Source organism: Sinohyriopsis cumingii, chromosome 1 (genome assembly GCF_028554795.1).
Source record: "Sinohyriopsis cumingii isolate HCF-2022 chromosome 1, ASM2855479v2, whole genome shotgun sequence".
NCBI lineage: Eukaryota > Metazoa > Mollusca > Bivalvia > Unionida > Unionidae > Sinohyriopsis > Sinohyriopsis cumingii.
The window spans coordinates 69,842,447-69,981,546 of NC_142961.1; the positions used below are offsets into that span (position 1 = coordinate 69,842,447).

The 139,100-nt window shown below is 35.5% G+C and overlaps 1 protein-coding gene across 4 annotated transcripts; it reads right to left on the reverse strand.

Annotated features, from left to right (window-relative positions):
- Window positions 1-7,332: 7,332 nt before the first annotated feature.
- Window positions 7,333-102,004, reverse strand: LOC149807080 (neuroglian-like). Of its 4 annotated transcripts, XM_089961626.1 has the most exons (13): window positions 88,370-88,467; window positions 86,334-86,400; window positions 73,448-73,532; window positions 70,089-70,191; window positions 62,150-62,369; window positions 57,672-57,822; window positions 56,464-56,592; window positions 52,497-52,599; window positions 46,317-46,507; window positions 33,521-33,652; window positions 30,115-30,273; window positions 22,639-22,752; window positions 7,333-7,778 (listed from the first exon to the last, which is right to left on the reverse strand). In XM_089961626.1, exons 3-12 carry the CDS (start codon window positions 73,497-73,499, stop codon window positions 22,658-22,660), a joined length of 1,335 nt encoding a protein of 444 aa, XP_089817752.1. In that variant the 5' UTR covers window positions 73,500-73,532; window positions 86,334-86,400; window positions 88,370-88,467; the 3' UTR covers window positions 7,333-7,778; window positions 22,639-22,657. The 4 variants fall into 4 exon arrangements, with proteins under 4 accessions (XP_089817752.1, XP_089817760.1, XP_089817769.1 ...); XM_089961634.1 differs by lacking the exons at window positions 86,334-86,400; window positions 88,370-88,467 and adding an exon at window positions 101,833-102,004; XM_089961643.1 differs by lacking the exons at window positions 86,334-86,400; window positions 88,370-88,467 and adding an exon at window positions 101,819-102,004.
- Window positions 102,005-139,100: the final 37,096 nt, after the last annotated feature.

A 139,100-nucleotide genomic window follows, 5' to 3' on the forward strand; every position in this document is an offset into this window, starting at 1 on the left:
AAGGATACCGTAAACGATATATACATCCGTCGCCTGTCTTGTTATCGATAATGCCCAATCAAAAACATAGTTTTGTTCGTTCTCGTCACATTCTAAAAACACACAGAACGTCCTATGCTATTTCCGGCGCATGCTATAAAAAAATTAGACTAAATGTAAACAGTACTGCGCTTATGTAAATTTTTATCAATACGTTACGTTATAATAACGGCATCGACGTCGCAACAATGAGATGGCTTGTCGTCACTTATCGGAATGCGAGCAGTAGTATAAGGGTCTGGAAACTTAAGATTTATCTGCTCTGTTATTAAAGGGGTCCATGATATCATATTAAAAACTTAAATTGCGTTGATGGTTCAAATGTGTCATTTTCAACGTCTACCAATCATTATAATCATTCACCAAAAACGTATAAATTTTAGATGTATCACTGCGATTACTTCGTTCGGAGATATGAAATTTTGCGAATCGCATCGAAAACTTATCACCGTAAAAAAAAAAAAAAAAACGGATGTAACTAGTGGTTATTTTAAATCTCCCTCAAGCCCGTAATTCTTATTACATCAAAATAACTTTCTTGACGTCGCAATGAGCCGACAACGTGCGATCACCAATATTACTATAAGCAACAGATTGAAGATAGTGAAACGTGCTAACTTATTTCTTCAACAAAATCAGTCAAACGTTTCAGGAATCAAATAAAAAATTAAAAGTTCACAAATTTTATTCATGTTTGGAGTTTCGTTCTATATTAGTTTTCGACTCCCATCTTTCATTATAAAGATTTATTCATGGCGTATCTAGCGGGAGTAGTGAATAGGGACGCTATAGGGACAATGGGACTTACCATTCAAATACCCCCTGGGACGATATAGGGACAAAATGCACCCTGGGACGCTTGGGGGACAAGATTGATAGAGACAATGGTCCCGGCACTGTAGGGACAAAATGCATTTTAACAGGGGTGGGACTGTATAGGGACATGGTAAATTGAACATAGGAACGACGGATTGGGACTGTCTAGGGACAGTGAGAATTTAACATATACATATATAGACATATACAAACAAACAAATACATCAATATGGCAATGAGAGAATAGATATCTTTCTGAGGCAATGGAGTGGCGCTGAAAAGGGCCTTTGCGGTTTTTTATTCTTCTACTGCCTTATTCTACTGCCTTATTCCAGTTCCTGATCTTCTTCACTACATTTTTCGTCTTCTTCTTCTCATCCTTTCTCTCCTCCACTTCCTCTTTCTCCTTCTCTTCATCTTTTTGCTCTTTTCATTCTCCTCCTCTTTCATAATTTTATCGTTCCATCTTCTAATCTGTTCTTTTTTCTCTCTGTCCTCCTTTTCCTGTTTTATCAGGTCTCTTAGCCTTTCCTTCGCCTTCTTCAAATTATTATTCTTCATTTTGACTCGGTGGGGACTATAAGACCCATACTCCATTCTCATAAGCATCTCCTCCACCATTCCCAGATCATCCACTACATCTTGCAATATCATCATTTTGTCCTTGTGGTTAGCGGCCACCATCGATAATTCAATTTTAAATGGTGCGAATGACGAACGCTATTCTTTATATACCTCAAACACGGACGTGAAGGAAAACATCCCCTTTTACCAACTACCCATATCACATACCAAACAGCCCATAGTGATTTGAGTGCTAACCTAAAATAAATTTTTATACAAAACAACACTATAATACTAACAAAACTCATTATACTTTCTATCAATACATTGTGGAGAATGAAATTTTTATTTACAATCCACACCATCACCTACACTTACATCAGTGAAGGAATCAGTGTTTGTAGTTACACTACTTCAATTTCACAAATAGTTTTAAGTGCAGAGACAAGGGTTTTGTTAAAAGAAAGGCACACACACGTACGCGCGGACACACACATGCGCTGTCACATCAGCAAAGGAGTTTAAGTGTTTATAACCACAACACTCCGTATTCACACTAAACAAACAAGGGGTTTGTTAAGGGAAAAGAGACACACACTTACGCGCCCACTCACACACATACACACATGTACACGCACATACACACACTCTACCAACAAACACTAATATTTTGGCATATTGATCAGTCTCTCTTTCTATAGATCTGTTTAGACCTGAGAAGGGCTATTTTTTCTTCTTCAAAACTCCAAACGCTACTGGCAATGATGACACCTCCTAGGTCTTGCCCCACAAATGCAACAGCGAATCCAATCATTGCTCCAACTGAATGTAACTGCTGTGAGTGTGGAGGCAGCTTGAGTGGCCTCATCATTCCAGTCTTCTGTTTGAGGAACCCTAAATGCTCTTTCACTCACGACTCTTCTGTGTGCCTGCGGATGTTGCTGCTGTGGACTCCTTGCTTGCTGGGGACGCTGCAGTTTCCGACCTCTTCGCTGTCTCTCCAACCCCTCCTCTCAGTTCTCAGTCTGGGCGACAGCGACTCTCGGTGATGGTTGTAGTGGTTGTGGTTGTGGTGCTTGACGCTGTAGAGGTGTCCTCACCATGGGTTTCACTTCACCCGTTTGCCTCAGGATGAGGTGAGGCAAAATTGTTTTCTTCTCATCTTCTCTCTTCTTTTTCGCATCCTCTTCAATTCTGACTTCTCTTGCAATGGCCTCCATGGCCATCTCATCCAGCAGGTGTCACGCCTACTCCAGGTGCATTTAGAGTTCCAACAGTTTTGAAATTCTGCTCATTTTTTATGTTGACTAGTCAACGATGGGTAGCCTGACTGATGAACGCTAAGCTTTATCTCCCTGAAGCACGGACCTGAAGGAAAACACCCTCTTACACAAAAAACTAACAATTCCCGCACCACAATCAAAACATGGAACGAGCGGACCTAAACAAAACACTCGCGTTCACGTTTTTCCTTACAGACACACAACCCTACAACAAACATACACAAAACCTATCTTACAAGCCAGGGACACTAAGTGTTTATATGCACATTTCTATGTTTTTTTACATAACACAGGGGAACGAAGTGTTTACAGGCACATTTACATCCCATCACTTACAATCACACCTACAGATCAACACTCAAAAAAGACAAATATTTTGGCAATAGAGTATTATGTCTCTTCTACATTTTTGAGGTTGTTCTGAAAAGGGCTGTTTGTTGAATAAGAGTTTTCCAATCTCTCTTAAAGTCTGGGATTTCTTCCCCGTCTAGCTGCAGGCTTTCATACGGATACGGCCTGCTTCTTCGGAAGCAGAAGAACACGTTAGTGTCTACTCTACAGTCCACAAAGTCTCTGTCTGGATACTGCTGTTATTGTTGTTGCTGCAGATGATGTTGCTGCATAAGAAGTCTGTACTTCTCGGTCCATTCTTCTTGATCATTTTTCGTTTCTTCTCTGAATAGCTCTTCTATCGGGTCTTGTGTCACTTTCAGCATCCTGATATTTTCCAATTCTTCAGGCTTTGGCATCAGCTGTTGCCTGACACGATGAAAATGGACGTGCGCTTCGTTCAGTTTAGCTAGTCTTGAAGACATTTTCACGAGTTGAGGTAGCAATGGGTGGTCAGAATTGACACCTCCTCGCTTTATATTTTTCAAGTGCGGACGTGATAGAAAACATCCCTACGGTTTTTTGGTAGGAACCCTATAGATCATCTCATGTAGAGGGACAGAGAGAAGTCAAATAGCATATATAGTAATAAAAAAGTAAAAAAACAAACCACAAATACTCATTTTTTATAACATATTTATTCACCGAACAAACCACCAAAAAATAATATAATATCAATAAATATTTTTAAAATAGCATATGTTTGACAAGGTAGACAATGTTTTGAAGTCAAGTTAGACTTCCACTAATGGAGGTGATTTGGCCATTGATGTACACTACGCCTCCTAGCGAAAGACAATAGATATCCATAATGGTCAAAGAACGATCTATATACTACATCATGGTTTCTAGAAAAGTCACGATCAAAATGTCACAAAATGTTCTAATGGATATCAAAGACTGCGTTGATGAAGAAAATATTCACAATATTGTCCACACACCATGGCATCTGTGCCTTGTATTTTTACATTAAGAAATCGTGTCGTCTGGGCATTTCTTCTCATAAAGTGGATGATGTCGTCTTCCAAAGGTGGCAATCCATACCAATCAAAATATTTCACACAGGCATCGTGGGGAACGTAGACGGCTACCCAGTGGGTTCCTGGTAGATGACTGTCATCCGTGTTGATGACAAGACCTTGATGGTCTTTAGGTTGGCGATGAGGAAGTTTATCTTTCGCGAACACGATCGGACTCCAGGAAGCGGTGTACAAACTTTTCAAAAGGTAATAAAGTTCCCAGGTATCCATTTTGTTTTTTTTTTTTCTTCTTTATCATGTAATGATAAGTCACCAATTCAATCCTGACTTTTTGCTTGAAAATCTCTGTCAAGCAAACGTCTCTTCGCTTCGTCTCCGTACTCTGTGCAATGAGAGATTCGATGCGATGAATCTCTAGATGATCACGAAAGTCTTTATACCACTGATGCAACACTGCTTCTTCAGAGATGAGACCCCAAGCGTAATCGAGATTCTCGTCCAATTTTTCTTCTTGGCTCATCATAAGACATTGATCTTGTTGAATTTGACAGGGATGATCGTTTTGACATCCATGGAAATCTTTCTTGGTCAGCACTGTACTTTTCTGCAGCGGGTGCTTGGCAAAAGAGGAGACTAAATATTGTTCTTGTTCTTTTCCAGCTGGACATTACCTTCACCTCTTCGTTTTATCCTTTTTGGTGGATGGTTCTGCTTCCAAGAGATCCTCCCATTCCCTTTAATAAGACAATTGCCTCACTTAATTAGCAGTGTGAGATTCATTTTCATCTGTTCTTGTAATTCTACTCATCTGTTCCTTCTCCTCTTCCTCTCCGACCTTTCTCCGAATTCCTTCTCCTCCTACTCGAGTTTATCTAGACTCCTTCTCCTCCTCCTTCACTTTCTCCTCCACGACTGTACTTCTGTCGACATCGACTGGTTCGGTTACAGTCTCAATTCCGTCTCCAGCTCTTGAAGACTTGGACTCAATGAAACCGTAAGATCTCTGTCCTCCTATAAAGCTTCCTCTGCAAACACAAGGGCGGTACACTCTTTTTTCCTTAGCCCTCTCATCTCACACTACACACAGCCTATCATCAGATAACGGCTATTAAATTTCTTCGGTCACGCATTCGTTGATATCGAGATACCTATACGTTTTTGTATGGTAAAAGACACGTCACAATACAGCACGGTATCAGTTACTTCTTATACATACATCAATAAATACCGTCACATCAGTACATACTCCTAATCCCATTATACTAAACAATATCACAATAAGCAGACGCATTTTGTACCTTACAACTCAAACAAAGTACGCAAATATTCAGATACTCATGATCTGATATATGTATACATCCATAGTAACTAATCTTACATATCTCCATCATGTTTCCAAATTCACAATTCAAGCATGTGTAAATTCTAACATAACTCATTAATAAATGCATTGGTTTACTACTAAGCAACCTAATAGCGAATTACAAAATTAATTTTGACCACAAGCTAACAATCTACATAATTTCGCCTCGAATCTAATAATACTCTACATAAACCTCAAGCCCATTTCTCAAATACGCATGTAAATGAAAAATGACAAAGGTAATTCTACACACTAAACGATCCAAATAATGATAATAATTACAATTATGATGCCGAAATAGTCTGCAAAATTCGAGCAAATAACTTACTGACCTTTTAGAAGCTTTGTATTTCCTTAGAATCTACATCTAAGTTTTGCCGCCAGATTACGCGTGGCTTCTTTTCTTGGAGTGAACCCTGTTGATCTGTAGTCCTTTCAGGAGAATGCTGAATTAATCTTACGAGTTCGGAAGGTATAATTCGGGTCTGAATTGTAATCACACCCTCTATCTCAATTTTCGATTGCATATCGCTGTGGACCGATCCAATCAAACTTAGCGGTCATTGCCCCTCGCTGTCTGTCAACGTGGGGACGGATAAAAACATGCCTTGTTCACCCCGTGGACTTCCTTTTGATCTTTGAACTAATCTTAAACAGCTAGGTGTGATAACCGCAAGCCTTAGTTAAAGAATGCGAGCGGTCGCCTTTGTCTGCTCAAGTTTCCGGTCTCTGGTTGGTCATGGTAACTTTGCGTAAGAGTTCAGTACTAACTCTGCAGCAATGTTTAGAGATCAAACACAAGGCCACGGTAATATTCCCAAGAGAGGTAGATTACAACTCTATAGCTGGAGCTTATCAAACGTGGAATACATTTCTTGCAACCATATGTTAAAATGCAAACGAGTCATCAGTTCTAAACTACGTCCTTGCAGGATTTTCATTTGACAGTCATTAAAGCCCACATTGTGAGGATAGTCAGCTGCTGTTAGGACTGTGTCGTTACACTTGTCCTAGTCCGCTGTGTCAGACTTCCATATGGCGCAAGAACCCAGATGAGTGTTCTTGGCATCTTTTCAGTACATCAAGAGATTTCCAGGTATGCTCGGTAAGGGTAAGTAGCATTGCTGATGCTGACTAGTTTGTTACTCAAGAACAAATCCACTTCACTAAACAAGTGTCTTCCGTTTTGATCACTTTGACATTCAGGTACAAGTAACTGCTATTCAGATCAATGTAATCTTCGGGCTGTCCTTTGATTTCGAATTTGATGGGGGCTGACGTTATCAAAGAGGAAATGGGATGAAATTCTACACATTGGGATTCTTCATCATCATCATAGCGCTTGGCATAGCAAACAGATCCAATTCCAACATGGAACATTGGCAAGACTCTCGTTGCATCATTTTTTCTCTCTCTTATTTAATAAATCAAAAACGTATAATTATCTGGCAGTTCTTGTTTTCTTGGTCTTTCTAGCTCTGGGTGTGTGGAAGTCCTCTGGAAAGGGTGTCTTTGTCATCTCTTTCTACATTGTCCTTGCTGTGGTATCAAGGAAGCAGGAATGCCTGACTGAGCAGCATCCAGATCATTTATAGGAGTTTCTCGTCGGCCCCAAATGTCTTTAAAGTTTGAAGAAAAACATTTTCACTTGCTCTCAAGAAGGCTCCTTTTCTGTTGATCTTGTAAACAGGATATGTGTTTGAAATCAAGTTACACACAACAATGTAAAACTGAGGATAATATGTTAACAATGTTAAGGCAAGAAGTTCACATTGGAAATAAATGTGACCAGTCATATTGAATATCTTCCTGTACATGCCTAAAGTGTTTGCTGAAACAATTCAGTTTATAGACAGTACAACTTTCACCGTATTTAGAATAAGAACAATACAACATATTAATAGTAAATTCTGTCTCCACCTTAAGCAAACTCTTTATTTCAGATAATGGTATGAAAATTTAGTGTACAGTTATTTGGTTATAATTTCTCTAACTTTTTAACTGCAAACAACACTGTATTTAATATGATAAAATAGTCAACAAAACTGAAGACTTATACATAATGCCTCATTTAACATAAGAATAATAGAAAAACATTTTGTTTATCAAGTTCAATGAACCTATTTAACTGTTTTCAAATTTTTTTTGTATGGAAAAAGTAAAATAGAATGTTCCTTTGGTCACATGATAAAACAAAAACAATTTCTTCCCCTGCACACAAGAATTATGCCATGGATGAATATACTTCAGTTACAATATTTGATGTATATTTAAGGCTGAATCAATCTGGATCAAGATGATTTTCAACCCAAACATTCCCTCATCATAGTGTGTGAGTTGTTTCTGAAAAAAATACACATATTAAATTTCTCTTTCAGATTATATAATGACTTTGCAATTTGATCCTAAAAAGCATGCACATACTGTGTCTAACCATTAAATGTTGTTAAAGCACATGCTGAAAATATTAGCATATATAAAACATATGCACACATAGGAATTCTAAGTTAGCACAAACAACTGAGAAAACAAAGTTATTTTTTTTATCTCTCAGCTCTTTCTGAGAAAACTGTCAGGTGACATCATCATCACCGACTGTCTGATAAAGATTTTGTACAATACCAGATCACTAAAATATTTAACATTTAGGGAGTAACAATTGCTTTTCTTTTATTGGCATAATCCCCATTTGAGGTGGTGGAGCAAGAGTGTTAGGGGTAAAGGCCACCCTTATTTTCGACAAATTAGAGCATAATTAAATCTACTTCGAAGTTTTCTTGCAAATTCACCCATTGGGTCAAGGTTTCTTTCAGGCATTGATATAATACGTTTCTTGAACATGTCAAACAGGCAGCTTACAAGAGGGGCCCAGTCTTGATTTAGAGGGGCCCTGGCATTGTACTATTAGAGCTTTATTTATTTTCTTTTGCTCTGCTTGAATCTAAAAGAAATCATGTTTGAAAAGTATAATTTGAGAAACTTGCTCTGCATTGCTCCATCATGTTACCAGAACTTCTCCAATTAATGGCTACAAACTCAGTTCACCCTGTAATAGATAATTCTCTTTCTGCATGCCACAATGTTATCAAGTGAGTGAAAACTGTTAAGAAACATAACATGTAAGCATCACCATCTGCTTCTAATCAGCAGTGACCTGTTTAAACTTCGGGCATAAAATATTGCCACTTATCATGCAAAAACAATTGAGTTAGAAAAAATTTCATTGTCAAAAACTGTTGTGCTCTCAACTTTGCATGGAATCTGTCTCTCTCTCCCCCACAGCAACATTATGCTCAACCTGTGTAAGATAAATTCAGCACCCTTTATGTTCTTTCAATTTAATTAAAGAACCAATATGGCAAGCTGCAAGTCTAGCTATATTTTCTTTGCTATATTCATAATTATTGAAAACTATACAAATACTGGGTATACCAGTATTCTACATCTTCTCCCCCCTCCTTGGCACACCACTGACTGGTTCCAAACATGTCTGGCCAAATTTGAAAATTACATGCATTCGCCGATTCACCCAAAGATTGCCATGTCATTTTATTCGCTGCCACAAGCCAAATTTTTGTACATCATACTAGGTCTTTATTCCAACAATATTATTATGAATGATATTTTTGTATGCCTTGGTTTTAATTCCATAGAATCATGAAGTCATGGAAAGCAACGTCTATTTCATGCAATAATGCTACATATGCCTCATGATATATCTTGCAAAAGGCTTCATGGAAACATTTTCAAATATGACTAAAATTATAGGACACTTTACTTGATTGTTAGAAGTGCAAAGCTATTCTGAACTCCTTAAAAGGCAACAAAAGTTGCTTCTGACAAACAATAAAACATAGTTGGTTAGGCATGGTTGGTTACAAATATAACACACTTGACCATGTTCTGAGATACATGGATAATTTTCATCTTGCTATCAGTCACATGACTACCATAAGCATACACCAAAAACACCTATCCCACAATTATTTAGCACATTCCCCAAGCAGTTCCAGTACCTTCACTGTGGAGGACAGCACCCCATAACCCCCATTAAAGTCTATACCAACTACATTATGGAATGCCTGGTCTTTAGCATCTCAAATGCAACCCACCCACAATTTTTGGTCAAGGTAGGAAATGAAGTTTTTCGCTTTGCACAACCAGTTTTCTTCATGAAGTGCACCCATTTGACTCTAGTATCAAAATACTTTTTTAATAACATCAAATGCAAGCCATTAAAAAATTCTGATCACAGTATGGGATGCAGATCTCAAGTTCATGTGTGTAACAATATTTATTCTTGGAGTCATTGTGACCATGAACTTTGAACTTTAAACCCACAAAGCCGACACAGGTATCCCATGAGATAACACAATACCAGATATAATGTAGCGATGTTGTGGACCCCATAATCAAAATTATAAAAACTATAATTTAAATTTATAAAAGAAGAAATAATTTTCAAGATCTATCAGCTGAAAACTTTACTTCAAAATGACTATACTTGATTGGGAAATTACCAGAATGTGCTTTTACAGCTATGATTTAACTCTAATTAGCCACTGTTTCATTCAGGCAACATAGGGTATTGTATTCCTAACAAGCTGTTGCTTACCTAAAATGTTAAGGTTGACATACAAATTAAGTATTTGTTGAATTGGACAAAATTTGCTGCACTTTGCTCTTTTCTGTTACTTTATTCAAGACGATAGAGTCATAGCAAGACTTCATTAAAATTATTTTGGCGAAAATCCTTTGTCAATATCACAATCCTTGCAGGGGGACCACGTATCACCATGTCCCACTCAGTCACATTTTCCTGACACCAGGCCAACCAATCCTAACACCAACCTCTACATCCTGAGTGCCAAGTGAGGCAGCTGCTAGTACCAATTTATAAGTCTTTGATGTGACTCACCTGGGTTGGCTGCTCTAACCACTTAGAACAGCCAGTTTAGAAGCAATATTGGAGCTACATTTTGTCACTATTTTTCATTTTAAGCCAACTAGGTATAATAAGTCAATTAGTGAAAACTTTATCATGATATTGCCATCCATTTAGGAGGAGCAGAGATAGCAATACCTTCAATATGTCTATCATGGTGGCCATACTGAGGTTCAGTCTGGATCAGTTTCTTTCAGAACCAAGTAGACATTAAAAGAACTCTTCTGATAAATAACCCATGTCAAAATAACTTTCCATTCCAAGAGTAGCATTAACAAGAATTTCCAAATGATCATTGGGGTAATCAGTTTAGCATAATTGTCATTTTTAACCAACCAGACATCATAAGAAGTCTCTCAGTTAAAACTCCATGCAGAAATGACCATAACATGGCCACTGTGGTGGCCTTAGTGGCACCATTTTCATTAAACATCGCAAGTATTTCATACGATCTGCGTTTTAATGCTACCATCCATTCAGTAGGAGTAGTGATAACATGATTCTCAAAATGATCACTATGACAGCCATATTCGATCTTGACAACCAGCACCATTTTCATAAGACTTATGGAGGTGTAATAATAACAATCTTGTAATCTTGGCAGGCATAATGGAACTCAGATCAGCACCATTTTTGTTTTTGATCAACTAGACATCATGAGAAGTCTTTTAGTTAAAACTCCATGCTCATATGACCATCCATTCATGTTGTTGTTGTAATGGGGTTTAACGAATTTTTCAGCACAAGATAGGATATACATGGCGGCCAGTATTAATAGTAGAGGAAGAACCCGGAAAAACCCTGGAAAGAACCACTGACTCACGAGAAGCTACTGGCAAGCTTCCTCACATACCCACATTAGCAGAGTTCGAGACTCGAAGCCACACAGACAGAGGTAAGATGGCAGTGATCTGAAATGGTGGCCACTCGGGGAACCCCCATCCATTCATGAAGAGAAATGACAAGATTTTTAAGATGGCACTGTGTTGGTCATATTAGACATCCAGATGGTATAATTTTCAACTAGACATTACATGTATATTAAGTCTTCTGATGAAAACACCATGTCAATATGACTTTACATTCTAGAGAAGCTGTGTAACAAGATTTTCAAGATGGCCACTGTGGTGGCTATACATGATGTCTGAGCAGCATCATATTCGTTTAGGACCAACTAGACCATGGATAAATGTGTGTGTAAAGGTTTTAGGACCAACTAGACCATGGATAAATGTGTGTGTAAAGGTTTTAGGACCAACTAGACCATGGATAAATGTGTGTGTAAGGGTTTTAGGACCAACTAGACCATGGATAAATGTGTGTGTAAGGGTTTTAGGACCAACTAGACCATGGATAAATGTGTGTGTAAAGGTTTTAGGACCAACTAGACCATGGATAAATGTGTGTGTAAAGGTTTTAGGACCAACTAGACCATGGATAAATGTGTGTGTAAAGGTTTTAGGACCAACTAGACCATGGATAAATGTGTGTGTAAGGGTTTTAAGACCAACTAGACCATGGATAAATGTGTGTGTAAAGGTTCATTGTGAACCACCAGGTAGTTTACAAAGAGATTTGATAGCAAACTTGTTGTAACAGACAGATGGATCAACAAAAAATGATGAATGATAGACAATCCCTTATCCTCTTCTGTTTTATGACCAGTAGAGCTAATAACAAGTTTTAACAGTGCCTAAAAACGTGTCAACCATCACACTCATCCCTTCATATCACCCACTGTTAACTAAGCAGATACAAACCAAACTTTTGACAGTACACATATAGAAGATTCATTGTGTAATCCACCAATTTTCACTTATTAAATATATGAGATCTTTCATTCACTTTTGAAATAAATCTTTCCTTTTTTCTTTCTTGAGGGTATTCCCACTACAGTATCTGATTTAGAATCATCAATGTCTGATTGTCACTGACATATACTGACCAGCATAGCTTGGATTTTTTGGGTAATTTTATGCATTTTCTGAAGGCACAGTGTTCGTTTTAAGACTGACAATTCATAACTTCTTTATTTTGAAAAGTAGTATATAATTCACACAGGAGCTAATAAGGGAAATGACTGAGATATATACACTAATGTTACCAGTAGATCCCATCATCAATGGCCAATCATGTGACTGTCAGTGCAAAGCCAAAACAGAAGAAGGCTGGCCAAGGCAGGTACAAAATGTACACGTCATGGCAAACTGAGTGGGTAATTATTCTTCATTATTTTAATTAATTTAATTAATTAAGTTAAGAACTGGTGTCATTTGAATGATGGGGTTTGGTATCTGGTGACAGGGTGTTTAATTAACTGATTACATTCTAATGGATATCAGGAAATACTAAAGCATCATCAGTCTACAATGATAGCATAGTAGGACTGATACAGTAAGTGGCCCTGATGTGACAGAACACGTCCTATTGTTAAATATATCAAGCAAGTGCATTTACTATACTTCTCTAATGATAAGCCCATACATAATAAGACCCAGTTCCCACTTCAACCAATTTTAGCAATTTTTTATGTTAGGAAAGAAATAACCTATGAGAAGCCCATTCCAAACTTTTCAAGCAATTATTGTATCTGGCCCACTGAAATTATCAGATGAAAAACAGGGTTATCGTCATTAGGGACTGATAATTTAATTTTCAGTGCAGGGGTGGGGATCTGGAATGTTTTTAATTTCCTGCCCAAAATAACTTGAACACAAAATATCCTTGCTATGATGTAATAAGAGTCCCTTGAAGGGACTGAGGCTCAAAATGGGGAAAAAGAATTTCCAGGAACTCAAGATAAGTCTTTTTCTTCCTTTCAATTTACCAGTGTTGAAATCATATCTGATATTATACAGTGATCACAAGATTTTCAAATTAGCTGCTGTGGTGTATTTACTGGATGGCACCAATTTCATTAAGGACAAAGCAGACATCATTAAAAATGTTTTGGTAAAGTTCCCCATGTCATAATTATCATCTTTAGTGCCAGCAAGAATTTCACGACAGTCATAATGAATGCATGACTAGCACCATTTTCATTTAGGACTTAGAGAAAGCACCAAGTTATATTTATCATACATTGTGCAGGAGTAGTGAAAACTAGATTTTCATGAGAAATAGTGCTCTACAGTTTTGTATTCTGATTTTAAAGATAAAAAATTTCCTGGTTTTCCTCCTGTTTATATTGGTTATTTAAAACAGACCCTATATAGTTTAGGTATTATTAAAGAATTTTTAATTTCCTTTATTTTAGTGTATGATTAGTGGGTGTGATACTGGTTAGAGTATACAGCTTGGCCTTACTTCAGATGTGCAATTATCAAAAACACTGCTAGCTCCACTTTGTCATTTTCACTTCCTGGACTTCAGAGATAAATTGTAAAAAAAGAGCCAAAAACTATTTTGTTTCTTTTATATAGTAGGTAATATTCATCGTTACACTTTTGGAAGCTGGTATTTTCTAGTTTGGCAAAATTTGTATTCCTATTTTAATAACTGCTAAAGATAGTGTACTTTAGACTAAATCAGGCTGACCTTTTGTGTACATGAGAGCAGTCATTTTTGATAGCTATTTGCTTAGATTATGTACAGTTTCCACAGGTATAATATCCAAATAAATTTCAACCACAGTACATGAAAGTAACAAATGTATGCTCATATTCTTTCCATTGTGCATGTGGCAAACGCAAACAACTTCACCTTATATCTGTCACTCTCTCATCAGTTCATAATACCTGTAGCATGCCTCAGAATCATCATGACAGCCATATTGGATGTATGACTGGTATCACTTTCATATAGGATCAAGCATATAGGATCAAGCATCATAAGAAATGCACAGGTGAAAACCCCATATAAATATAGGCATTCATTTGGAGAGGAGTAAAAATCATACTACACCACTCCCTCGATAACTCGCGCACATCGGGGTCCAGAAACATCGACCGCACTATAAGTGAGGCGCGAGTTATCGAGGGACCTATAAAATAAGCCCAAAACCAATAAAGTGATTGACGACATAACGGAGAAATAAGGGGGGGGGGTGGCAGATTATACTGTTGAATACTCACTTTATAATCGTTCTGAGATTAAATGTTAATAAATATCTCCTCATAACGGTGTACTTTATTATTTCCTCATAGGACAACATTAATTTCAGGATAAATTACAGTATATTGAGGCGATCATCGAAAACATTATTCCACGTGGTTTCCGTTCGCTTAACATGTGTACCACTTCACACATTGTGTACTACGTCACTAATTTTTATGTTGAATTGGATACATTCTAGTTTTATTGTATGATCCAAATTAGACGTTTTTATATATACAAAAGATCGACTCTTTTCGAGAAACAGTGTCGATCGAACGATAGATAGATAAATATTTTTAAATGTGATAGAAGTAAAATGGAAAACACAAAAAAGGGTTAATCAGTACAGACGTATTTAATTGGTCTACAAATTTAAAACAACGTAAATTAGAACAAGTTAATACTTGCCGTTTGTGCCACGCTTGACAAATATCAATTCACTTTTTGAAAAAATCAGTTATTTTTGTGTGTGTGTGTGTTACTCCTTGGTTTATCTGCCGCCGAGCAAAATCCCTCAGATTTCTCAACTGCATGAGCTTTACGTAGTCAACATTTTGGCTCTCCAGCCACCTTATGGCAATATCAAAATATTTGATTGCTTCCTGTGCAAAGGGCCCACCCCCACGGGTGCAACATCTGCGTCTGCATCACTTTCAACACTTGTGTTACTCCAGTTAGAATCGTCTTCTGCTGCAAATTTATTCGCTATAGAAATAATTATAGTTTCATCTGACATGTATTCGGCTGTGGGGCAATCATTGTCAGCACAAATCCACTCCTCCATATCAAGAGAAACGCCCGTCTCAAGACCATGAGTCTGTACGAATTTCTCCCAAACAGCCTCGGCATTAATGACATCAGTTTCACTGAAACATTTGAAGTCACTATCATCGTCGTTGTCTCTGTTTCTGTTTTGCTTTATGTCAAAGGCAGCGCCAAGACCCTTAATCCAGCACCCGAGGTCTCTTGTAATCGATTTTTTTTTAATGCAACAAACACTTCCCCAAGTTGTTGATCAAAACAAAGCCGGCATGTACATGTAATTAGGTTCTCACAGAAGTACTCACGGGTTTCGATGTGACGGTCGATTGACTCTTTTCATGTTTTCAATGAACATAATATGTTGTGATTATAATGTTTACACTGAAACGGAATTAAAGGATTAGAACGTGACTTTCACACAGGAAGACGTTTAACTGGTATTTATTTCATTCTCTGTTGCCACCTGTTAGCATTTACCAGAAGTTTTCATTGATAACTATTTCACCAGACTGTTTATTTACAGTATACTGACAACTATTTATCATAAAAACTTACATAATATATGATATCTTTAAACAGAGGTCTCGCTAGGATTTTAAAACTGGGTCTTTCTGCCTCTGAAGTCAATCACTAAATATCAGTACATTTTCTCACTCGGCCGCTAGTCAAAGCCTTTGAACTAGCCGCCTAGCTCTTGCATCATGTTCTTTTTTTTTTAATGTACTCTTATAAAATGGCAACAGTACATCAAAGAGTCTTTCAGTCACTGAATTCTGTCATTGTAAATATCAGCACAGTTAACTGATCAACACATTTTCCCACAAAGCAGGTGGCTGAAACAGGACCGGCAAATCTTTGAATTTTCCCGCACACCTATTACATGCGTATGGAGGACTCCAGCCTCAGTGATTTTCTGCGTCCCAGATCAAAAATTGGCGTCCAAATACGCGTAATTAAGCGTTTTCGAGATCTCTGAAATTAATTCTTCTTTAGAACTTGCAAATTTCAAAATATGGATTATATTTTTACGGGCATTAATCACCATTTTCGATGATAAAACGAGCAATGTATCAACGTTTAATTTATCAGTTCTTATCGTAATTTTTTCATGTTCAGCATATTTTAAAGACATTTTAAATACATTTTCTCTGGAAAAAATCGGGAGCCAAAACGGACACCGCGTTATAAGCGGGATCGCGAGTTATCCGGGCGCGAGTTATCGAGGGAGCGGTTTATTTTCAAGACAAGATTTTCATTCAGGAATAGCATTAACAATTTCATGATGGCTACTGTTGTGGACATTTTGGTCATAAGATTGGCACAGCAATCATTAAAGACCAACTTCATTAAAAAACACCATGTCAGTATGACCTTTTGTTCTAGTATAGATATGATAGCAATATTTTTTAAGATGACTGCCATGTCGGCCATGTTGGATGTCAGATCAGAATTGTTTTTATTTAAGACCAGCTTTACATCATATCATGTCATTTGGTGAATACCCCATGTTGACACAACCATCCATGAAGGGGAAGTTGATACAGCAGTATTTAAAAGATGACCACTATGGTGTCCATACTGAACCCAAGATCAGTACCATTATCATTTAATCCCCAAACCAGGCTTCACAAGAAGTATTTTAGCAAAAGCCCCATGTTGATATGACCACCCATTCAAGAGTAGTGACAACAAGATTTTCATGATATCTGCTGTAATGGCCATATTGGATGTCAGATCTGCACCATTTTTATTTAGAGCCAACTAGATATTATAAGAAGTTTCTGAGTGAAAACCCCATGCTGATATGTCCATCCAATCAGAAGAAGTAGCAAAAATAACAAGATTTTCATGATGGCTGCTGTGGTGGCCATATTGGATGTCAGATCTGCACCATTTTTATTTAGATCCAACTAGATATTATAAGAAGTTTCTGAGTGAAAACCCCATGCTGATATGTCCATCCAATCAGAAGAAGTAGCAAAAATAACAAGATTTTCATGATGGCTGCTGTGGTGGCCATATTGGATGTCAGATCTGCACCATTTTTATTTAGATCCAACTAGATATTATAAGAAGTTTCTGAGTGAAAACCCCATGCTGCTATGTCCATCCAATCAGAACAAGTAGCAAAAATAACAAGATTTCATGATGGCTGCTGTGGTGGCCATATTGGATGTCAGATCTGCACCATTTTTATTTAGATCCAACTAGATATTATAAGAAGTTTCTGAGTGAAAACCCCATGCTGATATGTCCATCCAATCAGAACAAGTAGCAAAAATAACAAGATTTTCATGATGGCTGCTGTGGTGGCCATATTGGATGTCAGATCTGCACCATTTTTATTTAGAGCCAACTAGATATTATAAGAAGTTTCTGAGTGAAAACCCCATGCTGATATGTCCATCCAATCAGAACAAGTAGCAAAAATAACAAGATTTTCATGATGGCTGCTGTGGCATGGCAGCCATACTGGAAGTCAGATTGATACCATTTTTATCTAGGACCAACTAACCATCAGAAGAATTCTTTAGTGGAAAGCACATGTTGAGATGACCATCCCTTCAGAAGTAACAACAAGATTTTCAAGATGTTCACTGTGACAGCTGTATTGGAGTTACCATTTTCATTAAGGACCAATTAGACATCATGTGAAGTCTTTTAATGAAAACAGAATACTGACATGACTACCCGTTCAGGAGTAGTGGTGGCCATATTGGATGTCTGAGCAGCAGCATTTTTAGACCACTGGATGAATGTGTGTGTAGTTTCATGTTAATCCTCCAAGTAGTTTGGGAGAAGCAGTGATAACAAACTTGTGTTACCACGAACAAATGACAGACAACAGAATATAGTCAAAAGACCATCCAATCCATATTACATGTTATTGTTAGTTTAAAAAAAAATTTAATTATCTTGAGATAATTGAGAACAATATATCTTATCAAAAGACCACCCCAACCCATACCAGCTGGTCCCTTGTTGGCCTTGAAGTTTAAAGATGGTCCATTAAAAATAGCTCACAACTCCACAAGAGCCACCATCTTTTATGCAATAAACTAAAATTGTGCATATCTTTCTGTATCTATTACTATCATCACTTTGTAAACTAGCTAAATTAAAAGCAGTAATCATCTAAGGTAAAATGCCTTATGAAATGCATATACACAACATAGATAAAAGTATAGATCCAATTAGTATGTGCAGATGATGGACATGTTTTTTAATTAAAAAAGTTCATATTACAATTGCAGGTAATTTCACCTGGATATCCATCACTGTATCATCTTCCTTTTTTTGCAATTAAATTGAAATGCCTACTATTATTTATGCAAGCTGAGTTGTGAAACGGGCATCTGTGTAGATATGACTGCACTTACTATATAACAAAAAACCTACTAATATGTTTGCATCTTTGATACTGTTCAACTGAGTATATTTTTACTAATTAATCCCATACAGCTGTTGATAAATGAGATGTTTAAAAATGTGCTAAAATTTCTTTTAACAGCTAATAAGTATGGTGGAGTTAATGTGGGAACATTTCTTGTGTATAGTGCTTGCTGATGAAACATGATTCTAATAATACATAGGTTATAAGAACAAAGATTAGTTGATGTTGAACTTTTTGACACTGAAAAATTAATAAATTATTCCTGACCAACTTGGATCACTTTTGCAAACAAACCTACCTGGTGACAAGTTAACATGGCAGGATGTAGTAGCCTACTGCCGAGCTCTGTAGCATCATGGTCATGCATGATACACTAGAATGGGTGGTATTATAGAAAGGTAGACAGTTGTAGCTCTACAATGATACTAAATAATCTGGAATTTTTAGTTGGATTACAAAATACAAAGGAAAAAAACTCATTTTTTGGACCCGATTTTTTTCTACCCAAAATTCGCTTGTGGTTAGGATCCAATTTTATGGTTAGGTGTTTGTTTATAGCCAGAGGGAAAGCAAGACTGTGGACACAGATAACAGAATCAGGAATGATACTGCAAGGCGAGCATGTTTAGAGTTTGGCCCCAGGGAAGAAATAATAACATACTCCATGATTGTTGGTGCAGGCCACTTTTAGCAACTTCAGTATAGATTATCTATAGAAAAAAACATAATTCAAGGCAAAATATATACAACTGCATATCAAAGTTACTGCTATGATGGTTTACATACTTAATGAAGCTCAAGTGCTTGAAATTTGGGGCTCAGACCACCACACAATATAAATAAAAACCATATGAAATATCAATAATGAAATACACAGTGCGAAAGAATGATTGACTATTGAGCCAGACGATTATATTAATGGACAGTAACAAAATTCGTTATTGTTCATGAAGTGCGATGCATAAAATTCCCCGCATCTCTCTATGTACATATATACAAACACACCTATATATGCAACATCATCAAAACTGAATGCCTACACTCCAATAAATACACATACATATCTATGCGCAGGATTCACATCCATATGAAGAAAAAAAAAGGGGGGGATTTGTGTAAGGGTGGCAGTGGGAGTTAAAACTTAAAATTCCACACCAAATATTTTCTGAATCCAGGATTGCATCTCTGCTCCTCTGCAGCTCAGTTGAAAGTGACACTAATTACCATTCAAGTAACTGCGCACAGTTGCAAGCCCTGACAAATGATTGGCCAGTGAAACCCATGTGACCACTCCGGGGCAATTCAATCGGCCCTTCTGGGCTATGTTCACTGTCAAAACAGAGTAAGGTAAAAAGTAGACCCAACCTCCTCACACCACCCATAAATGTACTTATGCAGGCATAAGTAGTTTTGTGTCCGGATTTTATACTTTTTGGTCTCAGATCTAAGGCAAACCGATATGAACTGCAAACAGACAGATGAACCTTTGCAAAAAGTAGGATAAGATGGGCATTTGGAATAAAGAGTGGTTTCGATACAAAAATAATGGATCCGTTTAGCAACAAAAAAAACAGAACTCCAACTTTTACCCTTGTGCTCATGCGTGAGCCAAATAGCCAATGAAAACAACGTTTCTAACACAATTAGGCAGTATGTTATTGGAAGAACACCTGGAAGTTGGTCTTTTCAGATGTATTCAGAAATAGCTTTCAAAATGTGTTTCCTACTCTAATTTCAGGCAAAAATGACAAAAACCTCCAGGGGTTAATGTGTTATTAGCTCTTTCTGGTTTACTGTAAGATGTAACACATTTAGTGTTCCAAGTTCAGCACAATTTTTGTTCATAGATTCACCCTCATTCCTATATCATTCACAGTACCAACTTAGAACTTGCACTTGCAACTGATGAGCAGCTCCTGTGTTTTACACATGCCGTTTCTAGACCCAAACTTTTGGCCATTGTTTTGCTGAATGATCTATGGTCTTGACACAGTGAAAGCCTCTTGAGTTCACAGCATAACAGTTTGCCCATGGATTTGAATGAACCACCATTACTTTAAGGTTCTTATTTCAAAAGTTGGTGAGTTCAGTGGCATTTTGAAAATGTTAAGTTGTTTTCCTGAATAACAGCAGTTGACATTTTCCCTTAAATTAAACTTCCAAGTTCATCAAATGGTCCTTTTCTGTGTCTGGTCTCCAAATAATTGCATGTCACATTAGCTTTCAGAGTTATTTGTGACTGATTAATAGCTGAGAAGTTATGCACAACCATCTGTCCACTGATGTATTGTGTTCACTTCAACACCACTATATCTCAAGTACTACAGTAATAGCTGTCAAAACAAAAAGTCATCCCCTGGTGCCCACTTTGAACGACCTTATTATTCTGCAATGTTACTCATTTCATCATTAACTGAAGTATTTTGAAAACCATAGTTTTCCTTATTTCATCTAAAAAATATTGAATGACTTTAATTAGTATGTGACGCACATTATTTGCAGCATCTGTAACATTCATCCCATGACTGTAACATCCATCCCCCTAAATTATGAATGTCTATATTTGGATTGTAAGATTGCTTACATGTTACAAGATGTGAAATGAGCATTTTCCCAGATGTGTATAAATGGGCACCTATGCTATGGACATTACATCTTAGTTTTACATTTCAGCAAATTTTTATTTTCCAATTCTGTTGAAATTCCATTTCATTTTGCTCTTTTTTATCAAAGGTTTATACCTATGCATGTAAACAAGGTTTATACCTACACATGAAAACAAGTGTTTATCTTCAATATAATCCTCTTACTTCATGAAATTTCAGTCAGGGATGGACATTACAGTTTATTTCCTCAGAAAATATTTGTTTCAAATTAATAAACAAGTAGTAGTGATGAATAGTGCTTTTTCCCATTTTGCCTATTTGGGTCCTTCATAACTTTCATAACCTCTTATGTCCATTACTTTTTAGGTGATTTTTATGCCATCTGCATAACCCATGCATATTTAAGAATTTTTGTCACTTTTTGGGGCTCTTGGGGTACTGATTATACAGCCATGACTGGTTACATGGCAGCATAACTCAAATTGTTAAACATGCATGGGTCACACATGGCATAGTGATTGCCTAAAAAGTCATGGGGGTGGGTAAAGTCTATGATTTGCTATTGGGGACCCAAACAGGCTTAAAAGTGACAAAAGCCCTAGTTTGCTACTACTCCAGTACTAAAATATTTAAGACTTGTTGTTTTATTTTCATTATATGCTAATAACAATAAAACGAAAGAGAGAAATAATTACTTTTATTTTTGTTGTTTTACTATTTTCTTTTAACTCATTAACCCTTGGAGGTTTTTGTAATTTTCACCTTAAATGCAAGTAGGAAGCACATTTTGGGGAATATTTCTGAATACATCCTAATACATCGACTTCCAATAGATTTTCCATTAGGCTAATGCCTAGTTGTGTTAGAAACATCATTTTCCATTGGTTATTTTGCTCCTGCACGAGCAGAAGGGTAAAAGTTGGAGGTTTTTTTTAATTTTTTTTGCTGAATGGACCAATCATTTTTGCATCGAGACCACTGTTTATTCCAAATGCCCACTTTGATGCTACAGAGCTCAGCAGTAGGCTACTACCTATTGCCATGTAAATGCAGCACCAGGGGTTAATGAGGTAACTAAGGGTCTTACTTAGTTTGTCCGCATTATAGGTGTATACTTTTAAGAAACTCATCTTAAGCAAAACAATACTTGTCACATATGGAAAACTCATACATCAGTGTAAAGATAACAAATGTAGCTATTCACTGAATATGAACAAACAGATGTAAATTTAGAAAAAAATGGCAGTTTTTTTGGTCATTTACTTTGTTTTGCATCAAAATTTTATTCATTGATTATGGGTAAAACCACAGAAAAAAATATATGTAGATTGGTATTATCTTGTAGAAAAAAGCACCAAATTGGTTAAAATATATAACAAATTATTAGAAAATGTCACTTACATTTTTATAAATTGTCCCTTTACTGTGCAACAGTCATGATGAACATCAACACTGCTGATCCAATGACTAAGAGTGGCATTGGTAAAGCTGTTGGACCATGGATTACACCAGAACCTAGAGAAAACATTGCTGTACTTTAATTATTTTGAGATCTGAAAGAAACACTCAATTAAATAAATATGACTTTTCTGATTTCATTTCATTATTGACATACAGCATTTGCAATTTTGTGGGACAAATAATATTTAAAACAAAATAGGGCAAATTTTTTGGCACATGGAAACTGGAGTCAAGGCTTGTGATTTTTATCTAAACTCACCAGCCCTTGGCCCATGTCATGTTCTTGGGCACTAATAGTCCAGCAACAACTGTCTTTGGCATTCCTAGGCTACCATCATATTTCAACCAGCTTATGTCATTGGAACTTGAAAAGGCATCCATTTACTTGTGTCAGAATTTGATTCCATTAGGAAATAGACATCAGTGGAAGAATATTCAGACTAAAACAAGTAGACTCAATCTGCAGAAAAGTGGCAGTATGGGCCACTTATGGGCCTATTGTTTAAAGTTTGGCCTCTAGTTGCCCTGTCAGTTGAACGAGAAAAACGCTACACAATTCCCACATTCTCCTTGGTAGCCACCACAGCATCCACATTCTGCTAGGTAAGTAATACAGAAAAATGGGGGGGGGTCCTGCTGACCTAGCTCCCTGTATGAGCTAGGTGAGTGAGTCCCCCATGGATCTATAGTAATATGGGGTTCTTGGTTCTGGCTCACTTTTGTGACTGATGGGGGTTGGATCACTATGTTTTTTGTTACTGTGTCCGTGTGAGTGTGTGAATGCCATCTCATGAGTATTTTTTATCGTCAAAGCATCACAGTCCTTTTTTATGGATAAGTACTGTGTATATTTTATGTGAATGGAGTGTTCTCATGGAGTAGTAGCACAGATGACCTTGTAATGATTGTCTGTAGTGATTGATGGTGGCCATGTGACCAGTGACTGGTTTTTCGACACTTTGGGTTTTTTCATGACAGTATCAACATCGAGTGTGATGCAGTAGATATTAGATCTAAATCTGATGAACTCCATGATGGTATCCCATGAGTTTCATCTTTGAACTTTCCAAGTGTCTTTTTATTATCATTGCAGTGGACTGGGTTGTCTCATGGATAATCACTGAGATTGAACCATTCTTGGTGTTGATACATGTCTGTAGATGTCGTCGGTGTGAATTTTGTACATAAGTGAGCCTGTATCAGTCATGAGCAGCATGGCTTTGTCTCCATACAGTTTTTTGATGAAGTTGTGAAACTGGTAGATGAGCATTTTGGAGAGATCAAGGACAGCCATGCCGACATAGATGGGTTTGTCCAGACTGAGATGGGTTTTTCTGGATTTGACAGCGACGAGTTCATTGAATATTTTCATGTGTAAAAAGGCATCATTGGCAACACAAGTTTATCTCATCGTTCCACATCAATGATGATTTCTATTTTCTTTCGGTGTCTGATGTTTTCCATTGTGTTGTCCAAACACGCTGTTCATGAGTTATGAGAAATTTTTACCCACTGTTCATGAGTTAGGAGAAATTGTTACCCAAGTCTATAGTGGCTTTGGCTTGTTGTGTCATGTTGAAGTTGATCTAGATTTTCATCCAAGGTGACTGACAAAACTTGAGTGCGTGATGAACTTGATCAAGAATGAGTCCATGCTGGAAAGTTTGTTCGAGCAGTCGATGCTGTAACCTGTATTTGGTTTAGTTTGTGAGATTGGGTATAAGTTTTTCACCTTAGTTTCTCCAAGTCTGAAATCTTATTTGTTCACTCAAGTTGTTGTTGAGAAATCATGTCATTGGTGACGAAGTGTTGTTCAGTGCAGAACGGATAATCGTTGTGATGTTGTGGATAAATGAGATCAACTTCGACAAAATATCCCCATCTGTCACCATATCCAGCTTTTGTTTCATCAAAAATTTGCTGTCCGGTGATCCACGAAAAATCTCCAATGGGAAGTGGTTGTGACATAGCCCATCAAATAGAGATTGTTCATATTGAGGGAGATGATGTACATGGATGGCTTAATGGGATCATACAATGACATGTATTTGTGGTTGGCAATGGCATGTTTTTTGGTGATGATGGATATTCCACTGCAAATCATTTACTCAATGAATATGAACATATCAGGATTGGTAGAGTTCGAGTTAGACTTGACTAGTCTTGAGGAGTGCAACCCATGAGAAACCTGGCACTGAGTGGATCAAGTCAGTAGTGATCCAAGCACATTTGTCTGAAATGGTCGAGCACATCTGCAAACAGGAGTACATCCATTTTGATATACACATCATGATACTCTCCAAGAGTTTGGCATCCAGAGGCATTCCACACATCACTCGCTTGCTGATATTCATAGTCAGTGATTTCGGAGAGATGTAATTGTGAGTAGAAGGCATCTTTTGCAGCAGTGATGTTTGATCGTATCTCGACCATGCATTGATGTACTTGTAAGGATAAGTTCCATTTTTCATTTTTCAGGATAGTATTATTCATCGAGATGAGTAAAGGTTGGGCATGTTTTAGCAAGTTCGTCCAGTGTTCCCTTCATGAACTGGAAGATATCGATGAATCAAAAAGGTCCAATTGAGAACATGTAGTCTTTTCAAAATTGTTTGGGATGCATTTGATTTGTGTTCCAACATCAGCAAGAAGTTGTTTGATGTGTGGATGACTGAGTGCAGTGATGATGTAATGTCCATCGTACCCTTGTAGATTATGAGCGATCACCGGTATGAAGTCTGGATCTTTGAAACGTAGATTGTAATTATCATGAGTGGCTCCTTGACATTGACTGGTGACATGGCAATGATCTCTGCCTTCTTTATCATGTGGCATAAAGTACTCCTCACAGATATGGTATTGCTGCACTGATTTGTGCTGTAGCAGCTGTAACAGTGTGAGTGGAATCATCAGTGTTGCATTTTTTCGGATATCTGCTGATGATATGGCAAGGACAAATATGCATGGGACGTATTTTTGTTCCAGTTTAGTGAAAGATTGGTCTGGTATGGGTGATAGTCCCTGTACTTTTTCAAGGATTGCTTCCGAGTCAAAGACGATATGAAACGTCTTTCCATATTTTCTGTAGTGGTTTTCAAACTTTAGTATAGTGGCATTTGAATGGTTAGTAGTTATTGACAGTATCCCGATGTGACGTGGTCATGTAATTTTTGCTGTTAAGAAAAGCATTGTAAGGAACGATAACAGAAATATCCACCGATGGTTTTTATGGTATCAAAATATGGCTTGTACTTGGAGACACAATCAGCATTGTCCTCTGCTGGATGTAACATAGAAAGGATCACCCACATGAGACAGAAGTAATCATTGTTTTTGACATTAATTGCTTTCATGGCCATAATCTGTTTTGGAAGTGGCACGTATTTACTTCCATGCATCAGTGTGAATTTGGAAGTTTGAAATGAGACAGAATTGACTCTGGCAAATACCCATGCTGATCCTGACTCTGACTCCTGATAATCTTCAATGCGACATTGGATAAACGACCATGCCATGTCAATGATGATGCTATAATCATCACGGCAATAAACAATCAGCAATTTTGATTTGATGCATGCATCAATACTCTTTTTCTTTCTTGCACAAAATGAACATTCAGAGTTACTCCAAGTTTCATGGCCATGTGTATTCATAGTTCTACATTAACGGTAGGTTTAAGAATGCGCTATATACATTTTTTTTATCAACTGCTTGTTGAAGCATGTGCTGATTATCATAAATGAATCCTTATGCTTATTAATCCATATGCTTTTTAATCCTTATGCTTATTAATCCTTATTCTTATTAATCCTTATGCTTATTAATCCATATGCTTTTTAATCCTTATGCTTATTAATCCTTATTCTTATTAATCCTTATGCTTATTAATCCATATGCTTTTTAATCCTTATGCTTATTAATCCTTATGCATTAATCCTTATTCTTATTAATCCTTATGCTTATTAATCCATATGCTTTTTCAGACTGTCTCCATGGAGGAAACTTTGCTGCGGTCATCATTGATGACTGAATTAGCGTTGCTGATGAATGGCTTGTTTATTGATTTGGTAGTTTTTCATCGACGTGAAATCACCTCAATTGATTCATGATCTTGTGCTGAAGTAGAAAGAGTTTCTGAGGGTTTAGCAATTTTTCCAGTAAGTGCTTTGTACTTGTCTCACATTTGCTTCATGTACTGCTGCGTGGTAATGATTTCTCATTCCGACAGCACTTTGTACTCATTGACGAGTTTATGACATGCAGTGCTTCTTAGCATCGCCTGTATGGCTCATCTGACTCATTCGATCAATGTGTGCAATTTAGAGATAAGACCTGATGGATAGCAAACAAAAAGAGACGAGATAAAAAAGTGGAGAAGATAGAGACAAATGCTTTATTGTCCCTGTATCATTTTAATGAGTTCTTCTTGAGGCATGCAAGATATGCAGTGCTTGAAAATCAGATCTTTATCATAGATGATGCGGAGCATGCCATTGTCATAGAGTTCCTTCTGCTGTACCACTGTTAACAGCATGAGATCATTGCATATCTTGACCACCTTAATGAGTGCAAGTGCCATGCCAATGTCTAAGTTGAGATGGAATGCATTCACGATGGCATCCATGAGATCTTTGTGATTTTCAATGATGATGTGAGATACTGGGTGTCATCAACTGGCCCATGGTTAACTCTGTTGACTGCATCAGCCATTGCTCTATTTTAAGACAATGATAATTTTAAGAGCTTTTTAAGATATTTTTCACTAATAAACAGTATGCAGTGCTGTCTGATCAGATCCTCGTTGTAAAAGATCTTAACAATGCTATTTCTGGAAAAATCACCAGGTTGTTCTCACTCCCTGTGTTTTCATCAGCGCCAGTTAGAGTATCACAGGAATGTTATTTTGAACATCATTTTGATGTCTTTATTGAGCACTTTTGGATTGTGCAATAGATCACATTGGTGACAAATTCCTCGTTAGTGTTAAAAGCATAGTTGCTATAGTCAGACATTTTCTATATATCACTAAATATAATAATCCATGACATACTTTTTATCATAATATTCCTTGAATTAGCTCAGCGACATCAACCCACACTGGTTGCCAATCATGTCTTCAATTAGACCAGCAAGTTGGTGTCAAATGACTCGACGACCAAGTACAAGTATGTCAAGTACCAGGACATGAACATCACCAACCTCAAGTAAAAAGTCAGCAGAAGATCTTTTGGAACTGATGTTTCTGGCAGAAGAATTGCATAAACCAACAAGAAAGCATTTTTCATGATGCTGAGTCATCGCAGTCATGGCCAATGATATATGGTTGGCAGATCTCTTCAACATGAGAGATTACAGCACAAACAATGATAATTTCAAATATCTCATGAAGGTTATTGATGTGTTCAGCAAATACACATAAGTAGTTCCTCTGAAAAACAAAACAGGAAATTCTAGCGCTTAAGCATTTGATAGTGTTGTAGGTGTACAAAAGCCCAATAAACTATGGGCAAATAATGGTAGTGAATTTTATAGCAAAACCATCTCAGACTACCTTAAATAAAACAATATTGACTTGTAAAGCACACACAATACAATCAGCAAATGCTTTATTTTTTAGATCCAAATTCAAAGTAGGTGACCATGTCAGAATCAGTAATAAAAAAAACACCTTCAAAAGGAATACATCCCTAACTGGACCAAAGAAGTCTTTGTCACCAATACCATTAAAAAACCATCCCAGTCCTGTACATGTTTAGATTCCTTAGAAGAGTCCATCCAAGGATCCTTTTACTAGCAGGAATTACAAAAAAACAAGCAAGACCTGTTCAGAGTCAAAAATATCATCTCCAACAAAGGTAAAAGAATCTCTCATCAAATGGTTTGGTTATCCTGAACAAACAATGCAGCTTGTGGAGTCCCACAGCATCTTTGATGCCATTGTCTCATAAAATGTCAAGGCCTCTGAAATAATCTTATCATACTCCTCACCTATGCTGTTCCCAGAGGCCATCTTACATTTTGCCGCATGCTTGGGAAGACCCATCCTCTCAAATATATGCTTGAACACATACTCAAATTTTATAAATTTCACAGTCCACCAACTGTACTCAAGTCACTCTATTCAGCCAATAAGTTGAACTCAGATCTCGCTGTGGCAATGACAAACTAAAACATTTTAACTTATTCTTTATGTTAAATCTGCTGATTATACCACTGTACTGGATGCTGATGACTATGACTGTGCCTCACCCACTCCTCATTTTTGTACTCGTCATTTCTCTCCTCACAATACATCATCTCAGGAACATAACTCTGATCCTTACACGCATACACTATAGCCTCATCCACATACTTCAACCACTCCTTGGACTCCTCTTCACTTTAATTTCACTATCGGACTGCAAACCTCACCACTAGATAACATGGAAGAGACATCTTTGCTATACAACAAACACATCACTAATACATCACGATGCACACAAAAAATGTGGTCCAGATACACCATCATTCAGGGACAGTGGTAGACCACCTCTTCTCATGAGATGGCATTCACACTCACACATGGACAAAGCAACAAAAAAAACATAGTGAACCAGAACCCTCATCATCGATCACAAAAGTAAGCCAGAACCAAGAACCCCATAGTAGTATAGATCCATGGGAGCTAGGTGAGTCAGAACCCCCATTACCTACACTACTTAGCCACCACAGCTTCCACATTCTGTTAGGTAAGAAGGGAACTTGAAATACATGCCAATATATAAAGTAAGAGACAAAACCTTTGATGCCTGCAACTGTGTGTATAGAAAGGCATTAAACATGTTGATTATAAATGGATTGATTATGGACCATAGATCAACCAATTATTCTAAATATTGGTCAACTTATAAAATCATTAAAATTCACTTGTTAAGTGAGGTTGTTTGTATGCACAATTTGTTTGCTTCAAACCTATGCCAGCTTGACTTATTTCATGATCTCTCTCACTTCTGAATGAAGTCCAATAACTTTAAATCCACTGATATGATTTCCCAATCTATGGATTCACATACAACCCACCTCTGCGTCTTTGTATGATTTCATTTTGGATATGAATAATATTGAGGGAGTGGAAACTGGTATTTTGTCTTAATTAAAGCAAGGGACACAACTTGCATGATATATTTATTGCAAAGATTGACAAAATTTGGCACTGAAAAATGACAAGATGCAGAAAAATCCAGAATGTAATTTTTCAGGTATTAATGTCTTGTTATGAAAAAAAAAAATACATTCATGATGCCAATCAATGAGGCATCATCAGACACCATCTTGACAATATGCAAGGCTACAATGGCCTGTAGGAATCTCTCTCTCTCTCTCTCTCTCTCTCTCTAGCATAAAATAATAACATTAGAAGCAAGATAAACAGCCTACCCAATACATTTAAGTAGACATCTGCAAATAGAGAGCCATGTCTGTTGCTGACATTACACTGTATGTTCATGTGATAATCTGGTGTCAGATTCATAAAGGTTATGTTATTATTTGATTTCTGGAAACGTTGATTGCCAAATATTCTTGTATCTGTCACAGCTGCAAAAAAGGAAAGAACAGTGTTAATTTTTTTCATTCCTGTAAAAAAGTCAAAGCTTAATATATTCAAAACAAAAATAGAACCATAAAATATACATAGGTTTTTAAATGTAAACTGCAATCTTTTATCTGGTCCTAGATTTTTCTTGCAGTACCTATCAGAAGTGATTTTTATTTGACTTGTTCTCAAACTATCCAACTTAAGATTGCAAGTCATTACCTTTGAATCTGAAGCAAGTATGTCTGAATAATGAATCTCTATCACACCTAAGTTAAAATGACAATGGATGAATTCATTATAACATATTCATAAGCATTAAAAGTGCACTGATTACCTTTCCTTGATTACCATGGTCATACATTAATATAGTACATCCCATTGAAGGGGGGGGGGAGAGATAAAGATATTGTGAAATAATGGTTCATGTCATTAGGATTACGTATTCACCAAGACCAAACAATTCTTTGAGAGTAATTGTGTCTCTCCAATAGTTTTGGTCCTACCATATCCATATTTCCTTGCCTATGATGGAATTAGGAAACTTGTTCTGGATTATCTTCCATGCTGAGTTTACCAATGACAAAATTAGAATTCTTTGCCTAAAGTATGTACTGTATCTAACACTAAGATTAATAATATTCATAGCACATATAGTCCTGAAAAGGAACCTGTGACAGCATGTTTTCTTAACTTTGAATATTTGTATTACTTAAAACATTAAATCACCATGAAGCTGCAAATGCAAAGGATCACTGAAAAGGGATCATCATTCAGAGTGCAACTGTCAGCAAAGTATTCTGCGAAATGTTGCTGAAATTTAGAGATGTTTTTCCATCTCCGAGAAGCCAGTGTTACTGGATTGATGGATGTAAAGACAGAAAGATGAACAGACAATAGTGTTGTTCAGCATATGATGGAATATTTAGAACTGCCAACCATAACAAGACCTTCCAAGTAAGGCAGTCAATATTTTTTGTCTGAAGTAAGACCAATTTTCAGTCAAGGTGTAACAAAATATCATCCACTGCCATTGTGTATTGGATAACAATAAAGTTCTAAAGTGTGATTGGACGGAGCAAAGGCAACATTACATTTAAAAAGTTCTAAAGTGTGATTGGATGGAGCAAAGACAACATTACATTTAAAAAGTTCTAAAGTGTGATTAGATGGAGCAAAGACAACATTACATTTAAAAAGTTCTAAAGTTTGATTGGATGGAGCAAAGACAACATTACATTTAAAAAGTTTTAAAGTGTGATTAGATGGAGCAAGGACAACATTACATTTAAAAAGTTCTAAAGTGTGACTGGACGGAGCAAAGACAACATTACATTTAAAAAGTTCTAAAGTGTGATTGGATGGAGTAAAGGCAACATTACATTTAAAAAGTTCTAAAGTGTGATTGGATGGAGCAAAGACAACATTACATTTAAAAAGTTCTAAAGTGTGACTGGACGAGCAAAGACAACATTACATTTAAAAAGTTCTAAAGTGTGATTGGATGGAGTAAAGGCAACATTACATTTAAAAAGTTCTAAAGTGTGATTGGATGGAGCAAAGACAACATTACATTTAAAAAGTTCTAAAGTGTGATTAGATGGAGCAAGGACAACATTACATTTAAAAAGTTCTAAAGTGTGACTGGACGGAGCAAAGACAACATTACATTTAAAAAGTTCTAAAGTGTGATTGGATGGAGTAAAGGCAACATTACATTTAAAAAGTTCTAAAGTGTGATTGGATGGAGCAAAGACAACATTACATTTAAAAAGTTCTAAAGTGTGATTGGATGGAGCAAAGACAACATTACATTTAAAAAGTTCTAAAGTGTGATTGGATGGAGTAAAGGCAACATTACATTTAAAAAGTTCTAAAGTGTGATTGGATGGAACAAAGACAACATTACATTTAAAAAGTTCTAAAGTGTGATTGGATGGAGTAAAGGCAACATTACATTTAAAAAGTTCTAAAGTGTGATTGGATGGAGCAAAGACAACATTACATTTAAAAAGTTCTAAAGTGTGACTGGACGAGCAAAGGCAACATTACATTTAAAAAGTTCTAAAGTGTGATTGGATGGAGCAAAGACAACATTACATTTAAAAAGTTCTAAAGTGTGACTGGACGGAGCAAAGACAACATTACATTTAAAAAGTTCTAAAGTGTGATTGGATGGAGTAAAGGCAACATTACATTTAAAAAGTTCTAAAGTGTGATTGGATGGAGCAAAGACAACATTACATTTAAAAAGTTCTAAAGTGTGATTAGATGGAGCAAAGACAACATTACATTTAAAAAGAAACTCCATCATGTACTCTTAACACCTTAATGATGTTCAGTCAAAATCAGAAACTGCAAAGCCGATGGAAGTCAATGGTTTCTTATTAAAGCTCTCATACTGGCATAATCCCTGTATTTTTGGTTGTTTTTTTTCTTCTAAATAGTAATTTCACATGCACGTGGTAATCGTCTTTCCTGCTGAAAGGAATACTCATATTGACGCAATATGCTGTCCAATAAATGTACCTGGAAAAATTGTCACTTTTCCTGGGATTTTTCTCCAAAAATCTAAATTGTTCTTTTTATACTTCTGTACTGATTGGTTTAACTTTATAAGAGACTGATTATCCATTTTGTTGTCAATGCATTTTTGTCTGTTAGACAACACTTCAAGATTATGCTGTAATAAAAAGTTTGATCATGTAGGTGTTTTGCATGAAAACTCTTGATAGATTAAGGTGTCAGAAATACTCCAATAAAGTAAATCTGGTTTTCTGATCCAGTTCCAGTGAACCTAACATGAAAACCAGGATGTAAACCAAACCTGGACAAAGCAAATATCCAGATTTGATTCAAACAATCATATTTTCATATTTGTTGTTATTATTTAGTAAGTCAATAAATTAAGTCAAATTGTAAGTGGGAATAGTGATAAACACTTACAAAGAACACCACTGATCTGCCAAATGTACTCATGAATGCTCACCCTGCAACTGAACACCACTGATGTACCAAAAGTATTCATTAACATTCACCCTGCAATAAAAACACCACTGACATACCAAATGTACTCATGAATACTCACGCTGCAATCAAACACCATTTATGTACCAAAAGTATTCATTAATACTCACCCTGCCATCAAACACCATTTATGTACCAAAAGTATTCATTAATACTCACCCTGCAATCAAACACCATTGACGTACCCCCACTGATGCGCCAAAAGTACTCATGAACACTCACCATTCAATCGAACACCATTGATGTACCAAGTGTGTTCAGGATGAGGAACCCCTTTGGCAATACAAATAAATGATGCACTCTCTCCACTTCCCACTTCTGCATTCACTGGTTCATTTACCCATATTGGTGCAGCTGGAAGTAAATTACATCAAGATTCTATGTACCCATATATACACACTTATAAGTTGTGTCCAACTGCAAATCCCAGATCTGCCATCACATAATGCACCAGCAGATCTGCGTCTTTGCAGTTTCTGAGGAGTAATCATTTGAAAAAGTAAAATAGATCCTGATTTGCTGTCACATTATGTGACAGTATATCAGAGTCTATGTTGTTTACATTTGGATGACTTATAAGTATATATGGTATAGCAAACTTCACATAGTAAACTGATAATCAAAATTGCAAATTAAAAGCATGAGTTCAATTTCCCTGCAAAATGAAAGTTCATGAACATATGCAGTAAAAGCCTTATGCCCTAAGCTATTTGTTTGTTATTCTATACAATCATTTACTCTAAGTCATTCCCCCATAACTCTCGCGGAGGTGGAATTGCTGTCATCACAAAGAACTCCATGATCAAACGTCTTAATGACACCACAACATTCAATTTTGACCACACATCATTTGAACTAGTCCAAACCACACTCACACTGGAGCAAAGGTCAGTCCATTTTTTCTGCCTATACCACCCTCCTCCTTGTAGAAAAAACAAGCTGGCTGACTCTCTCTTTTTGGAGCAGGTTCTGAATTCCCTGGACTATGGAAATTTGATAGGTGGCGACCTGATTATTCTTGGAGATTTCAACTTTCACTTTGACTGTCCCGGAAACCCAAATACATCAAAACTCATAGATTCCATTAATGTTTTCAACCTCAAACAGTCAGTTAACCAACCCACCCATAAACATGGTCACATTTTAGACTGGATTCTTCATAGACCTGATGATAACATTCTACAGTCCTCCCTGGTATCCCATGACCTTGCATCAGATCACATCTGCACTATATGCCATCTTGACATATCAGCCCCTAACCCTCCACCTTTATCTTCTACTAACATAAACCTCTGTATGATAAATAGAACCAAACTAATGCGTGACATCCAAGCTAACCTAACAACTTGTTTACCTCCTACAGCAGAACAACTCGATAACTGCCTATGTTCATTGCTTGACAAACATGCTCCAGCTACCAAGTACAGAGTATCAATTCAAAAGTGTTCTCAATGGTATAGCAGTGTTAGGGACCAGCTTCGCACTGCTAAAAGAGACTGCCATAAAGCTGAGAGGCTTTGGCTTTCCGCCAGACTCACTATTCATAAGCAAATCTATGAAGCCATTAAGAAGAATGTCACAAATATAGTCCATGCAGCGAAATCAGCCCACTACACTACTAAGATCATGGAAAGTCCCAGCTGCAAAGAGTTCTTCGAGATTACTAACAAGCTAATGTCAAGGAACAAATCTACACCACTTCCAACTACCTTCTCTCCAGTCGACCTTCCGGACATGTTAGCAAATTTCTTCCGTAACAAAGTACAAACCATTAGAGATCAGCATGACACCACAATTTCAATTGGCTCATCATCACCATACAGTTGGGATACAGAATTTGAGTGGCAACCATTAGCAGCATTTGAACCTGTCTCTATGGATTTCTTATGTACAATCCTGATGAAGAGTGCACCAAAGTCATGTGAACTTGATCCAATTCCAATATCACTGCTGCCTGAGTGCTTAGATCCAGTATTGCCTTCACTAACTGATGTTATTAATACCTCTCTCTCATCCAGGGAATACCCATCATTTTTCAAAACTGCCATTGTAAAGCCTCTGCTGAAGAAACCAACACTAGACCATAATGATAAGAATTACCACCCAGTTTCTAATCCCCCATTCATATAAAAAAAATCTTAGAAAAGGTTGTTCTATCCCAGCTTGTATCTCATCTGAATTCAAACAGTCTTTTTAGCAATGTACAGTCTGCATATCGCCCTTGCCACAGTACTGAAACTACTCTTCTAAAAGTAGTTAATGACATTCTCTCTGCGTTGGATAGCTGAAAGACTACAGTCCTCACCCTCCTTGATTTGTCTGCAGCATTTGACACAATAGACCATGATATATTACTTCACCGTCTCCAGCATGCATTTGGCATTCATGATACAGCCTTACTGTGGTTCAAGTCCTACTTGGTCAACAGGACACAAATTGTGTCTGCAAATGGAATACACTCCAGCCCAGTTGATCTATGTTGTGGTGTTCCACAGGGGTCTGTTCTTGGACCTGTTCTGTTCATTCTGTACACTCAGTCACTCTCAAGTGTCATAGATCATCATCCAGTGTCTCACCAATTGTACGCTGATGACACCCAAATATACAAATCTAGCCGCCCAACTGAAGTTGATGCTACCATCCAAGGTATAGAGAGGTGCATTTCTGATGTGAAATCATGGATGACATGTAACAAGCTGCAGATGAATGATGATAAAACTGAGGCCATTCTGATCACAACACAAAGTCTTTCTCATTCACATCCTTTACCTCAAACAATAAATATCAGCAACACCAACATTAAATTCACACAATCAGTACAAAACCTAGGTGTTACTCTGGACAGTATTCTCACATTGCACCAACATGTCATGAACATATGCAAGGTTGCATATCTTGAGCTAAGATGCATCAGCTCAGTTCGCAAATATCTTTCAGTTGATGCCACTAAACACTTGTGTGTTCATTAGTACTTTCAAGACTGGACTATTGTAACTCAATTTTGTCTGGTTCATCTCAATATCTGCTCCAGAAACTTCAAAAAGTTCAAAACACAGCTGCTTGGATCATACTTAGAGTACCACGATCAGAGCACACCTCCCTGCTGTTCTGTACCCTACACTGGCTATCCATTCGATCCAGAATCAAACATAAAATTTGTTCTCTGTGCTACGTTTCACTGTCGGACTCTAGTCCAACATACCTATCCAACCTCACCAATGTATACACACCAGCAAGATACTTACACTCCTCTTCTGACAATCACATACTCATTATTCCCACTATGAAAACAAAGTCATATGGACAGCGTTCTTTTGCATACCAGGGCCCAACAACGTGGAATGAATTGCCCACTGAATTGAGACACAAAGACACAGTGATCACAGTCAAGAGGGCTCTCAAAACTCACTTATTTCGACTGCAAGAACAAACTTAAAGACCTAATAATGTTTCCTACCTTAAATATTCTCAGCATGTTTTTTTAATGTTTTCTAATTTCATGGTGTTTGTTTTTGTAATCAAATCATTATATGCTTTTTATCTTATAGGTGTTGTCTAATTTTGTAAAGCACTTAGAGCTTCTAAAGATTAGGCGCTATACAAAGTCCTCATTATTATTATTATTATTATTATTATTAATAATCCTATCCCATTATTTCACTATATATATATATCAATAAATGTTATATCACAATAAATCAGGCACATTACTTCAAGGAAAACAGCTAAAATTCTATGCAGCACCAAGTTTGTACAATGAGGTAGTGTTATTCAGTCAGAACTCTAACATGGCACTGCAAGAAATCTGTAAATTCAAAGGGTCTGGTTTTATATATAAAAAAACAAGATTGTCCCAATTTTGTACACTTATCAGGTTGGCTAATGAAATGATGTAACACATTATGAGGATGAAATGATGTCATGATAAACATAAGTCACAATGTCTCATGGGTTAGTGTTCTGTATTGTGACTATAATAGTGCGGGTTTGAATCCTACCCTTGAATCATCTTGAGTCAGCTACTGTGGTATGTTCCTTAGCAAAGCACTTTGCTCAGTTCCTAACCTTTACCTACTTGTGTTACAGTGCTGTAAAATGGCAAGCCAAACAGTTTCATTGGCTGACTGAGCTACACTTCCTACACTGACATCTGTTAACAAAGTGATGCTTAATGGCATTCTTCAGTATAGCTAAAGTAAGTATATGAGTCATGTCTGCAGATATGACATTATGTTTGCAGAATATGACTTGTCTCATTGAAATATATATAAAATATAAATTCAATTCTGAATTTAACTACATTAAAATAAAGAATAAGCACACACATTTACTTCCTAAAATATGAAATCTAATTTATCATAGATATAGAAAATATATGCTGCTAATTATAAGCTGTAACTTTATAGGAGACAAATGCAATCTGCAACTAATTAGGAATAAAAAAGATTCAATCTGAGTTGATTTTACTTGCCTTAAGTAAAGTATCCATGGAAATGACATTACTTTTATGAATATGATTCACCTCGTTGAAATGTATAATAAATTAAAAATTAAGCAATGCATTTGACGATAGAAAGAAATTACACATTGAATGAGGAGTGACATATTGAATCAATGGCAGAAAATTAGTCATTGACATTATATATCGATGTAATGCAATATATACACTGAACAATATCATGATATATCAATGTAATTCAATATATACACTGAACAATATCATGATATATCAATGTAATTCAATATATACACTGAACAATATCATGACATCAAAGTAATTCAATATATACACTGAACAAGATCATGATATATCAATGTAATTCAATATATACACTGAACAATATCATGATATATCAATGTAATTCAATATATACACTGAACAATATCATGATATATCAATGTAATTCAATATATACACTGAACAATATCATGATATATCAATGTAATGCAATATATACACTGAACAATATCATGATATATCAATGTAATGCAATATATACACTGAACAATATCATGATATATCAATGTAATTCAATATATACACTGAACAATATCATGATATATCAATGTAATTCAATATATACACTGAATAACAGTATGACTACCTTGGCATGAAGTTAATGTACAACACAGATGATACTACAGTATGTATTATTATATGCTCATTTTTTTCTCCGTTAACTTTACATTGTCAGAATTATTCAGTATTTTACGGTATTGCACACCTTCATATTGCACTCAAGTTCAGGACACGTCTGCTGAATGGTGTATTAGGAACTACTTTGTAAACAAATCATGTACACTGGTGTAGCAGGCACTTTACATTTTGATTGATTAAATTTGTTTCTGAATAAACGAAAGTAGATGTTTCATGGACTGCCACATACCAGCTGCTTTGCTACATTCCATGTTAACATTTTTGATACATTGTTTCAGATTTGGTGATAGATGCCAGATTTCATAAACTTGCTGGGTACCTACAAATAACATGTAAGTTACAAGGCATAATGTAACTGTCTCCTTTAACTGGTAACAAGAATGGCAAAAAATATACTTACAGTTTTACATCCTGAATTTCTTCAAAATGTTGTTGTTGTTGTTCTAGGGTTTAACACCATTTTTCAGCACAAGATAGGCCATATATGGCAGCCAGTATAACTGGTGGAGGAAGAACCCTGGAAAACCCAGGAAAGAACCACCGACCCACGAGAAGCTACTGGCAGGCTTTCCCACGTACCCACGCTAGCCGAGCCTTGGACTCGAATATACGCAGACAGAGGTGAGATGGCAGTGATCCGGAATGGTGAGCGCTTTAGACCACTCGGCCACTCGGGGCCCCTTCTTCAAAATGTACTTTCTTAGTTCTGCAAATCTGAATTACGAGCCATGTCATGGGTTCTCAAGCTTGATTATGCATTTTGAAATTGTACTGTAATTTTGACTATATTCCAAGAGCAATAACATCCTCTTTACTGCACTCAAAATGAAGTAAACATTATATTCTATAGCATCTTTTTGATAGTTGAAATTGAATGACTTCATAGTTTTCCCACATTGTGATTTCAACCATTCAGTGACAGAACAGAAACACACTTGCAGATGTCAACCTGCTGCTCTGTTGAAATCCATTGTACTTCATGTAGAATTGGCACATAAATCCAGTCCATAATCACGAAATTTCATGGAAACAACAAAAATAGCAAAATCTATTCATTCCAGATCAAATGGAAAAGTTGCTGCAATGCACATTCATTCACAATATGACTCCAAATTTCAATTTTAAGTAGACCAAAATGCCATTTAATTTCTAAAGTTATGTCTAATGCATGACTAAGTTCAAATTTATGTGGGCAGAGTTCAGTGAGCATTAATAATGTTGTTGTTGTGTAATGATGAATCTGCACTTGTGTATTTAATTTGGAATACACCATACATTCAGTTACTTTGTTTCGTGTAGTGTATTTTTGTTTACATAATTAAGCCTTAGGTAGAATAAGAAAATGAGCATATAATAAAAAGGTTACTGCATTTGTATGGGAAAATATAAACTCGTTTTGTTGGGTGGATATACTGCATTCCCAAGGTCGTGCAGTATTTACATCTGAAAAACTCATTCATATTTTCCCATACAAATGCAGTAACCTATAACCATAAACTATTAAGTTATGAAAAATTATAAAATAGTATCATATTGACTTTGATTTACAAGTTTTATTAAATTAATCACACTTACCCAGAACATGCTGTGTGCATATATATTGGTACTGCATTATGCGTATATGACATTTTTTTATGTCAGTATTTTCAAATGACAATAAATTTACTTCCTACAATATAAAATCAAAAATCACCATAGACAGAACATTTACATTGTTACATATAATGTGTAACTTGAGAGGACAAAAATCAATCTGCAGTTGTGCAATTAATTGTAAATAGAGAGTCTTAATTTGAGTGGACGTTACATATATCTCAATGTCTCATGCTCCTAGAAGTTTTTCAAAATACACTACAAAATTATTTACTGGTGATTTTACTTCTAAAGAAATCAACTGCAAACTTTATATATATATATATATATATATATATATATATATATATATACACCAGTTTAAACTTTATATGTTATTATTTTTTCATCCTTACTACATCTATTATTGTTTATTAATACTTCTTAATCTGAAATGAAAATGTAATTAATATTATTTTTTCTTACTTCATATTTAGCATAGAAATATATATATATGTGTGTGTGTGTATATATATATATACACATACACACACACACATATATATATACACACACACAAGCACACACACACACACACATACATATACACACACACACACACACACACATATATATGCACCAGTTTAAACTTTATATGTTATTATTATTTCATCCTTACTGCATCTATTATTGTTTATTAATACTTCTTAATCTGAAATGAAAAGGTAATTAATATTATTTTTTCTTACTTCATATTTAGCATAGAAATATATGAAGAAAGTAATCAAAGCCATAATAACATATGCACTATGGAAGTAATCAAGAGTCAAGATCACATTACCAGCACGTGTCACCTGTCATATTTTTTTTATTGGCTTCTGATAGGATTAGTTTGATGAGATTGATTATTAGACAACCACAGTTATATTTACTGGCATTTGTTTGTGAATCTGTTTTAATAACAGATTGTTATATAATATTTATTTATAGACTTAATAAATAAATGAATAAATAAATAAATAATAAATGAATAATATATTACTTTTACTGAATAAAACTCTTATTACTCTGTATTGGTATCTGGTGATGAGAATTTACTCATAACACGAACAGTGATCATCTTATGATTACAAATTTTTTTTTCTTGGATTGTAAGACCTAATATTAAAACAGTAATTTTGATGTTGTTTTAGCATAATTTTACATTATTATAGTGCAAATTTAAATTATTATAACATGATTTTATGTTATCATAACCACATGATTTTACATTATTATACTATGATTTTATGTTATTATAATGCTATTATAGTTTTCATTATTAAATGCTCTAATTTTTGTGTTTGAAAGCACTTTCAGGACACAGTCTGATCTGAATATACCTCAGAATAAGGTTTCCTCACACAAAGACACAGTGATCCAATTCAAGAGTGCTCTCAAAACTCACTTATTTCAACTGCAAGAACAAACTTAAAGACCTAATAATGTTTCCTACCTGAAATATTCTCAGCATGTTTTTTATTTTTTAATGTTTTTCTAATTTCATGGTGTTTGTTTTTGTAATAATATTATTATATGTTTTTTATCTTATATAATAGGTATTGTCTAATGTTGTAAAGCACTTAGAGCTTTGAAAGATTAGGTGCTATACAAAGTCCTCATTATTATTATTATTAGACAGGTCACTTTAATAACTCCCATGAAAAGCATTACAAGGAGAAATTAGCAAATTCATTAAGTTTGTGGGTGTCAGTGTTCTTGGCTGTGCTAAATGCTAATTGGTTATGGAAGGGTAATTTTACTGTGCAAACTGACATATCATTGCTTGTTGGAATCTTGAAATCTAAAACAGTTGGTAACTCACACAAAAATAATGAATTCACAGTATTTTAAGGCAATAGCCATAGAAAATTTAATTTAAAAAAAGATAATCAAATTTTGATTTATGCATTTCATACTTGCTGCTATTCATGCAATTTTACTTGTTCCTAATTTTATATTTTTTAAAACTTACAAGCACACATAAAATAAATAACTTATTAATTCTAACTGCTATAATGATTTACAGCAAAATTTAAAGCAGTGCACACTTAACATCATGGGATGAGTGAAAAGTACTCCTTAGACTTTGTATAAATGTGATCATTGCAATTTTGACTTTGGAAAAGTTTGTCCCAAAATAAAAGCAATTTTAAAATATTAAATTTTGAAATTTATATGTATCTTCTTGAAACATCTACAAAATGCCATTGTGATGATTGATAAACCTGACAAACCTACTCAGTACAGCAGTCAGTAGTTTTGCATAACTTAGAGCAAGTTTCAGTAAGGTGCAATGAAATAATCACGTAATAATTTTGTTGACATGGAAGCCATGAAATTTGAAAGATTATAAGTGTGGCCTGATGAAGGAAAAGCTACATTAAATTCAACTAAAATGTTTCAGAAACTGTTGTTCCACAGTTCATGGAGGTCAGTGACCTTTTGCTAGATCTATCAACTCAATGTAATGGCCTTTTCTAAATTGCTGGTGGCAGCAATCACCACTATCACTGTGAGCAATTTTAAATTTCCTTTCCATATGATGTCCAATAAATGTAATTGTCACCTTTCCTGCTGTTGTTTTCTATGGCCATGTATCTGAATATTCCTTTTCTAAACTTGAGTGACTGTCAAGACCTATTAAGTGGCTGATTTTCCAATTTTTTTATGTTTTCGATTTTTTTGAGATATTTTTTCCCAATTATGCTTTAATGTAAAATCAAAGCTTTATCATGCATTCGTTTTTATATGTAAATTATGGGCAATTAAAGCATCAAAAGCTATTCTGTAAAGTTAATCAGAATTCCCAACCAACTCCACTGACTCTAATATGAAACCTGGATCCAGACAAAACCCAGACAAGGCAATACTCAGATTTTACACAAATGATATTAGTATTTTCGGTTACTTTGATACTCTTTTCCAAATCCATAATTTATGGATCTTTCCTAAGTAAGCCTTTAGATTCAATCATACAAGATGTGTAGATGTAAAAGGATGACATGAATAATGAGACGTTTGTTTCTTAGTAAAGATTAAATACATTTTTATTTTATATTATAGAAATTAAACCTTACAAAAAGTTTTAGATTATGTTTTATTTGCTTCCTTCAAGCAGCCTCATCAGTATCAACTAAAAAGTGGCATTAATTACTCAGCTAATATGCCGAGAATATTTTATAAAGTGTCATTATAACAAAAGTCCATCAAAGGGAAATTGAACTGTTCAAAACGATTTTCCAGGACTTCAAGATAAAACCATTTCTTCCTTAAACTGCATATGTCTGATATTTTTCAGCAATAACAAGAGTTTCAAATTAGCTGTTGTGATGGTCATATTGGAGACAGACTGGGACCCTTTTCATTTTAAGATCAAGCAGACATTATTAGACGTCATTTGGTGAAAACCCCATGTCAATATGACCATCCATTATTGGTGAGAAGTGACAGCATGATTTTCAAGACAGTTGTCATAGCAGAAATATTAGATGTACAACTGGCACCATTTTCATATGGAATGAACTAGGTATCATAAGAAGTCTCTTGGCAAAAACCTCATGTTGATATGACCATCCATCTAAAATGAGTAGAGACAGCAATATTTTCAAGATGTGGGGTCTGTTTGGGACCAGCTAGAACCAAATGAACTCTTCTGATGAAAATCCAATGTCAAAATTACTTTCCATTTAAGAGAAATAGTGATATGATTTTCAAGATGATCAGATTGGCACCATTTTGAATGTTGGGCTAACATCACAAGCAGTCTTCTTGTGAAAACCCCATGCTGATATGAGGAATAACAGTAAAAAGAATTTAAAGATGGCCACCATACTGAATGTCAGATTGGTTCCATTTCCATTAAGGACCAACATCATAAGAAGTCTTTTGGCAAAAGCACAGTGCTAATACATATATCTAGTCATCTTGGTGACAACAAGATTTTCAACATGACCATGGTGTTGGCCTTTTTGGAGGTTAGATTGACACCATTTTCATTTATGACCAACTAGCCAACATTAATATTATTTCAGTAAAACCCCATGTTGATATGACCATTCATTCTGGAGAAATAGTGATAAGAGATCTGAGGGTCATTATTTTCATTTAGGATGAAACAGACATGATAAGAAATCTTTCAATGAAATCCCTTTGTTGATTTGACCATGTTGTAGCAGTTAGGACAAATAGACATAATAAGAAGTCTCCCAGTGAAACCCCATATGATAACAGATGGACTGACAACAGACCATATTCCCATAAGCTCCCCTGGTCTATGACTAGTAAAGCTAATACTACTAACATTAATAATGTGAATGGAGGATGGAGATGAGTCCTTCAAAGGGACTGACAATTTACTGGCCAAAAAGAATATGTAGTAATCCAAAAAGTCCTTTTCCTTCCGTATATCCTTTTTAATTGGCAAGTATTGAAACTGTCTTAGATATGCTTGAAAACCTCCACAAAATCAAGCAGAAGAAATTTAAGTCATCTATGGTCTGCATATTGAGCCCCTTTCTAAATGTTTAGTAAACTGGTAGGATGTATCAATATATGAAGTAACCTGACTCTGTGGCCAACTGCACTTAATAAGTGACCACATAAAAAATGTGAACAATGGGGTTAATCTGCCTGGGTGTGGTCATATATATATGTAAGGCCAGATGGATTCATGGACATGTATAAAGACATCAAAATGATCATTATTTCAAGCTTCTGCCAGGATAGCCTCAAAAAAATTTCAATATGCTAGAGTTATCATATAATAGATGGATAATTAAACTCATCTCATATACTGTCAATGTACCCAAATGTCAAATTTGATTAAAACCATATTAACTAGTTGCCTGAACTGTTGTATAATCGCAAGTCATTATAGATCACCAACCAAAGTTATGACAATTTAACTGGCATTCTGTCAACATATTCTTCTGGGTAAACACGTCATGATTGACAAAAATTACACCATGCAAACAAGATCCAGCTCACAAGCCATTGCAAATAAAAATCTTTCTACAGAGCATTGCAAATTAAAGCATCCATCCTTACATACATACAGGGTCCTGTATTCCTAAGCTCACTGAAGTACAAATTCTAAGAATTTAACTTTGAACTTGATTCCAAGGTCAAATAGGACTGGTTACCAATTTTGTTCATAACGATATGGAAATATCAGGATACAAAATTTGATCAAAATCTATTTCTATTTAGTAAAGTCTCAGTGTTCTGAAGAAAGTTCAAACAGACTAGTATCAACTGAACAAGTCCCTGGTGGAAACTCATTGATAAGACCATTCCAAAGAGAAGTTTGGATAAACATATTTTTAAGATGGCAAATGTGGAAGCCTTCTTGTATATCAGATTTGCACCATTTTCATTGTGATTAATTACATTTTAACAACAGCATTTTTGTGGAAATGTCAAGTATAAAAAGGGGTTGCGATTACAAGTTATTCAAGATGGCTACTTTGAAGGCCATATTTAAGGTCCCATTTTCACTATTTTTATTTAAGAGTCTTTCTGTAAAATTCTATGATGACATGAAAATCTATTCTGAAGAGGAGAGACAACAAAACTATCAAAATCATCACCATGCAGCTCTGCTGGAAGACAGATCTGTACCATTTTCATTTAGGATGCACTGCATATCACAGGAAGTACTGTAGTGAGAATCCATGTCAATACAACCATTAATTACTGTTATATGACAATCAATTTAGAAGGTGCAACAACACGACCTACAAGATGGCCACTGCAGTAGCCATGTTAGTGGCCAGATCTGCAATATTTTTTATTAAGAAACAACTACCTAATGCAAGAAGCATAATTTTAAGTGCAAAACTGATGTCAATAAAATAATACCTTCTGGAGAAGTAATTACAAGCTTATCAAGATGACTGACACAGATCAGTGCCATGGTTGACATTTTGGGGCTAAATCAATATCAAAAATGAAATATTGCAAAACAAACTTCATGTGGATATGACCATCCATTCATAAGGAGCAGCGGTAAGTAGATTTTCAAGATGGTCATCATGGCATCCATACTGGATGATGAAGGGGTGCTTCTTTCATTAGGACTGCATGATAAAACTGTGACAACGATTTAATGAATTTTAGGGGTAGGACAAACAACCAATAATTGACTCGAGCCACTAGATAGATAAAATATCATCATATAGGTCCTTCAGACCTTTAATCGATAAAAATAATGATAATAATAATAACAATAATAATAATAATAATTACATTCCACTGAAATGAAGATAGATTTGGTTGGCGGCCTCTCTGTGGTTTCCGAATTGTTCCCTTCACACTCATAGTATCCCTCATCAGATAGCTGTACATTGGAAATCCATAACTCCTGTCCAAAACTCTTTACAGAAGCCCTATCAGGAAGTATCCCATTAATCTTTGACCAGGACACCTTTGGTGTTGGACTGGAAGAAAATCCTCATACATTATAAAGTAACCACACTAAATATGAGATCTGCATATTTGGTTTTTTTTAATTTTCAGTTACTGTAAAACTATCAATGACATTATATATCGATGTAATGCAATATATACACTGAACAATATCATGATATATCAATGTAATTCAATATATACACTGAATAACAGCATGATATATCAATGTAATACACTACATATCATATATCAATGTAATGCAATATATACACTGAACATTATCATGATATATCAATGTAATGCAATATATACACTGAACATTATCATGATATATCAATGTCATGCAATATATACACTGAACATTATCATGATATATCAATGCAATTCAATATATACACTGATAACATCATGATATATACACTACATATCATATATCAATGTAATGCAATATATACACTGTACATATCATGATATATCAATGTAATTCAGTATATACACTGAACATTATCATGATATGTCAATGTAATTCAATATATACACTGAACATTATCATGATATATCAATGTAATTCAATATATACACTGAACACTATTATCTGCTGACTGATGTAACAGTCACACATTTAAAATACAATAAAAATTCAGACTTTATATTTTAAAAAATTGAAGGCAAACATGTTCTTATTGTTGTTTTTTATTTTGTATCTTGCTTATCTTGTACATTGTATTTCTATAAAAATGAGCTGTAAAACATGAAAAAAATTTGTTCTAAATTATGTTTGAAAGATAATTCAACATATAAATAAGAAAACAAATATAACATAATATGGCAAACTTATTTTATTTAAATAATAATAATAAAATTATGATAATATCATCTTTTAAACAGATATCGTCATATTAAGTCATATTAAAATGTTACAATCTTGTTTGCAATATGCAGTTCTAATTAATACAAATTATGTTTGATATAAAAAAGATGTAATCACCAATTACATAGCTAGACTCTGCAATGTATTAAGCAGTCTACAATAGTTCACATAAATTATCGTAATAAAATAAATTCAGACTAAACTTTTATTTTTTATAAGTTGGTCCATGAAGTATCCTGTATACTCAGAAGTCTGAGGCAACTGCATAGACACAGATCAGCTATCATACAATACACCAGATCAGCTAATAATATAATACACCAGCAGATCAAGGTCTATGCAGTTTGTTAGGTGTAATCAGCAGAACAAGCATAGACCCTGATCTGACAGCACATAATGTGGTGGTAGATCAAGGTCTATGCAGTTTGTTAGGTGTAATCAGCAGAACAAGCATAGACTCTGATCTGACAGCACATAATGTGGTGGTAGATCAAGGTCTATGCAGTTTGTTAGGTGTAATCAGCAGAACAAACATAGACCCTGATCTGACAGCACATAATGTGATGGTAGATCAGGATCTATGTAGTTTGTAGATGGCCCTGATTTACAGCAAGTTTATAAGGCAAGCGTGATTTTTACTTAATACAAATTTGCCCCCATGACCAGGAATAAAAGTCACAAAACAATAAAATGGTAATGGCAATATGAAAGAAGAGTTGCTATGATGTGTGGATACAAGTAAGTTTTCTTTCAAATACCATTACTCATAAAACCTGATTTCTACCTCCAGAAATGAAAACCATCCTATGCTCCCAAAAATAGAAACTATGAGAGAATCTTTGATCATGATACCAAAGCAATGAATTGTAGTTTATAATAATAATAGTTTTAGTAGTAATAGTAGTGGTGGTGGTAGTAGTAGTGATTGTGACTATAGTTGCTGTAGTGTAAACTTATTAAGTAATTTTTGTTTTAGTCTAGGTTGAAAATATCTTTTTTTATTTATGTTAAATTTATGACTTAAAATACAAATGTGTTACTGGATATTATTTTATCCTAGTCTCTATCACGTTCATAACAATGCATGTTATCTTAGGTATAGTAAAGCAGGAAGTTAGAATGGTTCCCTGACATTACCTACAGCAACACTAGAACTGAAATTTGGTTTAATCTCCAATTTTACCCTTTTGTAATGTAATGTAGTATAAAGGAAATAAACAGTATGTAATAACCCCTTTAATTTCTAATTGTCTTTTATTAGAATTGTCTTCAGAATAGTATGTTTTAGTAAATTATGTTTCCCTGAGAATATCTGATCGCATTAACACTTGGAAAGATAAGAAACATTGAAGTTCCTCTACCACCTGAATCCTGACCTCAGCAATAAAATGAAAAATTGCAACTTTCCCATCTATATAAAGGCAATGGGGAAAAAAGCTCTTACCGTCAACCCCTTGTCACACCAAGTGGATACCCATCACACAAAATTTTACCAGATTTTAAGCTGTACAATACAGAAACAAGAATGCTTGCATTTGCAGAGGTCTTTGTTAGGATTCAATAGCAATGTGGTTGGACAAATATTCATGGAGAAACATAATTTACTACAAAATGTGCTTTCTTCATTGAATACATTCCCCAAAAGTATTACTGTTAGCAGAAGTGTTAATAGGAGAAGGAAATACTTCAGTCACCTGCATCTAACTTCTGCCATGGGTACCCTTCAAGAAAAAAACTTCTTCTAACATGAAGGAAGCACAATCTTTGGTCACGTACCATGTGACTTCAGTACACAGATTAAAGGACAAGAGTTGATGTTTTATAATAATAAACATGATTCCATCTAAATGACCAATGCTCTGCTGTCCTGAATTTTTCCTCCAAGATAAGACCCTTTCTTTAACTGCTGAGTGTTGAAACTATCTCTAGTATTTGGATAACATGATTTTCAAACTGGCTTAGTTGTGCTTTGCAATACTGGATGTCAGATCAGAACCATTTTTATTCTGGGCCAGCAAGAGGTCACAAGAAATCTTTTGATGAAAAACCCATGTCATATGACCATCCATTCTGGAGTAGGAGTAACAAGATTTTGAAGATGACCACTGTGTCAGCCATACTGGATGCCCAAGCATCACCATTTTCATTCATAACCAACTAGTCTTTACAAAGAATGTGTGTATAGTACATGGCAATCCTCAAAGTAGTTTTTAAGAAGTACCAGTAACAAACTTGTGCTAATGGATGGATGGACAATGGATGACAAATTTAACTAGCCATCCCATGAGCTCCTCTTGTCTGTGACCAGTGGGACTAAAAATCCAGGTGAATCCAATGAAAGTACTAAACCCATATCCATGAGGAAGTTGGGCAGGTATCAACTGGGTCTATTGGTCATCTGTGCCACAAGCCACTGAACCCACCAGATTCAATACTCATCAGAACTGAGCATCAACAAAAGTCAGTAGTGATGCTAACATATATTAATAACCAAAACTACAAGGACTTTCTAGATGGATGGGTTGAATTCAAAAAAGATTTTCTTAGATACCAATAGGCTTTGCTGACTGTATCTCTGTCAGTGAAAACTTAAAATGGTAAACATCAGCTGATGGGTAGCGATGGGTAAGAGTTTCTTCCCTTTGTGTATATGGTATTTATTTTATTTCAAAGAGGATTGGATTCAAGAGGTAGGGGAGATTATTTCTTAATTTCAATGTTATGGAGAATGCACTAAACACAGATTAATCTGATATCATTATTGTTTGTGTATTTGTTTTCTCTTTGCATTCTAGGACAAACAAATACCAGTATTGTAACGCTGTTTGTGGCAGTAGCTTCACTAAGGCTGTCCTTCAGGTTAGGATTTACCCAATCAATAAGAGTAACATCTATTAATAGTAAGTAGATCTGATGGCCAGCACTGATACAAGGTCATATTCTGTTGACCTTGTGATTCACCAATGAAATTAAAATTTCTGAAAGTGAAAAACATCATGTGGTATGTATCATTACTAATGCATGTAATAACTATCCTTAACATGAAATATGCAACACTTCATCTAACAGGCTATTAAAATTAAGTGGAATGGGAATTCCAAAAGGTCCTAAGAACAGGATTTTTTTTCTGTGACTGTCAGACCAGGTCCATTAAGTTTTCAATTTTAATCAGATCGGGATTTATCAGAGTATAATAGCAGATTATGACCTAGTTTGCTATTGACTGATTACGGCAGGTCAGGTAGGGCTTCTTCAAACAAGAAAACAATTACTTTGGCTTCTCAACTCATTTACATTTGAGCAAATTATAAACTATTGTAGTAAAACATTTAGTGATATAGGTTGACATGAGCATTAGTTTAATGCAAAGGCAAAGTTTTATACCAGAAAGTGACTTTTTCACCTCTCTCACAAACCAGGAGTGTGTCTGTGAAGCCCAGATTTATAATGTGAATAACAGACATTGAGTAACTTTGATTTACAAATGTTCAGGAAAGTATAATGACTTTGACATAAAATTATTCTTTTAGGTGTTTTATGTGTTGATTCTCATTCACACGTAACAGTTAACCTGTTGAGAAATAATCTATCAAAGATAAAATGTGCAGTCATTTAATATATGGGAAATTAATATCTTTATTCCAGCTTTCATCTGCATTAACCAGAAAGTGTCTTCTCCATAGGAGAATATATATGAAATGAAGAAAAAAATCTACAGATATATATATATATATATATATTGCATATGTAAGTGTTCATGAGACATTCTTTGGTTGTAAGGGTGTAGCACTAACAGAGATGTATCCAATTTTCAATTTTAGGACTCCAAAATAAACAGTATCCATGAAATAAAACACTATTTAGATAAAATCACTAGGAGTAAAACATAAGTCACAGATACCTACCTGTTTTATGTTGTAAGAGTGCAGTAAAGATGCATCATCTCAGTAATTTTTAGGATTTTTTGAAAGATTAGTAGCTATAATCAAGCCAAAAAAATTGTGTACCATGATTAACCATTGCCAGTTAAACATTTTATATATACATGTATGTATATATATATATATATATATATATATATATATATATATATATATATATATATATATATATATATATATATATATATATATATATATCCCAATTACCATTTATGTTGACTGCTCCATTGGCCAATTGGTAAGAGCAGCATCTGCCCCAGATAGGGGAAGTTGCAGGTTTGCACCCGGACCTAGTCATACCAAAGACTTGCTTGGAGCTCAGCATTAAGAGGTTAGTGTTAGGACAGATTGGCTTGGTGTCATGATAATGTGACTGGGTGGGACATGATGCTGTGACATGTCTGCAGCATGAAGCCCCAGTGCTAGATATCACTATAAACTGTCACACTGCAGACATAGCAATATGACTGAAATTTTTTTAAAGCTACATTAAAAATCTAAAACATGGACATACACACACACCTTTTATTTTGAAATAGTATGGCACTAAAACAAATACACTCAGTCATTAGCATAAACAGTGCCAAGATAATGAGTTTCAGCAATTAGCCTGAATAAAATTACTGAAGTGTGAAACTTAGATCACAGAGACATCTTTTTTTGTAATAAGGGTGCAGTAGTTTTATATGCATCCCCTTGTTACCAAGTTCCATGACTCTGTGTCGGACAGTATACAGTATACAGTAGTTTTATATGCATCCCCTTGTTACCAAGTTCCATGACTCTGTGTCGGACAGTATGTATACAGTAGTTTTATATGCATCCCCTTGTTACCAAGTTCCATGACTCTGTGTCAGACAGTATGTATACAGTAGTTTTATATGCATCCCCTTGTTACCAAGTTCCATGACTCTGTGTCAGACAGTATGTATACAGTAGTTTTATATGCATCCCCTTGTTACCAAGTTCCATGACACTTTGTCAGACAGTATGTATACAGCATGCAAAAAAATACAGGTATTCATGCCCTAGAATATCAGTTGTTCAGATAATCAAATTTAATTAATAGGTGATTTGAATTGGGGGGGGGCATGGAGTAGTCAGTAAGAGTGCACATTGGATACATGGTGCTAGGATGATTCCAGTCTAATGGACTAAAGTCTCGCTATCTGCTATTGCAGGCAATACAATATAAAGGCAACTTACTCTCCACCAAATATACACTTTATCTTCATTTCTTGTCCAACAAGAAAAAATTGGTTTGATGGGACAGTCCATTGTTCATAGGCTGCTATTCTCTTTCCTGAGACTAGAAAATTATAAAATGGAAGAAAACATATTATATATATTGGAAAAAATCACTCTAACTTAGCAAGGAAAATTCCTTGCCCAATTGCCCTATGGCAACTTTTAAACTTTTATGTGTAAAAATGTTGTTTTTTTCAAGGGGGTAAAACTAATTTAAATTATGTAATACATACCTGCTACCGTTGCATCGCTCTCCTTTGATCGGAATGTAGTGCCCAGCCTAAGCTAATTATTCCATTCTCCAGTTAGGATTAGAGGGCCAGAGATGAAAACAACGTTATCACAGTCTGATTCTTTAGTCACAGCCAACATATGGAACAGCATCCTCTTTTGACTTGGAACAAGAGTATAGAACGTCAGAATAGGATGGGAGAAGGGAACCTTTACAACAGTAGCAGGTAAGTATTACACAATTAAAACTATTTTTACACACACACACAGTATTACATTATCTGTTACTATCACATTATTTAATTTACCATACAGGAGGGAGGCCAATGGGGTGGGGTGGGGGTGGGTAGTGTGATTAAGAGGCCAGGTCTGCAAATGGATCCAATAGCTGGAGGCAGAGGCCAGTGGCCGAAGCATAGATGAGGGAACAAAGCAACCTTTCTGCTGCCAGATGAACTCTTTTCCCCAAGAAAGTTTTCATGTAAACTGAAGCTCCGAACCATCAAGTGCAGGAGCAACAGAAGGTCTGGATGAGATGCTAATATATGAAGCAAATTCATTGATGTGGGTTTGGTCCTATGTGCAGGATAGATAGCCCACTTTATCTAACATAAAAATGAGTGTTGATATATCATCCTTCCCCTCTTGATGGTAAAATGAGCTATAATCTCCCTTGATGCAATGGCTTGATATTCATGATATACCACATCAGAGATTGCATTAGGTCCAGTCAAATACCTGGATGAGGTGTCCAGAACAGATGGGAATTATTACCAATATCTAATTCCTCATGAACGGAAGTCTGTTCTCGGTAATGCAAGCAGAGGGCTATATCAGAGATATTGATCCATCATGGCAAAACTGCGAGTAGAGGGACAAACCAATAAGAAATGTATTGCTGATTTGACCTGCCAACTGCCAAAGTAGTGAGGAAGCAGGACGTGTAAGATAGGAAAACTAATTAAGCTCCTGAGAGCAGTTCAGATGGCATCTCTTTCTGCCAGTTTAATATCCATGATAACTTTGGCAAGGGTGGAATTGAAATGACCAGAAGATCAGATAAGTCTTTGGTTTGTTTGATATCTTCTCTTCCATGATAGCACTGTAGTATGCCAGTGATCGTGGAATGGTTACGGTTTATTTGTGATTAGTACTAACTGTTTCTCATCGATGAGTCATAGAAAGTTAGCTATTGAGGTATGGATGTCAACATTGGTATAAAGACTGCTTTGTGCACTCCAGTCAGATTATATTTCATTGCCTTCATGTGCCTATAAATTGGATAGCCATAACACTTGAGGATACTCAGCAGCTAGTTGTGAAACCTGTTCTTTAAACATCCCATTGTGCAGGTTCAGTAATTCTGGGTTGGAGTGAAACACATGCCATTGTGAACTCTTTAAGTCAGATGAGGGAATATCTCAATTCTGGTGATTCTGTTGTGATTGATGAGTTTGATCCAATATTTTCCATTTGAGTGTAGTAATCAGGAAGAGGAGACACTCAGATTTGCTGATTCCTGTAGACTCCTTATGGATTTGAGTTGATGGAGAAGTGTATACATTCAGCCATTCCAGTCTATAGAAAGAGCATCAATTATTCAGTCCTTTTGTGTCCAGGATTGAAAAGACAAGGTTGCAATTTTGGCATTCCACCTTATCACCAATAGATCCGTCATACCAGTAGGTCTATTCCAATGAGTGTCTGTTGAACGAAAACTGACAGATGAAGAGACTACTTCATTTGTATTAGTTCGTTCTTGCAGAACAGTGAGTCTGCTAATACATTAACCAGCTTAGTAAATGTTGAACTTAACTGTGGATTGTCATGGAGGACACCACTTTAGAAAATCCCAAACAAGAAGGCAAAGGTCTGAGTACTTGTTCCACTTTGCTGCCTGAGGTGAGTCACCATGGTGAAGTTATCAGACAGAAAGAGAACTTCATTCTTATGTAAGTTCTCCAGCTACCAATAAGTAGCTTTCAAAACAGTTTCCATCTCAAAGATGTGGACATGTATGTAATGACCCTGAAGGGGTTACGCTTCTGTTGTACCAGTTGTACAAAATGGTAGGAGACTTGCTCCTCCAGCCTGCTGTGTTCAATCCATAGTGATCATGATTGCCTGAGGATGTGCTTGCAGAGGTATTGCTGACACAAGTCCAAAGTGGTTTCCTTGCCTTCATGATGTGAGAGTTGGCCCAATGGTCACAGGTTTGGTCTCCACTTGCACCACCTAATCATTTGTATGTGAGCCCAATAAAATGAACAAGGAATAAAATATCTGCTACTGCACTGAGCAAAACTTGGATGGCACAGAAATTCTATAGCAGATGGATTGCTCCAAATAGGCATGGAACCTTCCATTGCATCAATTCAAATCTTGTTCCTGAGGGACACATTCTTTTTATTTCAACATCGATTACAGACCTAGTTGACTGAATCTTAAATGGGTACAAGGTTGGAGATGTTCTTCTTCACAAGGAGATTGAGAGTGAAAGGAGAGTAAGATGTCTTGCTTCAAAATATAACTTGTCTGTTGCTTGCAGCCTGTTGTAGGTGAATCGTAGAAGCTCTGGAATCTGTTTGAGTGGGGGTGTGGAATCATGCCTCTTGCAAGTCCACACTGATTGCATAGTCTCTGCGATGGATGGTGTTAGGACCTGTTGTAGCATTCCATCACAAACTCAAGAGCATAAGAGAGTTGATTGAATGTGCTAATATCGGTTGAGGACCAACTGATAAGTGATGCACTGTAGCTGAAAGAACCCTAGTGGAAGGCTTGGTAGGTGTGATACTGAGTCCCCAGGAAACTATTGTTGGGTCCCCATGTCATCATGGTAAATCTTTCCCATTTAGCCATGAAAATTGGAGCCTTCTCTGAGTACCAGATTAGTGATAAGGGTGGGATTGGGACCTGTATGTATGTTATTGGTGATAGTGATTCTCTCACAGAATGCTGGTAAAAATGATAATATGACCTCCCTCTGACTCTTCCACTTAGCTTGGGAGTTTTTTTATATTATTTCGCCATGGAAAGTGCTCTTGAGGCTAGGATGGGGTATGGGATACTGAGCCATGTATCCAGTGCATAATTCTGATTTGCAAGACTTTAAGTGAAGCTTCTTACTCTTCTTTATTGTACAATCCAGAAAAAATATGGTTTGAACCCTTGTGTGCAAGAATATGGTTTTATCCTCCAAGCTATGATTGATTTCTGTCCATAATATGCAAGTCTGACATGTATTCAAAGGATGACATCCAGATGCATGTTGAGTCATTGTCAGACTGATCTTGCCCAAGGTCTAAATCTGCAAGGCATTGTTGAGCAGACCCTTTCATTATACATGCAGTGAGAGTCCTGTTTATAAATAAACTTGTGAATATCCATGCAGAATTACCCACTATGATAAATGCCTAAAAAAGTGTGCACATGACCTTTACAGGTATAATTAAAGCATTGCTATTATTAGTTAGAAAGTGGATGCTTACACTAATTCTAGTAACAATGACCATTAACACAATCAATACTGGAAAAATAAACTGTGTTTAATGGCACTGCTGCAAATAAAAGTTGTATGGTTAACATTGGAAGATGGATACATATGACTTGATGTGTGCTAATCTGGTTAAACTAAAACTGCATCATGAATATTTCATCCCAATATAACAGTAAAAGCAGAAGTTTGACTTACTCCCATTGACTTGTACAACAATCTCTGGACCAAAAACACTATCCCTCATGAATGTGTTAGTAACCATGCATATATATGCTTTTCCATCTCTGTGATCCTCAGGTATTACATTTGTAATGCGCAGCCTCCCTGAAAAATTTAGGTAGAGTACAGAATTAATTACTGATATCATGACTTGGTTTTCCCATGCTTTAGCATCAGGAATATTGTAATAACCTCCATCTGTCTGTCTGCCCATAATTCAGTTTCCTCCTGAACCATTCAGTTTCACCATCTGTAAGAGCCAGGTGTAGTTTCTGTACCCCTTCCTTTGAATCCCTGAGAGGGAGGAGTTTGAGGTCATATCTACAGTTACAGTTACAATTAAAATGAAATTCTGAAATATTGTTTGACTGAACATTATGCATGCAGTAACTGATTCAAAGTAGCACAAAATAATTTTACAAATTCTGGGTTATGTTTCATGGAACAAAGCTATGGATGGTTCTGGATTAAGTCCTTTTAGGATCCTATGCACTGAAAATATTATTGTGCCCCCCCCCAACATGTGAAACTCAGAAAAAGAATATAAAAAACTAAAACATTAGAAAATACCAGTGTTGCCATCATTCAAAATCAAAATACTTGTACATGCAGATAGAAATGGTCATAGGTAGTTCATTAAATTTTATTATCAACAATTGATTAGAATTTTTGTATGGTGCCCCTGTTGGGCTGGTGCCCTAAGCACATGCTTAGTGTGCTGGATGGGTAATCCAGCACTGGCAATGGGTGGGGTTTGGAGAATATGCTGTAAAACATTGTATTTTGCCTTGTCAAGAAATTCAGAACTAGGACTTATGGTATTTAATTTCTCCACTGAAATTTAGATTCAGGCATATGTATTTTGAGGTAGAATGTGTTTATTTCAAGTGCTGAATAACAATGAATCACGATCTGACAGATTTTTTGTACATTTGCTACAATCCTTGCAAATTTCATGTTGAAAATTCATAACAAAAAGGGACCTGGCTGCTTCTCAATCCACACTAACATCACTAATTTGTAACCGAAATCTGAACTTAATGAAACCACTGATAGTCATAAGTCATAATACATTACATCAGAAATAAAAATGCCTAATGCAGATTTAAAAGTAATTATATACTGATAGTTTTACTCAATGCAGCTCAAAACCAGTTAGATGCAAAACCAATGCTCTGACCTACCTTCAAAGTCCATGGATATTCTGCTATCATAATTAATGGTTGTCCATTGTCCATCAGGTTCCTTAAGAATCCAAGACACATCTGCTTTGGGGACACTCTCGGGTGGCACACAATTTAAGGTTAAGGAAAGCCCAGCTTGTGATCTATAAGTCTGAAAAGTAAAAGTGTATTATTATTATTAGTAGTAGTAGCAGTAGTAGTAGTCTTTAGAAGCGTCATCAAACAAACTATGTGAAAACACAACAAGTTGGGCAAATCTTATTTTGGGGCCCATTTGCTTGTGCAAACTAACTGAGCAAGTTACCTTGTCCAAACAAGCTATAAGGCTGAATAACTGGAAGTTTTTACATTGATATCAATTATCTTGAAGGTAAAGTTATTGGCATCAGTTTTATTCTATTTTTTTCATCCAATTTCTCATTCTTGTCTGTTCATTCTCTTCCAATCTGACTTATGCACACGTTAATACAGGGTTTCTTCTAACAAATCTAGTCTGATACATATGCCATTCTAGTAAAATCTGACACATATGCAATTCTAATCAATTCTGACACATGTTATTCTAGTGAAATATGACACATATTGCAATCAAATGAAATCTGACATATACCATTTTAGTAAAATCTGACAAATGTGCCACTCTAGTAAAATCTGACATGACATTCTAGTAAAGTCTGACACATATGACATTCTAGTAAAGTCTGACACATATGACATTCTAGTAAAGTCTGACACATATGCCAATCATATGAGTGTGTGTGTTTATGTATGATTTGGATTTTTAACATAGCTTTAACATTTTTTTAGTCATATCACTTGAATGGCTGCAGTGTGGCAGTTCATAGTGATGTGTAATTGTGAGGCATCATGCCGCAGATATGTTGCATCATGTCCCAGGACCCACCCAGTCACATTATCCTGACTCCAGGCTGACCAGTCCCAACACTAACCTCCTAATGATGAGTGCCAAGTGAGGCAGCTGCTTAAGTACCATTTTCTATACAACTCTAGTATGTTTCAGCCAAGGTTTGAACTCATGACCACCCTCATCTGAGGCAGACATTCCAACCACTTAGGCCAATGGAGCAGTCCCAGTTTAGTAAAATCTGACACACATGCCATTCTAGAGAACCTTACATATGCCATTCTAGTCAAATCTGACACATATGCCATTCTTGTAAAATCTGACACTTATACCAATATAGTGAGATCTGACACATATGCCAATCGAGTGAAATCTGACACATGCCATTCTAGTAAATTGTGACACATACACCATTCTAGTAAAATCTGATGCATATGCCATTTTAGTAAGATCTGACACACATGCCATTCTAGTAAAATCTGACATGCCATTCTAGTGAAATCTGACACATATGTCAAGCAAGTGAAATCTGACACATATGCCAATCTAGTGAACTCTGACACATATGCCAATCTAGTGAAATATCTGACTCATGTGCCATTTAATATATGCTTGGATTTCCATAAATTACTTGACTTCATTGCTTAAAACACTAATGTTCCCAATGCAAACTCAAAGTGCAAAAAAATTAAAGCTATAAAATATTTAATTGCTGTGATATGAAAATACAATCAGGCCACCTACATAAACATACAAACATGCAAATTAAATTTAGAGTGGTTTTTGCTAAATCAGAACAAAATGATTTTTTCAAAAAAGTGTAATTCCAAAATTGTAAAAAAATATTAAATTACTTATCTAATGGACAGAAAATTTAAATATTTTATCTAAATATGAAAACAGACATGCATGCCAAATTTCATTAGTCTACATCAAGTGTAATTTAATAGAACCAGATTCTTGTCAAAAAAGAAAATGTGTGAACAAGAAAATACCCAGTATGTTCAATACTAATGCCAGGGCCCCAAGTGGCCGAGTGGTCTAGAGTGCTCTCCATTACGGATCACTGCCATCTGGAATCCCTGGTTCCTGCATCACAAACAGCCATGTTCTTATTCGATTACATAGTTACTGATTTTGTAGACATTTTCAGGCAGTAAAAGAAACTAAGCCATTTACATGACTGTGTAAACATTTTTACCCCAATTTCAATAGTTGTTTTTCTTATGCAAGTGCAAGCTAGACTGACTTTTATTTGCAGGTCAGGAGTTTCAATAAAAAATAATGAAGCAAGAGAAGCTGAAAAACAAGAAGGTGGAGGGAGGAACAGGGGAAAAGCACATTGGTGCCATGAGGGATGGGGGCTTTATCCCCTCCATAAGTTAAAATGGTGATCATGTACCAACTCCAGTCAGACTGTCTTTCCTTGATGTGCAAGTTGTTTGAAATTTGTGTATATCTGTGTGTTATTTTCTTTTGTGTATAATTCATACTGTCATTTCCTATCAGGGTGTTTTCCATATATAATTCATGCTGTCAATTCCTATCAGGGTGTTTTCTGTATATGATTTATACTGTCAATTCCTATCAGAGTGTTTTCTGTGTATAATTCATGCTGTCAATTCCTATCAGGGTGTTTTCTGTATATAATTCATACTGTCAATTCCTATCAGGGTGTTTTCTGTGTATAATTCATGCTGTCAATTCCTATCAGGGTGTTTTCTGTATATAATTCATGCTGTCAATTCCTATCAGGGTGTTTTCTGTGTTTAATTCATGCTGTCAATTCCTATCAGGGTGTTTTCTGTATATAATTCATACTGTCAATTCCCATCAGGGTGTTTTCTGTATATGATTTATACTGTCAATTCCTATCAGAGTGTTTTCTGAGATTTTATGGGTTCCATCCTATTAATCAGAGAAACATTTTATCATACAGAATCATCAGGTTCATTAACACTGATATTGAACCACTCCAATATATGCATAGTTCTTTGAATGAAATGAATATCCCTTATTAGCTGACAGAAATCAATTTAAAAAAGGTTGAGAAATGAAGCGATGGGAAAATGCAAATTGCCATGTGTTACAATAATAAAGAAAATAAGCATGGGAAATACAGGTTGCCATGTGATAAATAAAGAAAATAAGCATGGGAAATACAGGTTGCCCTGTGATATATAAAGAAAATAAGCATGGGAAATACAGGTTGCCCTGTGATATATAAAGAAAATAAGCATGGGAAATACAGGTTGCCATGTGATATATAAAGAAAATAAGCATGGGAAATACAGGTTGCCATGTGATATATAAAGAAAATAAGCATGGGAAATACAGGTTGCCATGTGATATATAAAGAAAACAAGTACACTTAAGGCTAAGAGGAAGATACCATGTGGTGTGGGCAAAGCCCTGGGCAGAAATACTGTAAGCCTGCTTCACAGTAGGTTGTTCATATAAATTTACAATCTACTGCAATGGCATGACACTTTATTCAGACACTCTAATAATAATAAAGTGTCAAATTTCATGGTTCCTGATTTCAATGACTGTTTTGCTTTTAATCATAATAAAATGGACTTTGGGATGGTCACATTCACAGTGTTCCAGGAACATTTTCATTTTTTTCCCAGCAAATTTATTAAAAGCCATATGTCATGGTTGAGACAACATTCTTTGATAATGGAGTCATAAACCTCCATTACATGAAAGAGAGCACTTAATATCTTTTCTTTAGTTCAGCAGTTTAGGTTAGCCTAGCTGAAGAAGATGTAGAAAAAGTATACTTTTTAAAACCAAATAGTAACAAATGATGAGGGACCAATTGCTATATCGAGGTTCTTTACAAATGAGAGACCATGCAATACCAAGGCAATTTATTACAAGTGATCATACTATACCAAGGTGCAATATAATAATGGGCCATGCTATACTGAGGTAGTTGATAAGGAGGGACAATTCAAAACTGGTATACTATTATATAGACCATGCTTGACAGAGGAACTGTATAATGCAGGACCACACTAAACTGAGTTACATTATCATGTTGGACATTACTAAATCAATGCATTTTATAATGTGGGACCATATTAAACTGAGGTACTTTATGGTGTGGGACCACATTAAATGAGGCACATTGAAATGTGGGACCTTACTAAACTGAGGCACTTTATAATATTGATCTTGCTTTACTGAGTGATGTACATGTATAATGTGGGACCATACTAAACTGAGTCACTTTATGGTGTTGGACCACACTAAATTAGGCACATTAAAATGTGGGACCTTCCTAAACTGAGGCACTTTATGGTGTGGGACCACACTAAATGAGGCACATTAAAATGTGGGACCATATTAAACTGAGGCACTTTATGGTGTTGGACCACACTAAATGAGGCACATTAAAATGTGGGACCTTACTAAACTGAGGCACTTTATAATATCGATCTTGCTTTACTGAGTGATGTACATGTATAATGTGGGACCATACTAAACTGAGGCATTTTGTAATGTGGAACAATGCTAAACTGAGGCACTTGATAATGTGGGACCAATGTTCTGATCAGGTCTATGGGAACACATTATGTGTGTGAACACCTTCTTTGAAAATTACCTTTCTTGGCTCTGGGGCAAACTTTCCCAGCTTTGCCTGCCTTAGTGTGACTATGATACTAACAGAGGTTCCATAATTATTGCTAGCAAAGCATTGATACATGCCCTCATCCCTGTCTTCTGGTCTGTTGAACACAAGGGTACCTTGATTTGGCAGCTGTACCACTCTCTCTTCCATATCTCTAAGGTTGAAATTCATCCTATTAAACAGCCAGGTGTAGCTAAAAAAACAATTTCCTCAATAAAATCCATGATATTGTATCATGTCCTTATAAATTTACAAATTTATTTGTATAAATTATTTATATTTGTTGCCACTGTTGTGGTCTTAACATGTGAAAAATAAAAACAAAATCATATCTAAAAATACTGATTTCCCATCAAGCAAGAAAGCTCTGAAATACTGTCAGCAAATAGGTATATTAATTCTACAAAGAAATAGTTTTTGGCCTAAATTTATATGATATATATATATATATATATATATATATATATATATATATATATATATATATATATATATATATACAGTAAAACAAATTACTGAATCAGATGTTCATATCATTAAGTACTGCTAATTGCTACAATTATACATATTTCTAATTCTGACCAACACACATTTTTTGTAATGTCACAACATCATATTCATTGATTTGAGCATTACAAGCATACATTATTTGCTATGTTACTATTATACGAAATCAGATTCTTGAAAAAAATTACTTGCCGATAAATCAAAACTAATTTTGTATTGATGGGGGCAGGGAAGGGAAGATAAGCCCATGATTTTATGTGATACTTTTAGCTAACTCCAAATCAAGAACTAGGAATAAAATAAAATAAAATCTTTTTAAGTAATATCACATCAGAATTATGCCATATTTGTACTACAAAAAAATAAAGTTACATTTTTACTTGTGGCTTTAACACTTATGAAAAAAAATTCAGGAACCTCATGAACAAAATAAATTTTATAATATTTTAATCAGAAGAAAGATCCCTAATTATTTAAGATTGAAACAATATTGAAGAGATTTCCCAAGGACAAATTTAAGAAGAGCTTCCTGCTGGACACTGGAAATGAAAGTTTTGCTTAATATAATTATTCATTAGGGCTGAGAACTTATTTTCTTAAGTCACTTGTCCCAAACTCACCCCACCTCATGACAGTGACCCAGGGGTCATATTTAAGAATATTTTAGATTTATTATGTATATTTCTGCTATGGTTGCATATATTAATTTTAATTACTTGAAAATGTCACTGTACTTGTAATTTTTGCATGCTTAACTTTTTACACTCCCCCTTGCATGGACCCCAGGAGCAGAAGCCAGGGGTGACACTACTTTCACAGAAAGTTCCCACAGGGGAATCATAACTACAAGGTTAAGAAAATCTGCACAATAATTAAAACAGGACAGGGTTTCACAATCTCCCTGATCATAACAATGATATTCAAGTTACCCTAAATGTAAATTTAAGATTATATAGGTTTATTCATGTTACAGTAGAATTTTTATCCCTTCAATTGTTAGATACTTTGTCTTATATTATTGCCTATAGTATATGTTATTTCATCCTGAAGAACAAATCGACTGTTGCAAGTCTGCCGGTAAATAAAATATCATAGCTATCTACATGTAAAGTAAAGTAGAGGACAGCTGCTAAGCATTTTGATAACAATGCTATAAGAAGTGAAGTTCTCATCAAGATTATCTTTCTCATTTTATGCATGCAACACTATGGAAAGATTGGTTTGGTTTTGTGGGGTTTATGTGATAGGCTATAAATGGCTGTCATTATGAAAAGATTGGTTTGGTTTTGTGGGGTTTATGTGATAGACTATAAATTGCTGTCATTATGGAAAGATTGGTTTGGTTTTTGGGGGTTTATGTGTGATAGGCTATAAACAGCTGTCATTATGGAAAGATTGGTCTGGTTTTGTGGGGTTTATGTGTGATAGGCTATAAACAGCTGTCATTATGGAAAGATTGGTCTGGTTTTGTGGGGTTTATGTAATAGGCTTATAAATGGCTTTCATTATGGAAAGATTGGTCTGGTTTTGTGGGGTTTATGTGATAGGCTATAAACAGCTGTCATTATGGAAATATTGGTTTGGTTTTGTGGGGTTTATGTGATAGGCTATAAATGGCTGTCATTATGGAAAGATTGGTTTGGTTTTGTGGGGTTTATGTGATAGGCTATAAATGGCTGTCATTATGGAAAGATTGGTCTGGTTTTGTGGGGTTTATGTGATAGGCTATAAACGGCTGTCATTATGGAAAGATTGGTCTGGTTTTGTGGGGTTTATGTGATAGGCTATAAATGGCTGTCATTATGGAAAGATTGGTCTGGTTTTGTGGGGTTTATGTGATAGGCTATAAACGGCTGTCATTATGGAAAGATTGGTCTGGTTTTGTGGGGTTTATGTGATAGGCTATAAATGGCTGTCATCATGGAAAAAAATGAAGTGATGTTAAGATGTACAGTGTATTGTTGTGTAAACTGTAACTAACTCTGTCCTTCACCATGTTTATCTAAAAGATAAAGCCAGGGCCTGCATGTTGTGCCCACAATCAAAATATTGCTGAAAATCTTTATCCAAAACCATCAACATGGATGACAAAGATGGCAGAGAGGTAACTGCTGTGTCAGCCTTCCTACTAACATGGGCCTGACAAAATGTCACACACCATTCAAATTCCTTTGCACAGGCTAATAAAGTTTCCATGACACAAGATGTCATAATTGGTTGGTGCAAACTTTTCAAAGCAATCTATCTATTCGTATTATTGTTTAATCAAAATGACAGAAAAATAATTTATTGCTTGATGGTGAAAAATCTTTTTGTCTTAGAAAAGGCTTTCAAGCTGTGACATTCTAGAGTCCAATAGAATTCCAGGGCAGGTGTTTTATCATAATTTAGGCTTAACCATGCTTACTATTATTATTTTTCAAATAAACAGAAAACTACTTGTATTGGTTGTCTGCTCTTGATAACATCAGATGGAAGTGCTCATCTCTGTCTAATTCAAAATTTACCTAAAATTGTGCCTTAGCAATAGATTTTGTTCTCTTACTGTTTTTGGTCCCACATGTAAATTAACTTTATCAAAAATATATTGTCTGTTTGCATAATAATTTTCTTCTGCTCAACCTAATGAAAACACTTTATGAAAAAATGCAAAACAAATTCTATAGGATGCAATAGTGTGTCAATAAATGTTTTTTTTCTTTCTTGATATAGGCTTTCTTTATCCCATGACTTTTATTTATTTTAGCAAAAAGAGCAAATATTATGTGCAGCCCGTGGATTATTAATCCAAGAATTATTAATCCATGGAAATGAAGGGGACAAACAATGGCCAGAGTCATGCACGATAGATGAAATGACTTAATCAGTACCAGGCAAAACGTTTATGATACATACTACATTACTACAGTAGATATTCTAATCAAGTTTTATTGTCTGTAAATCTGCAGTTATGTGGATTCTAATCTGTGCTCAGAGTCAACAGTGAATAAACATTTCCACCAATACAGTCTCTTACTAGGCCCCGCTAATTACTCTATCCTCGATAGTCACCAAATACAATATGCTAATCTTGTTGAGACTACTCTGTGCCACTGCAAACAGTTCTGCATAAACACGTTTTCATGAATATAACCATATTGACATTATTTTACCAGACCATCTGCAACACTGGATGTTATTGATAGGACTGCAACAACAATTCTGATTGGTGCACCTTTGGTGGTTGCTGTTGCCGTGATTCCAGCCATACTCAGAGAAACAGTTGCTGCTGTGGCAATTCCACAAATTGCATTAGCAGCACATGCACATTTGTATTTTATAAATATTTAGGTTTTCTTAGTGAGTTCATTTTGCAGTTGCAGTTCTGCTTCAATTAACTTTTTTCATTTTGGTAATATTGAAGATACTTCTATTAATAATGTAACTGTGTATTACAATTGCTCCAGTGCCAGGCTGACCTTGAACATGTGTAGCACTCAATGCAACTAATGGCCTTCATACTGCGTTAAGTGACTTATTCTTGAAACAGCAATAAAGACCACAAATCTAACATAATACTTGTGCTTTAACTAATATACATGTTTCATAGTATTTTGATAATGTTTCCATGGATTTTCAATAGTTTTAGAACATTTTACAGAACATATTACACTGATTACAGAACATACTATACTGATTACAGAACATATTACACTGATTACAGAACATATTATATTGACTACAGAATATATTACACTGATTACAGAACATATTTTATTACATGCTCATTTTTTTCCCTGTTAACTTTACATTGTCAGAATCGTGCAATATTACTCGATACTGAACCCACGTGCCAATACACATATAGCATTCACATGCATAAAGGAACTACTTTCTATTGTAAACAAACAATGGACACAGACGCCAGCACTTTTGATTTGTAAACAAATCATGTACACTCGTGTAAGAGGCGCTTTATGTGTGGTTGTTTAAATTTGTTTCTGAATGAACTAAAACAGATGTTTCATGGACTGCCACATACCAGCTGCTTTGGCACATTCCACATTGATACAATGTTTCAGATTTAGGCCAGCTACAGTATACAACAGACACAAGAAAGGGTCCTTACAAATAACATACAAGTGACAAGTTATATACTGTCTTCTTTAGCTGGTGATAAGAATGGCAACAAAAATATATAATTTCAGTTTTACATCCTGAATTTCCTCAAAATGTACTTTCTTAGTTCTGCAAATCCAAATTACATAAGCCATGTCATAGGTTTTCAATCTTGATTACACATTTTGAAATTGTACTGTAATTTTGATGATAAGTGCAATTACATCCTCCTTACTGCACTCAAAATGAAATAAGCATTAAATTCCATAACATCTTTTTGATAATTGCAATTGAAAGACTTCATATTTTCCCCACATTATGATTTCAAACATTCAATGACAGAAACAGAAACACATTAATGCAGATGTCAACATGCTTCTCCCTAGCTTCTTCATCCCATGTATTTCATGTGGAATTATCACATACAAATCCAGTCCATAATCACGAACTTTCGTATAATCGAAAAAAATACCAAAATCTATTCATTCCAGATCAAATAGAAAAGTTGTTGCAATGCACCTTCATTCACAATATGACTCCAAATTTCAATTTTAACTAGATATGCCATTTTCTTTTGAAAGTTATGTCAAGCACGCGATAAGTTCAAATTTATCTGGGCGGAGTTATGTGCACAGTAATAATGTTGTTGTTGTGTAATGATGAATATGTGCTTGTGTATTTAGTTTGGAATGCTGCATATATTCAGTTACTTTGTTTCATGTAGTGTATTTTGTTAATATAATTAAGCATTAGGTAGAATAAAAAAAAATAGCATATAATAAAAAGGTTACTGCATTTGTATGGGAAAATATGAACTCGTTTGGTTGGATGGATATACTGCACTCCCAAGGTCATGCAGTATTTCCATTAAAAAACTTGTTCATATTTTCCCATACAAATGCAGTAACCTATAAATACTGACTACAGAATACATTATTCTGATTATGGAACATATTATATTGACTACAGAATATATACTGATTACAGAATATATTATATTGATTACAGAATATATTATATTGACTACAGAATATATTATACTGATTACAGAATAGATTTAAATTGATTATGAAACATATTATATTGACTACAGAATATATTATACTGATTACTGAACATATTATATTGACTACAGAATATATTATACTGATTACAGAATATATTATATTGATTACAGAATATAATATATTGATTACAGAACATATTATATTGACAACAGAATATATTATATTGATTACAGAATATATTATACTGATTACAGATAATATCATATTGACTACAGAAGATATTATATTGATTATGGAACATGCTATATTGACTACAGAATATATTATATTGATTACAGAATATATTATACTGTTTACAGAACATGTTATATTGACAACAGAATATATTATATTGATTATAGAATATATTATACTGATTACAGATAATATCATATTGACTACAGAATATATTATATTGATTATGGAACATGTTATATTGACTACAGAATATATTATATTGATTACAGAATATATTATATTGATTATGGAACATGCTATATTGACTACAGAACATATTATATTGACTACAGAATATATTATACTGATTACGGAATATATTATATTGACTACAGAATATATTATATGGGTTACAGAATATAATATATTGATTACAGAGCATATTATATTGACTACAGAATATATTGATTATGGAACATGTTATATTGACTACAGAATATATTATACTGATTATGGAATATATTATATTGACTACAGAATATATTATACTGATTATGGAACATATTATATTGACTACAGAATATATTATATGGATTACAGAATATAATATATTGATTACAGAATATATTATATTGACTACAGAATATATTATACTGATTATGGAACATATTATATTGACTACAGAATATATTATACTGATTACAGAATATATTATATTGACTACAGAATATATTATACTGATTATGGAACATATTATATTGACTACAGAATATATTATATTGATTACAGAATATATTATATTGACTACAGAATATATTATATTGATTACAGAATATATTATATTGACTACAGAATATATTATACTGATTATGGAACATATTATATTGACTACAGAATATATTATACTGATTACGGAACATATTATATTCACTACAGAATATATTATACTGATTACAGAATATATTATATTGATTACAGAATATAGTATATTGAATATAGAACATATATTGATTGCAGAATATATAGTACTGATTACAGAATATATTATATTGATTACAGAATATATTATAATGATTACAGAACGTTATATTGACTACAGAGTATATTATACTAATTACAGAACATATTATACTGATTTCTCATTGAACATATACTGATTACAGAATATGTTAGCCTGATGACACAAAAATGGTGTTTTAACAGACATTTAGTGAATATCAACCGACAACAGAAAATCAATGCATTGCTCATTTGGCATGGGGAACACTTATATTAAAAGCAAAAGTATTTTCATTGCAAAAGTAGAACTTGCATGAATTTGATTTTAAAAAATGTTGATACAGGCTTATAGGTTCCAGCAACTAACTAAAAACTGGTTCAGTATTTATTATATTTTTGTGTCAATTCTTTTCTCTAATGTCTGAAAATATGTCAGTGATGCAGTGTGAACAATGTTGTTTTGTTTCCTTTGAGTTAAAAAAAAACAGACACCATGCTAACGAAAATATACAGAGAATACTTTTGTCTGAAAGGAAATTAACAAAAAAGTATTATATTAATAAAGTACACATGCCCTGCGAAGATGACTTACTTTTAGATAGATGAGTCATCCAGACACATTCATAAACAAAAACTTATTACTCTCCAGTAAACGATGCCCAAGAAAGTGACTCACTGATGTATTATATAGTCAGTTCACTATTAGTTAATGTTAAAATGTAGGAGTCAAAATTACCAAGATGAATTTACACACAAAGCTGCATGACTCTGCAAATGACAATGCCCGAGAAACTGGACTTACCACCACAACTTTCATCTATACTCTCTTGTAAGTCAAATCCAATTCCATATTGTACAGACCAAAATCTGCTATTGTAAAATGGCAGATCTGGGAAGGGCAGTTTGTTAGGAGTAATCACTAGATCATTTCCTATACTGTTTGCTGATGGACTCAAATTTATATGCAAGTGAAGGCAGCAAACAATTTTGTGGATGAATGGACAGATGCAAAAGAGAAACACAAAATGCACCTTCCAGATTCAAAGTGGGGCATAATTACTGAAAAAGAGATTACGTATACATACTTTGGTTTTGGATTTCCATCAGCAATGCAGGGAATTTCCACAGTTTCTCCAGATTTAAAAAAGATCTCCCTGGGTGGCTGAATAATGTGAGGGGGTCGATTTACTGAAACATGAAATGGAACATGATTACCATATATTCATGCTTTTAGTAGAATCCCTGTTGTTGCATAATGTGCTGGCAGATGAAGACATATATATATATATATATATATATATATATATATATATATATATATATATATATATATATATATATATATATATATAATAATAATAATAATAATGCTTTATTTATAGAGGGTGACTCATTAGTCAAGGACTATTCTCCCTTGAGGCCCTCTTAAGGAGAGTATAACAATGCACATTATATGAAGCTGGCAATAATTACTGTTTATTTTAACATGTTTAGTATTAAAATACTAAATTCCATTTTCTGTTAGAAACACATACATGCTCATGATATCTTTTCTTAAATATTCTAATATTTTCAGCAGATTTTACATGTAGTGGAAGCTTATTCCACAGAACTGTGCCAGAGTATTGAAAACTCTTTTTAAATTGCTCTGTTCTTGGTTTTGGTATTAGAATGTTTCCATGTGATATTGATCTCAACTGGTATTGTGCTGAAAAAGGCCTGAATAAGTCTTGAAGATATATATATATATATATATAGAGAGAGAGAGAGAGAGAGAGAGAGAGAGGGGAAAGAGAGACAGACAGATAGACAGACAGATCACATGCCCTGCAACCTAGAGAAGTTCAAACTTTTCTGAGCATGTAAAAAGTTTCTTTCACTTGCCTAGAATCTGATAAAGAATATGAAAAACAAAATGAAAACATTTGTTGAATTTCATGACAACATACATCCAGAGAAAGAAAATAAATAGTGGGACTAATCAACCTCCGGAGATACTACTGTCTGAGGGAAGGCACCATGTATTATCATTAACATAAATCAGATCAAACCACAAAGACTTGTATACAGCATGTAAGGACCAATCAATGTAAGAAACAACATACAGCCTGGTCTGCATTACCAACCTTCTGTTTTGATTTCACGTACCTCTTCCATTGTGTTAGGAGCTTGCCCTATGATTCCATATATGATTTATTAAATTTTTGTTCACATAACTAAATTTAATACCCCATGCACATTTGTATTCCTCCAAATACAGAAAATGCACAACATCACAACTTTCTATGAATTGTACGTAAGCAATTTGTATTAATTTACAAGCATTTCTGATACTTTCTTAGTCTCTTCACTTGATCATTTTTAAGATTGCACTCTCTTGTTTGTCAATTTCTGCCAGTTCATTGGCAGCTGTGCACCTTGTAAATACTTCTACATCTTTACAATTGACAATGACAATGACAAATTTGGTATTACACTCAGGTTAAAGCGTGCAAGATATGAGGAAAATATTGCATTTTGAATGAGTGAATCAGCCATAGATGATCTATTTTTTGTTCACAGTACATACAATTCAACTCAGATTGAAACCACTCCAGTGGCCTAGTGGTTAGAGCATCCACCTCGGATGCGGAAGGTTGTGGGTTCAATCCCCAGCTGAGTCATACTAAAGACTTACAAAAATGGTACTAACAGCTGCCTCGCTTGGCGCTCAGCATTAAGAGGTTAGTGTTAGGACTGGTCAGCCTGGTGTCAGGATAATGTGACCGGGTGGGATATCATGCTACATGTCTGTGACATGATGCCCCAGTGCTAGACATCACTATAAACTGCCACACTGCAAACATCATAGTGACATGACTGAAAAATTGTTAAAGCTAGTCATTAAAAATCTAAATCACACACACACACACACTTAGCTCAGACTGACAGCATTATTAAATTATTACAGTGGAATAAATTACTAAATATAGAACAAAAATTAATCTTTAGTAGACTCATTGTTTTATACTGATGAGCCTATGGTAGTTTTCTCTTTCATTAGTAAAAAAAGAGAAAAGGAAAGAACAATAAGCACATCGAGTAAAGATGATTTGAAATTAATGAAATTTTGATAAAATAGTATCAGTCATTTTAGATAGACTTCTTAAAATACCAAGTTTCCCAGAACACAATAATTCTTTAAATTTTGGTACATTTGTTCTCATATGGAAGAGCAGAACCCTACCTGGCACTAAACAGATACATGTATTGAACTCGCAGCTCAATGAAAAGGATTGTCAGCTTGAAAACAAAGCCAGTTGACAGCTCTAATCAGCATAAATTTATTCCTATGAGTCATGTATGTCTCACTATGAATTTACTCCTATGTGTTGTGTATGTGTCAGCAAGAATTTATTCCTGTGTGATGTGTACGTGTCAGAATTATTTTTTCCTATGTGTTATGTATGTCAATATGAAGTTATTCTTTTGTGTTGTGTAAAGGATCCTTCAAATGATCGTAATGCAAGGGAAGTTACAAATACCAGCAAATGTCTAAAATGTCCATAGATTTTTCTGCACCAATTGTACAATTAAATGAATACTTATGATCAGACTCAATCTGTTATTGTTGTTGTTGTGGGGTTTAACGCTATTTTTCAGCACAAGATAGGCTATACATGGCAGCCAGTATTAATGGTGGAGGAAGAACCAGGGAAACCCTGGAAAGAACCATCAACTTGCAAGAAGCTACTGGCAAGCTTTCTCACATACCCACATTGGCAAAACCCGAGACTCGAAACCATGCAGACAGAGGTGAGATGGCAGTGATCTGTAATGGTGAGCACTTTAGACCACTCGGCCACAGACCCAAATTGTAAAACAGTATTAATAGTACAGGTGAGATCATACTCAAATTGCCAAACATTTTGGATTTATCCCTAAGTGTTATTTATGTAAGTAAGAATTGATTCCTGTGTTGTGTATGTGTCAGAATCAATTTAATCATATATGTTGTGTACATATCAGTATGAATTTTTTCCTATGTGTTGTTCATATCAGTATGAATTTATTCCCATGTATTGTGTATGAAATTATTCCTGTGTTCTGTGTATTTGTCTATGTGTATTTATTTCCCATGTGTTGTGTATTTGTCGGTAAGAATGTATTCCTATGTGTTTTGTATGTTTCAGTATGAATTTATTCATATATATTGTTTATATGTTGGTATGAATTTATTCTTCTGTGTTGTATATAAATTTACTCCTATGTGTAGTGTATGAAATTATTCATGTGTGTTGTGTACGAAATTATTCATATGTGTTGTGTATTTGTCAGTATGAATTTATTATTTTATGTTGTGTATGTTAATATGAATATTTTCCTTTGTGTTGTGCATTAAACTACTACTATGTGTTGTGTATGTGTCAGTGTGAAAGAGATGTTGCAGAATCTGGTAATATACCGGTGGCATAACTGGACACAATAAGCAGCACAGTGACAACGTTTTGCTTCATCTTCTAATTGTTGCACTCCACTCTGTAACTAGCCTGGAATGGAAAAGTATAAATTTAATAGATGCCAACTGGCAATGAAAAGGACATCAAAAGATTTATCCTTCTCTTACACACCTATTATGAATAATATGAATAGAACGAAGAAATATTAATGTGTACATGTATGTAAACTGATATCTATCAACTGTTAACTTCATCTTTATTTTATTTACATGTTAATAAACTGGCTACATGTCTCGTCTTAATCTTATTACACCTTAATAAACTGTTTACCTGTCTCATCATAATCTGAATAAACTGTTTACCTGTTTTATCTTAGTCGTATTTACACCTTTAGAACCTTTAGAAACTGTCTACCTGTACTCATCTTAATCATATTTACACCTTACGGTAATAAACTGTTGTGAAGAGGCGTAAAAACGGGGTGATTTCTCAACATCCATTTTTGATTCTGCAGGTTATATATTGCTGGCAATATGAAGTGTAAGTAAGTATAGTGTTACAAACAAGGGGTATTTGCTCTGACCGAACGGTGTCAAACCCTGGCGCGATTCCGCTAGAAGTCATAAGTTTACCCTAATTCCAAAAACTTCATTACAACTTTTGTTGTAAATTAGAAAGCCCAGCGTGTCCATTCTAGAAATAATTTTACTCTAATCAATAGAGGACTACATATCTCGCAACTTTCCAATTGTCTAGCAACCACACACCTGCATGGTTTGTCTTCACCAACTTTCCATACCGTCACCATTTCATGCCGTAAAACTATGCAACTTCTTCTAACACAGGGAACTATTTTTTAATATGCCACCTTAGGCCAGTCAAATCTTTTGTGGCACATTTCGCCTGTAAAATATCAGCAGAGAGAGTGAACAAACCACTTGCTGGAAGGTCCATTCTTGAAAAATAAAGCTTTCTACGAAAAATGAAAATAAAATGTCAATAACATCAAACCGAAGCCTCTAACATAAACCGAGAGTTTCTTTAATTGGGTTATTTGGGGGGTTTTGTGTTACTTTATCGTTGTTGTTCGTGTTTTTTTTAAAATTTTGTTTACCCACCGTGACACTTATTTGTGGTCACAATCCTCAATGCTGCTATAAATGTGTGAGTAATTAAATCATTATTATATCAGTAAAGGAATCTTACACTAGTAGATTAGCTAGAGAAAGATTAGAAGCAATTAGAAGACATCTTCCTGCAAGAACGTCAAGAAGCATGAGCTGAATATGCAAAAGGTACAGAAAAATTATTTAAACCTGTTACAAAGGTTACTGAAAGAGTTGCAGAAGCTACGGAAGGTCTTCTTCCGGCAGTAAGACAAACTGCTGAGCAAACTGAAAAGATAGCAAGAAGAACAAAACAGACAAAACAATTTAAGAGATCTTCCAGCTAGAATAGCTGCCGCTGAACCTCCACCAGAACTTGAAAATGAAGAACCAATTACAAAAAGAGAAAGGAAAGAAAAAGAAACTGAATTGTTTAACAGATTTTCCAAAATGACTGTTGATGAAATTAAGGGATATAAAAAAGTAGACGATTTAGCTGCATTTGCCGCTGCGAGTTATAGTTTTAAAAAAATATACATATTTAAAACCTGAATATGGTCGTAGATCAATGTCAAAAGATACTTGGTACAAGTGGGTATATCGAATAAATCAAGGAGGTGATGAAGTCAGAGATAAAGATGATGTTAATTATATTGCATACAGAGATACAATAGATAAATATTTTAGATGTGCAACAATATGTTAAAGCTAAATAACAAAAACAACCTGAAGATCAATCTCCTCAGCAACAATTAGATAAACTTAGAGGTAAATTTAAAATGAAGGGTTTACAAGCTATCGAGCGTGCGGATTATGACCGACTAATAGATTTGTTAGAAATTATGATAAAATAGAAAAATATGTAAGAAAAAAAGATGCTAAATCTTGGACAAAAGATGATTGGATTGAAAATATATATCTTGTCATATCTAATCATGCTTCTACTATTGATGATGTGGATTTTTTTAACATTTAGGAACTATGTGATACAACAAGAAGAATCACAATTTCCTCCTCAACCACAATCTACTCCTCCTCAACCAAAACAAAAACAACAACCTGAGGATGACTTTGAAACTCTTATTATAAATAGATTTACATCTGATGGTTTAGAAAATCAAGTATTATATGCACAGATCATTTTGGGTTAGGACATTTTGCTGCAAAATATGATGAAAGAGATAAATATTTAAAACCTCAATATGTTGCATCTACACCAGAAAAAAATTGGATTAAAGATGTATTTTTGACTAGATATGGTCGTAAAAGTATAATAATAAAGATGAACTTCAAGAATTTATGAAAATTGTAAAAGGAATTATAAAAAATAGATGAATCATATAAGTCACAACCAAAAGAACCTACAGCAAAAGAAGAACAAGATGTTCTTAGCTGGATGGAGCCTTCTCCAAAAACCGGAAGTGGATTAGGAATTTGTCCTGACGGAATTCTTGTCGATGTTAATCGCTTAGAAATTCTAATCGGAGGAAAACACGCAGGAAATAATTCTTCAGAAATTATTAATTAAATATACTGATATTTGCCGAAGATTTTTTTTACAGGTAGTGTTATGGATCGTAATGTTTATCATTCTCTCAATAATGAAATTGTCGATGATTGTTATAGAGACTAAAAACAATTAATTAATCAACATGTTATTTTTAAAAAATGATTATACATCATGCGTGCCTGAAATGGTTAGGGTAGTAAATTCACGATTACCAATGTATAAAGTTATTTACGGACTTGGACTTGGTGATGTTGTTCAAAGTATATTCAATAGGATAGCTCCAAAAGTAGTACCAATTGCAAAACAATTAGGTATGAAAGCTTTTGAGTTCGTTGGAAATAAAGCATTAAGTTATGTTGGTGATTTTGCTGGTAAAACATTTTCATCAGTCAAAGAAAGATTAGCTCGATTAGTACAACGTAAACCATATCCAGCAAAATTACCCAGTACTGAAATTATGCCTGCAAATGTTAGTAAAATAATAAATCAAGCTGCAAATCAAAAACTAGCAGAGTTGGTTGATAATGATGTCGTTCCTGTAAAGTTGACTAATAAAATTATGCATGTAGCTATACCAAAAGAAAAAGAAAAATATATATCAGCAAGTTTAGCGGCTGGAAGTGGTCTTCGTGTTAGACGATAATAATTATATGTTTAGGTGTATATCCGATCCACCGTTTGATATGGACGCACCAGTTCTTAAAGATGAATCTGTTCGCGATTATCAATTTTATTCTTATGACGCACGTATACCAGATCAGTGTGGTTGAATTGAAATGCAAGTTCAGGATACAAGCATATATTTTTTTACCTGCTGAAGCATTTATTGAAGTAGAAGGTGGAATTTTGCAAGATGATGGTACAGGAGTTACAATCGGTGACATGGTTGGTTTTGTTAACAATGGTATTATGGCGTAGTTTGACAGCGCTACGTACATGGTTGACGGAAGAAATAGTGAAACAATTCAATAAGACGTTGATGTTGCTACAACAATGCCTAGTCTTGCAAGATATTCAGATGATTATACAAGATCAGCTAGCCCATCAATGATGTTTGATAAAGATACATCTAATCATCCTGAACACGTCAGGGAAGTTAAGGCTATTGTAAGAGCAGCTGATGGACCAGGAGTTGTATCAATCAACGCAAATTACAACTGATGCGACACGTCGATTAATGTTAAATGACGAAGAAGTTTTTTCATTTGCAATTGAACTATCTCATATCTTTAGATTTTGTAGAAATGTTAGAAAAGTTATTTTGGAGGTAAACATACAGTTGTACTTGTATGAAAAGCTACTGACAATGATGCAAACTGGCGTCCTGCTGCTCCTCACAATTGTATGGTAAAACTAACAAAACTTTCACTGTGGATGCCAGTAATGACTCCAACAATTGCTGAAGAAAAAATGTTAATTCAGGCGGAAAATCATTGCTATCATGGTTGACAATGACCACATAGCACTTCTGCACCGAAGCATATATTTATCGCTTTACAAAATGCTAATCAACTAGATTCATAAGAACATAGCCATATGATATTTGACGCACTTGCAATTAGTGAAGTTTCTTTATGGATAAATGGACATCAAGAACCATCTGAAGATATATTGTTAAATTTTGACCGAAGTCATGTAGCACGTGCATATCATCGTTTCACCACATTTATGGAGCGTGATCAAAATATAGATACTGGTTTACAAATATCACAGCGGGATTTTACAACACTGTATCCGATCTATTATTTTTCATTGGAGCATATACATTTATTCAAACAATCTGTTGCTGATATTCACTTTCGAGCTCGTGTAAACCCCCTTGGTGCTAATTTAGAGCAATTGCAGTTATACTTAGCGATAAAGCAATGTTACTTGAAGGCACTGGCGGGCGAATGCGGGTCATTGACGCACCGATGAAAAACATGTAACATTTTCAGTTGAAAATAATCTATTACTTATAAAAATGTCTGTCTTATCGTCATGTAAGTGTCAGTCTGACTCCTGTTCAGATAAAAATATTCAAACATCAGCAAATAAAAATTGTGGATTAAAAATTTCACTAAAAAAGAACAACTTAAAGGCGGTCAGAATAAATTATCATTGACAGAACGCCAACTCAGACACTTCAATAGTGCCAAACATTCAAATTCCGGTGTTAGACTTAATCTTTCAGCTGACACAGTTAAAGACTCGATTAAAACCGGTGGAATATTTTCACTTCTTGCAGCTATACCACGTTTAATAGCCGCTACAGTCCAGCTGTTGCAAAAGCAGTTGCACTTGGTGCTGCTGGAATTGCTGGTGAATTTGCAGCGAAAAAATAATAACAGGAAATGGATTTTAAAAAAGACGCGGCCGAGGCCTAAGACTTCCAGGAACACTTCCTTAATCTTTCCAATGTCAAATTTTGATTTACTTGAAGCTGCTAAAAAATAAAATATAATTTTTGTGAGGTGTGATCAATTACCAAAACAGCCGTACAATACTGAAACTGGTATTATTAATCTTGATAATAGTTCTGGTCCTGGTACTTTTTGGGTGGCATACATAATTGATCCACGTGGAATTATTTATTTTGATTTGTATGGACTGGCTCCACCAAAAGAATTTTTAAATTACGTAAACACAATAAAAACTCCTGTCTGGTATTCAACATTACCATCACAAACGAGAAAGATTTTGTACGGATCAAAGTATAAATCGAAAGGAGCTTCGATTGAAATTATTTATCATAATGCGCATGCGTGGATTAATTCAGTAACATTATTTCCACGAAATCGAATCGTTAAATTTTATCAAGGAGATATATTTGATTTTATCAACGAAAGAAGTAAAAACGATCCTGTGTCAGCATGGTTATTTCAGAGTTCCGATGATGGAAACTATGATCAGTTTGTACGACCTAATGGAGATATTTATCGCACAGAATCTCTCCACGAAGAAATGAAAGATATTCCGTCAAAATACAGCCATGACGATGTCATGCATGAAAAGTTGCTCAGTAATTGTTTTACGATTCCATGAGTCGCGGCTTATTTTGCTAGAGAGAAAAATTCGTGGAAGCCTACGAGGCTTGATTTTCTCAATGCTATAATATCGAGTTCTGTCGAATACGGACACGGTGGATTATGGAATACCAGATACGATTGTAAGGATGTTATCTCAGTTGATATGGTTGCATGCTATCCGGGAAGTTTTCTTGGTATGGGAGAGAGTTCTAAGTATTTTGAGCGGTTTGGACATCCAACAAACGAGATGACCAGAGTATCGATAAATGGGCCATTACCAGATTTTTACCTGACTGGATTTGCTTGTATCGAGTCATTTCAGTTTGCCGAAGATCTTCATCCGATTTGTTATGTCTGGTTTGGCAAACATTTTTAGGAAAACAATGTGGCACCAACCGTATTATTACGATATATGCTCTATGTAAAAATACTGATATCGTTGGTTGTCAGTGAAGCAATTATATCATATAGTTCACAGAAACAAGTTTGGCTACCACAACAAAATAAATATTCTGATTATGAAAATCCTGATATGACTGATTTTGAGAATAAAATCGCAAAAAGATCTTGGCAGAAAAATAATCGTTAAATTCACCTTAGGATGATCATATGATCATAAACGACATTGCACAAGATTAATTATGATGATGCTGAACTCGATTTTATAATTGCTGATACAACGAATAGAAACACATTTATAAGTCGAAGTAATGTTAATTTATCAGACGGAACTAAATTAAGTACAACTGTGACTTATATTGATGGGGAGTCACCGCGGTTTACTCATTTAACATCTTCAATGGTCGCGTATGTTTCCATAAATCGAGTATCGATGATAAATAGAGTTTCTGAGTTGGCTGTCAGAGTCGCTACGGATTCATTTTATATCAATAAAAAATGCAGGATTGCTAGAACAACTACATCTCGGCACTTATGCATCATGGGGTGAATGAAAATAAAACAAGAAAATATACTTAATTATTCTGAATCCGCCGACGTTGAAATTAAGGATATTATTACCAAGAAATATCAGATATCCAAATTATCATCTGCGCCATCGATATATGATCCTGTGGCTAGGCATAAAACAGTTTATCTCAATGGGCCTGGAAGTTGTGGTAAAACAACTCGTGTGATTGAATTATTTCTGAATTTTGCTATAGTTGTATTAACACCTATACACAGACTCGCAAGAGAAATGAAATAAAGAAATATTAAATCATGCACTTATCATAAATTCTTTCGATGGAAGGGAGATAAATGGACTCGTGAAAGAATGGGCGAGAAATATACTCCAAGGATTATTGTTTGGATGAAATATGCACCGTTTCATTAGAAACGTTAAAACTATTTCTTGATTGGTTATTGACAAAAAATACTGCTGTAATAGTGTGTGGCGATCATTGCAACCACCACCTTTTATTGGATTCTCTACACATAAATGACTGAAACGACTTGTGGATTATTAATGAAGAAATAACTGATGATCAATGAGCACTTGATCCAGAATTAAGAGAGTTTCAGAAATTAATCAGACTACAACGGAATAAAATTCATGTGAAATAATGCGTGAAATATTTTCAGAAACTCCTATAAACAATTTTGGTAATTTATTTAGACCAAATTATTTGATAGTGCCAAGTAGAAAGATAGTTCGTGATACACTTCAACAACAATTATTTATGTTACATAAAGAAAAAATTTCGAATCTACCCTTACCGTTATGTTATCGACCAGCAGATACGCGACGACAGAATATCGACGTTGATATACCAGGATCGTCAGAGAAACAAAATCTTGTGCTAAATGATATTGTTTTAGTTCCTGTCGGTGTTGTTGAGAGCGCGTTAACTATGGACAAAACTCCATGGACGCTGGAATACGCAATGACAATTCATTCAGGACAAGGATTAACCATCTTTGTCACAAATGTTTGGATCGTCGAAGATCGTATGGAGTGGTCAAACTTAGTTTATCTCGCAGTGTCTCGAGTCAGAAGAATATCTCTGCTGCGGAGAATTGTCATAGACTTCACAGAAAATAATAATCAAATTCAGGAAACTAACAATAATATAGTAAGAAAAAAAAATAGTTATAAAACAGTGACAAAAAAATAAGTGCGACTTTAATCTCGATGCTGAATTTACCATGACACTGAAACAACAGTCAAATAATAATCCAAGACGATTTACCGTAGACAGAATTAATAGTCGTCTAGGTCACACACGCGAAAATTTGATGGTGACCTGTCTTGAATGTAATCAACGTCAAGGTGCTAGTTTACAAAAGTGAATGCGGTGGTAATTATGTGTCATCAGGAATCACTTGTAATTGCTCGCGTATAAATCCAAGTTGAGGAGCAGTTGAATCTAGTCTGTAGATTGCAGGCCTACCCGTAGATCTTACCACGATGAAAATTGTATGTGTCGTAATGATCCAAATAAAATCAGTCGCTCTTTTTTTTACCACCTTCAAGTTCACCAGGTTCATATAACTATCTTACAGTAACATTACCTAGTACCGGTTGTTTTGAAAAGTCATGTCGTTGTATGGTTATATGACTTTTTTTGTAATCGCATTAACGGGTTTCTTAGAAATCGCACGAGTAATTTCATTATTTAATGCAGCTATTACACTTGGCATTCTTGCAACATATTCGCAGGATCTTATATCTTTCTGAATTATTTCCTTCCTATATTGATATCCAAATAACCGCTCAGCAAGTGTTCGATTAAATCTACTTGCAACGTTAACGACAGTCAACGCGTATTTATATGTACGTGACTGACGTCTACCAATTTTAATATTATCGTGTGGTAAAAATAAAATATCTGCTTCATGAACTTCATTTGGAGTGCTGACATCAAAATGTGCATGCTGACCTTTTTTAGGTGGTGGTAAGGAAATTTGCCATATTGCCTTTCGTACTAACCAATTTGCAACAACAGAACGTGTAACATTTGATGTATCAGCGAGTTTACTCATCGCTGCTCTACCCCTCCAATATTCTCTTGGGCTATGATAAATCGATTCCATTATTTTAATAATCGGTTGGTTAATTACCGGCTCCTAATGCTAGTTTACTTTTCAAAGCGGATCTTACCAACCAGTTAGTTAATATCCTCTGAAAGATTTATTTTCTTATGAAATTTAACGAATGAATCAACTTCACATCTGCAAAATGTCGTTGTTGCAGATCTGGAATTTTATAAGCTACATCATGAACGTGACATGCTTGATCAATAGCATTTACTGGATGCTCTCCAGGTCTTCGTTGATCTCGCTCGTCAAGTCGGATATCAAGTCGAGTTCCAGTACCACAATAAGTATATCCTGGAAGATGTTTTTCTTGGGTATTTAGCACACGGAGTTCCAGGTAATTTTCCTAATGAAGTAGCGAGATCACCACCTGTTTTCATACGAGACGAAGTAAATTTATATTTATTTGTACCACATTTTACCCATTTACCTGAAAGTGCAGATCTTTATTTTTTGTTATAATTGTTGTCAATCCACTTGTGGGGTGGATGCGTTACATCGAACACGATATAGATTCATATTATTTATTATATTTATATAACATGGATGTCATTGATTTATCAGTAACACGAAAGCAAGAATCATCCAGCGCTGTCAAATTCTATCGGAGCAATTATCATAGGTCCATCTGGGTCTGGTAAAACGCAATTATTACTTAATCTGATAATGAGATGGCTCAAATGGGATAAATTGCATTTAGTAGGTCCGTCAGTTGATGATCAGAGATGTTACGATGTACTTAAATATTTTAATGAAAATACAAAATTGTTGGACGAAGACGGTAATGATATTTTAATTTTATCACCGATATTGGTCAAGCCCCATCTGTGGATGACCTCGATGGATTTATTAATAATCTGGTGGTATACGATAACGTAATGCTGGGCAAACAATCAAATCCATCTAGAATATTTTCTCGAGGTAGACATGAAAATGCTAATGTGATTTATGTTACTCAGCGATATACACAAATACCTAAAGTGATCAGAGATGACTGCAGTATTTTAGTTGTGTTTAATGGAGTCGATACAAATACTCTGCGAAATATTCATCAGACTTGGTGTAGTGGGGATATGGACATGATTAGGTTTAAAAACTTCTTTTCAAAAGCAAAATCTGCTCTACATGGGTTTATGACAATAAATCTGCATGATCCTCGATCGCGATATCGTATAGGTCTTGATAAAATATTTGGTTGAAAGATTGATTTAATTTCTCACACATTTATAGCAGTAGAGAGGGTGGGACCACAAATAAGTGTCACGGTGGGTAAACAAAATTTTGAAAAATACGAACGACAAAGATAAAGTAACAAAACAAAATAACCCAATTAGAAAATCTCTCGGTTTTTGTTAGAGTCTTCGGTTTTACGTTATTGACCTTTTATTTTCATTTTTCGTAGTAAGCTTTATTTTCCAAAAATGGACCTTCTAGCAGGTGGTCTGTTCACCCTCTCTGCTGCTAAAATTAACATCACATTTGCCACATGGCGACATAAACACAATATTTACCGTCTTTGGAACAGTCCCTACTTGTTTATTTCATTGTGTAATTTACCAATCATAAATACTGCACCTGGAGTCACACAACCAATGTACACCACTAGATTTTAATAGTAACTACGGAACTCAAGGATACTCATGCGGCTCTGACCTGAATTCAGCAAAAGTAAACCATGCCAAAATGGAAACTCGCTAACACTACACTCCGTGACGTGCGCTCCTTGTAAATGATTAATTTTTTCTGCTATGTAATATTTCCTCTGGGCCGAGTTCCAATAATCAAGTAAATAACCACAAAAAGCGAAGAATTCCTTAAAAGGGGGCGCTATAACCAAATGCGCATACTCCAATTGTATTATAATAGAAGAAGAAAATAATTAGCCCATGTCTCATCGTGTCTACACATTCACCGTTATTATTATTCACCTACCAGTCAAATAACTAAATAAAATGAACTAACAGTTTGAAATTACCAGTGTCATTTTCGAATGTGAATTCAGTGCAATGATATAAAAACGACAGTGAAATATATTTATTCAACCAAGCAAACTGTAGACGTTCAATAGTAAATGTCTGATGTACATGAAATGACTGAGACAGAATGAAAATGCTATTTACGCAATTAACACCAGCTGTCTAAATGACACATACAAAAACTACTGTAGAATTCCAAGACTAGCATTCGCCCAAAGTAAGGGAAAACGTGTGCTGTTGGCATTCTCAAGCCAAACATCATCTTAACAAAGCATATAATAAGAGTAAGAGCTAATAAAACGGGTTTTTACGACAAACGCACAAATATTTATTTATTACAAACAAAACTTAAGGTATCCGCATTTGTATTTGTATTTGTTAACGTTTATACTGTTCAGTCACATACACAAACACTATAGAGAAAGCAAACCGGAAGCTTTCATCTTCTTTCTAAGGACTTCATCAGCTGACTCTGGACGGAAGCTTCAGGTTAGCTTTCTCTATACTGTTTGTGTATGCGATTGAAGAGTTAAAACATTATCAAATAATACGACACAGTTAAGTTTTCACTAACGTACTCGCGTTTGCTTTGAACATCCATCTTTACCAATATAAATTAAATGCTGTATACACTAGACCCTGGAAAGTCACATGTCGATGAGGTAAATAAGTGCGAGCCAATTTGTTTATGAATAGCAAACGATCACTAGCTAATAGTTATGACCTATTTAAGGGCTATATAAAGTAACAATTGTATTTACTCATTTGTGAATATTTACATTATGCTATCATTTTAAATGATCATTTACTCTTATTATCGATCTGCTAACAAGCCAAATACATACATTAGGAGACAAATAGTATTTGAACAATTTACTGCATTAGCACCTTTGAAATTATTATTAAGGTCAATTTTCTGTGTTTCTTTGTGAAGTCTACATTTATAGATGACTTCATTTCCAACAAAAGAAGACTGATCACTGTATTTCTTTTGTTTTGGACTATTATACTAAGAAAATTCTTTCTGAAAGTTGAAAATTGTGCGATGATTACAGTTGTTCCATACCCACCCAACAAAACTAGCAAGTAATGACTCAGATATGGTTAAATTGAAAAAGATAAGACAAAGTCTCTAAAGAGTCATTACATAAAGAACACATGCTTGTCTGGACTTTTCCAGTTTTGTTTAAAAAATTGTTGGTAAAATTGTAGGCATTATTTTAGTTTGAAACCATCTCTGTTGAAGATACTTATTTAATTTGAAAGACATGAAAAATATTACTTCCAGTCACTCTCATCTATAAACTCAAATTCGTGATTCCATTTCAATACTGATGTTGGCATAGAAGTATTAACGTTTAGTGTTTTAAACATACTTTTACAGCCCATTTTTCCTTAATCAGCAAAGTTAAAAAGGACTATATATATTTGAATTGATGTTTTTATTTTAAGATTGTTAGAAACAACTGGATGGCTTTTGAATATGCCTTGAAACTCTTGGCCATTGACATACATTTCAAACTTGTTACAAAAATTATCTGCATTAATCCATGGACTATTTTCATTGACTAACTCATTTACATATAAAATTCCCACTTTCATCCAGTGCATGTATATCACACTAGAATTTCAACTTTAATATTAGGTTTCATCCATATTGGAGTTTTAAGAAAATATTCCTAGTTCTCTATAAGTAAATTTATTATGTAATTCAGTCCAAAATGCGTTCAAATTCTTTCTTAGCTTTGTCAAAATATCAATGCAAAAAGTGAAAAAACGTGTCTGTATTTAGCATACAATATATTGAAACCTCTTTCCATTAAGATTTTGAGGTAACAAATCTTCTTAACTAAGGGAGTTTCAATGAATGTACAGACATCTTTATATCTCTAATTTTTAAACCTCCATCACGAAACTCTTTGCATAAAACTTTCCTTTTGAATTTATCTTTTCCACCACCCATGCAAACTTATAAAAAAATCCTACTCTTAAAGCTTAGATTTAGAAGGTTTGTTAAACTCAGAAAAAAATCGGTGAGTAATTTTCGATAGGGCCAAGGTTTTCACAACTACAATGTTTTCCAGGTGGGGTAAGTGGCCTTTTTGAGCATTGCAGAAGTAAAGGTTTGACTTCTAAATTTTGCTTTCATAATTGACCTTGACGTGTATCATCTAAATCTTTTGAGAATGTGATACCTAGATATGTGAAATATTAAAGATGTATTCAAATCTAAATGATATTCTTGACATTACCTTCTTGTACTTCTAGTTGTACTTCCTATCCATATACATTTAGCTTCTTCAGTATTTATTCTGAGCCCTGAAAATTTAGAATATTGGAAAATAATATCTAGATATTTGGATGTTTCCTAATCAAATGTGCTAATATCTCTGCACATAAAAGAAACATGTATGGGGAGAGGGGTCACCTTGTCTTGATTTCAAAACATGGTGAACATTGTCCATTTACAGTGACACAAGATCTATATTTTTGTTGAAGATGGATCTAGCCTTGAAATTCCTTACTACAATTTAGAAAATTTAGAACTTTATGAATAAAAGACCATGAGACAGATTGGAATCCTTTTTCAAAATCAATTAATGAAAGAAGTCCAGGCAGCGGTCTTTTTTTTATCGAGTGAAACGTACGGTTATAGAGAGTACGGATATTTTTTCCTTTGTACCTGCCTTTAATAAAGCCTGATTGATCACTGCTTATGATTAATGGATTTGTGAGTTTAAGTCTATTTACAATGCATCCTGATGCATGTTTGTACGATACATTAAGTAAGGAAATAGGTCTCCAGGTTTTTTCAAAGTGTTTTGGCTTATCCCTTGAGGAAATCATATTATAGCACCTTCTTCTGAGTTGATACTAGCTCACCATTATTATAGGCGAAATTGCTCTGACAAAATACTGACCAACATCTCTCCAAAAGACTTTAAAGAACTCGACTGTAAATCCTTTTGGTCCTGGACTTTTATTATTAGCAATGTTTCAAGACTTGCTGTTGGTTCTGTTAGTGAAAGTCCACTTCTGTTTTTATTTGTTTTACGTCCGCGTGCGGGTAGGTTTTGCTGTGATCTACCACAAAACGCACACAAAGTAACTTTCATGATTTGACCGCTCCTGTGGCCTAGTGGCCTCGGATGCGGGAGGTCGTGGGTCGGCAACCCGGTCGAGTCATACCAAAGACTTATAAAAATGGTGCTAACGCTCAGGCATTAAGAGGATAGTATTATAACTGATCGGCCTGGTGTCAGAATAATGACTGGGTGGAACATCATGCTGCATGATGCCTCAATGCTAGACATCACTATAAACTGCACCAGTACAGACATCATAGCGATCTGACTGAAATTTTTTAAAGCTTCATTAAAAATCCACATCACACACTTTCATTATTTTCGGGAATTTTGATACGTGTATCGTTTCGTTTTTTACTTTAGTATTAAACAAGAAAGATCGCAATCAATCAAACACTTGTCAATCGGAAACGGTGGTTCCATCACGACCGTTTGTAATATTTTACGCTAAACATGCTGACTCCGGAAGATGGCTAAAAAGGAGAGATCCTTTGTGTTAGTTCAGAAGAGGATAGCAAAGATATCTTACAAAATTACAATTTACAAGTGGAGAAGGACCAGACCTTCTCTCGCGAGCGAGCGATGCAATGTCTGATGTCCCTCCAAGGGTGGTTTAAGTTCAAGAGGGCAATAATGATTCAGAACCGCATGGAGGTGATAATGACGTCGAGATATAATTCGTGACGTTTATAAAATTTCACATAAAAATACTAAACCTATCAGAAAAGCATCAATAGCATCTGACATCTTAATGGCCCCAAGACCTTTGGAATAAGCTAAGAAGATAAATAGAATCAGACCCAAATACCTATGGGGGGGGACTAATTGATTTTCTTGTCAGTCACAAAATGAGTTTTGCAACTGGCCATGAAGATGCGACTTGGAAAGAAATAGTTAATGCAATAAGTGCAGAATATATTTACATACCTCACAACTCTCTACTATGAGCAAAAGGTATGTGACCCTCCCTGATTTGTTCAGGGACAAATTCTTGATTATCCCAATGACAAGTTAAACTTTACAAAAAAAGTACACCAATCTAGGCAAATATAGACAAGTACCACTTTGCAGATTGCAAATGGACAAATTAAAAAGTCGTGTGCCAAATTTTGATGCACCCAGTTTTTAAGTTGCAAGGAATGAGTGTATTGTCCACAGCCACTCAGGACTTGGTGAACAATCTTGAAAAATATTTCACTCACCTTGAAAATACTCTAACAAATGCGAATGAGATGCCTTCTTCCATGCAACCAGCAAGGTTTTTCTCTGATGGTAAAACCGCATATGTAAAATTTTTGAAGTGTCAGGTACAGATAAATGATATTAATGAAAACGCTCTAAAGGTCATGAAAATGATCTTGATTCTAGACAAGAGTTTGAAGTTGTTTTGTTTGAATGAACAACACTTGCCACTTGACTGAATGGATCACTATTATTACATTAGTGGATTGTCCCTCCCTTTTAATTCCGAGTTGTATTCATTTAGGTGGTCCTATACCAATTTCTGTTTTGTTTGGAAGAGTTAGTGCACCTGACATGACAAGAACTACACAAGCCATTCGAGAAATCGGGAGAAAAAAAAAACACTCCACCGTATCACACTCGTCCTATGCGAAAAGAGTTTGAAGGCAGGTTTGGATTAGTTCTAAAGTTGTATTCTGTCTTCCATGCTGTTAATCAATTTCGCACTTCAGATTCCTCATGTATGCATCATGCAGTATCTAAGTATGTTAACAAAAAGAATAAAGTTGTTACTTCAAAATCAATATCTTAATATTTTGTTTGATATGCGTCATAATAATGAAGGTAGAACTATTTGAGGAGTTTGGGGAGGCTATAGATCAGTTTCTCACGCAGCTCGAGCTGTGGACGACAGGAGAGATGGAACTAAAAAATTAGAAACATAGTTGTTTTTGTTTCTGATTTGATTATTTTCACGAGTGCAGATACGCAATATATCTGTTATTCACTCATAGCAAGCTAAAACAATATATATTTTTTGCTCAAAAGTGTTGGCTAGCAAGATGTACTGTATAATAGAATGATGTATCAGATTTCTTATTGGATTAAACGCGATGTTCGCTGTTTGCCGGTTACGTTCTGCTGTTTTGTGAATATTCACACAGAAAATATAAATATTAAATAATTATCCCTCCCAATTCTTTAAAATTGCACATTAAGAAAAAATAGTTCCTTGTTTGATTTTAACTCGTCACATTTAACGGGAAGCAGCCATATTTTCCACTTGGCCACATAAGCATCTAAGAATAACTTGGAATTTCACGGTTAACTTGTAAGGACGTGGCAGCGAAAGTATTAATTGTAATTCACTCCAATGAATTATTACAATTATTTTGCTTGGAAAAGCCAGTAATTCATGGCCTAGCATAAAATAAATATAAATAACACTAAGATGTTACCATCTTCATTTTATGACTAATAAATATGCAAGGCACACAAAACCGCAAGAAATATTAAAACTGAAATTTGTCTAGTTGCACACTTTGGTGAATACGTACAAAACACTACCAAAAATTATAAACATCTGTAACTATAATGCCTATAATCTGGTAGATGTTCATAACCATGTCATGGACTTCATTATGAAATAGATGTTTGAAATGAATTATTATTTTTACTGTTTTAGTTTGATAATCTCGGTTTATATTCCAAACACGACCTTCAATGCTACTGTCTTGTTACACTCGAATTCAGGGCAAGATTCCGAAAGAATCGTTATGGACGGGGTATCTTAATTTAACTTGGCGCTTCCAGTCACAATAACTATGGCTTAAAGAAGACAAATATGGTTTAGTTAGGACCCCACAACATGGTAAATCTGCCACTGTAACAGAAAGAATTTTTTTTAGGAATATAAAAGCAGATATAAATGTTAAACAAGGTTGTGGATAATATAAACAAAAACTTTCTTTATGTATACAGAAATAAGATTCTATTTGTATTAAATGCCAAAAGGCTCAAAAGGAACATTCTTGGGTCTTTCACCAATGTTCGTAAAAAGTTATTAGAAAAACCATTACTCTACACCATTGCGGCTAACTAAGCGCCACCCAGTTAAGAGTCTAACAAAGTAGTTGCAAACACTAATTCTTTTTACTGTGCTTGTTGCGACGGTAAATATAATATGTATCTTAACTGTAATTTGAACCGAGTAAAATTCTGCATAAAAATGTGCTGACATTTGTGTTTGCAAAACGTAAAATTCCCATTCTGATTGGAGCACTTCGTTTGTCAAATCTTCAGTCTGGGAGGTCCTTAGGTTTTGCACGAAATGAAACTCTTCAGATTCGACGGTATGTAAATCTTGTATGTTGTATGCAATCAGTTGATCGGTTTTGAAATACGCCTGAACTGTTGAAGTTTGGAAATAATACAGTAGCTGTCATTGCATATGCATGTACCTTGTTTTACCAAATGAAGCCATGCGAATGTCACAAAAAAATTATATCAATCATTGAGGATGATTTGTCGATTGAGACGAACGTATTTGGTGGCCTAAAAACTTCTAATTTCTTCTTTGAAGTATAAGCGTACAGGGAACTTCCATTTACTGAACTTTTTGCTAACGTCAAAAAGGTATAATGATGCTTTTCGCCCGTTCTGTTGTTCTTGTTATTCTCTTTTTTTTCTTGTTTTTCTTGTGACTGAATTCTAAGCCATCGATTTTCTCCTTTTTACGCTTATCGCCCCATTGATATGTTTTAAAAATGACCATGCTACGAAAGACACAAGTGTGTTCTAACTGTCCCACGACTAGGAAAATAGAAAAGTAACCCGAAAATACAGAGGGAAAGGGTCCCGTACTTAACTTATGTGATTGGTACAAGTTCAACAAAAAAGTACATGGCGTATGTGGCCTAAAAATTAACATAAAGAACATGTCATCAACATACCAAGCTACAAAGAGATTCAAGTACAACAGATTTCCTGAACAAAATAGTAACGGAGGTAAAACGCACGTGGATTTAGCGTCTGTACCATGGGAAGTTGATTGGAGGCTTGACAAAAGGACCGAAAATGAAAATAGGTAAGAGAATAACAGCACTTTATGTAGTGAAGATGACTAACACACTTTTTTTAAACAGCAGTTCACTTTTTTGGTGAAAACTTAACTGTGTAGTATTATTCATATTTGATAATGTTTTTAACTTTTAAATCAAATGCACAGTATAGAAAGCTAATCACGTTCTCGTACTAAGGACTTCATCTGCAGAATGATTTATTCTCCAATGACTGTTAAAATTACCCGAAGGAATAGTGATGAGTGTTAACAGATTGTCCCAGATATACTGCAGGTTGTAACAATAAGGATAAAACTGATAAGAAAGATATTTGAAGGCCTATGTATAAAATTATATGTAAAGTTCAGGGTGAAAGTCAGTGCCATTACAACTATAGTGATGAACGGAAAGGAAATTGAAAGCGAGATTTAACGAACACTTAAAACCGGATCTGAGGTGTCACGGCACATCCACAATGTTTACCCTAGCCTTACAGAGTCATGGGACTCAATACAAATCTTAGATCAAGAACAAACCTGATTTGAGCTGGGGTTACGTAAATCCGTGCGCACAAGCCAACGTTAAACATCACCTTTACAACCTGCTGCATGTCTAGGACTATATGTTAACATCGCTCTAAATATCTTAAAATAGAATCTCCACCGGGGCACAAAATTTAACTATAAATAATCATACAGTTTGCAGTCATGAACAAAAATTACAAAGTACAAATATGCATAACACCTACCCTCATAAAGAAAAGAAAGATTTATGCAATACAGCTCTATTTTACATATTAACCAAACGTATATATGATCATGATAATAAAATTACACATGAAGATGTTTTATAATAATACAAAGATATGTACAAAGTAAAGCACTAAACTCCTATATACACGTAAAAGTACATCTGCAATCAGATTTTCGTTTCCCTTGATGTGCCTCATGTCTATGTTGTTTTCTTGCAACATCAAACTCCATCTCAGCGATCTTTGATTTTTATTTTTCATTTTACTGATGAAAATTAGGGGTTTGTGATCACTGAATACAATAATCGGAACTTGTGCACATTTAAGTATGGCCTTTAATTTATCGAACGCCTCTGGATATTTGTCAGACCAATAAAGCTTGGTTTTCTTACTCAACACAATGTTCAGAGGCCGCACTCTACTCCATGAATAAGAACGCTTTCATTGAAGAAGAAGACTTTTCAGATAAAGTCAAAGCACCTAATAATAAATAACTGAGAAGCTCCTGGATCCCGTAATATATAAACAAGGATAGGTTTGGAAAAATTACCCATAAGAGATATAGAAACCTTCGACATGAATGATTCATAATTCTCCATGATAAAATCAGATTGGAGTTTGTTTGACCAAACAAATGTGTTATTCCCAATACATGACCGTGCCCTTGGCTTCTTAGTAATGAGATCATTTGGAATACTTCTGTCTGTATTCTGATGCTTATTTTTTAATTCAGAGTAGTCAGAAATAACGTGCCCTATTTTCTTCAATACGTGCACGTAGGAAGAGATAAGGATTTATAATCAGTCTTATCAGAAGTTTCATTCTAATAAGTTGTGCCTAAGATTAGTAAGTAGTATATGAGCCCGAGATGGGTTCATAATTACAACTTGCTGAGAGAAAGACTTATTGACAAGCAAAACTGTATGATTCAAGGAATAATCATAACTTTACGAGTAGCATTTTCAAAGCGTCTACGTAGTGTTCATCGAGGTACGCCTTGAAGTCCCTATGGATGCAGTTCTTGAACTCTTCAACTAATATGCATACCGCCTGTCAAATAGCTGTTCTTTCTCCCTAGTCAACTCGACATAGGTTTGGCTATTTTCCTTTTTATAACTCGTAAACTTCTGTCGATATGCCTCAGGTACCAACTCATAGGCCATTAAGATACATTTATTAACCGAATCATAAACAGCACTTTCTTTTCTACTGGGGGGCCCCGAGTGGCCGAGTGGTCTAAAGCGCTCTCCGTTACGGATCACTGCCATCTCACCTCTGCCTGCGTGGGTTCGAGTCTCGGATTCAGCCAATGTCGGTATGTGAGAATGCTTGCCAGTAGCTTCTCGTGGGTCGGTGGTTCTTTCCGGGTTTTCCCGGGTTCTTCCTCAACCATTAATACTGGCCGCCATGTATAGCCTATCGTGTGCTGAAAAATGGCGTTAAACACTACAACAACAACTTTTCTACTGACAGTGAAATATAAACTACAAAATGCACTCTGTAATAGGTCCAGTGTCAGTGCACTCTTGGCCATTACAAATTATCAGTGATTGTTTTTTCAAAATTAGCAAAATATTAATCTACACGTATTTTTTAAAAAGGAGGTAATAACCTAACATTTTTGGTGGCATCAAAACATGTGCTTTCGTGATGAGAATGCTTTCTGCTTGCCAATTTTAATTCTTTCAATATAAATTGCATTTTCCTTCCATCTTGTTTCTTTCTATCTGTATTTCTATCTCTTTTTTTATTCATTTGTATTTACAACTTCATTTGCATCTCTCTTCTTTTCGATTTTGATTTCCATAATATCTTTATGAAATTTAAGTTTTATTTCTTTTTCTATATGGTAATTTAATTTTAATTGTATAACTTTCATTTCATGGCCAGGTACATGTGTACTAAAAAAAGCAAAAGATTTGAATCAAACATATTTTTCCACCAAATATTTTATCAAGTTCGTTTTGACTTTCTGTATTAGCAAAGATGGTTTTACCTCATTAAGAGAATAGTGGCAGAAAAGGTCTAACAACTAATCTCTACTTAAGCAATCCAGCTTTTCTTGGGCAGGATTAGAAAGAAAATTATCCACCCTAAATGACAGTGTGAAAGCATTTTGGCTTCACTATTCGAAATCAAATGACCAGGTACAAAATACAAATTCCGAAACAAAAAGAATTTAAATTTCAGAAACAGTTTTTAATTTTCTGAAACATTTCTCAGAAATTTGTATCCCGGACGAGCTCAGAATTTCTGTTACAACTCTGTTGTCATAAACTAAGTAACAAAGAGAAGCAAAACAAATTTTGAAGAGCTTGACAAATAATTTAATTATCAAAGTTATAAAATGAAAATTTAAGAGGAACTTACAGCATTGTGATTTGAATCCTAAATAATTATAAAACAGTTCTACACAAGTCCAAACGAATCTTATATTCCGAATTAATTCTAGATCCTTGAATGTACTGGTCTGCCAACAGTGCTGATATATCAAAAGGGTCATTGTCCAAAACTAATTTGAATGATATCACAGTGATACCAGAATATTATATAGTCCAATGAGCATTTTGCAATTCCAATGAATAATCCGAGCAAATGTTTCCTTTCAAGAAATGTTTAAACAAAACATTAAATACATTTGCGGACTTATGTTAAGAAAAGATAATGAAATAGTTGTCCAGCTTTACAGACTTATATACAGTCATAGAGTCTGAAAACTCAATTTTCTCCTTCTCACTACGTGACATTTTCCAAATACCCCACATCGTAACAGAACCCACCTGGGATGAAATTTAATTCTTTAAGAGCGCACCTGACAAACCTATCCAACAGGAAATAACACCAAACTGCAAACAGGGTTTGTTATTAGAAACTTGACCACACCGGTTTATAGATCCATTCTACAGCACTCTTAATATCTAAAAATAGGATCTATAGTCATATACAGATATCAGCTATATATAATCATTACAATTAACTGTAATTAACACAAAAAATTAAAAATATGGATACACGTAACACAATATTTACATACAGACTTAATATGTTTCTCTCTGTAGTTGTTAGTAGTGTTATGTACATTTCACTTATATTCTGTACCTGACTTTTATCATGATCATGATTTGAGCGCTGTGAATGCAGTTAATGCCACCTGAGTTTTGTCACTATTTAAGGAAACCGGATGTTTACATACTAAAAGGTTAATATCGGACTTGTTTGCAATAAGACAAGGCCTCGTAATTTTCGAAAACAATGACTGTATTTTTTCCCAAAACATTCTATTTCGACATGGTGCAAGTGAACTACATGTATAAAGGATTTTTGGCAAACAATTTTTCAGTCCTGTTTAATATCAGCCTTGGGGGGATAAATAATCAAAGTTTATTGTTGTGTTCAGACACAATTTGAGATTATTTATTTAAAATTATTCATTGGAATTATCAAGGGATCATCGACTTTCTGGACTAACGCATCAATTTGGGATTATTGAGAACTAACTCAAGACATTGATTTATTTTCTTATGGAGCATGATAAAATTCAGTACTCTTTGTACATGTACATCAGGACATTCAAGCTAATTAAGATTCATTCAAAAAAATTATGCACAATGTTGGCCTCTTCATAGAACATTTACAATTTTGGGGTGTTTTATTCACTAAACTGTAAGTGTCTTCAGATATTTCACTATGCATTTTAGGGAAATAAATTATTTGTTGATTTTATTAAACTTACTGTCTTTTTTTCTGTTACACAGATTACGACCTAAAGTAGAAATAGTACAACAGTGCCTACTCTTGTATAAGGAACATCTGGAAATAAGTGCTCATATTCAAGTGATAACTGTTTAAGTTCATTTCTTTCTTCTTTTTGCAAACGTGAGAGTTTCTAGTCCAGATTATTCATAATTTCTGAATTCCGAAGATTGGTTTCTCCTACATTAGTAGAATACGATTGCATTCTGTTGCTTAAATCCTCACCAATTTGGGACGGGCACAACTAAATTAATTGCATGTTTAACCTATCTCTCCCAACAAACTGGTACTACTTTAATTTATTTACATCCCAGGAGTACTATTATCATAATTTAACTCATTCATTTTCTTCCTAACGTTGTAAGGGCCGTAAAACCTAACCTGAAGAAAATTTTGAAGAATGAGCAAGAGAAACAGAACTCTATTACCAAACTCAAAAGTTCTCTCCGTCGTAGTTCTGTCAAACCAAAATTTCACTTTTGAATTGGAATTGCTGAATGCCAATTTCAAGCATAATTAGCTGGAAAATTCCAGACATAATATTTTACCCCTGACCAGACTGGGCAGATTTGGGAAGGCCAAATGGAGCAAAACTAACTTTATCAAAGCTTTTACAAATCTTTCAGTTTCCTCAAATTAATTGCCACCGGGAATTTTGTTGACGCACACATTATGGTCAACCAGTATTGATTACCTGACTTGAGGATCACTGTGATCAATACATACTGATTCATCCAAACAAGGAGTGAAAGTGACCTCATCAAAAGCCTGATCAGTATTTGTGTCAGCTAAAGGAATACTTCCCTGATCAACATCATTCTCAAGAGCTTACTTTGTCATAGCTATAATAACTGCACAAATTGGGTATAAATCAGGGAATTCTTTTTCCAAGGTTTCCACCTTATGCTCATCAAGATACGTCTTAATGTCACTATGGACACAGTTCTTGAACTCTTCAAGTAATACACGTTGTCTGAGATTCTTGTAATCTTGATCACCTTTCTTGGCTAAGCACCACCTATAATAACTGCTCTTTTTTCATTGCAAATTCGACACGAGTTTGTCCAGCTTCTCTTTTATAGTTCTTGAATTTTGGCGATAAGCCTCAGGGACTAACTCATGGCCCAGATGTATTCCTTAACCAGATCATACTCAGAACTTTGCTGTACTGAGAGGGATGCATATATATTTGGGGCTTTGCTAAAAAGTGCACACTGTAATAATTGAGTCTAATGCTCCCCTGACCGTGTCGAATTTTCAACACCTTTTTTCAAAATAAGAAAAATATTATTCTACTTCTTTTTCTCTAAAAGGAGGCACTGACCTAATATTCTTAGCAACATCAAAACTTGAATTTGTATGTAAAGTGGGAATGTGCTTTTCATTTGCCAGCTCTAATTCTCTTCATCTAAACTGATATTCCCTTGCTTCCTTCTCTCTTTGCATTTGCATGTCTCTCTCTATCCTCTTTCTCCAATTGCGGCTGTATTTGTTTCTCTTCCTTTTCCAGTTGCAGTTGCATTTGTTTCTCTTTCTCCTCTTTCTCTGGTAGCCTTTCCATATCTTTCCTCCTTATCTTATTGCATTTTTTCTCCTCTTTATGCAGTTCAAGCTTTCTTAACTCTAATTCCTTCTTGTATTTTAATTGTCATTCCTTTTCTTTATGTCAGTGTCTGATACAGACTTACTGATCAAAACCAAAGCACTTTTATCCAAAACATTATTTTCCACCAAATATTGGATCAAAACATTTTTTATTTCTTGCTTCGTTAAAGAAGATTTTGCCTCAGAAAGATCATATTTTCTGGCAAGCTGAATCAATTCATCTTTTTTCAAACAGTCTAACTGCTCCCGCGTAGAATTAGAAAGAAAGAGCTTCACTTTTAATGACATTGTAAAAAAATCTTGTTGATTTCACTAAAGATTTCTAAAATGTGAAATAATACATGGGATTTAAAAATTCCGAAAGTAGGGATATTTAAATTTCAAAAACAAAGTTTTCTGAAACATTTTAGCCAAATAAAATTCGTATCCCAAGGACGAGCACCCCAATTTTTTATTACGATGGTCTTAAAAAAGTAACAGAAAAGAGTAAAGACAACAAGCTTTGCAAAATTTAACAAATAATTTATTTCCCTATAATTCAAAGTGAAAAAGTGAAGGAAAAAAGAACTTACGGTATTGCGAATTAAAACCAAAGATAATCCAAGAATTAAAACACAAGTCCTATCAATGAAAAAAGTTCGAAGTGAATCTCATTTCAAATCCCGACGAAATTCAAGATGTAAGGCGACGACGTGAGTAATAGTAAGCGTTGTACTGATGTGTCAACAGTCTCTTGTTGAATCACAGAAAGTATTATTCCAGTTTTTGAATTCTGTCTCAATTCCAGTAAAGGTCTTTGTCCAAGAATAATCAAAGCACTTTTGTATTTCCAAGAATAAAATCACTTGAAATTCAATAATTTGAAGAAAATAATAACTAAGCCCAAACTGGACACATCATAAAACAGCTTGACGTCTCATGTGTTTAAAACACGACTGATATAATTCTTATCATAACATCAGTTATAAAACTAACTAAAACACAAAACAGATTACCGGATGGGGGTCAAGAGTTCATCCTTCTGGGGGAAATAGAAGTTTGTTTATCAATTTACACATGCTTGATGTCACGTAGTCCAGGTATGACAATGATTCAACTTAATGATTCTTACTCTGAGCAGGATAATAAAAAAAATACACAAAAGTTGTTTACTAAAATTGTCACAGATTTTGAAACAAGGTCAGTAACTAGATACATTGTTTCTGTTATTAGTTGTTTACATCAACAACAAAAAATCAGGTCAAACAGAACTGAACTCTATTCTGAACAATATCAATTCCAGTAAACAATATTACATTACAATAGCTTGTAATGGAATATAAAAAAAAAATAAAACTAACAAACAAACAATTAAATTACATATACATAACAATATATATATATATATATATATATATATATATATATATATATATATATATATATATATATATATATATATATATATATATATATATATATATATATATATATATATATATATATATATATATATATATATATATATATATATATATATATATATATATATGGAGAGATAGAAAGAAGAAAAAGAATTTCATTGTTGAAAATATGTGGACAAAGTCAATTAAAATAATTTGTAGAAAACTTTAAACAATCTGACGATGAGTATTTTAAGGAGCACGTTACATGAATCCAATTTTTTCTTGAACAATATCATGCAAAGAGGAGTAACTGTGCAACTTTCGATTGCAATAGGATCCAGAACCAATCTCTCTCCCTCTCTCTCTCTCTCTCTTACCGCCATGTTTATGTTTACTTGTGTCGCATGTATGTAAGGGAAGGGCCAATAATAAGCCGGCAGAACTGATTGGTCCATCCCTTTTGATAAATTGTGTCAATTAACGCAACGTCTACATAACAAGGATATACCTGTATACCTGGCACAGCCTGGGGACTAATGAGGAATGTTGCACAAACATATACTTGAAAACATTTTTTTAAATCAAAAGCTGTTTCATTTTGGAGACTCTCCCATCGCATTTAAGTTAGATATATAAATGTGTACTAAGGTCACATGATGTACTACTCGAAACATGTATCACTAGAAACAAACATAACAAAAAACATTCAAATAAATTTGCATCTAACTCATTTCGATTTACAGAATAAAAATGCTAACTTATTATGCTTAACTGTAAACGTTAATATGAATACATATTTTTTAAATTCTTAAATTTTGACTAGAAGTTCATAAAATGATATCATTTTATATATAAAAATTACTTTTTAAAAGAAAATTGGGAGGAGGAGATCCACTTAAAGGATAACAATTAAATTTTTCGATGGGACATGGGATATCATTTCAAGCCTGGTACTTTTCCAACCTTAAGATAATTATATTTTTCGTCTTCAACGAATATAATCTAAATAATGAATTATTGTTTTTGCTATAAATCAGGGCAATAATAGTTTTCAAGTTATTTGCGAGGTGGAAAATTTTAACAATTAATCGGTCGGTCCCTTAGATCTAATAGGTGACTTAACATAGAGTTTCAATGTAATCCACACATGAACTGTATAATTAATGCAATCATTGTCAAGTACACCCAGATATTGGGATTTTTTAATTAAAACTTATTCTAGATGTTGGTAGAATTCTATGTATATAGCAAGGTCTGATAGTAAAGTTCACCGCAAAGAAATGATTTCGAAGATTGCTATTGACGATACATTTAATGATAATAGAGATGTGAGCAACCAAATAATAGGCAACGATTTAGCACAATATAATTATTCGTTCACTTTACATGCATATACCTTTATTACACGTTGGCACACTCACTGTGACTCTAGGCTGGTTTTCGTACCTTCTATGCAAATAAACATACAGATATAAAGCTTGTTATGGAACAACCAGTTTACTAGGCCCTGTGTGCTTGGATTGACAATACAAATATGTTCAAGGCAAGTATTATAGGTTTAAATTTAGTTATTTCAGGTGATATGGAATTTATCAAGGTTTTACAGGAGAATATACACTTGTATATAACTCTACGTTATCTGGATAAATTTATTATGTATATGTCTGTGGTAAAGGAGTACGTCTTTATTTACAGTTAAATTTAGCGGATTGATTCCTGTTAAATATAGTGCTATCTTTAGCTACTCAGTCCCAAGTTGGAGTTATGTCACAAGCTGACAGCCAACAACTGAAATAAAAAATCCATTATATTGGCGTGATTGTGTGCTTGTAGACTAACAATAATTTAATGTTAACTAGTTTCTCTTTATAATCCAACATATAGTTTAATGACTATTTGTAGTGAAATTTAAGCTCTCGTAGTAGATTGGATTAAGTAGTTACAGTTTAATGTGGATGTCTTTTACAAGTAATATTCCACTTAATTTAACATTTTTGGAAATTCTAATTCACATTTAAGTTTGTAAAGGTTTGTTTGTGTTTGTGTGTAGAGTGGATATTTTGCAATAATTTGGTTACAGAATTTAGATTTTGTGAATTTTGGCATGTAGACTAGGGGTAGGTCAAGGTGTCCATTTAACACAATCAGACCGTAAGTTTACATCGAGAAAACATTTTCAGTGAATGATATCTCTGAAGTCTTCTGGGAGCCTTTATATACTATGGTCAAACATAGTGAGGGGTAAGAAAAAGAAAAATTTCACCCTGGATAACTTGGGGCCCTCCAACAGCGCAACAGCGCCTCCTCCAACAGTTTCTTCCCCTCGCCTCGTCCAGGCATCAGAAAAAATAAGCATACGGTACATGTGGTAAAGTGTCGGATGGAGGCTCCTGTTTCCCACCTAACGGGTAAATAAATAGTGCGCGGATGGCAAACTTAAATCCCCGAAATGTATGTTTTGACACTCTAGGGTAAAATCTTGTTGTGTGGTGGCTAAATTCCCATTCAACAGGACTACAAACATGGCCAAATGGTTGCACACGTCGAAAATTAGGATTAGTCAGTCAGTAGAGCAGGGAGTTAGCATGTAGACTGAGTCTAATAAAATGTGAAGAAAACCTTTCGTGTGTGTCCAATTCCTCCAAAGCACAGATACACCAGATTATGCGTTACAACCAAGGCACAAAAATGACCCATACATCAATTCTGCCTCATCCGAATTAAGAGTTCCGTCAAGTACTCAATGAGTTAAACTCATGATGAGTTCAAATACGGGTCAACTATGTATCAAAATTTGAAAAATTAAAGCACTTTTCGAGTTTGGGAAGAAACCTATTATTTCTTCCGAATATTCCTCCCGATTACCTGGTAGAGTGGATCCCTGGAACTGTAAAATAATGAGCACCAACAACCTCATAAAAGAAAACAAACTTGGTATAATTGCATTTAATCAATTACATATTCTATGTTGTCTAATTAGCGTATTTACTATATTCGTAAATTTATTGTTGACTTGGCAATTTAAGGCAAGAAAATAATGACAGATGTTAATATTAAAAATTCCTATTTCATGTTTAGAAACAGTAAAAATTATTGTAGGATTTGACTACAAATACTACTCATACTAATACTTACATTAAAGTACTTACTTGTAATCCAATAACACTCTCATCTATCTCTGATTAGTAGCTGTATTTAAGCTTATATACCATGTGAGCCAAATATCAGATCCGTTCAAAAATTAAAATAAATGACGCATTTTACATGTCACCTTAGCATCTACCTGTCACGACTGAGAAACAGCCTTTTAAAATCCGTTTCGCTTGGGTGCGACCATGATTAGGATGCTCTGTTTTTAAAACATAAAGCGATAAGATCTGTGCAGATTTGTTCTAACAAGTAGACTTAGGTTTGGATCTACGTGGACATCATTTGCGTACTTTCGATGTCCTGGTCCTTTGTGTACATGGATTGTTAAAACAAAATGAATGCACTGAGTACATGCAGCTAAATGTATTCTAGATACAATGTATGAATTGACATTTTTAATTTGATATGTAAAGTTATGCAGTCGCTATGACCACATCCACTCTATTTTCTTCATCTTGTATATATATATATATATATATATATATATATATATATATATATATATATATATGACAACTTTTTTGTTTTGAACAAACCCTCAAAAATGAGAGTGTTTATAAGGGATCAAATAAAAGTCACTGGTGTTTATGTCTGTTTTGCGATGCAGTTATTAATAACAGTGTTGCTTGAAACAATCTGCACTTGTATGCAGACCGTCCTATGCAGCCGTGGCTACAAAAGACTAAATCAAGATCATTGGTGTTTATTCCTTTTGTGATGTGCTTGTTCACAACAGTGTTAAATGTTTATTTGGCCTTAACAAAACAATCACGGTCTTTGGTCGCATTCCGCATGTGGTCACTCAGAACAGTGCGTTTACATAAAACTAATTAATGCATGATGATTGCGGTCGAAAATGAAAATTATATGTTCACAGCAGAAGATGCTCAAGACAGGTTTTTACTCTATTGTTAAACATGCCAGTAACAATCTATTCCAGTGGTAAAAAGGTTTCATCTTAACAGAATCAGACATTTTTATTTTTAAAATGGTGGGACAACGATACAGTAATGTGGATCATACATAAGCCACTATTCACAATAGAAACATACAACAATTTCATTTATACTTATTTGGTAAATAGGTTGGCAACAAATCTGCCTTGATATATTTTATATTATTTCTCGGAGACTTTGACGAGGCTACTTACATTCTAAGTACAGTGTACGAAACAAGCAGTGAAGTGGCAAAATGTCAAAACCCAAAAGCATTACTTCATCTAAAAATATCCGAATCAATTATCAGGTTAAATATTCAACAGCTAGAAGAGATGCATATCTGGGAAATGTGCCATGAAGATGTATGAAAAACGGCCGAAAACTAATCATCAGTCATGGATGGATAAACATGTAGCACAATTACTGCAATGCATTGTTATATGGTGGACATACAAATTAAGCAGGTTCACAAAAGATATTCAAAAAAGTTCTCCTTAATTTGAGATCCTAGATTATAATACATCTGACAATACTTGGATTTCTGTCAGACGTGCCAATAGTCAACTAGAAGAAAATTAGTTCCTTATTTGTGAAAATGTAGACTAAGCAATACTTTTATCCCTGGAAAAGATTTGAGGAATTCATCAAATTTCAGGAATTCCTCAAAGATTAAAGGATATATTTTCGAGGAATTGAACATTTTATTAATGCAATTTATTTTTGCATTTTCTGGACATTGTTTCTTCTAAACTTCTTCCGTTCATTGAAAAAGTTTGTTCGAAATTTCTGAATCTTCTTTGTCATTGGCAAGTTCTCTAGTTCTTGTAATTTTTCACTTTCAATAAACTGTGCAACATTTTCCCTTCCTGTCAAAAGACATTTTGAAAACAGGTGTTAAATATTAACTTTTGTTTTCTGAGAGAGCTCTAAATGATTGAATCAACAGTTTTTTTGTGACAGTGAAGAAATCCCTCTGCGATATTTTTATTAGAAGGAACATTTACATTCTTAAGTGCAAAGTTTTGAAAAGATGACATCATACCACTGTTTTGATGCCGACGTTATAATCCACATCAGTTATATTTTTTCTGATAAGTCGGCTTGGAAAAAACGTCGGTGATGTTATCCGCAAGAATATGTAATGATCTTCTTCCCTAATTGTAAATATAAATAGCATTAGCAAAGAAGAGCATGAAGAACCAAGTTATTTTAAAAGACATTATGCCGATCAGAAAACTTATGTAACATTTGTTAATAGAGCTGGAATTGAGAAATGCTGAAGTTGTACTATTAATCAAGGTAAACATCACACATCAATATTTATTATGGAGCCCATGGCAAGAAATGTTTAAATGGTATGTTTAATATACATAGAAAGCACTCATAAGACAAGTAAAGTTCTTTGATAACATTTGCATTTCTGAAGAAATATACACATTCTAATTATAAGACAATATAATTAATCAATGCTACAGTCGTACATGATCATGACAAGTTTAGGGAGCCAAATTCGGTCTGTTAGGAGAGTGTTGAATTCATAATCGAAGGGTCGATGTCCGTCCATACCAGCCCAAGCCAGCTGCCTTGATGTATCCTTGATGTATCCTTGGGAAAGGCATTTCGTTTCCATTTTTTCAGCATGATACGGCTAACAATTTATTAAAAGCGCCGTTAAACCAGAAGAAGAAGAAAGAAAAAAAACCAATCATACCAGTTTGAACTGGTTTCATGTCATTCATGTTTGCACGATGACATTCAAACATTTGTATTTCACATACTGCTAGAGGAAAGAATTTTAGTTTAAAATAGCTGCACATTTAAATTATCTTGTTTAAACGATCAAATTAGATAATTTTAGATTTTAATTAAACCAAAAAAATGTATCCAAAAAAATATACATGTAAGTAAAGAATGATCCACCTTTTGCTTTGAAGCATGAACATCAACCATCATAAACTGAATTATAAGCTCCATTAAACAGTGTCCGCACTGCTGAACATTCGTTTTGATTTTATAAAATTTGGCATAAAAATAGTACATGGAAATACTTTTGTTGCATTAATAGTTTTGATCAAGAATTGCATGGCTTACTTTTTTATTCAACTTTCATGAAAAGTGAGTCTTTGAATTTGCTGTAATATTTTGATTATACGTTATTAATGAAAACTGGAGTAATTGTTGTTCGAAGATTTTTCTGTGTACAGGCTCATTTTGATCCTTCACTTCTGTTCATTAAAATGTATTCTGCCAGAAAAAGTCATCATAGGTAATTTTATCATTGGTACAAATAACAGTTCCCGCTTAAGATCAGCCAACATATTAAGCTGCTACATTAGACACCCCACAGCCTCTTGAAGCGAAACAGGTCCAAAAAGACAAAGAAGGACCTAAGCTGTATTATCATTCATTAGCAGATGAATCTTTGTCTTTAACTTCCTAAATGAATACTGTGTTTTTGGTAGTATTATGTAATTAATCCTGCACAAAGCTTCTCGTTTTGCAGTTTTGAATTATAGTCGTTCTAGAACCTCTGCAAACGTTAAACAATATGTCGGGGTTTTGAGGGGTAGAGGTAAAAAGTTGTAATTATGTAATACATGTCACTGTGGGCTTGCTTACCTCTTCAGACACATCATCCCATCGTACAAGCTCATAATTGCAACCTTCCATTAAATGGAAAGTTCTAGAAACCTAGAACAGAAAGAACTCGTAACCAGTCTGACTCCCATGCCATAGGTCCATGCAGGATATTGTTTCTTTGTGACATTTCACCAGACTATGCTTGGGATACCAAAGCGATTGGGGATGAGGGGATCTAATAATAGTGGCTGTTAAATATTACAGGATTAAATTAGTTTCTTCGACCCACTTCAACTATATTTAAATAGCAGTAATACAAAGCCTGTCACTATTGCCTAGCTCAGTTTGTCACTTTGGAGAGAGGCGAATGTCCTCAATAAACCATTAAAAACTAATGTGCCTGTCCTTATGATAGGTTCGTACTAGTATCTGGCAGAAAAGTTGGGCCACTTTTCTAACTGTTACTATAGGACCCAAATAGAAAATGCCTTCGTTCTAGTATGGCAAAACCACAAATAAAAGGAGAAAGTAGAGTTTGACCACCAATACGTGGCTTTCACAACATCCTCCAAAGAAGAATGATTAAGATAGGCCTATTAAGTAGTGCTAACCCTAACTTCATGGGTTTCAAGTCTCACTGCATTGCTATGTTACGCTTCCACCAAATTCATATTTAAACACATCAAAAGCAATATGGCTGCTGAAGCAACTGGCCAACTGGTAAAATATACTATAGTGGAAGACTGCAAGTCATGCTATAATTGCCAGTATAAATAAGTGGTTATTTCGAGAAACAAAATAAAGGGTCCTCCAAAAACAAACTTTCTCTAGCAATTTCGAGTGGGCTGCATACGACTTTCATAGGGAATGTTAGGTTTCTTAGGTTTTGGGCTAAATCGGGGTTTAACACGACACGTGGAACAGTTCAACAACCAGTGTGCATAGTCCTTTATGCGAACTGTGACTTTTCACTGAGGACCATACATGCACTTTTCCTGCTGTTCGGAAGAGGAGGAAAGAATAAATTTACTGATTAGCAAAGTAGGAAACGCATAAGGATATAGTCATGTGAAGTTGTTTTCTCACCAAGACGTACAATGCTTTTTTTCTTTTTCTGTGCAAACAAGACATTGCAATATCCTATTTCATTCGATGCCCACGGTTCTGATAATGACATTTTATATCAGTAGGATCAAGAACATTGGTCCCCCTGTTGTATGCCCCACCATCACCACCACCACTGGAAGTCACTCACTTTGTATGGCTAGAATCCCTCAATCTGACCTTAATTATTAAACTTTATAGATATTCTCTGTTAAAAGATGAATACACTTTTGCTAATCATGTGAAATGTAAGAGTCCCTCAAAGACATTGATGCTTTACTGTCCCAAAATATTTTTAGGAACTCAAGATAAGTCCATTTCTTCCTTTCAACCCCTAAGTGTTGAAATCATCTCTGATATTCTTCAACAATAACTCAGTTTTCAAATTTGCTCTGGTGGATGCACTGCATGTTAGACTGGAAACAATTTTATTAGGACCAACGCTAAATCATAAGAGGTTTTCTGGTGAAAATCACATGTTGTCATAACTTTCTGTTTTGAATGAGTAACGATAACAAGGTTTTCAAGATGGCTGCCATGGCGGCCATACTAGATATTAGATTTGTACCGTTTCCAACTTAGGACCAAGCATACATGATCAGAAATCATTTGGTGAAATGGTGAAAATTCCATATCAATATGATCATCTATTCAGGAGAAGTAGTAACAGCAAATCTGAAGAAGTCTATTGGTTAAAATCTCGTGCCGATATGACCATCTATTGAAACGTAACGATGACAAGGTTTTCAAGACGGCTACACTATCGGATGTCTCAGTCGTCCCATCATCAGTGAGGATCTACTGGACCATGGTATGAACGTGAGTGTAAAGTTTCGTGGCAATCTTCCAAGTAGTTTAAAAGGAGTAGTGATAACAAATTGTGTTAACAGATAGAACATGGATGATAGCTTATCCCATAAGCTCCATAGTAAAATTAAAATCGAAAAGACTTGAAAGCTGATCTTAATTTTGGGTGTGTAAGTTTTAACAGATTGACACTATGTAGTTGCCAAAGTGAGCACTATGTTGATCTTCCACAAAGTTTTATTTAAACACATCAGAAGCAATATGGCTACTGAAGTAATTGGCATTCAGGTTAGATATAATATAGTGTAAGACTACAAGTTATGCTATGACTGCCACTATAAAGAATTAGTTATTTTGAAAATAAATAAAGAGTCCTCAAAATGAAAACTTACTCTGTCAGTTGTCGATGTGCTGTATATGACTTTTCTGATTCATAAGATTTCATTTTGTCTGGTTTCAGGCTACTAAAATATTTAACAATATTTCTGGAGCAGCTTAATAAACTGTGTACAATACTTTATTCAAACTACATCTTAACAATCTGTGTGTACAATACTTCATTCAAACTGCAGGTTAACACTTTGGACAATACGTGCAGTTTTCTTGCTGTTCTCTAAAGGAGGAAATTATTCTCTCTAATCTATAACTTTCAATTTCCTGATTCTGCCACTTGATTTGAGTGAATTGTTTATGATGGAACAAGTATGAGGCATCATCCATGGTGGATCGAGAGGGAATTTCGGTTCAATGAAACCCCCTGTATTCTCAATGAAAAACGGATGCTTAATTATTTGAAGCAAATGCAAATCACCTCTTGTTAAAACTGAAACTTCAATGGAAAATATTCAATCTGTCTTTAGTTATGAAACTTCATAAATATGATCCGTTAAAATATCAATACATTTTTTCTGACCATGTACAACACAGGTGTGACTGTAAGGGACCGATGTCATGATGGTTTGAAGAAAATTTCCTCCATTACAAGATTAGATCATATTTTTCTTTAAATTGCTAGCTGTTGAAACCATCTCTGATATTCTTCAGCGATAACAATATTTTCAAATGTGCCACGATGGATATACTCGATGTCAGATTGGCACCATTTTCATTTAGGACCAACAAAATATAATAAGACGTCTTCTGGTGAAAATACCACGTTGATATGACTTTCTGTCTTGAAGGAGTAACGATAACAAGATTTTCAAGATGGCTGCCATGGTCGCCACATTGAATACTATATAGTCGTTTTTTTCAATTTAGGACCAAGTAGACATCATCAAAATCTTTTTGGGTGACAAATGTGTGTACATATGATGATCCCTGCAGGACGAGTATTGACTCATAATTGTCAAGACAATCGTTGTGGCAACCCTGATTAAAGTACGAGTGAGACTATTTTCATTTAGTACCAGCTAAGTATCATAAGAATTCTATTGGTAAAAACCCATTTTGTTGATAGAGCCATCCATCTGGAAAAAATAGAGACAACAATATTTCCAATAACAAAAGCATAATTTTCAAGATGGTTTATGTGACAGCTAATAAAATCGCTTCTCCCATGTGCTAGAAAAATGAACTTAAACTAGTCCAAAGTATACTAACTTCGGCAGTTATTAAAATACCCAGCTTCTGAAAGTGTAATGAATCAATTGTAAATATGTATTTAAAAAAAGAAACAAAATGGTAAACAAGTTAGTGGCTTTGGAGGTTTTTGTTCAGTTTTCCTTAGAGGTCAAGGAAGTGAAAAATACCAAGCTTAGCTAGCAGTCTTTCGAGAGCTGCGCGTCTAAACTAAGTCCAAGTAGAATACTCTATAACACAAATTACAACATCAATCAAAAACCAAAATAAAGGGAATTAAAATGTTATGCTGACAATTACTAATATATACAGAACATGGTCTGTTTTAAATAACCAGGACAACAAGCAAAGTCCAAAACTGTACAGCCGAACCAAAATGGAGGCTGCCACGGTACTTTGTTTTTTTTACCTCAAAATAAGTTATGTGCATATTGTGTGGTCAATAAACCAGTCTCCAGGATGTAAACAATGAAAACATCCGCCGCTAATAGTTCGATACTGAATTAGGTATCTGTTATGGAAAATCACATTTTATCTTATGTGATTTATTGCTTGAAGTTTTTGAAGAGCAAATTATGTGTAGCTACGTCTTTATAGAATGCTGGCAGAATGGGATCTCTCTCTCTCTCTCTCTCTCTCTCTCTCTCATGCGCGCGAGCACACATTCACACACACACACACACGAACATACACACAAACGCAAACACAAAAACAATACTTATTCCAGGGAGATATACGTTTTAAAGTTGTATTCAGAATCAAAAGAAGTAACAATTTTCTTTCTTCTTCTGGCAGCAGATAATAATAATAATATCAACAATTATTAGTATTACTATTATTGTTGTTTTTGTTATTATTATTATTAAACGAAGTTTCTTATGTGTTCTGGCTAGCCTACTCATGTTGCATTTATTTTAGTAACACATCAGCTGTTTAAATACATTTTTATTTTTATTTCTGTTTTACAGATATAAATTCCTTCTTAACAGCTAAGGATGGCAGAATTTTAAACACTTTAGACGGGAACATTAAAAAAAAGTCCTGAATACAAGAAATTCCTGATAGTAATATTTATCGCATGCTCAAAATATGCATGTCCTCATATATCCACCAGGTTAGAAAACTTGTAGGGGGAAAAGGTCCAAAAAAAAAATTCATTAGATCGCTATAGTTGACAGAGAGAATATTCATATATGGATACCTCCTGATGATATATCTTGATCCGGAGTTCAGGATATATCCGGATTGTTTTTAAAGACAGGACTATTTCACCAGGACATCACATCATGTCACAAGACAGGCCTGGCACTTTTGTTCATGCAGCCGCCAGAAGATATATTTCGAAGGTATATTACTTGAAAGAGATATAAAGTAATAGTTCCAGTAATTTATAATGAACCATATTAGACAATTGTATCAAATTAACAACATACTTTAAGTTGTAGCATCTCTGAAATGTTACATTGAAGTGAAGACAACTACAGCATGGCGTAAATTTGTTTCTTCCAGATTAAAATCATAAAGTTTTCATAACATAACTGCAGCACAAATTCATTATTGCTTAATTCTGCATTGTCATGCATATGCATGTAAATTTAGCCTGACTGAAGTGTGTTCTTTCTACACTATAGTAGTATGGATGTGGGGATACTGAATTGCTGTGGAATTATCAAAGTCAGTTTAGCACGGCTGTAACGTGCCTATTCAGCGTGATAGCAATTCATCCTAGAACGCAGAGTTGCTTTGAAATTATCAAAGTCAGTTTAGCACGACTGTGTCGTGCCTATTCGGCATAATAGCAGTCCATGCTGGAAATGGAGTGTAGGTGAGCGTTTGTGATGGAAATGTATTGCAATATTGTAACACAGATAAAGTATTTGGCCAGCAAAAGTACAGTAAGCACTGCACTTACAATGCTTGCTGCATTTCTGTTGGGCATATACCGTGCTTAAAGTGATAGTCGAGTGATATATACCTTAGTCATTGTCTACATCGCAGAGTTAAAAGTCACGAGTCAATAACTCTGAGGCACGTAATTATTTGTATTGTTGTAATATTGTAATCATTTAGTACTACAGTTTAATTTCTTTTTTCCTAAGATTTTCAAGTAAATTGTATAATTCTTGCCCGAAAATTAAGTAATTCGATTACTTATTATTAATCTCCTGTAAATTATTGTATTGATATAAGTAATTCGATTACTTATTATTAATCTGCTGTAAATTATTGTATTGATATAAGATATATCTGCGTAAACTAGCCATGTAAAAATGAGCAATTATGAAGTGAAAACTGTGATTTTGTAAAACCTTTATTAAGATCCTCTTTTAAGACAAATTACCAAGTAATTTATTTTAATGCTTCAAGTTGGCAACCTTTTCCAAGTAGAACATGTAAGTAATTCATGCTTGAAAATTAAGTAATTTGAATACCTAGTAACAGCTTCATGTAATTTCTTTTAATGAATTAAGTAATATCTACTAAAGTAAGTAATATCAAGTAAAAGCCAGTAAGCAGGTCGTAAAACATTTACTAAAATGAATAAAATAATTACTAGGGTTTTCTTAGTGTAGCAAGCTTGATAAATTATGATTAATATAAACTGGATGAAAGCTGCTGATGTTATATGAATTTTAAGATGCATTTCATTGAAAATGTTTTCTCGTGCTCTTTTATCTTGCTGAAATATTTCAGATACAAGAAAACTGGATTTTTCATTTATAACGTTCAAATAACTGGACATAGAATATGAGTGTGATTAGAAATAAAAACATGGTCTCAAACGTAAAGTGATATTTTACTTTTACTATATAACTACATTTGCAACCCATAAATTAAAACTAATGAATTGCTGCCAAACAACTGGTGTTTTTTCTTCTTTCATACCTCATTTTTATGTAATGTCCTTTTAATGGCAGCTTTTTAACTGATTTCCAGAAACTGCTTTTCTGATTTTAGGTGAAGTGACGTTTAAGAAAACTGCTTTCGAACAGCGCTTGTAAATTAAAACCCGTGCTAAACTGCGGAAGATCTAGATTTAGCCACTCTTTTTGCTAAGGGGGAAGGGGGCATACTTCATCCATTTATTTTCTCATTCATTTGCCAGCATTTTGGGTACTTTCTTAGTCTCTTCACTTGATCATATTGGTAGTACCGCTCTCACATGTCATCGTCTAATTTGTGGCATTTCGTACTGGTTGCACACCTTGCAAATACTTCCAAAGGTTTACAATTGTTACCGCACAATATATTGAATGTTTATGAACAACGATAGAAATATTAAAACGCATTGTTCGGTATTATTCTGGATTAATTGGCTGAGTCGCTGAATGCAACCATTTCCAACTGGTCAATAAAAGCCCGAATAAGTATTTTGTTACGATCAGTAATGAAATCAGTGTCTGTTGTCAGTACAGCAGGCTAGTTCTTCGTGCACGAAGACTGTTTTCACGATAACGACGCTAATTTAGTTGATGAACTGACGAGTAGTGTAACACCTGTCCACTTGTGAGTACCTCGTGAAATGCAGGATGTTGATAGGTACTCAGATAATACAATACAGAGATCAATTCACTATTAAAGATATTACTGCTTCATCACCACTTCTTAACTGTTATGATGGCGACGGGCGGAAATTTGCACTGCTCCACCGGATTAGTGACGGTTGGGGTTTAGTTATCCATTATCAAAATGACTAACCGTGGGATATTCGAATGGCGTTAATATCAAGCCCTGTGTATCAGATGTGTGATGGGGGCCAAGGAAAACGACAATATACCTCAAGTATTTCCCTATTTAACCACTGATGATGAAAAAACAAAAAATACTAGAACAAGATACACAGTATCAGTCTCAGAATAGCCATTCACAATAGACAGAAAGTATTCTTTAGTCAAAAACGTAAATTACGCTGTCAAAAAATGACACCATGCCAACATCATACACAAAATTGTAAACAAACTAAAATTATTTTGCAGTAACCGACGTGGCTTTATCAAGGATTTTTCTTTATCTAATGTCAATTATCCTGACTCCTTCATTTCTGCATATGTATTTATGTAATATAATGTCAATTGTCTTGACTCCTTCATTTCTGCATATGTATTGATGTAATCTAATGTTAATTGTCTTGACTCGTTCGTTTCTATATATGTATTGATGTAATCTAATGTCAATTGTCTTGACTCCATTTCTGCATATGTACTGACGTAATATAATGTCAATTGTCTTGACACCTTCGTCTCTGTATATGTTTTGACGTAATCAAATATCAATTGTCTTGACTGCTTCGTCTCTGTATGTGTATTGACTTAATCTAAAAGCAATTGTCTTGACTCTTTCATCTCTGTATGTGTATTGATGTAATCTAATATAAATTGTCTTGAGTCCTTCACTTCTGTATATGTATGGATGTAATATAATGTCGATTGTCTTGATTCCTTCATCTCTGTATATGGAGTGATATAACCCAATGTCAACTGTCTTTACTCCTTTATTTCTTTACTCCTTTATTTCTTTATATGTATTGATATAATCAATTACATTGACTCCTTCATATCTGTATATGTATTGATATAATGTCAATTGCCTTGACTCCATCTCTGTACGTGTATTCATTAATTTAATGTCAATTGACTAGACTCATTCATCTCTGTATATGTTTTGATTTACTTTAATGACAATCGCCTTGACTCCTTCATCTCTGTATATGTACTGATGTAATTTAATGTCGATTGTCTTGGCTCCTTCGTCTCTGTATATGTCTTGATGTAATATAATGTCAATTGTCTTGACTCTTCATCTCTTTATGTGTTAATGTAAGCAATTGTCTTAACTCCTTCATTTCTCTATATATGTATGGATGTAAGCTAATGTAAATTGACTTGACTCCTTCATCACTGTATATGTATTGATGTAATCCAATGTCAATTGTCTTTACTCCTTTATTTCTGTATATGTATTGATATAATCAATTATACTGACTCCTTCATATCTGTATATGTATTGATATAATGTTGAATGGTTGAATGTCTTGAGTCTTTCATCTCTGTATATGTATGTATTGATGTAATATAATGTCAATTGTCTTGACTACTTCATTTCTGTATATGTATGTATTGATGTAATTTAATGTCAATTGTCTTGACTACTTCATTTCTGTATATGTATGTATTGATGTAATTTAATGTCAGTTGTCTTGACCCTTTCATCTCTGTATATGTATTGATGTAATCTAATGTCAATTGCCCTAACTCCTTCATCTCTGTATATGTATGGATGTAATATAATGTCAATTGTCTTGACTACTTCATTTCTGTATATGTATTGATGTAATCTAATGTCAATTGCCCTAACTCCTTCATCTCTGTATATGTATGGATGTAATATAATGTCAATTGTCTTGACTACTTCATTTCTGTATATGTATTGATGTAATCTAATGTCAATTGCCCTAACTCCTTCATTTCTGTATATGTATGGATGTAATATAATGTCAATTGTCTTGACTACTTCATTTCTGTATATGTATTGATGTAATCTAATGTCAATTGCCCTAACTCCTTCATTTCTGTATATGTATGGATGTAATATAATGTCAATTGTCTTGACTACTTCATTTCTGTATATGTATTGATGTAATCTAATGTCAATTGCCCTAACTCCTTCATCTCTGTATATGTATGGATGTAATATAATGTCAATTGTCTTGACTACTTCATTTCTGTATATGTATTGATGTAATCTAATGTCAATTGCCCTAACTCCTTCATTTCTGTATATGTATGGATGTAATATAATGTCAATTGTCTTGACTACTTCATTTCTGTATATGTATTGATGTAATCTAATGTCAATTGCCCTAACTCCTTCATTTCTGTATATGTATGGATGTAATATAATGTCAATTGTCTTGACTACTTCATCTCTGTATATGTATTGATGTAATCTAATGTCAATTGCCCTAACTCCTTCATCTCTGTATATGTATTGATGTAATCTAATGTCAATTGCCCTAACTCCTTCATCTCTGTATATGTATTGATGTAATCTAATGTCAATTGCCCTAACTCCTTCATCTCTGTATATGTATTGATGTAATCTAATGTCAATTGCCCTAACTCCTTCATCTCTGTATATGTATGGATGTAATATAATGTCAATTGCCCTAACTCCTTCATTTCTGTATATGTATGGATGTAATATAATGTCAATTGTCTTGACTACTTCATTTCTGTATATGTATTGATGTAATCTAATGTCAATTGCCCTAACTCCTTCATCTCTGTATATGTATTGATGTAATCTAATGTCAATTGCCCTAACTCCTTCATCTCTGTATATGTATTGATGCAATCTAATGTCCATTGTCTTGAATCCTTCATCTCTTTATATGTGTTAATGTAAGCAATTGTATTGACTCATTCATCTCTGTAAATGTATTAATGTAATACATTGTCAATTTTGTCTTGACTCCTTCATCTCTGTATATGTCTTGATGTAATATAATGTCAATTGTCTTGACTCTTCATCTCTTTATATGTGTTAATGTAAGCAATTGTCTTGAGTCCTTCATCTCTGTATATGTATTGACGTAATCTATTGTCAATTGTCTTGACTCCTTCATCTCTGTATATGTATTACTGTAATATATTGTCAATTGTCTTTAGTTCTTCATCTCTGTATATGTATTGATGTAATCTAATGTCCATTGTCTTGAGTCCTCCATCTCTGTATATGTCTTGATGTAATATAATGTCAATTGTCTTGACTCGTCCATCTCTGTATATATATATATATTGATGTAATGTTTCATATCATAGCCATCAAGCACATATACAGCTGCTCATTCATTATTTATTCCACATCCATACGAGTTTGTTTTCAGGGCTGTATATTAGGTAAAATGGCAGGTAGTGATAAACGGCAACCGAATAAATTTTGTAAAGAAATTACATGATAAAAATGCTATCCAGGAAGAGCTTTCATTTGCCAAATGGGATTAATGGTTGTGTGTTTCAACTTTTATGATTATCAAGCTGTGAAAAGTCTGACTATTTCAATTGGCATGGCTTAGTGATACCACAGGTGTACATCGTTGGAACAACAGCTGCGAAAGTGTAATGTTTATAGTTGCCTGGGCATTTTGTAATTAGTTGTCTGTGGAGTTTGTTAAATAGACTCTTCCAAGTGAGACAGTTTGCAGTAACCCTTGATCCTGCAGTTAAGCTCAAGCAAGGCCATACACCTGCCACTTGATTTTTAATTCAGGTACAATGTGATTTGCCATTAGTTAAGCATGCGATTAAGGTTTGTAAAAATAATTAAAACAATAACTTTGACTTACCAGGCTTGTGGCAAATGACTATTTATAAAGACGCTAATAGTACAATTCAAGAAGCCATAGAGGACCAACGAAAGGCGCAGAAGGGTGGAGTGCGGTGTGTTGCCACTCTATTTATATCCGAAAAACTTGTGATATATTGCAATAACGAAAGAAATACTGCAATATTACTGCAGTTCATTATACTGATTTATGAGGAAATGAGATAGTTAAAATGATTCCTAACAGATAGCAAAAGTGTTATGGTGCTATGTATCCTTGTTGGGGCATATTTTGGAAAATCCAGACTCATTTCCATTTGAGCTGTTTGTAGTTCAATCTGAATCGATATTTTCTGTTCTAAACCTCTGCAGACTCCATTTTTCTTACATCGTATTCTTAAGTCAGCGATATTTGTGGACATTTTAATATCTGGTTTGTTCAAGATTCTGTTGTCATTTCGTTATTCAAAGTACCTAATTTGTTGTTCTTCAGTTTGACAATCAAAACTAATCGTCAGTATGTACAAATTTATACAATACATTTTAAACAAAAACCAGTACCTTCTTTCACAAATGTTAAAGCCTGTTATAGGAAACATAATTTTAGTGTTGTTACTTGGCCCTATAATGCTTGCATGTGTTAATATAGGCCACCAAGAGGAACCATTATTTATTATCCGAAATTCCTGTCATTCGGTATAAGTACATCTATAGGTGGTTTTAAATGACATCGCTAATGGTACCTGATACCAGATCTAGAAATAATGGCTTCACTAGCAGAGTTCCAATGACAAGGGCTTTAATAATTTCATAACATTTCTTTTCACATTAACCTCATAATATCAAAACTGATGCTATGTTGTTTGTCAGTGGTTTTGCAGGGTGCAGATGCTCCAAACTGCATCTGATTTATGGTGAGTAATCAGCTCAATAATTGACCAGAAGTTCCAAGATTTAGGCCCAGCACATATTTCTTAAACGAATGTTCTCAGAAATTTCTTATTTCATTTCATAACCAAATTTCTCTGATTGTTATAGTTTTGCCAGAATCTATACGGAGTGTGTGTTGTAAACATTACATGCGAACCAGACATGGCTTTCCTTAGTACTCTGTTCATAAAAGATATTGACTTCCTACGTGGATTTGTATGTTTTTATTGGACTATGTTTGTCTATAGCATTTAATAGAACTCTTTCAAATGTAATGTAGATATAAATTAAAGATTCAATACTTTAAGACATGAAAGTAAATGGAACATTTTGCAAATCATTTACGAAGTAATTCACATCAAATTTTTTGAAACTTCTGAAAGATAGTTTTGTTCTAGTTCAGAATGCACAGTGTGTCTTTGCTGAGTAAAAGATAACAATACGAAAATGACTCTTTTCAGTAGACATATTTAAGGTATTCATGTACTGGCATTGTTTGTTTGTAATTATTAGAACAACACAAAATGGATTACACCCATTCTCAAAACAAGTGGATTTTCTAATTACGCACTCCGGATAAATAATATCACGTATACAATATAGACAAGGAAATTTGAATGGGTCCTGCATATGAAAATTTAGATCACCAATTATAATAAGGATAGGCTTTGAACTCAGATTTTAGTAACTATCTTATTTACGTCTTAGAAACATGACAATAATCAGGCGAAATGTCCATTTTCACAACACTCAATCACGGACATGGTAAAAGTCACGTATACAATATAAAGTAAACATACAATTATATATATATATATATATATATATATATATATATATATATATATATATATATATATATATATATATATATATATATATATATATATATATATATATATAGGTATGTTAGAAGTCACATATTAACTTGTGTTACATGGTCGTATTGTATAATCTCTTGTATTGATTCAATGTTTTTGTAAGCGATGGACCTGAGTTAATTGTATGAATTATGTATGTCACCATCGATTCCTATAACAAACTTAAATGTATGTGTATACGTCTTGATGGTCATTCAGCCGGACTCAAATACAAAAATCCTGCATATATCATTATGTTAATAGGTCATAGGTCTTTTCTATGCTACAATTCTAAGGAAATTATTAATTTCAGCCCATTAAAATGTGAAATCCTTACAGGTTGTACTTGTTTGTGCGTCCTTTTGTTTATGCGTCTGTTTATTGATGGATCTTTCTGTTTATGAAAGAATAACAAAGATTATTGAAATGTCAGTGGTTAATTGAAGAAAATTGGGGCGAAGTCAAGAATTCGGTGGATATGGAAGTGCACACGTTTTGTGACGTCACGTGAAAAAATGGATACACAACTTGCTCTCTATCCTGAGTAGGTCTTTCCACCAATCGGATCGTTAGTCGAGCTATACGTTTAGTGACCCAAATTATCGAATTATTAATTTATAATCTACTTCAGATAGGCCGCAATGCCACTGTAACGTCCGCATAAATTGTAATTGTTGCCGACATAAGCACTAGTTTAAATATCTCTTAAATCAATCTCTGAGTCTTTATTTATAAATTTGTTTAAATTTTGCTTAACTTAACTTTCACTTTTTGTCTCAGTTTATTATTTTTTAAATAGCAAATTTTTAGTATATATTTCACTGCTAATTGCTTGATGTACAATAATGTTTGAAGTTATCGTTTACTATTTTGATTCATTTAGGTTAGAACATTTCAACCTATAGTTCACTATTTTTATTTATTTTAAAAATTTATATTTAACTATTATTTTTAAAGATATAAAACAATTTTCTTTAACCTTTTAACTTTGTCATAAATATTTTCAAAAGCCCGTCTGTCTGTCAACCCCTGAGGCAGCCATCTTTGGAGCTTGGGGCATGATTCATCGTCCTTTTATACCGATAAGTAGGAGTGTGTTGTCTTGGTTTATTACCTTGAAGCGGCAGGAATGTTGGTGGATCACTTGAATAAATAAGATATCACTGATGGGTCTTGCGTTGTACATTGTAATTGCAATTGATAGTCTATATTTATATATAAAACAATGCCTTGAGCTTGGTATGACCTCTTCATTCAAGTATGGATTTCCTGTCTGTCCTTGATGTAGTGTCTGCCTGTACTTTAAAATCTACATTTACTAGTACTAGGAGGATTTGAATATAACGTAGTAAGTTTTCTGTATGGTACAGTGAAAACAAGACAATATTCTCTATTATTTTTGCATAGAATTTTACCACATTCATTACATTAAAAAAATATCAATAATGGACCTTATGTGATAAATTACAGTAATTTATGTTTTCTTAACACATATAGGTAATTGATTCATCCTGTTCAAATTTGCATTACCTTGGAACGCAGCCAAAACGCCCAGAGGATGTTTAAAAGTTTCTGTGATCGATCCCCAGCCGTGCCAAGTAGATATAGCATTTGTCATGATGAATATCGCGCTATTTAAATGTACCTGTGTGTGTGGTCTTTTGTCGTACCCCTTAATTAGATAATAGCGATTTATAAATTTAAATGTACCAGTGTGTGTGGTCTTTTGTCGTACCCCTTTATTAGCTAATAGCGATTTATAAACATAAATGTGTCCTCGTGGCGTTCTTGTAACCCTTCACAAAATGGGAGTAACTTTGGAAATTACTTGCAATGCTCACGCTGTCATCTACTATCCACTGACTCTAATTGCATTTATCAGCGTTATGAAAAGAAACTCTTGATTTGAATCATTAGGCTGCTCTATGAAAGCTACAAGCTTTGGTCAATTTGGACTCATTAAACTTTGCTCAATTTGGACTCATTAAACTTTGATCAACCGCTCCGGTGGCCTAGTGGTTAGAACTTCCGCCTAGGATGCGGGAGGTCGATCCCCGGCCGAGTCATACCAGAGACTTACAAAAATGGTACCTCGCTTGGCGCTCAGCATTAAGAGCAGCAGGGGGGGCGAATCGGACATTTTGTCCAATCGTTATTTTGCTTAATTATTACTTTCTGCACTCAACGATCTAGTGTCGTCAGCGCCTGGTAAAAAAAAAAAAACGACGACGTCGTTGGGGATCGTCCAATCGTCATTTGGTTTAATTAACACCTTCTGCGCGTCGATCCCCAGCGTCGTCAGCGTCCGGTAAGCACATCGACGACCGCGTCGATGTCATCGCCCCCCCCCCCTGCTGCTTACAATGAAAATTATTTACAACTAACCGAATATTTGGTCAAGTCCGATACGATATCGTGTCCGAGGATCATGTAAATTTATCGTTACAAATCCATGTGGGGTCGACTGAGCATGACTAAAAAAGTTTCGAAAACCATTAAAGTCCATGTCACCGCCACACCATGTCTGCCAAATATTTCGTAGCGTGTGTGTATCAACGCCGTTGAATACAGCAAGAATATTACAGTTGTCTCTAATTACTTTTGGAATCTGAGTGTATCGTTGAGTGACATATATCACGTCAGTGTTTTTATGCCTGCCTCTGGAAAATATCCTAGCTGGGTTTTTTTGATTGTCTAACATAACATCATCGTACACGACTAGATTGTTAACGTCGCCATCAATATCATCAATACCTGGTGCGTCATTGATATCTGTAATAAACTCAATAACATTTTTTTTAGCGATCGCTGATGCATTCTCGTTGAAATCTTTCAACACCTCGTAGCATCGTTGATCATCTACGCTAGGAGCAACCAAATACAACTTATCCCACTTCATCCATCTCATTATTAAATTGAGTAACAATTGCGTCTTGCCGGATCCAGATGGTCCGATGATAATCATCCGGATCGAGTTTGGTAACGCTGCAACATGCTTAACTGGTTCTCTTGTTTTAGTCGCCGAAAAATCAATTATATTCATATCTCTATACATAAATTATGGATCTATATTGTGTGAAGTGTAGAGTACGTACTGGCACAAATGATATGACAACCGCTACAACAAGAAATAACAGATCGGCCCTTACTGGTAAGTGTGCACAATGCGGTACAAATAAATTTAGATTTATTTCTATTAAACCCGGGGATGTTTTAAAAAAAAGCGAGGAGGTGATATTGCAGCCAGGTTATCAAAACTCCCCGGAACACCGTGGGCAAAGTATCCAGGAGAAAAGCACCTCCCAGGATATAGCTACTGCGGCCCCGGAACACGATTAGATATCAGACTCGATGATCAAAATCAGCCCAAACCCGGTGAGTATCCAATAAACGCTATCGATAAGGCGTGTCATGCTCATGATGTTGCTTACAAAAGTAGCGATCTGCAACAGCGTCATATCGCTGACGTAAAATTAATTCACGCGTTAAATGCTATTCCTGATAAATCCGTCAAAGAAAAATTGGCCTCATGGTTGGTAAAATCGGCTATGAAAGGTAAATTAATGATGGGCGCTGGTAATTAATAACAACATGGAATCCATCTATTATTCTCCGAGAGGATACTGGAAGGGGAAGGCCGCAATTGGTAAGCTTGCAAGCGCTGCAAAGGTAACAAAGGCCACTGCGGCTAATTGGTTATCCAAACAGGCTATATGGCAAATTTATCTACCACCGCCTAAACAAATCAACTTCTCGCGCTTTGATGTCAGCGTACCTAATGAAGTTCATCAAGCTGACATATTATTTCTGCCGCATGACAACGGTTACAAATACGCGCTAACCGTAGTTGATGTTGCGAGTCGATACAAACAAGCGGAGCCGTTAAAAACAAAGTCAGCAACTGAAGTAGCCGCTGCGTTTGAAAGAATTTATCAAAGAGGTTCTCTGCGCTGGCCAAATCTATTACAAGTTGATCCCGGTAGTGAATTTCGCGGCGCTGTTTTATCAACGCTGAAACATCATAGCGTCGCGGTACGACGAGGTCATACTGCGCTACATCGTGATCAGGCAATTGTTGAACGATTCAATCGGACTCTCGCTGAACGGTTATTTGGATATCAATACGCGAAGGAATTCATCCAGGAAAAACGATCTCGTGAATGGGTTAAAAGGTTGCCAGGCGTAATTGCAGCGTTAAATAACGAGATTACCCGAGTAATCAACATGAAGCCCAGCGACGCGATTAAATACGAGTATATACCCGGAAAATCAAAAATAAATAGCGTTTCCAAGCCGATTCTCGGCAATGTCACCGTGAGATATCTGTATGAACCAGGAGAGCTTGAAGGCGGTAAAAAAAGGGCTACCGATCCTATTTGGAGTGTTACCACACATAACATATCAACGATAACACGATCAACTGGTAGACCACCGATCTACAGACTGGATTCAACTGCTCCTCAGCGCGGATTTACACGCGAGCAACTACAAGTGATACCTGACGATACTCAATTACCCCCGCGTGGTCTTAACTAGCGCCGTTGCGTCTATTGCACTCAAGACAAGTCAACCTCACATTGTTTTTGACATGACCGAGACTGTTATCGATCCTGTCCACGGTAAATTGGCGAGCGTCTTTATCCGAATAACGCCAACTCATTATACAATTGCAACTCGCGCAGTGATTATTCTGTTGTTGTCGTAACGCAATTATTAATTCGGCATCAATATCAAAATGCCGCTGTTTTTTTTTTATCCTGTTGGCGGTAACCCGAGAGTTTTCTATCAATGACGCTTGCATCGATGGTGACTTTGTCGCCGGCTTCGTCGGTGGCTTCGTCAATAACAATTCTTCGAAGCTGATTTATTCTCCGTACTCGGGACACTGTAAGATAGACTAGATTCGACCATTCGATGCGATTATCAACCATCCAAACAATGGTGTCCGTGATAGTTAGTCCCTGCGAGGAATGTATTGTTGTTGCGTATCCTAGCGTCCACGGGGATTTATCAGCACGTAGCGCGTCCTCGACGACGCTGATATCAACGAGCACGATATCATTCAGCACGAGAATTTGTTTTTCTGTCCCTGACGCTGTCGGGGCCGGGATTTCAACTTCAATGTTTTGCCGCCGTGTGTCCGCGGGTCTATAACATAACGGCACTGGGCGCGTTAGAAACTTTTCCTTATGCAACGTAAACAACCTCCGCTGAAGTGTGTCCCTGACTATCTTTCTACTCGCTACAATTAAATCGTTTGGTCTCCATGTTTCCCAGAATTCATTTAACGGCGTTTCCGGAATCACCTCGCGGATTATTTCACACTGAATTCTATCCGGCTGTAATCTGATTAATTTTTTAACCTCGCGCAGTTGTTCATCAAGTGCTCGGTAATCAGTATCGGTTTCTTCATAATAGTCCACAAAACCCTTTAACCAATCATGTGGGCCCTCGCCGACAAATGGTGGTGGTTGGCCATGGTCGCCACACATGATCACCGCTGTATTCGCGCGCAGCAACCACTCAAGAAACATTTGTAAAGTATCTAACGAAACAGTACATATCTCATCCCAGATGATAACCTCAGGAATAAATTTTTCACCCATTCGATCAGGAGTCCACTCACCGCCGCTGTATCGAAAAAAGCTGTGATAAGTAACGGCGTCAACATTTCGTTGTTTTATCTCTCGCGCTAGTCTATGGGTCGGTGTAAGCACGATTATACTTGCCCGCGTTCGAAATAATTCAATTGCCCGAGTCGTCTTTCCTGACCCGCCACAGCCGCTTAAATAAACTGTTTTGTGTCTACAAATTGGATCAGAACACGATGGTGCATTAGACCATTCTGACAATTTATCACCGCGTAAGTAGTTGTTCTCAACGGTGACATCTGCTGACGGGGAATAATCGCGTCGTATTTCATTTTTAATTCTCCATGTACCCCAACTCTCGTCCGGACTAGTAAACCCGGCTACGTTTTCCTTATACGCTACGTCAACATAAAACGAATCAACGGCTACTCTAACCGCGGTGTCGGGAAATTTATTTATCATCGAGAATAAATTTATGCAAGCATAACCCAGCATAGACGCCCTCAAATGCGGGTATGCCGGGCTGTCTCCGTCGCTGTAGGTAACAACTGTACCCAACCTTGTTCCATTGGACAAGAAAGCTGTTTTGCAGTTCACGTATCTATTTTTTGCCACTGCGTCCTTGATTACGAAATCATATTCTGCGTCATCTATAATCAGCCGTGAGCAATATCGTTTGTAGTCGTGGATTTTTCCACCTTGTGTGAACTTACCAATTATTCTTCTACCGAGATCTTTTGCCTCGCGGTTTCGTTGGTTGAATATCCTCCTGGACCATTCGATGATATATTCCTCGTCGGCATCAACGTGTTTTCTGGACTCGTCAATTATGCTATCTAGACGCTCCGGTTCTGGTAACCAGACTTCAGTCTGTGCCCGGTATGATATAATCGCGTCACTGACAATCAACGAAACTAGCATGCTACAATCAATCATATACCGTAGCAGCGCTATTGGCAACCACTTCTTTTCAGCCATGTGTCTACCGATCCAAATATAGCAACAGCGATGGAGTCCTGCCGCGAATTCAAATGATACTATGCGAGCGAATCCGGTTAAATCAAAATCAGGCAGTGGTCCATTAATAGCAACACGAGTCATTTCATGACTGGGGTGTCCAAATCGTCTAAAGTACTCAGCGGCGGATCCATACCCGAGAAAACTCGCTGGATAACAGGCAACCATATCAACCGAGATCATAGCGTCGCGGCTGTATTCAGTGTTCCATAGTCCACCGTGATAGTATTCCAAACAACTGGATTGTACATCCGGCAGAAATTCCTTGCGCGTTGGTCTCCACGCATTTTTCCTTGCTGCAACATGAGCTACAACCGATGGAATCTTAAAACAATTTGTTAGCAGTTGTTCATCATGCTCTTCAAATTCCATGGCGGTTTTTTTCATCCTGTTGTGAAATGCTTCAGTACGATATAATTCGCCGTTTGGTCTTACAAACTGATCAAAGGTATCCGCATCGTTTTCAGCGCTGCGAAGTAACCACACTGATACAGGGTCGTTTTTACACAAGTAGGCAATAGCATCAAATAGTTTCCTCTCCGCGAGAAAACCATCCTTGGAGAATTGTTCTCCCAGGAATTCTTCGGGTATATACTTTACTGTTCTATCCCGTGGAAATATTGTGATCGCGGGCGTCCATGCGTGTTCGTTATGATCAATAATTTTGATTGGGGCTCCCTTCGATTTATACTTCGATTCGTATAATACTTCACCGGTTATCGTTGTAACGGTTATTGGAAATCTCAGCGATGTTTCTAATCTCGCTATGTCGCTGATGGTTGCTCCACGCTCTTTTACGGTTAGTTCCCACTGGTTGATTTTGCTACGTCGTAAATCAGTCAATTTGTTTCCTCGACATGCATTTGTAAAATGCTCTATTATTCGTTCTGCTACACAATTTATCCCCGTTGACTGTTTCATCGGTTTCAGTTTTCCGATATCAGGTTTCTTATTTAACGGGTATATTCCATAAACAACTGCTGTTTCAGGATACGCTCGTTCATAGTATGGTCTGTCAATTCCGGTTAACAACCCCGGCTTGGAGTCGCGGCTGACAGTGACTGTTTTCTTGTCGCTGAGAACTGGTTCAAATTTATCACGTATGATCCAATCGCCTGATTCCACCCGGACAATGAATTTTACTCTGAAGAAATACCTTTTACCGTCAAGTTGTGATATTATCATTGCTGCGCGGTTGTCGTTCATGGTAGCATCAACAACACCATCAATTCGAAATGTTGACCAACTATGAGATGCACCATCACGTTTGAATTCATTGATACAATCGCGTATTTTACTCAACAGGGTTTTATCGTTTATTAACGCTTTTGGTGTGTCCTTGAGGACTCTATCGAGATTAAACCTAATATTTTTCCAGGGCTTAATTACTGCTAATCTCTCAAACTCATCCATATAATTAAAACAAGTATTTAAATAAAAGAATATAGTATAATGAATAAATGCAAATGGTTGATGATTGGGTCGATAACCCCGTGCAATAAATCATGTAGAGGTGAATTCTGCGGGTATCATTTACAAAGCGTTCGTAATGGTTCTCTTGGCCCCCTCCCGTGCTTGGTTTGTCACGTTGGTGTAAGAGGAAAATCGCAGTTGTGTATTAATTGTGGCGGAAAGCGATACAGGGAACTAAAACGCTATTATGACAAACGAATTAAAAACGCCGTCATTGACCCCACCGCTGACTCCGTCATCAAAACCCCCCAAGACTATGTTGAAAGATTTATAATTAAACCAAATAATAAATTAGACAAGTAGTATTATTATATAAATGGACCAAGAATTTCAGCCGCATCCCCTGCTCGTCAATTACGAGGCATCTCGCGACGGTATTGTTAGAAACCGCAGACTGAAGAAGCCGGTTGGATGGAAAAACAATCACGGGTATTTAATGTTTACTGCTGGAGGGAAAAAATATCTCTGTCACAGAATCATCTATGAATGTTTCCACGGATTGATCAAAGATAGTCTCGTTATTGATCACATTGATTCTAATTATCAAAATAACAGACTGTGTAATCTGCAAGCTATCTCTCAGAGTGAAAATATTAAAAAAGGCCAGACTGGTAAGTACTCAAAAGCAGCAAGGGGCGTCAAATCATTTGATACGTCAACGCACGAGGAAAAAATATTTCAGTCAATGAATGAGGCAGGAAAATATTTTGACATTTGTAGCGCCTCAGTACGATTTGTTGCAGAACGAGTATATCAAACAGCTTTCTCAAGTAAAAACGGACATAGAATTCGATTTTCATATTTGAAGGGGGATAACTCGTGAGGGTATGACGAAGTCACCATGATAGAGTTATGCTGTCACGTGATTTGCAAATAGTCGTCTGTTTCAATGTAAATAAGTTACCTATGCGCGTTCACCTGGAACGCATTACGTGCTTATATTTTTTAAAAACTCGTTATTTGTTAGGTGCGGTCCGTAGTCCAATGCAAACATGTTTGACTATGAAACTCGAGTCAACAATTTACGGGTTCGCGCCTCGCAGCGGGCAATTGCCTGGCGGGAAACGGTCAGATGTTTTTTTTTCTATATAATTGGGGGGAGGGGGTAAAGCCCCCTTCGTTGAAGTTCAAAACGAACCAAAACGCAGCCCACACTATCATTCATAGTGTGCGCGGTTGGTTTTTTCCAACTACGCAACCATGATTGATTTTCATGGGTTGCGTTTTGGTTCGGTTGAGAGCAAACCACGCCCCCGTCATTGTTTGTACTGTCCATAATTAAGTATATGTATATGCCTGCAATCTGCCACAACACTCGAGTGGAGATTTACGGCATTGTACTGTCCATGTATGCCTGCAATCTGCCACAACACTCGAGTGGAGATTTACGGCATTGTACTGTCCATGTATGCCTGCAATCTGCCACAACACTCGAGTGGAGATTTACGGCATTGTACTGTCCATACAAAAACGGGGTCATTTTTGACCCCCAATAATTTTATTAAACTTAAATTTTATTAAATTTTAACTTAAATTTTAATAAAATTTTTGATATTAGAAATAAGATGTTTATAAGAATATGGATTCCCAAGACATCAATAATATATTAACTGAGATTTCAAAATTAAAAAATCAAGGAATTGTATTATCTGATAGGCTCAACAGCGAGGAAATATTATCCGATTATGAGGCTATAAACGAACAATCGAAGCGAGGGCGTTTTACGCTAGCCCGCGAGTATTCTTTTATAAAACGCTTACAACATACAATTAATGAGAACCTGTATGGCAATGACGTAAGCGTATTCATTGGGTTATTCACTGCCGTTGAAACAATACGAAAAAAACTCGGGCAGCTTTATGAAAAACGCCGCGAGATCTCTAGTAAGATTAAAAACATTAGGAGGATCATAGACGAAACCCCTGTGGGGAGCCTCAGCTTGAAGTTACCTGTGCCCACGTCGCGTGACGAAGTCGGCATACAAATGTAACATTATATATATGTGATGTACACAATGACACGATATATTTCTGCCACCATGGAAAGACCCGGCGGAAAATTTTATTTGAAATTGCGGATCAATTTACAATAATGGTAGGTGAATCACTTACTACTCGGCTAGCCAGAGAGCGGCTAGCAGCGCTTATAAAGTTTATACCGTTACGAGATAGGGTGAGAGAGAAACTTCAAACGCGACAACAAATGCAAACTGATTTTGCTGTTGGAAGTGAACAGTTATTTGCCCCGGTAACTAAAGCGACTAAGGATGTTACAGCGGCAACAGAACGAGCAATATATGGAGATATTCCTAAGGAGGGCGAACGGAAAGAGGCGCCTCTTCTTCCTGTACTTGAAAAGATAGCAGCAGAGACAGAACAAACACAGCAATGGATAAAACAACTTTCCAGTGATATAAAAACCCAACAAGAGTATGAACGATTAGCTGATATTGATGATTCTGAACAGGGTGATGTTGGTGAACTTCAAAAAATTTCCACTCAAAAAGGGGTTCCCTTTATAGATAAACTCACTGAAGAGGCTATAACACAAATAAAACGACCTCAATTACTGAAATTCGACGATTATAGGATTTTTGGTAATTATGCCGCTCAAAGCTATTATTCAAGAAATGACTTTTTAAAAGACGAGTATAAAAACAGTAATATAAAACGAGATGACTGGGTTAATTGGTTGTATAAAACGAATAAAGGGGTTGATCGCTTGCATACAAAAGAATTGGGATATAAAGAATTTAGAAAAGGAATTGATGATTATGATATACAACAACAACAACAAGAAATACTACAACAGCAAAAAGAAGAAGTCCGAGAAAAACGTCAAAAAAAAGCTGGTTCTAAAAAAACAAGCGGAGAGGGGTATCCAAGTGGTAGTGGTCTAGTTGAAAACGCTAGTGTTACCTGTCCTGGTAGTGTTCTCAGTGATATATCACAGCTAGAGGTACTAATTGGAGGAAAACGAGCCGGAAATAACTCTACGGAAATAATCAATGAGGCCGCTGATATTTGCAAGCGTTTATTTGCAGGCGGTATCATGGACATTAATGCATATCGAACGCTCATAGACGAGCTCGTGGATGATTAATTGGAAAACTGGTGTTTTTAATAAGGATGATCATACACTACAACCATGATAAACCAGTACTCGTCTACGTGGTAAACTCGCGATTGCCTGTTTACCGCGCGTACTATGGAGATGGTCTCGGTAGCACCATTGCGGGGTTATTTACAAGAATGGCTCCAAAAGTAGCGCCGTTAGCCAAACAATTAGGGATGAAGGCTATTGATGTTATTCGTGATAAGGGTATTAGTGCCATTGGAGATGTTGCCGGAAAGACGCTTTCAGCCGCGCGGGACAAACTAATGTCATTGGTGAAATCCAAGAGATTTTCAAAAAGAAAACAGAAACCACCGGTAATGCCATCAACGACAGTGATGCCTGCAAATGTCAGTAAAGTAATAAATAACGCCGTGGAAGAAAAATTAGAGTCGTTGGCGGCGACGACTCCGTCGTTGGCGACTTCGCCATCAGCCGATGCGGCAACCAACGCGCTCATGAACGCGATAGCGGGGAGTGGTTTAAATTCAAAGAATTTACGACGAAAAAATCGCAATTGAAAACACCAACATGATAAATAATAAAATGTTTGCGCGTACCGCTGATCCCGCGTTTGATATGGATGCCCCAGTGCGCAGGGATGATTCTGTCCGTGATTATCAATATTATTCTTATTATGCAGCGCAACCTGACCTACGATCGCGAATTGAACTTCAAGTCCAAGATACCAGTAAATACTTTCTGCCGTGTGAAGCGTTTATCGAAATCGAGGGAGAACTCGTGACAAATGCCGCCGATAATGCACCATACGCAGATGACCATCGTGTTCGAGTTGGCTTCGTCAACAACGGTATCATGGCGTTATTTGAGAGCGCCAGATATCTTATTGACGGGCGAGAAATTGAATCAATAGAACGCGAGGTTGATGTTGCAACGACGATAATTGGGTTGGCGAGATACTCGGATGATTATACAAGATCGGCGGGCCCATCTATAATGTTCGCAAAGGACACCACTAATAACGCTGATCATCTTCAGTACATCAACGTGCTGGTGGAAAGAGATACCGCAACTAACCCACAAGCTGAAGCAGCCAATCCAGACCGCAGGGTAAGACCGGGCGCTGAGTTCAATATCATAAAAAGTACTAACGATAATTTTAATCTAGGGTTTGCAACACGAGTAGGAATGTTGCAAGGACCACGCCGAAAGTTTTCATGCGCGATTCCACTCCATCACATATTTGGATTCTGCAGAAATGTCAGGAAGGTTATCTATGGGGCTAAGCATACAATCGCGCTGACGCGAAGGGGCGATGATAACAATGCAATATGGCGTGCTGCTGGCGTCGCTGCCGGTAAAGTCGTTTTAACTAAAATGGCATTGTGGATGCCGGTGCTGACTCCATCAGTTACCACGGAAGCACGATTGTTAGCATTTATGGAACAGGGAGGGAAATCGCTGTTGAGTTGGCTAGCGGTAACAACTGATGCTAAAGAGGATAACGTCGCCGATACGTTTACATGGCACCTAGCATCAAAACAGGGTGTTTCAGCCCCGCGTCATATATTCATAGCGCTACAGAATAGGGAACGATTGGGCAGTCAAGAACACAGCCATATGATTTTTGATCAATTAGGAGTCAGGGATGTTTCGCTGAGAATAAACGGACAACAGGAACCATCCGAGGATATACATCTTAATTACAGCGACAACCATATCGCACGTGTGTATCATCGATTGCTGTCATATATGGGCCGTGATCAAAACGTCGACACTGGTTTGCAAATATCACAACTTGATTTTAAAAACCTGTATCCGATTTATTACTTTTCGTTGGAACATCTTGATTTAACGAGACAATCCGTCGTTGATATACACTTCCGAGCTCGTATAGCCCCGGGTGGTGTTAATTACAGAGCGGTTGCTGTCATCCTCAGCGATAAATCAATGCTGCTAGAAGGTGTTGGTGGACGAATGAGAATCGTTGATGCGCCAGTGGAAAACATGTAATTGAAAGCATAAACGCGTTTACAATAAAATGTCGTATAGTGTCGTCAGTGTAGAGTTGACTGATGGTCAAGTCAGGAAATTACGATCAAAGTCGGCTAAACAATGCGGAACCACAATAACGCTGAAGCCGTCGCAGATGGCGGGTGGTAATCATAAGATATCGTTGACGGCGCGTCAAATAAAACATTTCAATGATGCGATGAAGAATAAAAAGGGTGTTCAAATAGATTTTTCAGCCGCAGCAATTAAAAACATGGAAAAGACCGGTGGGATATTTCCGCTGTTAGCTGCGATTCCAGCGTTGATTGCCGCGGCGGCCCCAGCAGTGGCTAAGGCGGCGGCGTTAGGAGCCGTTGGTACCGCGGCGGTAATGGCATTAAAGAAGGCAACCGGGAAAGGCTACAAAAAAAAACGACCCGTGGCCGGAAAGGGTCTAAGACTACCGGGAACCCCGTATTCATGGTACTCGGGAAAGGGTCTAAGACTACCGGGAACCGTTTATTAACGCAAGAGTCTATGACTCCAATGTCTAATTTTGATTTAATAGACGCCGCAAACGCGCTAGCGATAAAAAACTTCAGAGGTGTTTTTATGAGGGATCAATTACCGGCGGCACCAAGGAATATTGAAACCGGCATAATTAACCTCGATGGGTCCTCCGGAGCGGGAACTCATTGGGTTGCGTACGCGATTGATCCGCGTGCGATCGTCTATTTTGATTCATACGGGTTAGCCCCGCCGAAAGAGTTCATGCGGTATATCCGGGCGTGTTCAACCCGGGCGTGTTCAGCCCGGGTTTTTTATTCCACGCTGCCAACACAGCAATTAAGTGACCCACCGATATGTGGCCGCGAGGTATTGAACGTACTCGCGGCGATTTCATCATCGCGGAAACCACCTCATGTGATTGTAAACGAATACACTAGTGGGAAATTTAGAGACAATTACATTAGATAATAATGATTGATATTTGGGGACGACCGGTTTCGGCGCTGAAAAAGCCCACGGAAACGCCTACCACCGATGACATAAAAAAACTAATCGAGGATGAAATCGCTGATACGTTGAATTTAACAAGTGTTGACCCAGGTGAAATAGTTGTATTTCAAGACCGCCAGGGTAAATTGAAATCCAGTAATGTGTCGCTGGATGACGTTTTAATACGACATCCTAATGTCACCAATGGCACTATCGCGTTGTATACCGGCGACGGACGACTCAAACCGGGTAAACATATATCGGAGGTGATGAATGAGATAACATCCGTTCGAGACAGACTTACATCGTTGAATATATCTATGATCGAATTCGACGCGCGGGTGAAAAAATCTGTCACCGATATACAACTCACTACCGCTAGTTTTTTTGGGACCCCGACGCTAACCGAACCAAATCTTGCAACAATAAAGAATACTATTTCGGAGTTTACGACGCTGTCGGGCCAATTTTACACGTTACGAAAAAATGTTAACAGGATCGATGACAACTTTGATAAATTCTTTGGTAAAAAAAATACCAGGCCGGATGAAATCACAATAACTATAAATGATATCATTGCGTATAGACAGGAAATAGAAACAATCAAAACTAATGTTGCAACGAGCAAAGGGAATGTAGACGCGCATGAACGAGAAATAGGAATAATCGGCGCTAATGTTGCAACGATCATAAATAATGTAGACTCGCATGGACGGAAAATAGAAACAATCAAAACTGATGTTACAACGATCATAAATAATATGGACGCGCATACACAGGAAATAGGAACAATCAAAACTGATATTGAAGCGAACAAAAAGGGTGTGGACGCGCATACACAGGAAATAGGAACAATCAAAACCGATATTGAAGCGAACAAAAAAAATGTAGACGCGTATTGGCGGGGAATAGGATTAATCAAAACTGATGTTGCAGCGAACAAAAAAGGTATAGACGTACATACATATGAAATAGGAACAATCAAACTTGATGTTGCAGCGAACAAAAAAAGTATAACCGAGAATACACGGGAAATAGAAACAATCAAAACCAATGTTGCAACGATCATAAATAATGTAGACGCGCATACAGGGGAAATAATAACGCTCAGAACTGATGTTGCAGCGGTCAAAACTAGTATAGACGCGTATGGAGGGGAAATAATAACGCTCAAAACCTATGTTGAAGCGAACGAAAGAGGTATGAGCGGGCATTGGAGGGAAATAGTTAAACTCGCTGCTAATAATGCAGCGATCAAAACTGATGTTACAGCGATTAAAGACGGACTACCGAGAGTAGCAGAGCAATTCGAAAAAATAAAAATCCCTCATGAGAACATCATCAACACAGTATACACAATTCGGCATGGATCATTCGATTGGACTCCTACACAGAATACAGTAAATATTACCGCAACTGTCAAGGGTATTTATCGATTGACACTGGTTTCAATGATGCAGTTTAATATATTATCGTCGAGTTCATCCGGGTTTAACAATACAATATCAACAATTATAGACAAGAACGCAACTGAACAGTTTACAATTTATGCCGTTGATAGAAATCTAGCCGGGGCAAACATTACATGGTATGTGGAATTTGCGGCGAATCTAAGTAATTAAAAACACTAGCTCTTTTAAAATAAAAATGACCACCAAGGAAATTGAATCAGAGGTATCACCGAAGTCACATCAATATCGATTCGATACCGCAAAAGAATTCTCCGCAAACTTGAAAACGCTTTCCGAACAATACCGTGCAAAAATAAAAAAATACCGCCGAAAAATAACCACCATCGACGCGGTCGTGTACTCGGTGTCGGGTATAGTAGCCGGTACCGGTGTTATTTTATCCACGGTGACCACGATAGCCCCGATCGCTGTTCCAATCGCTGTCTCCGCGATGACAACAGTTGCTGGAGTCGCCAACGCAATCACTAGGAAGATATCATCGTGTTTTCAGAAAAAACTCAACGAGTATACAGTAAAACATCAAATAGTATCCGACGCGTACTCGAAATTATCCGGGTTGATCTCGTTATCGATTGATAATTTGTTCGTATCCGATGTTGAATTCTCCACGATGGTCCAGTTGTATAGCTCCGCGATGTCAAAAATCGAGGATTTTCAACTGGAAGCCGGAACCACTTCAATGGGCTCTGGTTGTTGAAATTAGACACTAAAGACAACGAATAATAATAATGTCGCTGAACCCCGAAGGGTTTCAATTACTTCAGCGGATCGCGGAGAACACCACTCCGGTACAAACAAGTATGATATCGATAACGTCAACGAAACCCGAATTCAGTGTGAACTTCCCATCGCCGGTTCCAGTGAAGGAAATAGCGCTGGCAAAATTGCGAGTATATCACAGTTGGCCTAATATCCGAGCGGACGCATTTAACGGACAACAACCTAATAACTCGCTGGTTTTTGCACGGACAAATAAACCCGATGGGACCCCAGACTGGGAGGAGGTTACAATACCAACTGGGTCATACCAAATAGAACAAATCAATAAAGAATTTCAACGCAGGATAAAATCGATCACAGGAAAGGAATCAAAAATCGCTATTACGGTTCATGAACCGACGTTATCGTCGACGATTGAAATAAGCACACCGGGGTATATGGTTGATATTTATAACAGTTCAATAAGAACCATACTAGGATGGCCTAAGAATCCACCTCATGAAAGTCCGCGGGAATTTCACACGAATGAGCAATCGTATCATGAGATTAATCCCAGTTATCGAGATAGTTGGTCTATTATAAAAAGCACGTTATTACCCAGCTGGTTTATATTTCAAGACAGGAATACCATGTATTGGTATTTTATATATAAGGAAACTCCTGAATCAGACGTCGAGATCGTAGTCAATTTAAATGATATCACTGATGCGTTTGCCGAGATTAATCGTATTTGCCAATCACAACTAGAACAGCTACGGAAAACAAAAGAACGAAAACACGTTGAGGTGTTAAATCAACTTATATCAGACATGGAATATATCAATGAACGAATCGTCGGGATAATATCCGCTAACAGCGATGATAATAAACAAAAATTTCTAACCCAGAATAATATTATAGAAGCCAATTTACCCAATTTTAGGTTTCCAGGATACAACGCGCCAGAACTAAGAAAATCTCTTAATGATTTTCTCAGTCCATCAACTCATATCCTCAGACACGATAACGGGGATGATGGTATGCATATTGCTCCATACAACGTAAATATCGCATCGGTGATAGCAATCAATCTAGTGTGTGATGTTATCGAAGGGAGTTACCAGGTAGATACCAAGCAATCAAATCAAGCTCAACAGGGATATATCCTTTATTCATTTTCACCAACAGCCCCTCCGGGATTTTTAATAGTTGAGAGTCCGATTAATCCGGTCTATATGAGATGCCATAATCGGTTTTTAACGAGAATTAATTTCAGACTCACCGATCAGTCAAATAACCTAATTGATCTACAGGAGGAGGAGTTAGTGATCACTCTGTTTGTAAGATCATTGTAAATAACCACTTAGCAGCAGGGGGGGTGATGACATCGACGCGGTCGTCGATGTGCTTACCGGACGCTGACGACGCCGGGGATCGACGCGCAGAAGGTGTTAATTAAACCAAATGACGTCACCATCGTGTAGGATGGACCGACGTCGTTTTTTTTTTACCAGCGCTGATTACACCGGATCCGCTGAGTGCAGAAGTAATAATTAAGCAAAATAACGATTGAACAAAATGTCCGATTCGCCCCCCCCCCCCCCTGCTGCTTTAAGAGGTTAGTGTTAGGACTGGTCGGCCTGGTGTCAGGATAATATGACTGGGTAGGACATCATGCTACATGTCTGCGGCATGATGCCCCAGTGCTAGACACCACTATAAACTGCCACACTGCAGACATCGTAGCGATATGACTTAAAAATTGTTAAAGCTACGTTAAAAAGTCCAGATCATGCACGCAAACTTTGATCAGTTTTCGACTCATTAAACATGAGCGGTGATGAGGCAAAAAGCATTAAAATTTCTGCAGAAATTTTCAGTGGACGCGAACAAGTTCACCTCGTTTCCGTCTTAACCTGCCCCAACAATATGCAGTAATAAGTAATGGAAGCTCCACTCTGCACCCCAAATCTTCGTCAGTATCCTCTTGATATGAGAGCTTTGGAGGGGCAAAATACCAGGAAGACAGTTCGACATGCAGAATGCGTTCATTCAGCAGTTTAGGTCTAATTTCCAAACAATTAGGTGAAAAATTTGGCGGGATCTGCAAGCGTGCTTTTGTTCCTATATTCTTTTGAAGCGTTTAACTAAATCACAACGCCTTAAACATGTTAGACGTTTTTCTACGTTCGATATATCCACATTATTTTCATATCAACACAAAAGGGGTACAAACAGGTTTCAATTTAAATTATATACGCAAGAGTGGTGGTACAAGCGTTTTTGTAAGAAGCACTCTTTCCCGGTATATTATCGAAATCAAAACTGAATCAGACAATTTTCTGGTTACAAATTAAAAATCCTTTTATCCATACTGATGACGACATAGTCGTTGATGCGGTTTAATTCCCCTACCGAATTATAATTTAGAAGACGAATTAAATATGTTCCAATCAGAAAAATCACGTGTGCACTTCATGTGATTATGTGTTTTTAATGGGAGATATTAATGGAAGAACACAAAAAGACGACAATGTAGAAATATATGAGTTTATCAAAAGTCAGTATTGTTATGACAAGTCACAGCAGGACTCATATATCACGTCTGCCCTTAGAAACCTATTTTATGGTTATGTGTTTGCTTATAACCCGAGGGACAGCAAGACTGAGGTGCTGCAAGGTGAGCGTTGTTAGAGTTCAGCATCAGGGAAGAAATAATAACATACTCCATGATTGTTGTTGCAGGCCACTTTTAGTGACTTCAGTATATATATATATATATATATATATATATATATATATATATATATATATATATATATATATATATATATATATATATATATATAATTCAAGTAAAAAGGTATACAAATGCATATCAAAGTTACTGCTATGATGGCATAGCTTCTCTATGCACACTTCATACATTCTTTAGCCTTACTTTACATACATAATGAAGCTCAAGTGCTTGTGATTTTGGACTTCGACCACCCACTTCGACCACTATTCCTTAGTATCAGTGACACCATTCATGACCACAATATAAATACCACAATGAAATATCAATAATGAAATACACAATGAGGAAGAACTATTGACTATTCAGCCATGATATTACATTAATCGACAGTAACAAAATTCAGCATTGTTCATGAAATATGATGCATGACAATCTCTCTCTCTCTCTCTCTCTCTCTCTCTCTCTCTCTCTCTCTATATATATATATATATATATATATATATATATATATATATATATATATATATATATATATATATATATATATGCGCGCGCGTGTGTGTGTAGTATTCATATCCATATGCACACAAGCATAGAAATACATGTAATTATTTTTTAAATATTTTTCACAAAAAAACGAAAAAAGGGGACTGTGTAAGGGCGGAGGTGGGACTTGAATTCCACACAAAATATTTTACTGAAACTAGGATTGCGTCTCTGATCCTCGGCAGTTTAGTTGAAAGTGACGTTAATTACAATTCAAGTAACTGTGCGCCGTTGCAAGCCCTGACAAATGATTGGCCAATGAAATCCATGTGACCACTACTGGGCAAGTCAATTGGCCCTTCCGGGCTCAGCTCATTGTCATAACAGAATAAGGTAAAACGTAGACCCAACCTCATTACACCACCCATAAATGTACTTACACAAGCTTAAGTAGTTTTATGACGCAAAAGAAAAGCTTGCAAGACAAAATATTGAATAATGAGGATAATAAGTTACTTGAAATCTCTAAAACATATTAAACTGCTTATTTTGAACTGAAGACGTGGAACTGATAAAGATGTTGCATCAACTGATTTCCGTAATGTCTCAGTCATAACTATTCCTTAGTATCAGACAAAGCTCTTACGTACGTTAACAACTTTCGTGTAGACGAACTTGACTCACTTTATTCAGATGGTCATTTGCTTCTTACAACTACCCTAAACTTCGCTGGTCTTGAATACAATCAGAAGAACTAGCATACAAATGTAGTGACTTTAAAGAACATGGGGTGGGCTGAAAAGTGGAAATGCAACTTTATTAAAAGCCTAGAAGCATACAAACTGCACATGCAGATAAAAGTGAGATACACAAAGATAATATCATCAATATATTTTCGTGTATATGGTAACTATTTCTTGATACAATTTCCTAAGTTGTAGATGTAACAGTAAAAATAAAATTACTGTAACTAAAATCAAACTTTGCTTTGAGAGACAGTGTCACAATGAGCAGAAAAAAAATATATTTAACAAAAAAATTTATAATAATAATCCTTCACCAACGAATAATCGTAATGGTAAAAGCACAAATAAATATTATAAGCGAATCATGAATTTTCGTGTAAATAAGTATACACGCAAAGCTCAGACAACTGAAAAGTAATAATCCCGGAGATTTTTGGAAACTTAATAATATTGAAAAAAAGCATAATAAGTAAAACATTACACGAAGCAGGCTACATGACTGTTGTTAAGGATTACAATGTGAACATTGATGAAGACTTGCTCTGTAACCTCGACGATCTGGACATGGAATTGGATAACGATGATGACATCACCGTTAGCTGAGGAGGAAATCATTACATGTATTAAAGCTCTAATAAACAATATGACAAAACCCCTTCTAATGACAGTATACTCAATGAATATTTTAAACAACACATCAAACTTACTAATGCCCATCTGTATCACTTTTTTTTAAATTTAATACTTGAGAAAAGTTTTATCCCAGAATCATGGCTTTAAGGTATCATGAGGCCAGTTCATAACTATAGTGAAGATCTCTACAAACCCGAAAATTACAGACTAGTTACTATCCT

What these genes read in the sequence shown, in the direction of transcription:
- LOC149807080 (XM_089961634.1), bottom strand. Translation starts at nt 73,499, where the DNA reads ATGAAGCAAAACGTTGTCACTGTGCTGCTTATTGTGTCCAGTTATGCC. An exon ending in TGTGTCCAGTTATGCCACCG is followed by an intron (nt 70,192 to 73,447) that starts GTATATTACCAG and finishes TTCATGTTTCAG; the next exon opens with TAAATCGACCCCCTCACATT. An exon ending in TGTTGTACAAGTCAATGGGA is followed by an intron (nt 52,600 to 56,463) that starts GTAAGTCAAACT and finishes ATAATTTTCTAG; the next exon opens with TCTCAGGAAAGAGAATAGCA.